This window comes from Gymnoscopelus microlampas, assembly GCF_963454915.1.
Source record: "Gymnoscopelus microlampas genome assembly, chromosome: 9".
Taxonomy (NCBI): domain Eukaryota; kingdom Metazoa; phylum Chordata; class Actinopteri; order Myctophiformes; family Myctophidae; genus Gymnoscopelus; species Gymnoscopelus microlampas.
Window position 1 is genome coordinate 44,356,522 of NC_139946.1, and position 144,179 is coordinate 44,500,700.

General features: G+C 41.4%; 5 protein-coding genes across 10 annotated transcripts in view; 3 read left to right on the forward strand and 2 right to left on the reverse strand.

Moving 5' to 3' along the window:
- The first annotated feature begins 491 nt into the window (after positions 1-491).
- On the forward strand, positions 492-15,912 carry LOC311051896 (DEP domain-containing protein 1A-like). The gene is made up of 12 exons (XM_084066612.1): positions 492-642; positions 2,316-2,581; positions 3,816-3,960; positions 4,737-4,861; positions 5,206-5,336; positions 5,455-5,502; positions 6,773-6,910; positions 8,247-9,308; positions 11,620-11,792; positions 13,484-13,660; positions 14,359-14,559; positions 15,534-15,912. The coding sequence occupies exons 1-12, from the start codon at positions 592-594 to the stop codon at positions 15,669-15,671; spliced, it is 2,655 nt and encodes an 884-aa protein (XP_083922738.1). The 5' UTR covers positions 492-591; the 3' UTR covers positions 15,672-15,912.
- Positions 15,913-22,392: 6,480 nt separating this feature from the next.
- On the forward strand, positions 22,393-35,190 carry LOC311051289 (all-trans-retinyl ester 13-cis isomerohydrolase-like). Of its 2 annotated transcripts, XR_014601398.1 has the most exons (15): positions 22,393-22,663; positions 23,504-23,586; positions 24,398-24,548; positions 26,191-26,298; positions 27,012-27,153; positions 28,057-28,204; positions 28,766-28,847; positions 29,453-29,585; positions 29,865-30,007; positions 30,448-30,577; positions 31,815-31,929; positions 32,190-32,284; positions 32,922-33,033; positions 33,532-34,802; positions 34,856-35,190. XR_014601398.1 is itself a non-coding variant. In XM_084065825.1 (14 exons), exons 1-14 carry the CDS (start codon positions 22,653-22,655, stop codon positions 33,681-33,683), a joined length of 1,605 nt encoding a protein of 534 aa, XP_083921951.1. In that variant the 5' UTR covers positions 22,393-22,652; the 3' UTR covers positions 33,684-35,190. The 2 variants fall into 2 exon arrangements, 1 of the variants encoding a protein (XP_083921951.1); XM_084065825.1 differs by having other exon boundaries at positions 33,532-35,190.
- A 144-nt stretch (positions 35,191-35,334) lies between these two features.
- LOC311051287 (methylcrotonoyl-CoA carboxylase beta chain, mitochondrial) lies at positions 35,335-45,749 on the reverse strand. 2 transcript variants are annotated; one of them, XM_084065823.1, is made up of 13 exons: positions 45,676-45,749; positions 44,779-44,880; positions 43,849-44,019; positions 43,288-43,484; positions 42,940-43,118; positions 42,586-42,666; positions 41,548-41,726; positions 40,395-40,599; positions 39,627-39,718; positions 38,231-38,387; positions 37,666-37,788; positions 36,326-36,556; positions 35,335-35,771 (listed from the first exon to the last, which is right to left on the reverse strand). In XM_084065823.1, the coding sequence occupies exons 1-13, from the start codon at positions 45,693-45,695 to the stop codon at positions 35,685-35,687; spliced, it is 1,824 nt and encodes a 607-aa protein (XP_083921949.1). In that variant the 5' UTR covers positions 45,696-45,749; the 3' UTR covers positions 35,335-35,684. The 2 variants fall into 2 exon arrangements, with proteins under 2 accessions (XP_083921949.1, XP_083921948.1); XM_084065822.1 differs by having other exon boundaries at positions 43,849-44,022.
- Positions 45,750-48,268: 2,519 nt separating this feature from the next.
- On the forward strand, positions 48,269-120,893 carry fnbp1l (formin binding protein 1-like). Of its 2 annotated transcripts, none has more exons than XR_014601397.1 (16): positions 48,269-48,405; positions 87,201-87,316; positions 88,494-88,544; positions 91,203-91,350; positions 93,352-93,414; positions 96,501-96,605; positions 97,620-97,748; positions 99,271-99,417; positions 99,938-100,171; positions 108,927-109,036; positions 110,475-110,607; positions 111,735-111,829; positions 112,209-112,369; positions 113,067-113,104; positions 113,721-116,985; positions 117,022-120,893. XR_014601397.1 is itself a non-coding variant. In XM_084065824.1 (16 exons), the coding sequence occupies exons 1-16, from the start codon at positions 48,379-48,381 to the stop codon at positions 117,084-117,086; spliced, it is 1,686 nt and encodes a 561-aa protein (XP_083921950.1). In that variant the 5' UTR covers positions 48,269-48,378; the 3' UTR covers positions 117,087-120,893. The 2 variants fall into 2 exon arrangements, 1 of the variants encoding a protein (XP_083921950.1); XM_084065824.1 differs by having other exon boundaries at positions 113,721-113,841; positions 117,079-120,893.
- Positions 120,894-124,812: 3,919 nt separating this feature from the next.
- bcar3 (BCAR3 adaptor protein, NSP family member) overlaps positions 124,813-144,179 on the reverse strand; it is a 75,016-nt gene continuing 55,649 nt past the window's right edge. For all 3 annotated transcript variants that reach the window (XM_084065819.1, XM_084065820.1, XM_084065821.1), the window contains 11 exons: positions 142,180-142,400; positions 141,394-141,494; positions 140,636-140,767; positions 137,749-137,937; positions 136,209-136,457; positions 134,907-135,343; positions 133,672-133,787; positions 131,916-132,087; positions 130,039-130,150; positions 128,929-129,132; positions 124,813-127,547 (listed from right to left, as the gene is read on the reverse strand). In XM_084065819.1, the coding sequence (XP_083921945.1) occupies positions 127,369-127,547; positions 128,929-129,132; positions 130,039-130,150; positions 131,916-132,087; positions 133,672-133,787; positions 134,907-135,343; positions 136,209-136,457; positions 137,749-137,937; positions 140,636-140,767; positions 141,394-141,494; positions 142,180-142,400 (2,112 nt within the window). In that variant the 3' untranslated portion in view covers positions 124,813-127,368. The remainder of the gene's footprint in view (positions 127,548-128,928; positions 129,133-130,038; positions 130,151-131,915; positions 132,088-133,671; positions 133,788-134,906; positions 135,344-136,208; positions 136,458-137,748; positions 137,938-140,635; positions 140,768-141,393; positions 141,495-142,179; positions 142,401-144,179) is intronic.

A 144,179-nucleotide genomic window follows, 5' to 3' on the forward strand; every position in this document is an offset into this window, starting at 1 on the left:
CTTATTTTCTATCAATTACACACCCCATGAAGCCTTGATTTCATGGATTTATTTTTGTTTTTGTGGCATTCCTAAAACAATAATTTGATGACCGTGTGTATTTCCGGTAGGAGACACAAATAATCTACTTTGTGTCTCCTACCTACCGGATACATTAGCCGGTAGGAGACGGGAATCAAATCATTAGCTTAAGAATGCGACAAAAACTAATAAGAATCCATGGATTCAAGGCTTCATAGGGTGTGCAATTGATAGAAAATAAGTCATATTTTGGGTGAACTCCTCCTTTAAGCAGATCTGGCAACCCTGGTCACGTGATTCGCGCACCGTCCAATCATGTGGCAGAAAAACACACGTCTGGTAATTTTGAACAGAAGAACGCAGAGCATTCAGCATCGAGTAGAGACTAGAGACTGGACTAGAGACTAAAGGCGGATCCATCCATGTGTAAAGTTAGTTTGTACAGTAACAAGAAGAGAGACTCTCTCTCAGTCTTTATGGATCGACCAGACACTCAGACAGGCAGTGGTATATAGCGTCAGATGATTACGATTTATAAATCATAACCTTCATGTTGTTTTGATAACAAGCATGATGAGTTCCCATGTTATCACCCCGGGCCCATACAGAGCCACTAAACTGGTAAGTTATAAACTATACATCGATGGCGAGCTGTAAACTAACGTTAAAAGTAACTAAACTTAGTCTAAACACCCAATCTAGGTGATATTAACGGAACTGCATGTTTGATTGACTGTGATTAGTAGTATCTTTTGTGTTAAACCGAAGCTTTTGCTGCTTTTAACGTTGGTGTGAATTCTAACAGTTGAAGTAACTTAAGTACATTTACTCAAGTACTGTACTTAAGTACAATTTTGAGGTATTTGTTACTCTCTTTTATTTATAATGGTCAATACTTTTGCTGTTTTCAAAAGGCTTTTTGATACATTACATTTTGAACATGTGAAATGGGACATTCTGCATACTTAGTACTTTTACTCTAGTACATTTTGAATATGCAGTATTGATACTTTTACTTAAGTAGAACATGTGAGTACTTCTTCCATCACTGAATTCTAAGCTATAGAATAGAACACTACACCACAGCTGAGGGTGTTTTGCTTTGAAGACTTTGGAGAATGTTGTTAACATTATAATGCAGACTATACTTTTTATTATTATGATGATTTAGTGGGATGGACACTGTGCATCCCATTAAATCATCATAATAGTTCTGTGCATTGCACAGAATTCTACATAAAGATGGATTAAGTTGAGCCCAAGTCCTGATGGAGGAGAAAGGCAAAAAAATATGTTCTTGTGCAAAGATGTACAACAGTTGACATGCAAAGAATGCTAAAACACCCCCACAAATACTGTGTGTGTGTGTGTGTGTGTGTGGGGGTGGGTGGGGGCGGTGGGTGGGTGGGTAGGGGTGTGTGTGGACAGACACATTAAAGTAATTGTGAGATTATTAGTACAGCAGGATTATCATGAACCGGGGACCCACATGCTAAAATCAAGAGATTAGTACTTATGTACTTCTTTTGAGGTCTGTGTTAAGAAATGTTTAACAAAGAACCCCCACAGTGTAACATGATCAGAATGCATATATATTGGCTCCTACTGTAGGTCACAAAGTCTGGACTTTCTGATACACTATAAAATCCTGACTGTTAATTTAACACACATAAGGGTCAATTTGGTTTCCATTTGCACACTTAAATTGACTGCTGGCTGTTTTCTTGTTCTCATTACACTAATTTTAGATTTCTTTGTCTATTCAAAAATAGCAGATATACAAGCTCATAGCGTGGCACCGAACATTTTGTGCAAATCTTTGAATGTATATTTTTAAAGCGAACATTTGTAACTCAAATCTTTGCTTCTGGGGGTCCCTGGAACAAAACATTTTGAGATGGGGGTCTGCGACCAAATACATATCTAAAAATGTATTTGGCCTCGGACCCCCATCTCAAAATATGTTGTTCTAGGGACCCCCAGAAGCACAGATCAGAGTTAAAAATGTGCTTTATGCTTTGAAACATTCTATATATATATTTATTCAAAGATTTGCAAAAAATGTCCACTTTTTTTTTTAAATAGCAGATCTACAAGCACTGAGTGCCGCGATATGTGCTTGTATATCTGCTATTTTCTAATAGCCAAAGAAATCTTAAAATGAGACAGATGCGTCTCAATGGATTAAATGTACACTAATCGTTTTACTGTGTAGGGAGATGCACTGAATCACAAAGTCCTGAGGTTCCTTGTTGTGCATATAATAATTTGATAAACTCTTTCTTTCCCTCCAGTGGAATGAGGTGACCAGGCTGTTCCGGTCAGGCATGCCCCTGAGGAAGCACCGTCTGCATTTCCGGGTCCACGCCGCCTGCTTCACCGCCACTGCTGCCGTGGACTGGTTACACCAGCTGCTCTGTAGTAACAGTAACTTTGGCCCAGACGTTACCAAGCAACAGACGGTGCAACTCCTGAAGAAGTTTCTCAAGAACCATGTGATTGAGGACGTGAAGGGGCGCTGGGGCACAGAGGACTTTGAGGAGAACAACATATTGTACAGGTATATATCGAAGCAGACAGGCGTCAGTAATGGATCTCATTGACCACTTGAACCCTAGCACCCGCAGGCGTGTCGTGAGCGTGTAGATTGGCTATTTTTGGCGAAGAGATTTTCTGTAGAATAGATGGTTTAAGTGGATAACCCATTCAATCCGGGAAAGCATCTGTGTCATTTGTATATTTCTTAGTTTGGCTATTCAAAAATAATAGATATACAAGCTCATATGAGCTATGAGCTTGGTCTCGGACCCCCACCTCAAAATATGTTGTTCCAGGGACTCCCCAGAAGCAAAGATTTGAGTTACAAATGTTCGCTTTAAAAAATATAACTATTCAAAGATTTGCACAAATTGTCATGATTTTTGAATAGCCAAAGTATAAAATAAATAATAATGGCTATAGCTAAAATCCAAAATGACACAGATGCGTTCCCGGAGTGAGTGAGTGAGTGAGTTAGCAGGGGCCTCCTTGAGGGGAGGTGAGAAGTTGAACCACTGTTCTAGCAGAAGGATAATGATGTGTTTGACAAAGCTGCAGGGCTAACTAGTGACGGTTGTCAAGGTTTTATTGTTGAAAATAATGGGGCCATTGTTTATTGACTTTTCCAGCAAGGCATTTCACAAACTAGTTACACTAGCAACTTAGTGTGAAATCAACGCTGTGTCTGCTCAGCTGTAGACACTGGAGCCACAGCAAGCAAACTATACTACTTTTTCTGCATTATGTACTCGTAACTCCAATACTTTTTTCATATCAAACTTATATGCCAGTGGTTTTCAACCTTTTTCATATCAAGGTCCATTATTTATTTGTCATTTGAGCCACGGACCACCGTTTGATGAGCCTCCCCAAGACTTAAGATATTTTATTTTGTTGTTGTTGGATAACATTTTATCCACAATTCCATGCTGTATTGATGTTGGTACCATTAGGAGAGATGACAGGCAAACGTTGATCAAAATAACTATTCTTCTACATTCTTTAATTGTGTAGACTTCTTGTAAATGAACTAGTATGTTTAACAATCATTTAACTATAAAGAGTGTAAAATGAAACCAAATAATTTTACACTCTTAAGAGTTAAAGATCTATAAGGGTCCATTTGGTTACCAGCTCTCCATCATGGGGACCACCTGGAACTAACGGCAATAGGTTTTAGATGGCGGTTCCATTGGTGATGCCACAATCTAGGCACTTTTCTGTCCTGTTTCCATTCCTTTTCTTTCTTATCCCAGGTTTCCAACCACCTCTCCTTTGAAACCCATTCCATGCCCGGCCCCAACCGCAGCCACTAGCTCTATTAAGAAGAGGCCTTCCTTCAGGGACAAGGATGGCTTCTTCAGGTTCAAGAGCATTAAGAAGCACGATAAAGAGACACAGGTGAGCCTGACTGGACCAACACAATGTCTAAAACATGTTATGTAACACTCCATTTTGAAGATTTTCATGTATTCTTCTAACTGCTTACTCGTTTACCTGCCTACATAGTGCCTATCCACTAACAATCTTCATCTAAGAGCCAGGAGCCTCTAGTTTGAAGGTGGTAACGCTAATATTTATTAGGAATTTTGACACAGCAGCTCTGCCGGTACAGCGGGCCCTAACGGACTATACTGTAGGTGGGCCAAATCAAGAGGGAGAACCCACCACAAGAACAATGGCTTTTTTACAGTTTGTGTGCCCTAGTATCCAGTCTATGCGGTTCGAGTAAATAAAGCGGAATAGGGGTGTAGTATTGTGTAGTATTTGTTTACCGTCTAGTAATATGGCTGCCGTGGCCACTAATGCATTAGTCAAACTTGCTCATTATCAGTGGAATATTGCCTCCAAAACCCACATCAGAACGCCACACCTATGGTGACTGTTTAAGACAGCGCGATGCCTTGTGAGCTTGTAGATTAGCTATTTTCGAGTACGCCGTATGTGGTTATATGTGTTTATTATTATTTTGTTTGCTTATAAGTTAATTCTTCTCAAATAGAAACTTGGATCAAATCTAAGTTTTTCAAATTGATTAGAAAATGTTTGCAAAATATCGGTCAAAACATCAGTAATTGGCGGCCTAGGAGTCTCCAAAATCAGGATTAGCATCGGACCCAAAAATGCTGGCATTGGTCGGGCTAAAAATGTTTTTTGGCTATTGCTTACTTTTTCAGGAAAATGTAGATCCTGCAGTCCAGGCACAGGAAGAGGAAGTGAGTCAGCCAGAGAAGCCAGCCCAACAACGAGTACTGACCGAGGAGGATGAACAGGAGCTCTGGAGAGACATTACCCTGACACAGTACGAGCACACACACACACACACACACACACACACACACACACATCATGTATTACATAAATATGATTTGAGCATGTCGAAACTGTAAAGGGAAGGGTTTTGTATTGCGCATTTCATGCACAAAAGCCATTCAGGGTGATTTACAATAGGTGTTTACAATGTTACAATAGTCTGGAGTAGTCAGAGTTGGCGCAAACCTGAGATTCTTTTGACGTTTGCCTTTGCCTAGGTTTTGATAGTCTGCAATATCATACCAAGATATTTAAGCATTACAATGTATGGAGATTAAAATACATAAAGGGGTGTAAAATATGTTTTTAAATGACTTGCTGTGTGTGTTTCAGTCTACAGAAGATTCTGGGTCTGGCATCACTAGATGAGGTTTTAGATCAACGCCATGTTAACCCACAGAACATCATCCATAACGTGACCAGAGTCAATAAGCATGGAGTAGTCACACTGGACGACAAGACCAGTAAGTGTAATAATGGCTGGCTGACTGTTTGCCTGCAAATTACCTATAAATTACTTTAGTTTAGTTCTGTTGTTTTACCCGTTCTACCAGTCTGACCTGTCAATCATCTCTCTTCTAGACGACCTCCCTCACTGGGTTCTGTCTGCTATGAAGAGTCTGGCTAACTGTAAGTTACAGGAAGCACATTATACTCTTAATGTATCTTTATTTATATTTGTGTATATCAAAATTGTTATTAACCCATTAAAACCAGGAACGCATCTGTGTAACCACTTTAACCATTATTTTATACTTTAGCTATTCAAAAATAGCAGATCTACAAATGTCCTTGACATGAAAAAGGTTGAGAACATTTGATATTATAGCAACATAGGTTTTTAAAAAAAAGGATTTAGAAGGCATTTGTAGAATCCCCAGAAGCAAAGATTTGACTTACAAATTAAGAAAATGTGTATAAAATGTATATTCAAAGATTTGCACACATTTGCAATGTTGCTGTATACAGTATGTAGCAACATTATTTTTTGTAATTTATTTGAATAAAAAGTTAGACTTTTCAGAAAACGTAGGTCAGGATTTAGAAGGCTTTTTTAGAATCGGTCTCAAGTCTAAATGGGTTAAGTACGGTAAGTATCGGCAGCTAAATACAGCATGCTTGTTTAACCCATAACCTGAGGCTGATTCTACAAATCGTTAGCCTCCTAGCATAATTGCCTAACCCACTTTTTTAGTCAAATTGACATTCTTGCCTTGCTCAACTCTCCTAACATTGCTGCATGCATCATTGTGCCTTATTGCCTATGTCTGATCCTAAGCCCATCAAAATGCTTGTTACATTCCAAAATGACTTGCAGAAAGTCAATTTAGGCAGTACATTTTTGCCTATGTTCTTAAGTTTTGACTGAGGCAGAAATGATTTTGAATGTTATGTAACAAGCATTCTGATAGGCTGAGAACATAGGCAATAAGGCAGGATGAATCAGCAGTTTTAGGAGAGTAGAGTTAGGCAGATATAAATAAAGGCAGATAAACATGACTTAGGCATCTACAGTAAGTTCTGCCTAAGTCATTATCTAGGTGACTTAGGCAGAAAGTGATTTTTGTTTGTTTTATCTCTCCTGAAAACCATAAAAATATGTGTTAGGCAATTATGCTATGAGGCTAACGAAATGCTTTCTAAACCAGTAGTTCTCAAACTTTTTCGAGCAAAGACACCCAAAATAATATGTATTTGGCGCCGGACCCCAATCTGAAAATGCTTTGTGCCAGGGACCCCCAGAAGAGAAGATCTGTGTTAAAAAATATATATCCAATATTTTTTCTAAGCTAAAATCTAAAATGACACGGATGCTTTCCCAGTTTTAATGGGTTAATAAATGTAGTAATAATCAGTCTACATTCCGGTATTATTGCTTTAACCTGTAGTTGACTTTCAGGGCCGAAGTATGACAGTGGACAGCCGTCCTATCCGGGCTTTGAGAGAGATGTCTTCAAAACGGTGTCTGATTACTTCTACAGCTTACCACAGCCATTACTCACATACCAGCTCTATGAACTTTTTATCAACATACTAGGTAGGTACTTTTGGGGGAGGGGGGGGCGGGCGGGGGATTATTTTAATTTGAGTGTGTCTTTGGACTCCTACAGAATTAGGTGCCAGGTGTCGTGTCAATCAAATGGTTGACTATTGATCCTCTACTCAGCGGGGATTTTATTGTATCCAATTACAACTCATGATGGAACAATACAAACAATGCCTTAACAGTCCTGATCAGTCGTTGAGAGCAGAGGATGGAGTGGACTAGGACTTCACTAAAGGCAACTGAAGTGTTTGTCCATTTGGTCAAATTCTAGGCTGAGACAACACACACACACACACCACAAACACAGCCTATTAGAACATGTTCGCACCCCTACTCCAAGCAGTTCAGTTTCAGAAGTGTTATATGCAAGAACACGGTGTAAAGGAATTGCCATGTTGCATTGGAAGCTCAGAACTTTCATGCTGCTCCTTAGTGAGAAATAAATCAATTAGATTTGCCAGCCAATTTTAAAGACGGAAAGACAAATGCAAAAAAAAAACCTGAATCATTCTCACATTAACTCTGGTGTAAGTGGTGTCCTGACATTAACACTTTGTCTTCACCCTGCTATCATTTACTCCCTGTTTTTGCACTTGTAAAATAAATATATATGGCTGTTAACGCCTGGCATCAAAGAGACTTCTAGCTGTCAATTAGGGACACGTTGCTACGACAATGGGAAGAATTTCAGCTTGAAATTAGTTTTAGTCTGCTACATCCAGTGGTTGCAGATTGAAGTTCCACCATTGAAGATGCTACCTATTAAAGATAATATTACAGTTAACGTATCACTGACTATTATGATGACTCTTAAAATGCCAGTAGAATTTTAATTTTAATCATAACCACTGTGTACTATATAATAATATACAATTCTAGCTCTACTGTACATGACCTTCAAAATAGATGGGTTGATAAGTTATAACTGGTACAAACTTTTCCTACAGGGTTCTGGAGCACAAATACTCTAGATGTGCCAAGACAAGACATTGTTGATGTTATGTGCATTGACCTAACAGTGCCTGCTGTTTTGTTTTTGCTGTTATTTTTATCCTAACAAAGATTTGGGTTATTTTTCTCATTGAGCCTTAACAGTATTCTATGTGTGGGCCTGCTGTGTTGTCTGTCTGACCAGTGATGATCCTGTATGTACTCAGTACATACTGTATGTATGTATGTATGTATGTTCGTCTGGTTTGAACTGACTAACGCTGCTCCTCTGTCCGCCACTGACATTCTGCCTGCAAACTCTCTCTCCCCTCTTTTTTCCCCCTCTCTTATCTCGCTCCACCTCGGTCTATTTCCCCCCCTCTGTGTCACGTACCAGTGCTATGTGGGTACGTGGCAGCGCCCCCTAGACACCAGCGGGGCAAGCGCAAATTGTCTGACCCCCCTTCCTTCCCCCCTCCCGCCAAGACGCCCTTCCACTCCACAGAGTGTCTCCTGCTCTCGCTGCTCAGGCAGGGCTCGTGCGATGAGACCGACTCGCCAATGAAAGAGGTGTTCAGCACCCGGGTCCGCTCGCGACTGCACGCTCTGAAAGGCGAGGCCGGCGCCGACAACCGCCACTTCGGAGGCAGCTGTCTGAGCCTGAACCAGTCGCAACAACAACAACAACAACAACAACGCTCGGCCGGTCCCGCGGCTAGGCGTCGCCCCAGAAGCTGCTCATTGGTGGACACGGTCCTGGATGACTCCGCCCCTTTCTCCCAGCAGCTGCTTCTGTCGAATGACAGCCTGGCGGTCGTTAAAGACTTAAAAGGCAGTCTGGATGATGCTGATGCTGCTGCTGCCACCCTGACGACCCGTAGCGGTCCAGGGTCTGCATCGATCTCCTCCTCTACTAACGTACCAGAGGATCCCACCGGAAACCACGGTTCTGTCAACTCCACGGCGGCCATGTCATTCAAACAGAAGTCCCGCCTCCTGCGGCCGCGCAGCATGGGCAGCTGCTTGGACATCGTCGAGGAGACCAGGGAGGAGCCGGTTGCCATGGAGATCAGGCGCCAGAGCCGTGCGGCCAGCTGTTTGAACGTAAACATTCCTGAAGACCAGCCACGTTCCTCCTCCTCATCTTCCCATCCTCCTTCCTCTTCCTCCCGTACATCCTCCTCCTTTCCTGCCTCTGTTCTCTCCCGCCCATCCTCCTGTTCCCCGCCGTCTGCCGTGGCCAGAGCACCTCCTAGGTGTAGACCTCTCTCCACGACCTCCAGTCTGTGGACCCTCCACGATGCTGCAGCGCCAAGCTCTGGTGCTGCTCTTCTAGCCGCCCGACGCGCCCGCAGCTCTCTGGACGTGTCTAAGCTGTCCCGGCCCGCCTCACTGTTCAAACCGGCCGTATGTCTGTCCGCCAGCTCCTCACAGCTCACACAGCCCCACACTGAAAACAGTAAGACACCTCCACCTCCACTGCCTGCCTCTGTTTGCCTGTCTGTGTGTTGTTAATGTCGATGCTGTCTGTGTTGTTGTTGTTAATGTTGATGCATGTCTAACATCATCTAACATCTAACCCACTCTTGCTAGTTAAGTTGCTCAAGATCACTCAAAAAAACTCCTTTGAAAAAATACAAGGATTAACTGAGGATTTCACTATTCTGTGTTTCTGAAGCCTAATTTATACTCCATCGCACGATGGCATCACTTGTTGAAAATAACAGATTTTCACAGCAACAATGTGACTCGTCATTAGACATAGTGTTATAGTACATATACTATAAATCTGTTGTTTTCGTCAAGCGAGTGAAGCAACACAGTCGTGCGACAGATTATAAATGAAGCTTCAGGGTTCCCATGTAAGGTTTTTTTAAATGAGACGTCATGTCAAACCAATTATGAAATTACGTGTGAAAAAAAACATTTATGGTGTGGGGGGGAAAAAAAAGTTATGTGATTATTGGTGCCATAGGGTAAGATTACAGTCTCCTAGCTTAAAGTCATTTGGAGCTGTCATTGCTGTTGGCATACATTTTAGTGAACACTACTAGCCAACATCTTCTTCATTATGTAGTGAAGAATATAGTGTGGAAAATGTATACAATTTTAACGTGAAGTTTGTTGAAAACTTGGTTCCTCTGGTGGTTTTAATGTCTAAGGATTATTTTTCCAAATATAAGAAATCCGATGTAATAAAAAAACATCAGCTGTAAGATGTAGCTTAATTAGGGTGGAAATGTACAGTGAAAATGTTACCGAATCAAAGGAAGATAGAGATGTAGGTGAAAGTGCTGTTCATTCCTTTAGAAGCTCAGTGAAACGGCACATTATAATAGTTAGTTATAAGTTGTTATGCATATTATTATTATTATTATGAGTGCATTATGATGCATTACTTATAATGCATTATAAATGTGATTATAATGCATTATAGACCCAACCTTTAAGTAAAGGGTTACCTGGTAGTTATAATGTGCTGTTCCACTCAGTTCATAATGCATTATGACCAGCACTTTTAAATCATATTATAATACTTCATAAACCTTGCTATAAGTTGTTATGCATAATTATAAACATTTATAACAAGTGTTATAATGCATTACAAATGTGGTTATAACGCATGATAGACCCGACCTTAATATAAAGTCTTACCCATTAGATTGTCATCACAGCTACTCTAATCGACAACACGGATACTGTGATATGGATAATGTATAAGAGAGACAATCCTATTAGGGTTACTACACACTGCAAGATATATGCTCCGATTATGCTGTCGGGGACAAAAAAAACAGAATGAGAGAGTTAGCGAGGGGGGGGGGTGTTTATTTGAGTGGAATTGTACACATAGAGAAATAGTTTGTTTATTTTGTGACGAGCTGCTGCGAGGGTGAGAGAGAAAGAAAGTCTTCGTTCCGCTGTACCCATCCAGTAGGGGAAATGATGTTCTCCTCTGATTGTAGACATAATATTCATATCTTTCTAAGTAAAGCACGGTGGCCGATTTTGCAAGGGCGTTTTCCCGACTGCAAATAGCAAAATATCTGTGAAATATCTTGCAGTGTGTGTGATTCCTTGTCGGCGATCAATCGTATAGTGTCACAGCCGATTTTCAAAAAGAGACTTGTGTAGTGTGAAATACATAACGATCTGATGATTCCCCGACGACTTTAACTCATTCCCTGCCTAGAATGACTAAAACGACTTCTGTCCCTAAGCCATGCCTGCCTAGAACGACTAAAACGACTTTAAAAATAAATAAATATATATATATATATATATATATATATTTTTTTTTTTTTACATTTTTTTTTTAAATTTCACCCAAAGACCAAGGAGATATGATTTTTCGAAGATCTAGACTCCCATCCACTTCCTTGTTAACTTAAAACTTAAAAATGCTGTATCTCGGCTCCTGAGTACTTTTTTTTTTCAATGAAAAATCTTGGCAGTGGGCAAACGCGGCCAGAAATAATTCTGGCAGTGAATTTAAAAGACGTACAGTGTGTAGCCGCCTTTTATGTATTGTTAACTGTAGTCTTAGTCATTAACTATAACATGAATTCATCCATTCATCCATCCATGCCTATAGTGAATGTGATGCAGCAGTGATGGATGAATGTGACTTTGAAGAGTGAATCAGTGTTACTCTTCTGATACCGTGTGTGCGTGCGCGGCGTGTGCGGGAGAAAGAGGGCACACACACCAGTGCCTATGTCTGTGTCAATCTCATTAACCTGTCTCGGTCTGTGTGTGTGCGCGCGTAGGACTTCTCAAACCACAGTGTGAACGTGTGGCCATTGAGGCCCTGCAGTTGTGCACCCTCCTCCTCCCCCCCTCTTCCCGCAGGAAGTTACAGCTCCTCATGAGGATGATGTCACGGATCAGTCAGAACGTGGACATGCCCCGCCTACACCACGCCATCGGAACGCGCACACTGGTGAGGGTGGCTCTTGTTCTTGTATTGAACTCTGAAATATGCATGCACACACATTTTTCATGTTCATTTATTAGTTGAAGCAAAAGGACAAGTCCGGACTAAATAACATATAGGCTCATTTATTGATCGACTTTTATTGATCCCAAATGACTGGCCATGGGGTCTATTTGCAGAATTGCCGCCACAGTCTCGTAAATCATCTTTTGGGTGTGAGTGTTCGGCACAACTGCCAGTGAGAAGTGACTGTACTGGCCAATCACAGCTTGTCTTTTCCGGGACTTGGCAAAAAAAAAATAGCAGACTACGATACGATACGATACGATACGATAATACTTTATTGTCAGTTTGCACTGAAATTTGTCTTGCGACCCAGAAACAGCCATGTATGCAACATATAACAGTACACACATTTGACATGGCACAAGAAAACAACAAAATACAAATACATACATAAAGACATGCAAAGACAAGAGCAATGTCCACCACTCAGCCTACCCCTGGCTTATAACTCCTGATTAAGCCTCAATGTCGTCTGATGGACAAAGGACCTCTTCAGTTTGACCTTATTGTATGTAGGAACACTGTATCTCCTTCCTGAAGGCAGCAACCTATATTCTCCATACAAAGCATGGCTAGTGTTTGAAGTGATATTCCTTGCCAACCTTATCATACTGTTATCATACGTAGATGTATAGAGCCTCTGAAGTGGTTGTCCAACAATCTTTGAACAAATGTTCACTTGTTGCAGCAGTTGTGACTTTAAAGCTACAGACAGACATCCATACCAGGTGGTACTACAGTACTGCAGGACACTCATAATAACAGAAGTGAAAAACAAAAGAAGAATCTGTCTACTAGCACCAAAAGATCTCAGACGGCGAAGGAAATAGACTCTTTGTTTTGTCTTCTTACCCACTGATTCAATCTGGTCTTTCCATGACAAAAGGTGGTCTATTACTACTCCTAGGTATGTATACGAACATACCTGGTTGATCTGTTCACTATGAATAGTAATAGGGGATCTGTGTATCTCTAGTGGGGCACCAAAAACAATCTCTTCTGTCTTTTTTGTGTTAATGATAAGAGCGTTGTTATCACTCCATTCCACCACCTTATTTACTCTGTGTTGGTGCAGTCCAGGATCACTGGAACTATCCAAAAGAGAAATCAAAACTGTATCATCAGAGTACTTTAGAATGTATTGGTCTGGCGGCTCATGTGGGACAACCAAGGCATGGATGAAAAAGAAAATCATTTTTGACCGCAACAAATTGCTTAATTAAGTAGCAATATGCTCATGGACTCCACTCTATGCTATGAGGTCTGCTGGGGAAACTGGACGACAGGAGCAATTCTGCAAATAGAACCCATGGCCAGTCATTTTGGATCAATATAGGAAAATGAGCCTATATGCTGTTTAGTCCGGACTTGTCCTTTAACTTTAACCGTATATACGCAATCAAAGAAGTTCAGAACCGTTTATATAATCTACTATATATATTATTTTATGCCTTGCTTTTGTTTACTTTTGTCAAAACATGTCAGATGGTTGAGATTTCAGAATACACAAAAAGATGTGTTTTGTTTGGTTTTCTGATAGTGTGCGTCTTCCTTAGTCTGTCACTGTCTGTGTGTAGTATTATCTATCATGTTTGATCGTTTCCATCTAATCTGTTCTCCCTGTATTGCAGATGGTGCATACGTTTTCAGCCTGTGTGCTGGGCAGTGCTGTGGAGTGTGATCTGGATGAGTTGTTGGCCACCAGACTAGTGTCCTTCCTCATGGACCATCAGCAGAGCATCCTGTCTGTCCCCGACTACCTGGTCCGTGCCGTCACTGAGCATGTGCAGTACCTCCGCACAGCACAGGTATATTCACGCCATGTAGGCCATTGGTTCTCAAAGTGGGGTCCTTGGGGTCCCCCCAGCAAAATGTGTTAATACAGCATCACAATCATTTTAACCACTTCATCCATTTATATGTTGGCTATTCAAAAATGTGCTGATATACAAGCTCACAGTGCGTCACTTCGTGCTGCACTGTAAGCTTTTGAAAAATCCCCAAAAGTAACTGTTTTGGACATGAGGTTTCCACCAGACAGAGACGATATGCACCGTAGAATACCATCACACACACACACACACACACACACACACACACACACACAGCATTATATAGATAGATACTATTCTTCTTCACTTGTGTGACATACAGACCTGCACATTTGATCATTTGATTAACCACTTAAACTCTATGTACTTCATTGTATGTCAAATAGCGAAAATAGCCAATCTACAAGCTCACTATGACTATGCAACATTGTACACAAATGAATTTCACCCAATTTTTACACCTGTAAAGCTGTGATGTGAGAAGTTGTGGATTGACTATTTTTGCCAAATGTTCACCTATTTTTGCAGAATGTTTGCCTTTATTCTCAGACGGTTCGCCTATTATGAAATCCCAGAATAGGGATGCTAATTTCGGGTCTCACAACACAAACACCTCCCCAGTGACACCACACCGCCCTAGGGTTCTTTTCTGACTCTCCTCTCTTGCCCCATAGCTCCCAGCCGGTAGGGATATGAACGAGAGAGATCTCTGTGGCGGCCCGATGCTTCTCCACGCGTTCTGCAAGCAGATCAGCACTGCCGAGTTTGAAGAGCAAAGAGTGACGTCTTCCCAGAAGGCGATGGCGGAGCTGCTGGAGATCTTGCTGACTGACCAAAACATCACTGAAAAGGACCGGCGCAAGAAACTCAAGCAGGTACTGTAACCCAGACGCTCTTTTATGTTTGGTCGACACATTTTAGCAGTAGAGAATTCACAAATATTGAGCACAGGCAGCCAACATCTTTGACAATCTTAGTGACAAGACGTGTGCGTGCGTGGCACAGATTTTGAGAATGAGGCCCAATATCCGTACATCTCTAGTTAATGTTTCCTCATTGCATTGCAGTGACAGACAGCTCTACCCATTAAAGGATCTACACCAAAAATATTTAATATTTAATAGCATATTGTTTATGTCCCTCAAACGTTTTTCAAAAGGTTTGAGCCTAAATCAAGCCTCAGATATACTCATTCCAACTTCTCTCTGGCTTATAAAGCACTTTCACCTGCAACTGGGCGCTATTGAGCCAGTTTGTATGCATGTTATCTCCTAGTTCTGTGTGGAAAAAGTAAAAAGAAAAGTAAAAAAAATAAAAATAATTAAATGTATTTTTTTAGTTGGAACTGAAAAAATGGGAGGGATTTTCACCCGAACGTGACGTCAAAACAGTGAAAAACAGTTTGGTCTGTTTTGAGACCAATTTACAGAAAACCCCAGATATGCTGTGAAACCCTGAGTGTTCAAACTGGGGTGTTTTTTGGGATAGAAGAGAGCAAAAACCTGTCCAAAAAAGAAGGAAAAGTTAAAATTCATGGTGTAGTCCCTTTAAGACCTGAGGACCCGATTCTATAAATGTCTTCTATATCCTAACAGTTTTTTTTTTAAATATTTTCTTTTCATTAAAAATAAATAAATATAAATATATTCAAAGATTTGCAAAATGTTTCATGGTTTTTAAAAGAATAGCAGATATACAAGCTCATAGCGTGGCACTCTGTGCCGTGCTATGAGCTTGTATATCTGCTATTTTTGAATAGCCAAAGAAATCTAAAAATGACACAAGATGCTTTCCCGGTCTAAATGGGTTAAGTAGGGGGGATTTATGATGATGTTTTGTTTACCCACAGTTCCAGAAACAATACCCAGACATCTACAGCCGTCGGTTCCCTTGTTCAGACAGAGACGACAAGCAGGACGGCAAACCAAAGATCAAACCGCCCCTCCTCAGCATAAAAAAGACCAAAGTGTTCAGCATAAGGAACTGAGTGGTACTTTAACTCCCGAGTTAAACTATACACTGGAGCTGTTAGTGGAGCGTGTATGAAGACCAAAGTACTTTCTGAACTGCGTCCAGATTCTTACAGTGAACTTAGCATGTACGTTTGCAACCTTTTTACAGAGACCATCGATGGCTTCAGCAACCTGGCTGAAGACAATCTTCCACTGGGATTTTATTCTTTACGTACAGTATTAGGGCATAGCAGTGGCGGCCATTTTCTGGTTCCATCATCGTTCCAGACCCCATTCATTTTTCCCATAGAGATTTCCATAAATATTGATCTGTGAAGATAAATAATTGAAAACCCCAAAACAAAAGGTGTTTACACTTGGGGTGCCAGACGTTTATTAAAAAAATGTACGTTGAGTGCCAGGATTTTTAACCATTTTTGAGGAGCCGAGATACAGGCTTTTGAAGTCATAAGTTAACCAGGAAGTGGATTGGAGTCTAAATCTTCGGAAAATGATATCTCCTGGTGCTGTGAAGGGAAAACATTTTTTTTTTCAAAAAACGTATATATGCGGTTTTGGCACTCCATGGTTGTATTCCCAAAACCGTATATATACGGTTTTGGCACCCAATGTGTTAAATATAGTATATCATATAATTGAATATTCAAAAAAACGTTTTTCACAGAATGCAATGTTTTATGGTCATGATTCACCAGGATCCTGGATGGCTTGATTCTAGGCTTAAAATAATTGATATAAATATTTTCAGAAATCTCTACGGGAAAAATGAAGGGGGTCTGGAACGATGGAACCAGAAAATGGCCGTCACTGCTATGCCCTATACAGGTGGAACTATTGCAGACGTGTCACTGTTGATTGCATATGTTACAGTAATTTTGAGAAATCAGTCAGTTGGCGGACTTTATGAAGGAACATTTTTAATTTCTTGTTTACGCAAAGACTGGGAAATCAAGCTAATGGGAACCAAAGCCTTTCTCTTCCTGAAATAGTAGCCACGGTTGTTGTATGAATAAAAAGAAAATAGGTTGAAATTCATGCTGATGTCATCAGCAGGAAAACGTTCGAGCTATCCACAGCCCACGCCTGAGACAGTAGACTGATTTATTATTTTTACGTTATACAAATATTCAGCTGCTGTATAACAGGGAGGTGCTAAATTTAACACTGTGTGAATTTGGATGGGATACTTACATTGTGTGTGTGTGCGTGCGTGCGTGCGTGCGTGCGTGCGTGCGTGTGTGTGTTTTGGGGGGGTTATGTCACGTGTCAGCATGTGGTTAGAGCAGTTTGTGACCACAGTTCAAGCTCCCATCATTTACAGCCACCTGTATTGGGTTCTCAGGTGTATTTGTATGATATTGTCATATTGTGAAATCATTGTTTTTACTAACAGTGTCTATGCACACGTGTTCACTGGGATCCACATTTACAGTATGTTTCTCACGCCCGCCATTTTCTCATTTAAGTCTCCTGATTCCTTGCAACACAGTACATTCTTCAGTGTTAATTAGAATCTAACAAAATGGTTACATTTGTACATCCGGAGTGAAGGCCTTGGTGCAGGGACAGGGTGCGATTTTCCGCACGGAAAAAACGGACAATATCTTTTTTTAAATGAACACATGGTTCTCAATGACCTCATGCACACCCCGTGCGGCGATGCAATGCGCTTTTTTTCCTAATCGAACCCAGTTCGATTTGTGTGTTTTTTCGCATGCGGTAAAAACTGATTGACTAATCGCACCCTGTGTGCAAAGGCTGGATAAATTATCACTGAGGATTTTACTGTGTTGCAGTAACTGACGTGTTGCTATGTGTGTTCGCACAATGTTTGGGATAGGATTTTAAAGGTATCACTGGGAAAGATTTGATGATAGCTTTTTTTAATTAGATAAATTATATTGGGAGCCATGCTAGACTATCATTACTTGCTTTACATGTTTACTAAACAATTCTTTTATATTTTTGTTTTGTATTTTAATTTATTTTCTTAGACTGTGCTCACTCTAGACCAGAGCATCTGTTTCACATTTGGCACTGAACTTTTTCTTCTTTTGAAAATGTTAGTTTTACACCATTTACACACCATTGTATCATCTCTGTACGCCAAACGTTTCAGTGCAATTTTTTAACTGTTGGGTAGACATTTAACTCTTTCGGTTCAATTAAAACAACAGATTTTATCTATCGGTTTTAATGGGATGTCGTTTATGTCTTGTGGCCTATTCAGATGTAGACTCTTCAGTTTTCTCAGTCTCAGTCCCACCTTTCTGTTTGTATTTCTATTGTCTTGATCACATAACCCCGCTTACAGTAGTTCAGTGGTTCTCGACCTGTGGACTGCGAGGGTATTGCAAGTGGGCCCCCTAATTGGCAAAAATCTTAAAGGACGACTTCACCCATTTTCAACCTATCTTCATGTAATTGGTCCTCACTAATAGTCATGATTAAATGGTACATTTTTTGGCACTTGGTCTGTGTCTCCTAGGAGGCATGTGGACACTTCAGAAAACCGCCTACCAGTGACATCATTTGGCAGATTTGTTTTTCCTGAACAATATTTCAAATCTTTTGTTTATATTTGCATACGTGAGAACGATGGCTTCCATTATAGCATGCTAACTTTCCAGGAATAGATGGCCTGCAGTTTCTATTAGCTTTGATTCCCCATCGATGATGTCACTGGTAGGCGGGTTTCTGAACTGTCCACAGCCATCCTCTGAGACACAGACTGAGTAGACAAAAATGTCACCATATTATGAGGATTAGTGAGGACCTATTACATGAAGTTAGGTTGAAAATGGGTGAAGTCGCCCTTTAATAATTTAATGATTATTAAATATTGTAATGTAATCAATTATATTATATTTTCAAGTGGGCCTTGATCCAGAAAAGGTTGAGAACCACTGCCGTTAGTTCTATGTTGCACTATGTATATGAATGACCAGCATGCTTACACTTGTGTGCGTTTTACATGAATACACACACAAGAAATTGATACTGTAACCTTTTTGTTTGTTTTAATCCGATGCGTTTCTTTACCAGGCACCTGTCAACATTATCATCTTTATTATCATATTGTATTGTCTACCTCAAAATATGCACACCAAGTAAGCTTGTTCTAATGAAAGAGGATTTGGACCATAATAAGCCATAGTGAAGAATGCCAACAGGTTAATTGGATATAACTAATATGCCATTACAAAAGAAATGTTTCCCATAATATTATGACGGTGTCTGCTGAAGAAATGTACCAGGCTTTTATTTTTCTATTTATTGTGAGCTTTATGAAGTATTAGTTCTACTCTGATGCATGTGCCTCTGTAATTCAGATGGACTGTGTGATGTGCGTATATGTGTGCATGTTAGCCCTTAATGGGTCTGTGTTTTCTAAGCTATTCATTGGATGATTGTACAATGAATATGATGTATCCTCTATGCAACAATCTTGGGAAATAGTCTAAAGTAAAGTCGTTTTATTATTAATAATGCCTCATCTCTTTTGTTGGCTGTTTAGCTGCATGTCGAATACCACTCATGATGATCTTCTGTTCCATGGTATACTGTATAGATTGATCATTGTTTGGAGAAAGAAAACTGATACATACTATTTGAATATAGATGCAGTATATAAAATAAATGTGGTTGTAAAATTTGTGGTTTTAGGGACAGAAAGCAGACCCTTTCCCAGATGACCTTGATTGATGCGGTATCTACAGTACCATTTTCTTGCCCATATAAACCTGTATCTTAACTGCTGTGTTGTCTTCAGCGACAGAATGTCCCTTTGGATCAGTAACACACACACACACACACAGAGAGAGAGAAAACAGCCACCCCTGAATGTCTGCAGGTCGTTGCCCTGTCCTCCCTGAAGTCCTTTGAGAAACTGATGAAACAAGAACCTCAACACTCTTCTTGATCCGTTTCAGTTGACATAGGGCTTGGCGTACAGGATGCTACTGCCTCCTTCCATGACTTATTATTCAAACACCTCGGTCAGTAAATCTTAAAACTGATAACTATAACTACTTTGGTGTTAACCCTAGTTAACACCAAAGTAGTTATAGTTATCATTAACCCTGGTAGGTTGGATCCTTAACCTCTCCAACAGAACTGAGGGTGAATGAGTTCATCTCTCTCTCTCCCTCTCTCTCTCTAATGAGGGCAAAAGGGCAGGGGCTCAAGCCCCCCTTGGGCCCTATCTGTGCACATGTCTGCCTACACTCCTGCCAAACACAGATATAGATATCTGTGTTTTTTCGGTTCTTGGAAACTTTTGGTCTGATTGCCACTCTGCACTGGCACACTGAACCCCCGGGCCTTATGGCAGTGGTTCTCAAACTTTTTCATGTAAAGGACCCCCAATTTCAAACGGACCCCCATTTCAAAAGATATGCCAGGGACCCCCATAAGAGAAGATTTTTTACGGCTCTAGCAGTGATTCTCAACCATTTTAATTTCAAGGACCCCCAGTTTGACATGCATTAGGGCTACATACCCCCATTTAATGGCATTTCTATCACTTGGACCGCAATTTCTATTGTAAAATCTATGTCAATTTAACTCTTGAGAGTGTACAAATGGAACAAACAGGATGCTTACATTTGGGCATGTGGCCAAATGGGAGTCAAGTTATGTTGTTATTTAAGTCATTCTTTCTTACGCTATTTTTGTTTTTAACAACAACTTAGAGATCAATCATTAGGCATCAAAACTTTACATAACAGAAGAAAAAAAATACTGGCTCTGTAAAAAAAAACGACTTGGATAACTCCAAATCTTTTTCTTTTCTTTTGTAAAAAAAATATTATTGAAAAGGTGAAATGATTGCATTTATTTTCCTCAGACAAAGAGAGAATCCTACTGAGCATGTGCAGAGAGTAACCGTCATCACTCTTATCTTTGTGATTGGAGGAACCTATATGTTACAATTACTGCAATAAAGACAGCTGAAATGAAAAATATGTTTCTATACACTTTTAGAGCATATCCGTAGTCATAAACGGAGACATAATTAACAATAGATGGCAAAATGGAATGTGTAAATAACTAACGTCAATCCAAAAGTATCTCTCTCTTTACAAGGTTTTGAAGGTGAGACCCCTGCACTAGAACCAGATTTGTGGCGTCTTTCACTTCAGCCACTCTCTGGAGCCTACCTCTGACTGTGAACGGGTGAGAGAAGGTCAATTGGATTCATGTGCTGGCCATATTCTCTGCAAGAAGACCCTGGCTTCCCAACCAAAGTTCACCCCCCCCCCACCCCCCCTGCCACACATGTTTACATATTTTACCCAAAGTAACTTCAAGTTCAACCTCAACTTCAATGTCAACTTTATTGTCACAAGTTTACAGGTGAAAAAGGAATGGGTGAAATGAAGAGAAGAGAATCGAAAACACTGGACATCATCACAGTACAGGACACGTCACAGCACAGCACATTGCACAAAGAGATGTAATCACAGCAGCTATGTAAAAGCCTGTTTGAACAGGTGAGTCTTTAACAGTCTTTCAAAAATGTCCACAGAGGTCACAGATCTTGGGTCTAAAGAGACGTTATTCCATAGCCTTGGGGCAAAACTAGCAAAGGCTCGATCACCCTTAAGTCTTTAAACTTGTGGAGAGGCACAAGATAGGATGAGGATCTCAGAGTCCTTCTGGACACATATGGGTTCTTTCTAATATTTACTGGGAGCCAATGCAAGGAGGCCAGAATGGGGGTTATGTGGCAGGATATCCTGCAGTTAGCCGTGCCATGAGCAACAGGGCCTGGAATGATACATTACGGCTCTGCCTAACCTTTATTAATAAAACATTCATCCGGCAGGACCCTCGTGCTTTCATCCATTCATCCTTCTGTTCATGCGTCCATTTATCTATAGATCACAGAAGACAATAGGTGTCATTAATGATTAATCTCTTCCCCCCCCCCCCTGTGTGTGTGTGTGTGTGTGTGTGTGTGTGTGTGTGTGTCTGTCTGTGTGTGTGTGTGTGTCTGTGTGTGTCTCTCTCCCTCTCCCTCTCTCTCTCTCTCTCTCTCTCTCTCTCTCTCTCTGTCTTGTTGCTGGCCAATTAAAGTGGATTGTTGGGGTTTGTCTGTCTGGAACTGATTAGCTAGTCTGTGGGCTGTGGGCTCTGACTAGAGTCTCCCTCCACATACCATACATACAGCATACACACACATGCACACTGCACTGGCAACTTTACTAGCATGACCCAAGTGTTACGTGCGTGCATCTCTGCATGCGTGTGAGTGTGCGTGTGTGTGTGCGTGTGTGTGTGTGTGTGTGTGTGTGTGTGTGTGTATGTGCGTGCGTCCGTGTGTGTCCAGGTTAGCAAGTACCTTGTTCAGGGCCTGGAAAACATTGTGGAGGTAGCCAAGGGCCAGACGACTGAAAGGAGAGGAGACAAAAGACAGGCTGTTCTAACGGGCTAACAGGACCAGAAAGGGGAGGAGAGAGAGAGAGAGAGGGAGCAAGGGGAAGGAGAAAGTGGGGGTCAATGGACAGGAAAACATACAGTTGGATATGGGAAAGGGAGGGAAGAGAGATGGATAGATGGAAAGAAAGAGGAGAAGGCTGGGTGGAGAGAGGACGTGTTGGGGAAAAGGAGAGTGAGGGAAAGGAGGTAGAGGGCATAAAAGACGGATGATGATGAAGTGAGAAACTAAAGGAGAGGACAGAAATGGTGAAAGTGATAAATGACAGAAAAGGGGAGCGCATAGAAGGAGTGGAGAGTTTAGAATAACACTGGGGAGGGAGAGAGACATTGAGAGGCAACAGAAAAGGAGGAGGAGAGAGAGGGGGAGGTGACGAGAAGAGGGGGACTTTAGCTTCCATCTCTCTGCACAGGAAACTACACTGTGGTCTGAGAACAACATCAATACCAAACAGGCAGCTGCTCTCAGTGTGTGTTTGTTTGTATCTCACAAGTTATTATTTGTGTGTATGTAGAGGGTGTGTGTGGCGTGCATCTTTTTGGGGGGAAGCAAGATGGTCAGTCGGTGAGTAACCTTTTCCTTTTTTCCTTTCCCTCAACATTGCCAGTAAAAGCAAAGAGCTACTTCAGCATTTTCTTCTAAAACTAAAAAACAGGAGAAAACTCAGACACAGAAATGTACCGTAGTATTCCTTCCCATGGATTATTCTAGATGTTTCAAGATAAATGCTAGGATTAGAGCCAGTTTGGATGAAGATATAACAGTCCTTTTTCCAGTTGTTTCTTTTTTCTTTCTTTTTTTAATCATTAGCACATTCTGTCTTCTACATGTTGTTGTTGTTGTTGTTGTTTTGTAACTGCTAGAACAGTGGTTCTCAAAGTGGGGTCCAGGGACCACCTGGGGTCCTTGAGGGAGTTCCAGGGGGTCCCCAGCTAAATGATAGATAGTTAGGAACCAAATGGACCCTTATGGGTTGATTTAACTCTCAGAGTTAAATCAACATTGATTTTACAACATAAATTGGGCTCCCAGAGATAGAAATATAGGGGTCCGTACATAGCCTAATGCATGACAAACTGGGGGTCCTTGAATAAAAATGGTTGAGAATCACTGCTAGAGCTGTACAAATCTTCTCTTATGGGGTCCCTGGCATATCTTTTCAAGTGGGGGTCCACGGGCTAGTGTCAAGTTGGGTGTCCTTGACATGAAACAGTTTGGGGAGTTGACATTAGGTATAGTGAGGGATCCCCCAAAACTGTTGATATCACAGACCCTCAAATAGATTGACTTTTTCAAAGCTTGTCAAAAGAATTCTAAAGTTCTCCGAAACACCTTCAGAGGTGAGGATGTCATCATCGTGGGGTCGTGAGATAAAAACTGACCCCGTGCACTCTGTGTGTCCAGGATAGAGCATCCTGCTGGGGGCTACAGGAAGATATTCGAGACGGTGGAGGAACTGAACGAACCCATATCTGCTGAAGTCACTGGTAGGCAACAACATGTGTGTGTGATGGTTCTACCAATGGCTGCCGATTAAATGTGTAGGCACTGGCAGTGGTGGAAAGTAAATAAAGTACATTTACTATTGTTTTACTGTACTGTGCTTAAGTGCAATTTTTAGGTATTTTTACTTTACTGGAGTATTTCCATTTTTCAGTACTTCTACTTCTACTCCACAACATCTCATAGGCAAATATTGTACTTTTTACTCTACAGTTTAACTACTTCTAATTGTAATAATAATAGTTATTTGAAAACTTTAGTTACTAGTTACTTAGATTTTGATTATTATCACAAAACATACATTAACCAGCCCTATATGTATTTTGGTCATTTGAAAATAGCCGATCTACAAGCTCACAATGCGTCGGGATGCGACGCATTGTGAGCTTGTAGATCTGCTATTTTCAAAAGATTTAAATACTTTTCATACATTTGAAAACTTGTGAAATGGGACATTCTGCATAATGAGTACTTTAAACTTTTGGTACTTTAAGTACATTTTCATACCAATACTTTGTACTTTTACTCAAGTAAATTTAGAATTCCGGACTTTTACATTGCAGTATTGATACTTTTATTAAAGTAAAAAATGCGAGTAGTTTTTCCACCACTGTGTGTAGGCATCACGTCAGCCATGTTCTTATGACGTTTATTTTTTTACTTTTATCATACCAGAACTCTGAGTGCCTTCGACTTTTCTTCTCTTTATGTTTATAAATGTTTACGTACTCAAAATGCTCTCAAAACAGGTTATGTTTACGTTACTTGTTTTGTTTGTGTGTGTTTATTGTGTAGGTACTATACCGTCATGGCTTGGAGGCAGTGTTCTGCGGATGGGTCCGGGTCTCTTTGAGATAGGCTCAGAACCATTAAACCACGTGTTTGATGGACAGGCTCTCATACACAAGTTTGACCTGAAGGATGGCCATGTGACCTACTACAGGAGGTAAGCACACCACTCACTACTGAATGCATTTGTAAAGTTTCTTTAGAACATAGTTTCCCCATTATGTGGGATTCTGTGTGGTATTAGACCATAACAAAATGGAACATAGGGTTAATATATCTTCACTAGGCCGGGTGGCCTACCCAAGGCTGTTTGAAGCCAATTACAGGTAAACAGAATGGGATATTAAAACCCTGTTTAACAGTCATTAGACACTCAAACAGTGCACATTTGTGGGTGAAATAACCTCTTTGGCTCTGTGTTGTTTAGAGGCCCCCTCTATGTGTGACCCCTCCCTCAAACTTTTGGAGCCAATTCGGAGAAGAATCTGAAAAATCTGCCTGATACATCTCGATCACATGACATCAAACATAATGTGTATCAGTTTGCTTAATCTGTTGAAGTAGTAGAAACACGGTGGGGGTCTAGATGGACCAAGGAATATGGGGGTGGAATGCCAATCTGTTCAAAAATCTTTTCTGTTCTATTTAATTTATTTGAACCACAGTTCTTTGAATGCAGCTGTCACTCCAACTGCTGACTCCCCCCCATGGGTTGGACTCCTACACTCTCTCACTCTCAGCAGAATGTGTTTTAGTATGGACGTACATGGACGTTCGTAACTTATATGACCATTTAGGAGGAACATCTCTGGGTGTAACAGGTGTCCAATATGACACCTCAGGAGGCTTCTGCCCCGAGGGGCTGCCCAAGCCAGGGCAGGAGGTCTGATGCTATGATCCGTAGTGCTATTCTTCAATAAATTGTCAAGCTTCACCCTGAGACTGGATATTCATTTTAATAATTTCCATAATATTACCTAAGGTTCAATAGTTATAGGCCAAAACATGAAGCGCTATAGCACCACCATGAGGCAGATTTGAAAGATGTGGGGTAGAGGTTCTTCCTTCAACCACTGGGAGTCTGCGTGCAAAGTTTCATGCCTATCGGTCAAGCAGTGCCTGTAGCTGTTCACAGGACACAGACACACACTTTCTGGTGATGTGTTCTGGCACATCCATATATTCTGTTGCACACCTAAGCAGTGTGGAACACTTTAACGTTGCAATTGAAATAACTTGCTATGAAAACAAATCAAAAATACAATTTTCAAAAGTTTGGTTGTGTATAGACCAAAACTCCAAAACTCCAAAACTTTTGTATTACCGATGGTAGGATAAGTTGTTTAGCTGACAAGAAACGTACTGGAACTGGAATGTTGCTGGTTTAAAACCACCAATCTCTCTCACTCACTCACACACACGCACGCAGGCACGCACGCACGCACGCACGCACGCACGCACACACACACACACACACACACACACACACACACACACACACACACACACACACACACACACACACACACACACACACACACACGCATTGTAGCTGTTGGCCACAAAAATCCTTAAGGTTTGTTACATTGCAGGATTGGCTGTGTTGGTGGATCCAAGCTGCATGCTAACAGAATAATGCTAACCACAGAATTTGGATTGCAAGATCTTCTTCCTGCTGGGCATTCATTCATGGTGTGTGTGTGTGTGTGTGTGTGTGTGTGTGTGTGTGTGTGTGTGTGTGTGTGTGTGTGTGTGTGTGTGTGTGTGTGTGTGTGTGTGTGTGTGCTCTGTGTGTGTAGGTTTCTACAGTCTGATGCATATGTGCGGGCCATGACAGAGAAGAGACTGGTCATCACTGAGTTTGGGACAGCAGCGTACCCAGACCCATGCAAAAACATATTTTCCAGGTAAGCCCCCAAACCTTCTTGCAGTAGGTCAGTGGTTCTCAACCTTTTCAGGCCGTGACCCCCCAAAATAATCATATTTGAATTGGGTAGATGAATGTTGCGAAAATAGCAGATCTAACACGAGGCGTTGCGAGCTTGTAGATCGTCTATTTTCAAATGTTTTGCCTCTTTCTTATATTATTAGTACAGTTTGTTGATTACTTTTGATGCTGTAATGATAATTGTTTTTAGGTATTAAAAAGGTCTTAAAGGTCTAAAGTCCTTAAATTGTCACTTCACTGTCATCATGGGGACCCCCCCAAACATCATGTGGGGTCCCGACCCACAGGTTGAGAAGAACCACTGCAGTAGGTAACCGTTTTGATGGGTCAAAAAGGTTTGCCAACCAATTTGAGCGACACTTTATAAAAAGAGGCACTTATTTTACACCAAGTTTTAGGTTAACTATGCAGTTAATATGTATTACTATTTTTATGTCCAATTTAACTCATACACATACGACATCGGGAACATAATAACCATTTTTTTACTTTGACTTTTTATATGAACATCTTTAGTGATTAGGGAGACTACATTTGATTTCGGACCACATAACATTGAATATAGAATGCCTTTAATGTTTCTCAATAGGTACTGTTTTGTAGAGAAAATCTGTCCCCCTTGTGCATTTGTATGTGTGTGACTGTGTGCATCTATACTGTATGTGTTTGTAGATTCTTTACCTACTTTAAGGGGATCGAGGTGACCGACAACTGCGTTGTGAACATCTATCCGGTTGGTGAAGACTTTTATGCGGTCACAGAGACCAACTTCATCACCAAGGTGGATCCAGAAACGCTGCAGACCCTGAAGAAGGTGAGAGCACATTGGCAGATTGGTATATGCACTTCATGATGAAACCTATTAGCTGACTTATGCACAACATTCAGTGGTGGAAAGTAACTAAGTACATTTACTCAAGTGCCATTTTGATGTATTTTTACTATACTGGAGCATTAATATTTTACTTCTACTCCACTACATCTCAGAGGCAAATATTGTACCTTTACTCCACTACAATTCTTTGAAAACTTTAGTTACTAGTTACTTTGTAGATTTGGATTATTATTACAAAACATAAATTAACCACTTAAAGGGGAAATCCACCCATTTTCAATATTTAACTATGTCATTAATATAGCATAAAGGAGTTGTGTGGAAATAAGAAAAAAGTTCCCCCCTTTCTGTGTTGCCTTGAACTGGAGGATTGATTGTGGGTTTAACATTGCAAATTACAACATGATGAGTCATCACGTTGTAATTTGCAATGTTAAACCCACAATCAATCCTCCAGTTCAAGGCAACACAGAAAGGGGGGAACTTTTTTCTTATTTCCACACAACTCCTTTATGCTATATTAATGACATAGTTAAATATTGAAAATGGGTGGATTTCCCCTTTAACCTTTTCAAAAGATTTGTATACATTTGAAAACTTGTGAAATGGGACATTGTGCATAATGAGTACTTTCTACTTTTGGTACTTCAAGGAAAAATGTATACCAATACTTCTGTACTTCGACTCAAGTACATTTAGAATTCCTGACTTTTACTGACAGCGTATTTCTACATTGTACTAGTGATACTTTTACTTAAGTAATACATTTGAGTACTTTTCCCAGCACTGACAAAATTCTATTCAATGAGAATTATAATGGACTTTTCAGGATTTTGTGTTTTCTGACGCAACATTCACATGTACTCTGTGTGTCTGTGACAGGTGGACCTGTGTAATTACATCTCAGTGAACGGGGTGACTGCCCACCCCCACATAGAGGCAGACGGCACTGTCTATAATATCGGCAACTGCTTTGGGAAGAACATGAGTCTGGCCTACAATATAGTTAAGATCCCTCCCATCCAGGAAGGTGGGTCAAATGAGTGATTAAGTTGTTTATTATTGATGATTATTTACCGATAAGCTTGTGACAAATTATACTCATTATTTCTATGTATTAAGTTAATGTAGTATCACAATACCTTTAACCACTTTAACCTTTTATACTATGGCTATTCAAAAATAGCAGATATATAAGCTCATACCGCGGCACCGAGTGCCGCGCTATGAGCTTGTAGATCTGCTATTTTTGAAAAATTGTGAAAATGTATGCAAACCTTTGAATACATATCTTTTTTAAGCGAACATTTGTAACTCAAATCTTTGCTTCTGGGGGGGCCCTGGAAAACCTTTATACTCATTATTTCTATATATTTTTTTATCAATAATTGTGCAAATCAGTTATAGGTGAGGGTGAGCAATGTTGCCTTGTGAAGTGAATTAGAAAATATAATATCAGAAAAAGAAAGACAATATACGTTTTATCAGACGGGGTCTAGTCTTGGATAATGTCTAATGTTATGTTGCTCTCTTTATTCTTTGTGAAATCAAGATCATGTTGAGTCCCTGTTTACCTTGTTGCATGATCCAGACAGGTCAGATCCCATAGAGAAGTCCCAGGTTGTGGTGCAACTACCCAGCAATGAGAGATTCAAACCCTCCTATATACACAGGTAGGTTGCTAATTAAAAAAAACATTCTACATTCACAATTCCAATGCTTCCTCACGACTGTTTTGGTGATCAATGATCATTGCAACTCTCCACCATAAACAGTCTGGGTATGAGTTACACACCCTGATAAATATGTTGGTCGCTTTTGAGCTGAGCAGGATTTCTGAACCCTTCAACAAAGGATTGTCAGCAATAAAAAATAAAATTAACATTTTTGGTTGATTATTTCTCATATTCAACAATGAGAAATAATAGAATGTTTTATTTATAGTATAGTGCATTTTGTAAAAGGTTATACACTGTATCAACACATCTTTGACACATATTTCATCAGAAGTAATAGCCTACATGTTTGTTATCTCTGACAAAAGATGGATATCTTGATAATGAGAGCTGATCATGTTGATGATGATGATAACCCTGGATATTATGACAAATATTACAAAGATACTTAGAATAACAGGTGTTTTGTCTGACTTCATAAATGGATGATAAACAAATTGTCTGCTTGTCTGTGTGTTTCTACCAATCTGTCTGTCTCTTTCAATGTGTCTGTCATACATGTGTCCGCCTCTTGGTCTGTCTGTCTGTCTGTCTGTCTGTAGTTTTGGTATGACAGAGAACCACTTTGTGTTTGTGGAGCAGCCAATAAAGATCAACTTGCTGAAGTTCCTGACTGCTTGGACCATCAGGGGAACCAGCTATATGGACTGCTTTGAGTCCAACGACACCATAGGGGTAGGAGAGGAGTGTGTGTGTGTGTGTGCGTGTGCGTGTGCGTGTGCGTGTGCGTGTGCGTGCGTGTGCGTGTGCGTGTGCGTGTGCGTGTGTGTGTGCGTGTGTGTGTGCGTGTGTGTGTGTGTGTGTGTGGCGTGCCTTTGTTCTTGCATTTTCCTGACATTTACACACACACACACACACACACACACACACACACACACACACACACACACACACACACACACACACACACACACACACACACACACACATATATATATATCGTATATATTGCAGACATGGATCCACCTGGCCACAAAAGACCCGGCAGAATATCTGAGCAGCCACAGGTTCAGAACCTCAGCCTTCAACCTGTTCCACCATATTAACACCTATGAAGACCAGGGATTCATTGTCGTTGACCTCTGCACATGGAAAGGGTGCGTATCATGCATGCACGTGCATGTATGTGTAAGTAAATAGTGAGCGACAGAACTTTTGTCTATTTTGCAACTACACAGCAAAATCTGTAGTGTTAATTTAACATCTAAACTCATGTTTATTGTGTATTACACACAATTAACTACATGAATACTAACCACTCAGTGTGTATGCCTGTAGTTTTCTAATGAAACAGTTGCAAATTACTTCCAGTGACTAACCCTTTTCTCTCTCTTTGTCTGCCTGTCTGTCTGTCTGTCTGTCTGTCTGTGTGATTCTGTGTGTGTGTGTGTGTGTGTGTGTGTGTGTGTGTGTGTGTGTGTGTGTGTGTGTGTGTGTGTGTGTGTGTGTGTGTGTGTGTGTGTGTGTGTGTGTGTGTGTGTGTGTGTGTGTGTGTGTGTGTGTGTGTGTGTGTGTGTGTGTGTGTCTCTCTCTCTAGGTATGAGTTTGTGTTTAACTACTTGTACTTAGCTAACCTGAAGCAGGAGTGGGAAGAAGTGAAGAAAGCAGCACTGACAGCCCCACAACCTGAGGTCAGGCGATACGTTCTGCCTCTGGATATACACAGGGTAAGCACGCACACACGCACACACACACGCACGCACGCACGCACACACACACACACACACACACACACACACACACACACACACACACACACACACACACACACACACACACACACACACACACACACACACACACACACACACACACACACACACACACTTCTTGTATTGTTATTCGTATGGGAAGGCCAGAAGCATTTGCATTTTATTAGGTGCTGTCTAAGTGATGATAGTGAAAACAAAAAGCTTTTGTTAAAAGGTTACAGCTCTACATTCTGAGAGTAGTAATCATTGCTATAGAGTGTGTGTGTTCAGTAACAGGGATCTACCCCTCCCCTCAGCTCTTTAACAAACAGAAAATACGTTTTGGGTGGGTTGGCAGTTTTGTCAAATCAGGATTAGAGCTAGAACATTTATCAGCTCAATTTTATAGTGTACCAGTTAAAATTATTCATATATTTATTTGTTTTCCTGTATCCTGTATGAGTTCTCTGTCCTGATTGGATGAAATTGGTATCCCGACCTGAACATGTATTTTCCATTTACTAAAGAGCTGGAGAGACAGGGAGATCCCTCTGAACACACACTCTATAGCAATGATTACTGTCTGAGCTATTTAACACTTATTTTTACACCACCTTTAAGCCTAAGCCTAATCTTAACCTCAAAAGTCCTATCCCCAACCTGAATCTTTTCCTAAATGTAAGCCTAACTCCCCAAATATTTCATATTCATTAAAATGTCCCATTCCTTCATGGGGATCAGAAAGATGTCTCCATAAGGTCAATTTGGATTTATATTCCTATACTTGTGAGGATTTGGGGTCCCTACGAGGATAGTAATACATGGTATCACACACCACTACCAGGCTATCACTGTAGTGTGTACTGCGACTGCTCATATATGCATGGTTTAATCGGGCTATTCAAATTCATTCAGAACCGCAAGTTTTAAATGCGTCCCTTCCCACATCTCAGTGAGGTTTCTTTTCTTTCTTTAGTTTATTATAGAAATGGTATTGTATGTGTAGTTGTATTGTATGTACTTGTATTGGTATAAAGGTATGTATGGTGTGCGTATGCATGGATGTATGTATGTTTGTATGCATGATGTATGTATATAGTAAGCATAATGTGTACGAATGTAATATATGTTTGTGTGTGTGTGTGTGTGTGTGTGTGTGTGTGTGTGTGTGTGTGTGTGTGTGTGTGTGTGTGTGTGTGTGTGTGTGTGTTAGGAAGAGCAGGGGAAAAATCTGATTTCCCTGCCATACACCACGGCAACAGCTGTTCTCTGTAGTGATGGAACAGTCTGGCTGGAACCCGAAGTCCTATTCTCTGGACCTCGACAGGGTGAGACACACACACACACACACACACACACACACACACACACACACACACACACACACACACACACACACACACACACACACACACACACACACACACACACACACACACACACACGCACACACACACACAGAGTGCATCTTATTATGACACAGTATGCGTAAATCTTCAATGTCTCTCCCTTTCCATTTCATGGTTTCTCTTGCTTCCTGTCTGTCTGTCTGTCTGTCTGTCTGTCTGACTCTCTCTCTCTCTCTCAGCCTTTGAATTTCCCCAGATCAACTATTCAAGGTGCAATGGCAAGAACTATCAGTTTGCCTACGGCCTGGGACTCAACCACTTCATACCAGACAGGGTACAAGCATGTTCATTGTTGTATAGCTTGGTTCTGCTTGACTTTTTATGAATGAACATAAGAAAATAACCTAGAAAACCAATGTGGTTTCCTTCGTTCCAATACATCTTTGTACTGGATTTAGCCATTTTAAGTTTTTTTAAGGGGGTGCAGGACATTTCTGGAAATTTCTGATTAGAATTATTATTTGATTGATTATTATTACAACTACAATGGGAGAAACCTTTCTCAATTTCTCTGCAGTAAATTAAGTTAGCATAACTTAGTTCTTGTGAGGGGAAAATGTATACAAATTATACTTTTTTGATCTCCGTTCATAACGTCCACCTCCTGGTTAAATAAGTTAGCAGCTGGCCTAACATGGCTTTCTCACAAGCAAATACAAATGTGATTATCTTAAAGGCCAAACCGCACCAATGCAACTAGTCGCAACTCCTTGCAACAAAACAGTTTTAAGGTCAACCGCACCAATGCAACTCCTTGCAACTGCCATTGATTGGGGATAATGGTTGCGAGTAGTTGCATGTTGCAAGGAGTTGCATTGGTGTGGACTGGCTATTTGTAATGAATCATAAAAAAGTAATTAAAAAACAAAACCAAAAACCACAAGTAATGATACGGTTGCCTGTCATCGTAGATCGTTAAGCTGAATGTGCAGACCAAAGAGACATGGGTGTGGCAGGAAGAGAACTCCTACCCGTCAGAACCACTGTTCATACCAACACCGGAAGCTACAGAAGAGGACGATGGTAAGAGACATGGTCACATAGTACGATTTGGTTCTATTTGTACACTCTTCAGAGTTAAATTAACACTGAGGATTTTTACTGTGTACATGGACAAACATAGTTTAACCCACTACATAGATCTGCTATTTTAGAAAAATCTAGGAAATGTGTGCAAATCTTTGAATATATATATTTTTAAAGCGAACATTTGTAACTCAAATCTTTGCTTCTGGGGCTCCCTGGAACAAAACATTTGGAGATGGGATCAAATACATATCTTAAAAATGTTTTCTAAATCCTAACAGTATGTTGCTATATCAGTGGTGCTCCAATATTAATTTGACCACAGACCCCCCCATCTCAAAATATGTTGTTCCCAGAAGCACAGATCGGAGTTAGAAATGTTCGCTTTTAAACACATTACACATTCAAAGATTTGCACACATTTTCCACGATTAAAAAAAAACAAAAACACACAAGTATTACACAGGCACACACAGATGCGTTTCTGTGCTCCAGGTGTGCTGCTGACCATCTTGGTAAAGCCGGGGGCAGAGAGACCAGGCTGCCTGTTGGTGCTGGACGCCAAGGAACTGAAAGAGCTAGCCAGAGCAGAGGTCAACACTATGATACCGATGACCCTCCACGGGATGTACAAACCACGATCCTAAAACCCTGAACCACAGCCCTTCAGTCCAATTAATGGCCTTAGAGACACAGGCCAGAACGAGGAAGGTATTGGGAAGGTCATGGCACCACCATCTTTTGGCCTTAAGACTTTTACCCTATTTTCAGTGGTGGAAAGTAACCAAGTACATTTACTTAAGTACTCTACTTAAGTACACTTTTGAGGTATTTGTGCTTTACATTTATTTGAAAACCTTACTAGTTACTTTGTAGATTTTGTTTATTACTACAAAATATACATTAAACACCCTATATATTTTTCGGCCGTTTTAAAATAGCCGATCTACAAGCTCACAATGCGTCTCGGTGCGACGCATTGTGAGCTTGTGGCTTGAAAAGTACTAATTATGCAGAATGTCCCTTTTCAAGTTTTCAAATGTATAAAATCTTTTTAACTTTTACTTTAAGTACATTTTGATGCCAATACTTTTGTACCTTTAGTATTTCTACAGTATTTCTGCAGTATTGATACTTTTACTTACGTAAACAATGCGAGTACTTTTTCCACCACTGCCTATTTCACACAGAAAGTTTGTCACTGCTTGTATTCTTTTATTAGCCGTGTCAAGCACACTGACACTGTAAAAAGTGTCTACTTCTTAGTGTACACATGACATATGGAATGGTATAAGGAACCATTCTGTAACAACTATGTTTATGTAATGTATGTATAATGTATGTCTTTTCCTTCTAAAATGGAAGACTTGATATAGGGTTACTATGAAATATATAGTCGTTTTTCCACGTTTACCAGGTATTTACTACATGTTTCAGAGAACTGTGGCATTGACAAAACAAATTAGAGTTGTTATCTTGGTATTAAAACCAGAATTTATTTACAGACATGTTCTTTGTATTTTTATACAAATAAAAAACAATTACATAACAAGGATTTTGTTATTGTTACAGTACATTCGTCAAAAAGGCATGGACATAACGTCTCCACAGATATACAATTTGAAAAACACCATTTGTTCAAGTTAGGAATTTCTCTATATACATCATAGCGAAATAAATTGTGATAACAAATATTAGTGCTACGCTCCATAGCGCCAATGAACAGGCAACTTCCTTGCAGCAATTCATTATTTCTCCTCTACGGTGTTGTGTGATTTACTCATTCAAATTTACACAGACTTTATAGGGGATTGTTGAGGCTATTGTGTGTAATGCCAACAGTAACATTTTGTTTAAATTAGATTGTAATCACAAGTTACTTTAAAATGTATAGAAAATCCCACTTGTAAACAGTCCCACCAAGCGCAGTGTTTTTCTAACCATCTACACAAACATGATGGGAATTGGCTGAATTTACATGAATTACTGCACCATCCAAATCACAAATTACTGGAGGGGCTGTTAAAGATTCAGGACACACTTACCACTGGCCAAGGCATTGTTTTATACAGTTTGTTTTATACAACCCAGATCAGCCCAAAACGAGGTAGTCATTGGTTTCTGTGGACAAAACCCCACAAAAAGGCACCAAGCGTATGATTCCTGGAAGTAATGGATGTGGTGCAAAGTCAACCAAAACAAAAATAGGCAATAAATGGCCACGAAGCAAGAAATCAATGGAAATGAATGAGATCATTGAGTGCAAGACTGAAATAATGAAAAGTTACATTTCTGTGAAAGGATCTGTTACAAGTCAACTACCTTCTCATCATTCTTCAGTGATTCGTTCCACTTTTAGAAATTAAAAATAGTGGAGAGAGAGAGAGAGAGACATACATACAGGGCACATTAGTGTTGATTTTGCAAAAATAATAATAGTAAAATAACAATGCATTTCCGAATTTGTTTCACTTCACAGCAGTAGGGTTACACCACATCCTGTGTATTAGTATAATGTTATATAAAATAAATAACAAACCAGGCAGACACCATCCTCTTCCAACAGCCGTTTCGAACCATTCCTGCTCGACGAGAAATGATCCATGATAGACGTTTCTAGCCTGTGGATGAAAAGGAGTAGGAGGGTTCTAGAAGCGAATTAGTGGCGTTCGCAGCCTCTCTGTGGACAGCTGATACTGCTGCTGTTTGATGATATCCAGGCAGTCTCCGAGAACCTACAGACAGAGGGGTGGACATATAGACAAGCATAAACAAAACAGAAAGAACACAGAGAGATAGACGGACAGGCAGACAACATAAAGGCAACAAGATACTGTATAGTCACATCAGTACTAGTTTCCAAGTCTGGAGTCTGTTTCACTGTCTCTGTGTGCGTGTGTGTGTGTGTGTGTGTGTGTGTGTGTGTGTGTGTGTGTGTGTGTGTGTGTGTGTGTGTGTGTGTGTGTGTGTGTGTGTGTGTGTGTGTGTGTGTGTGTGTGTGTGTGTGTGTGTGTGTTAGTAAAATCTACAAGCTCAGAACGCGTTGCATCACAACGCGTTGTGAGCTTGTAGATCTGCTATTTTCAAACATTTTAGTACTTTTCCTTTTGGTACTTTAAGTACATTTTGATACCAATACTTTTGTACTTTTACTCAAGTAAATTTAAAATTCCTGACATTTACTTGTAACAGAATACTACAGTATATTAAGTAAAACATTTGAGTACTTTTTCCATAGAGTGGCATAGAATGAAGAGATGTATAAGTGTATATAATCGTACTACAGTACCTTCCTAGTGTCCTGAGGCAGAATGACTCCGTCGTCCCAGAGTCGACCAGAGGAGAAGAACGCTGAGCTTTCCTTCTCGAGTCGTCTGTTCAACTCAAGCTCCTTCTTCGCCTGTTGTTCCTCTTCCTCTGTGCCAGGGGGCAGCAGCGAGTCACAATGACCTGGAGCCACCATAGACACTCTGGCGTTTGGCCACAGGAACAAGAAGTTGGGGTCGAAGGCTCGCCCGCACTGGAAAAAGAAAAAATATTCAAAAATATGAAGATACGCCATCCCAATTGGAGCCACTAGAGGCAACATGGTACACAAATCCTGGGTGCCGGCGTCTGACTGCAAATCTCTGTTTACTGGTGCTAGATCTCGCAAGAGTGTGTTGCTGGGACAGAGAAATGTCGATGATAAAGTTGATTTTATCCTGATTTGTCTCTCTGAAAAAAGGCATTTTAGTTTTGGAATATTATGTGTCTTGTGACGATCTGGTCTAATATTTAGTTCAGTGACCATGGAGCTAAAGAATGGTTCAGAAGCTGTGTTCCCTTTCACTCTCCCATTGAAATCGATAGACTCCGTCCTGCTTCCTGTCTCCTAAAAAGGCGTCCGCCCACTTCCCACAGATATAGGAAGTAAACCGGAGATGCTGGGTCTTGCAATTTCGGTCTTGGATTCGACTTAAAGCCATGTCGAACTTTGGTAGAGCCTTAGGTTGTATAGCTACAGTACCTGGGCATGATATAAGTGCAGAAATCTTTTTTTTAGATATATTTTGGGCATGAGTGCAGGGGTCTTCAACATGGGGTCCTCAGAGTTACTACAGGAGGGTCCGCCAAATCTTTGTGTGGTGGGGAACATTAGCCGAGAATAGCAGATCTATAAGCTCACAACGCCTCGCGCTTGTGAGCTTATAGATCTGCTATTTTCGGAGTCAGTGTAGAGGGGAAAAGAGCAGACCAAGTACAGAGCCAATGTTCAAGTTGACTAAATATTGAGGACAGGGTGAACTGTCTGAAAATACACATTAACATGAATCCAACTATCTATGAAATCTATGAAAAAGTTTAATCTGCAACACAATTTTATACAATATGTAGTGGGGGTCCCCGATTCCTTTCTCTCTCCGCAAGGGGGTCCTTGGCCTGAAAAACGTTGAAGACCCCTGATGTAGAGAGACAGTAAAAGGTAGGAGAGACGAGTAGGGGAGCGACATGCAGCAAATAGTCAGATCCAGCCAGGATTCGTACCGGGGACTCACTGTCGTGCATTAGAGAGCATAATGTGGTATATGCATGACCCATTAGGGTCGTGCCAAGTCCAGATAATGTTTATATGTTGGTGCCACTCACCATGGCATAACTGTCAGCACCGTGGCACCCTCCAATCACTATGGTGATTTTGGGGACAGAGGCGCATGCCACTGCCGACATCATTGAACCTTGTGCCTTAAGACGGTTGCTGTTGATTTCTGCCTGAAAACACACACATACACACACACAGTCTTTTATTTGTTAAGCCAATTTCAACTTCAATTTCACTGGAAGACTTGACAGAGTATAGACTTGTTACAAATGCTACATTTGCTACTTGTATAGCCCACAACAACATTTTATCACCCATTCTTGAGAATTGGGACAAATCATGTCCTACCAAACCATTTAAATTTATTATTTATTAACACAATAATTTAAAAAGAAGTTTGGTGAAGATATATCCTTAAAGGATTTATATATGTGAATTACATAAGATTTATACAATGCTTTGGTCTGGTTTCCTTTTTTTTACATCTAAACTTGCAGTCTTGCACTCGAAAACACCCTCGTCTCAGACAAGGATAGGCTGAACGAGACCCCGGAAGTGAGCTTCAATTCCAGTGAAGTGGGTTTGCCCCTTGGTTGAGAGACAGAATAATACCTGTTGTGTAGAGAGAGTGAGCCCTGGTGTGGGTGCCGTGTTCTGCAGGAAGATAAGAGGGATGTCTCTCTGGTCGCACAACTGGACAAAATGGCAGCCCTTCAGGCACGCCTGGTTCGACAGCTCCCCGTTACTTGCCACTATGCCCACCTGGTGGCTAGCACAGCACATACAGTACACACACATACATTTAGCACACACACACACACACAGTATAGTATATAGTGTATACACACATGTACACAACACACACACACACACACACACACACACACACACACACACACACACACACACAATCAAATTGCAATTATTGTGTGACCAAAGACCATTACCACAATAGGCTCTATGCACAGCAGACATATTGGAAAGAAATTGGGCCTCTTCTTACTTCCTTCACAGGTGTTACCAATGATACTAATGAAGGCTCTGTTCCATTCTGGTCAAACAGAGTCAGGGAGCTGATATTGTGCATGTTGGCTCACTGGTGGTCCAGGGACCCTCATGGTTCCTTGAGGGGGTTCCACATGGCCCCTTACGGGTGTGTAACTCTGAGAGTGTGCAAATGGAACCAAATGGACCCGTAAGGGTCCATTTGGTTCCATTTGTACACTCTCAGAGTTATGGGGTCGTTGAAATTAAAAGGTTTGAGAACTACTGCGCTACACTAAATGGAACAGAGCCTTCATTTGAATCATTGTTAACACCTGTGAAGGAAGTAAGGAAGAGGCCCAATTTCTTTCCAATATGGCTGCTGTGCATATAGGCTATTGCTGTACAAGGGATCAAGGGGACATTTTAAGTTAACTGGCCGTTAACCCAGTCAGTTAAGGTTTGGATTGGTTGCTGACATTAGTATGCTAATCTGATTAGTACTTAAGTAGGATGGCGGCTTCCTAATCTCATTAGGGTGTGGGTGGTCACTGTTTTTGTGGGTGTGGGGTAGGAGGACTGTTTACAGGGTCCAATGAGGTTCATAAGCTGATTTCATTCTAAAGCCGATACAGGATAGTCTGTTACAACACATTACCAAATGAGTCCTCTTTGTTCTCTTACAATCTTTCCCACCATAGATAAGACTCCATCTAGTCTAAATGCATGTCAAACATGTATTGATGTGACAGTTTCACAGAGACAAATTATTGCATGTTAATCCCTTGTTTGCAATTGATTTATATAGATTTGTACCATTTAACAGTGAAATCAAATCATTAGCATAACTTATTATCTCAAGGTACAAATACAGAAGAATAAATAATACCGGAAAGAGACAAAAAATAAAACCAACATCATCAATTCTTTTTTGGCAGAAAGCTTGTGTTATTCCTGCTCTCAAAGTACCCTTAGTAAGTACACAAAGTGTCACTTTGTGCATGTGTGGGTGTGTGTCCTTTACCCATGTATTTTAGCGAAGCCAGTCACCAGTGTGGTTCCGTAGCGAGCTTTAAACTCTTGGAATCGACTCCCGTCCGTCAGCCGGCTAACTACCTGGACGGACAGAAACAATAACACGTCATCCTCACTGTACAGGCAAGAGGGGAGATGATGAGACACATTGTGAGCTTGTAGATCTGCTATTTTTAACTACACTGGATCTATTGGAACACAGGTTCTTTTTTCCATTTTCTGAAAAGTAATCGTTTTGGATCCGACAGCGACGATATGCAACTACCTTTTTCACCAGCGAGACACATGTATTCTCTGTATTGTGTGTTATAATGCAGTGGTTCTCAAACTTTCTCATGTCAAGGACCCCCAAATTGACACTTATTAGCCCGCGGACCCCCATTTGAAAAGATAAGCCAGGGACCCCAATAAGAGAAGATTGTTTATGGCGCTCTAGCAGTGATTCGCAACCATTTTAATTTCAAGGAACCCCAGTTTGACATGCATTAGGCTACGGACCCCCATTTAATGGCATTTATACCTCTGGGACCCCAATTCATATTGTAAAATCAATGTTAATTTAACTCTGAGAGTGTACAAATGGAACCAAATGGACCCGTTAGGGTCCATTTGGTTCCATTTGTACACTCTCAGAGTTACAGACCCATAAGGGCCCATTTGGTTCCTGTCCAACATTTAGCTGGGGACCCCCTGGAACCCCCTCAAGTACCCCTGGGGGTCCCCGGACCCCACTTTGAGAACCAATGTTATAATGTACCATTTTCACATCCATACTATGGTTATAGTTTAGAGGAGCCAGTCCCATCAGCTCTTCTGAACTATTAACAGGCTCCTCCTTCCTTAGCGACTCCTCCTCCTCCTCCTCCTCAGGGAGCTCATAGTTGAGGGTGGATATGATGTTTCTGGTGTACTCATACGCCTCCTTCTCCTCCCAGGCAAAATGGTCCACACAGCCGCTCACCCTGAAACACAGAGACAAGGCCATAGACAGACATGCTTTTTCAAAAGATGCATCTGGATGTCATAAAGGTCTTTACAAGTCCAGATGCAGCTTTTGAAAAGCCAAGCATACAATAAACAACCATCAGACAGTTGATTGTTTATTGCAATCAAGTGTGTTTTTATTGCAATGGTTCAGGTCTTCCATTATCAGAGGAAATCACATCAATTCTGCCCTCCATAGGTTAAAAAAGGTTGTGCACCGTCACCATGTTGTTATATTGACAAACTGGTGTGTGGAGCTTGCACTACATTTAAAATAGGGCTTCAGCCTCAGTGGGAAGCAGCCTTTTTTTTCATCAAACTATAACAGAGGACTGGCCCCGTCCACTGGCGTATCGGTCCGGGCACCCAGGCTACAATGTAGACTGACAGCGTGTCGCAGGTTCGAGTCCTGATCCCGACGGCCTTTGCTGCATGACATTTCCTGTCAGCCTACTATCCTATGAATAATAAATACATCTTTAAAAAAAAAGATAACTATGACAGAGGACCAATCAAATGGGTAAACAGAGACAGGTCTGTTTTGCCACTGCTATATGGACTCATTACACTTTACTGGATGAATGTAAACACGTTCCTTTGCCTTCTCGGCTCATCATGTGACCAGGAGGGCTCTCTGGGTTCCTTACCCACTTTTAACCTGTCGTTCTCTATTTTGGGCATGTCATTATTGGTGGAAATTGTCCAAAATTGTCAATAAAAGCTAAAATCTACAAGATCAACAAGCTTGCAGTTTGACTATTTTCACTTTTTGACATACAACAACGTATATATACGGGTAAAGTGGTTAAGCAAGGCAAGTCTGACACAATCCTCATAATGCATTTTTTTGTTCAAGCTAAAACTGAGTATTTTGCTCTTTAAGTTTTTCATATTATATTATTATATCTTATTATTGACCTACTTACTCAGCATGAAGTGTGGCTCCTCCTAGGTCCTCAGGTGTGACGTCCTCTCCTGTAGCAGCCTTGACGAGAGGTGGCCCACCCAGGAATATGGCCCCTATCCGGTGGACCATAACGGTCTCCTCAGCCATGGTGGGGATGTAAGCTCCACCGGCTGTACATGACCCGCACACTACTGACACCTGCAGGACACACAGAGAATTGTCACTGGCAGTGACAGCTTTATTTGTACACAAGCACTTTAGGCCTAGTCTGGTAAACCCTCCCTCCGGAAATCTCATTTCCATTTGATTTCAGGAGTGAGTCTGGCATGATCGCCCATTCTGCAATATTGGCTGTGGGCTGGAGTTGGGCGGGAGTAATACCGTTGACTGACAACCCCTTCAGCCAATGATCGTTGTTACCCTTCAGCCAATTGCAGTGCATATTTACCACCTCCAGACTAATGTGACGCAACGGGACTTTTGAGATGGCCATGCCCAAAATAGGTTGCCTTATTTGGATACATGCGTGTCACTGCCCGCCCCTGCCGGTTCTCTGAATTTTTATTTTTAAATAGGCTCTGTCATGATTAATTGACCACATATATGAAGTTAAACAACTAAATTCTATCTAAACGATATCTTATAAGTAAATTCCGTGCCTCAAAAAATACGTTTGAGAGCGTTTTAAAACCGAAAGTAAGTAGTGAAGGCACTCGCACAAACAACAATGGCTGCCGTTCGTCTTTTGTCGGCGGCACTCAGGCTGCACTCGGCTTCATTCGGGCTCACTCGAACTCGCCACCTGATTGGCCAACTGTCGATGTCAATCACAGAACGATGAGCAACGACGCTGATAGGCTCGTCCACTTGGTGGACGACGAAAAAAAGTCAAATAAGCCTTCATGCCAGACTCCTTCCTGAAATCAAATGGAAATGAGATTTCCGGAGGGAGGGTTTACCAGGCTACTTTAGGCCTGTATTCACTTCTATATATATCACAACTATGCTGTATTTGCTGTGCTGTTGTAGCATCCTACATTATTGTTATTTTTTTTACCTGAGGGATCTTCATGCCAGACAAGATGGCCTCGTTGTAGAACATCCTCCCTCCCTGGTTCTTGTCTGGGAAGATCTCTGACTGGACACACAGACACACAAGTAGAACACATTGAAAGGATTGCCAGTATGAATCAAACTCAAGCTGTAGATAACATGTATATATCAATTGAACCACGCAGAAAAGAGTGGATATCTAAATGGAATTTGATGAGATGATTGATATTTGTAACTCTGAGAGTTTACAAATGTTATTATCAAAAGTTAAATTAGAGGCGTAACCTAGGGCTGGTAAACGAATATTCGATATTCGAATATTATTTGTGCGTGCGTGCGTACGTGTGTGTGTGTGTACCTGTAGTGGTAAGAAGGCCCCTCCAGAGTCGACCAGGTAGACGCAGGGGAGTCGGTTCTGCATCGCCACGTCCTGTGCCCGCAGCTGCTTCTTCACTGTGATTGGATAAGCCGTGCCACCTTTCACTGTGGCATCGTTGGCGATGAAGACACACCACAGACCATTGATCCTGCCTATGCCTGGATGCACACACGCACACACACACTTTGAGGCAGTCCATATACTGTATTTGGCTACACACTCCCTTAACCCCATGGCTGGTTGTGATTACCAAACACTGTGTTTTTGTTTAGCTTGTCGGTTGGTACTGTCTGTATATCATCAGTAGTGGGTTACTTAGTCACTGACCAGTCAGACAGCCAGCTGAAGGGATGTCTCCGTACGGCAGTCCCAGGCCGGCGAACGGGGACAGCTCCAGGTAGTCTTCATCGTCCAACAGGAGGCGGAGGCGTTCCTTGACCAGCAGCTTCTTGTTCCTCTGAGTGTGTCTCACTATGGCACTTTCCCCACCTCCTTTCTGGATTTGCTCCTTTAACTCCACATACCTGTGCGTGGGTATTAGAGAGAGAGAGACAAAGACAGAGACAGAGGCAGTCAGTTTACTGTCACTATTCATGTTTCCTAGTGTAGTAGACTGCCCTCCGCTGTTGGCATAATGTTCTGCTAAGTTTACACCAGGCTACTGTTAATATCCATGGTTACTATTTGAACTAGAAAGTTAACTTAACCTATGTTAGCTTAGCAGTGCCAGTTGGCACATGAAACCGGTCATACATCCCACAGAAGGTTCAGTGATGTGATTTTTTGACAAACTGGGGCTAAATCTGCATGTTTATAAAAAAAGAACCGAGTAGAAACAAATGAGAATAATATACAGCATACAACACAGCAGGGAGGAACAGAACGTACTTGTTTTGGCAGGCAATACTGTTTCGGAGGTTGGCTTCATAGACGTGTTGCTGTATAGGCTGGAGGGGTTGTTCCAGCACTGGGAAGGCACTGGGCAGAGTTCTCCCTCTCTTCCTCCTGGCCACAGAGCCCATAGAGCGGACCACACACTGGCCCTGACCTTGACCTAACCTGCTTCATAGAGAGGGTAACACACAAAAAAAGAAGCTATGTCACCAGGCACCAGCACAGATGCAACAATATGTATAAAGCATAATATAGTATCTGAAACTCCTGTTTGATTTGCTCTACTGTGTCGCCTGGTGGGTGTGGGGTCCAGGTATGTAGTTCTTTCCGTGTTTCACCTACAACAGGGGTCTTCAACAGGGGGTCCTCAGAGTTACTACAAGGGGGCCGCCTTTGTGCGATAGGATATTTTGTTTACAGTACATTAACCAATTGAACCCTACCATCCCTATTCTGAGGAGAACTTTAGCCAAAAATAGCTGATCTACAAGCTCACAACGCCTCGCGCTGCGAGGCGTTGTTGAGCTTGTAGATCAGCTATTTTTTGGGAGAGAGGTGTGGTGTAGAGGGGAAAAAGAGCACACTAAGTACAGAGTGAAAGGTCAAGTTAACTAAGTATTGACGGTTTAAGTGGTTAAATGGAAAATACAATGAAACTATAAGGAATCTATGAAAAAGTGTAATTTGCAACATAATTTGATACAATATGTAGTGGGGGTCCCTGTGTCATCTCTCTCTCAGCTAGGGGGTCCTTGCCCGAAAAACGTTGAAGACCCCTGACTTACAGCATTATTGTCATCGCACGCGCACGCACACACACACACACACACACACACACACACACACACACACACACACACACACACACACACACACACACACACACACACACACACACACACACACACACACACACACACTTACCAATTTTGTGTTTGGTCTCTTGTGATTCTTTCCCTCCATGATAGAGGCTGACAGTGAGGCGATAGCAAGGCAGGACACACTCTCCCTCTGCTGCATATATTCCTGACCCGGAGAAGCATAGATAGGTTATGGTAGGTATTCATTAATGGGTATGGCTGATACATATATGCTATCATAAGTAAGGCTAAGTTTGTATGTAATGTTACACGACGTCAACAGGTATAAAAGAAAGTGGTGTCCTAACATATTATGATCACAACACATGCAGAGGCAATGCAGGCAGGCATGTATGCAGAGGCAGTGGTGTAAAGTAACATTTACTCAAGTACTCGCGACGCATTGTGAGCTTGTAGATCTGCTATTTTAAAAAGAAAATTATACATTTTATACATTTGAAAGCTTGTGAAATGGGACATTATGCATAAGGAGTACTTTCTACTTTTGATTCTTTAAGTACATTTTGATACCAATACCTTTGTACATTAACAAGAACATTTTTTTTATTCCGGACTTTTACTTGTAACTGAGTATTCCTACATAGCAGTATTAATACTTTTACTTAAGTACAAAATGTGAGTACTTTTTCCACCACAGGTCATGTGGGGTAACTGTCACCAGGGCTCACTTGACTATACATATATGAACATGTTAAAATGAACAGATTATTACAGTCCTATTGATGCAAACTAAATACAGAAGCTGGTGTTACAGCTACTTTATACACCAGCTTGTTTGCCTATAATTACAACCATGGCTCAAAACAGCATAATGTAAAGAAAGTAAATCTATGCCAAAGGTCATGAGGATATTTAAAGGCGAGTGTACCTTCCAATGAAATAAAAGCGATCATTACATAAGTGCATGACAGTGTAATAACATAAGTGTAATAGCTCTTACCTTGATATGCAGCTGTACATGACACTGATCTTTAAGAACTGCACAAATTGGAAATTCACAACAACACAAGACACTACATAGCGGTGTTGCCAGATTTTGAGAGAGAAACAAGCAACCAGGTCAATGAAAACAAGCCCAAAAAGAGAACTTTTGAACATAATATACATTGGCTATTTGAAAATAGCCAATTTATTTATTTTTAAACTTGAAGTCATTTTGAAAAATGTTAAATATTGTTTAAACATTTTAACACAAATATTGTATGGTGGGGTCCCTGGCACAAAATATTTTCAAATGGGGGTCCGCAGACAAATATTTGTTAATTTGGGGTCCTTGACTTGAAAATGTTTGAGAAACACTGGTTTAAACAATATTAGGAAAGACCAAATAAGCAACTAAACGTTAAAAACAAGCCCAAATAAGCAACTACACTTTAGAAACAAGCCCAAATAAACAACTACACTTTAGAAACAACCCCCAAAAAAACACCAATATTTACAAACAACTTTACAGAAAAACAAGCCCAAAGTCACTTATAATACGCGGACATGGCAACACTGCTGCTACATATTCAATAGGTGTCACACTGAATACTGCCCGTACGGAAACAACGGTGAGCATAGAAGTTCCATCCACCGCAGAACTGTAGAGAGAGATCTTCGCCACTAGAGGGAGGTGTTCACTAATTAACGAGTCCATCTTCTTTTCGGGAGTTGGTCGAGTTGACGGTTCAAGGGAAAATATCAATTTGCCAAGAAAAAGGATCATTTCAAACGATTAAAATTGTTCTGATTTGAGAGAAAGTCTTTCTGAGGCAGCCTTATCCATTCTGCAGAAACAAATTATGCAGTTATGTATCTCTACAAACACTGACCTTTTCAATTTACATTGAAGACACTAATGGGAGGCACTTGTGCTGGACATAAATTAGGCTATTTATATTTGATGTTCTAATATAAAAGTCACAAGTATATAATTTAACATTTCATTGAAAATACTTTCATATCAGGAGTTGCCCCAGAAAGTGTAATTTATCATATTAATTTAGATAACAATTTCGACACCCTCCTTTTGATTTGGGGGGCCTTTGACCCTGACGCTGAAACTTTCAGCCTCAGGGGTCAACAATATTTTGCCTTTGTACACTGACAGTAAAATATAAGTGTTCATTTATCCAGATTTGGAGGGACTTTAATAGCTTCAGGGTTCATTTTCTGACCTTTGTAAAATACAGTAAAATCCCGGGATGCTGTTCCAGGGGCCCTGGGTGATATGGCTGCATCTCTGGTTGAGACGGGGACGGAGCTGAGAGGTGTTTCTGTTTGTACATACATCTCTGAGGCAGGGAGGAGGGAGCTGAGGTGTGTGTATATGTCACAGTACGATTGGAAAACCAGTCAGATTTTGACTGGTCTGAAAAAGGTGCACTTGGTTTCACCGACGGAGGCGCACCGCCTGAAGGTGACTTGAGCCACGAGAGGCACCACCGAGCAAGCTTAGGCGAGAGAGTCTCCGTGGCGAGCGTTGCGAAGTCACCTTCAGTCGACTCAGCGCCGTCCGAGTTGTGTATCGATAGGGACAGAATCGTAAATCATCGCCCCCCCCCTAATCTCGGTACCTCCGGCTCCAAGACGTTTTTTTTGACAGGGGGCCTTACCCGCCACGGGGGAGTGCGGGAGGTGAAGTCGAAGATACCAAGCACTCCTTTTTCAATCTTATTGGTTTTTCATTCATACTGTAACATACATCTCTGGTTGAAGGCAGGGAGGAGAGAGCTGAGAGGTTTGATTTGCACATATGTACATCTCTGACTGGGAGGGAGATGAGGGAGACTAGTTTATGTACATCTCTGACCACTGACCAGGACCCCGCCCAACTCAACTGTAAACATTAAGTTTATCTTCCCAGCGATTGGTTCGGGGCCCCCTCCTTTCAAGACAATTGTAATTATTATTATTATTATCCTTATTATTATTAGGCCTACTAGGCTAATCCATACCCGGGCCGGGATGTAGTAGAGGTAAAGAGGTAGGGGTGCAACAGTTAATCGAAAAATATTTTCATTATAGGCGTGGGCGTGGCGGAAAGCTTAAACACATTTAAAAAAAATAATGAATTAAATCATTGAAAAAATTATTAAAATAGCCGATCTACAAACTCACGTGACACATTGTGACCTTGTAGATCTGCTATTTTAACTTTTTTTGCACAATACTTGTGCGATGAAGTAGTAGGCTATAAAATAACCCTATCATTCTTAAACTTTTTTTTTTTTCTTTTACAAAATAATACAATTAAAAAAACATGCTTCACGGTTATTCGATTAATCGAAAAAGTAATCAATAATCGCCAAGAAAATAAATAACCAATGGTTGCAGCCCTATTAAAGGAGAGCCAGGGCCCCATTAATATACTTTTTAGACTTTTTTTTTTAGCCCAAGGTTTATGGCCCCCAAAAACCTTGGGCTGGGGGCACGGGGTCTCTGACTGGGAGGCCATGAGGAGGAGGAGGAGGAGGAGGAGGAGAGCGGAGCTTGTGGCCAAGGAAGTGACACACACACACACACACACACACACACACACACTCACACACACAGTGGACTGGGAGAAGCCAAGCCAAAGCCAAGCGGCAGCCGAGGCGAGTTTGAGCGGGGAGTACGGCGTCAAATCTGGGGAGAACTTCTCTTCTAAGTGGAAGCCGCGATGGGGCAATGGGGAACAGAGCTCTGGGTATGTACTATGTATTAACCTGTGTGTTTGTGACTAAACTGCTGCGTTGTGTTCTGTGTTGACGTTCATGTTGTTGTTCAGGCTTTTTTTGTGCAGACTTGGGATCCAGGGGAAGGAACTGGAAGGTGCTGTGTTACCTTTAGCTTTGTGTGTGGAGCGGCGGGGCTAACGTTAGCAGCTAGCCCACTGACTACTTTGTTGCGTATTTAATATACATATGCACATAGTCACATCTTTTCCAACTGAAATTACACTTTACTGTTGAAAATACGGGGTTTTTCTCCCCCCACGGCCGTGGGACGAAGTCTAAAACGAAGCCAACGCACCGTGGGGACCATGGTGGTGACAGCGAATACCAAAAGACTCGCCCCAAAACACAGTCGCCCCCGGGGCAAAACTGGGGACCTCGGAACGGTCGCCAACCGGTATTCCTAATCGTACCTCAGTAAAACTATGCCTAAATTTAACCTTATTCCTAAACGTAACATCAGGGAAACTATGCCTAACCCTATTCCTTAACTTACATTCAGTTAAACTATGCCTAAACCTAACCTTATTCCTTATAGTAACCTCAGTAAACTATCCATAAACCTAACCTCAGTACTATGCCTAAACCTAACCTTATTCCTAAACATAACCTTAGTAAACTATGCCTAAACCTAACCTTATTCCTAAACATAACCTTAGTAAACTATGCCTAAGCCTAACCTTATTCCTAAACATAACCTCAGTAAACTATCCCTAAACCTAACCTTATTCCTAAACATAACCTCAGTAAACTATGCCTAAGCCTAACCTTGTTATTCCTAAACATAACCTTAGTAAACTATGCCTAAGCCTAACCTTTTTCCTAAACATAACCTTAGTAAACTATGCCTAAACCTAACCTTATTCCTAAACATAACCTCAGTAAAACTATGTTTAAACCTAACCTTATTCGTTATTCCTAACCTTAACCTCAGTAAAACAAATACAAGAACCGCTGGTGGCGAGCGGTCCGCGAAAAAAAGAAATATGGGGGCGACTGTGTTATGGGGCGAGTCTTCCGGTTACCGGCTGAACAATAGACAAACGTCCTGCACACTGAAATGTCAAGTCAAGTGTGGCGAATCCTTTTGGCTTGTTTCTCAGGTTAGCTTATTGTTGTCTTTAGATAAAAAGGCGTTGCAGTGATTGTGTTGCTGATAGAGAGAGAGAGCAGCAGCATGTATGTATTTACGGAGTATTATGACTTAAGGCGGATTGGTGGATATGTCACACCCTGTTTCAGCGATGGGGACTCAGGACAAGACAGACAGAAAGAATACCGTTAACGTGTGCAGATTGGAGAGACAGAGTAGAGCCCCCCCAGTCCTTTAACCACTTAAACCCCTTAAATGGTTGAGTGGGGTCCCTCAGGGCTCAATGCTAGTATATTTTCAGTTTTCTTTTATTGTACGGATGCATGGGGTTTAAGTGGTTATAACATCCACAATGGAAAATGCATCGGTATATTTTTTGAGCATTTCTTTATGGATTTATTGATTGACTCTGTGTGTGTGTGTGTGTGTGTGTGTGTGTGTGTGTGTGTGTGTGTGTGTGTGTGTGTGTGTGTGTGTTGTGGTGGTCTTGTCCCATGTTTTCCCCCTACAACTTTAAATGTTAAAGCAGGGGATGGATGGATGGATATGCAAACTGTAAAGCAGCCGAATCATCCGACCCCTCATAATGCATATCCTACCCCCCACCCCATTATAAGCAGATTACTGATCATTGATGATCAGATGGTGTTTTCTCACTCCACTAGACCAGAGTCACAGTCTGTGCTCTTGGTCAGATTCAGTAGATCTTCAGTAGGCTGTGTGTCAGTCAGTGTCTCACTTTTCATCCTGACTTACATCAGCCGGCTTCTTATTGGGTTGACATCATGGTTTTAAAAAAGAGAAAATCTAAATATGTGCTAGTAGGTGACGTTGTCATTCTGGATATTTGTGAATGGACTAGTAGAATTTATATTTCACTTTAAAAGGACAGTGTAGTAAGTATGACAGCCTGTGTGCTGCTGGGGTGTTGGCTATCAAAAGCTGTGGTCAGCTGTGGCAACCAGGCAGCACTCTCCTAAATCTGAGGTGTGTGTGTGTGTGTGTGTGTGTGTGTGTGTGTGTGTGTGTGTGTGTGTGTGTGTGTGTGTGTGTGTGTGTGTGTGTGTGTGTGTGTGTGTGTGTGTGTGTGTGTGTGTGTGTGTGTGTGTGTGTGTGTGTGTGTGTGTGGCTGAGAGAGAGAGACAACTCTTCCATGTGCAATGGGAGCGGTGTTGTAAAGTAACTAAGTACATGTACTCAAGTACAATTTTTAGGTATTTTTACTTTACTGGCGTATTTCCAATTTTCTGTACTTTTACTTGTAGTCCACTACATCTCAAAGGCAAATATTGTACCTTTACTCCACTACAATTATTTGAAAATATTTTATACATAGGCTATTTGAAAATAGCCGATCTACAAGCTCCTTTAACTTAAGTTAAATATCTGAGTACTTTTTCCACTACTGAATGGGAACTTACTTCATTCTTGTGTCCTTGGTTGTGGAATATGAGGATATATATGAGTAGTTATTAGTTGTTAGGCTGAGACAGACTGAGAGGGTATACCAGAGGAATGAGGCCAGAAGATTAGCTTTCAACTTCCTTTCCTTCATATTGTAGCGAAGCTTGTGAGTTCATTCAGTTCATTTTATCTGAAAGTAATTGGATTTACTTTTTTTTTTTTAACTTCTCCTGGACCCCAGGCTTCAGAAAGAATATCTTAGCAGTTAGGCTAATAGTATCTTCAGACATACAGTAAATATACAAAATATTCTGTTGGATGATACAGTATCATGTAGCACATTTATACCACTTCATTAGAATACTTTATATAGAGGAAAAGTACTTAACCCATTAAGACCTGGAACTGTGTCATTTTTAGATTTGAGCTAAAAAGCATTATTTTACACTTTGGGCTATTTTTGAAAAATCGTGAAAATGTGTGCAAATCTTTGAATATATATATTTTTAAACCGAACATTTTTAACTCAAATCTTTGCTTCTGGGGGTCCCTGGAACAAGATATTTTGATGGGGGTCTGCGGCCAAATACATATCATTTTGGGGGGTCCTTGACATGAAAAAGATTGAGCACCACTGATATAGAAACATACGTTTTTCAGAATACTGTTGAGATTTAGGAGACATGTAGAATCGGCTTCAGGTCTCAATGGTAGGGCTCTACTACTTTAAAGATGTCTATATTTGTTCTCATACCTAAAACAGGATTACTGGCCAGCAGTGCCCCTAGGCTTCAATGAAAAAGCTAAACCATAAACAAAAAGAAACCGAAGGCAAAGTGATGAAACTTTTTCCACACAAGACGTTATTCTAAATGTATCCCACGATGACACGATAGTTGGCATCAGTGGTGGAAATCACCATCATCTCACATACAACTCTATCATCCATCTTAAAAGTCATTTGCAGGTTGTTTCAGTGTCATAATTTACTAATTATTGTCAATCCTATGTATAATTGAACCCATTAAGACCTGAAGCCGATTCTAAAAATGTCTTCTAAATACGGTTTTCTGAAAAAAACTATTTTTCTATGATCAGTGGTTCTCAATCTTTTTCATGTCAAGGACCCCCAAAATTGTGTGTATTTGGCCACGGACCCCCATCTCAAAATATGTTCTTCCAGGGACCCCCCCAAAAGCAAAGATTTGAGTTATAAATGTTTGCTTAAAATATATATATTCAAAGATTTGCACACATTTTCACGATTTTTCAAAAATAGCAGATCTACAAGCTCATAGCGCGGCACCGAGTGCCGCGCTATGAGCTTGTAGATCTGCTATTTTTGAATAGCCAAAGAAATCTTAAAATTACACAGATGACACACTCGGTCTTAATGGGTTAAGATTACAGACTGCTAAATCATTCAGTCTAAATATGAATATTATTTCCATAATTACATAATTTGCACGATAAAACGGATTCCAGTACTGAAACAGAGTTCTGACAATGGGTAGACTTCATAAACCCCAATAATCTGATTTGAACCTGACGCAAATGCTGTTGTTATGTAAACACTTTTATCTGTTCGTCCTAATCAGATTAAACTAATAATTGGTTAAACCATAGCCCGGTCAACACACCTAGATTCATGTTCTAGCCTTTAAGCTGTGTAAAAAACATTGATCTGATTTCTCTCAGCTTGTTAAATGTGTGCATACTTGTATGTCAAAAAAAGTTGAGATAGTCTATGGCATCATTTGAACCCAAGTACACTGAAGATAATTGTGTCGTGTGCAACACAGTGCACGTGGACATCACCACTGAATTGGAGATGTATTTCAGGGAAAGTGTTTTTTTTTTTTGTAAGTTATTCACACTTGTGGAATATGATTATAAAATATGCCCCAGTCCATATCTTTGGAGTACCACTTCACACGTTTACAAAGACATTGTCAATAGATGGTATTATGTTTTAATGTCATTTTCAAAACAACTTTAAGATTATATCTGTTCTAACTAACCTTTTGTTGTTGGAATGGAATGAAATCACAGGAATTGGCACGTGGGTGAATTGTAGTTTTACAGTGGAATCTTCTTACCTATGGTAACATGGCCTACAACCTGCTAGTGTGTTTGTTCCGCTTAGAGTCGGAAGTACTGTAGCGTCTAGTGTGTGCCAGGCATGTTGCCAATGAGGAACATCCTATTACTGGGCTGGCTTCCTGCCGCCTAACACACACACACACACACACACACACACACACACACACACACACACACACACACACACACATGCATGCACGCACACACACACACACACACACACACACGCACGCATGCACAGAGGGAGGGAGTCTGCCTGAATGAAAGCTGTGTTGTGTGCTGCCACTGAGGTGCTGCCATGCTGTGACCTGGTCTGTCTGTCTGCTTGAGGTGAGTTGTGGGCCAGTGTAGTGGAGTATGGCTGTCTGACTGTCTGTCTGTCTGTCTGAAAGACAAGAGACAGACGGGGGGTCCACTCTACCGACTGGTCAAACTGAAAGACGAGGAGAAACTCAAACGTTTGATTTGCCACGGTCGCTGTTTCAGTCTCTCATTAACTACTTAAGCCCTGTTTTATGCTTTGTTATACGATGGCATCGCACAGCGAAAATAGACGATCTGCTTGAAGACTCAGACCTTGTAAATTCCTTTTCAAATTTTTAAAAACTGAACGTGGTTGAAATGCACTAAGTAAATAAGATTAGTAAGTTACATCATCTTTTAGTTCTAGAAAATGGCAGGGCAAGGTTTTGTATAGCATAACAAAGGCAATTCTAAGTGCTTTACAAAAGGCATAAAGCAGCATTTAAAGTACCATATTGGCCATATATTGTACATAAACACACTGTAGACCATTTCAACATTAATGGCTTAACGTGTAGACTTATTGTTTGTTTACATTTCTCCAGAGTTATTAAAACGTTACCAGATGCTACGAAATGTTAGTCAAACATAACTGCAGTCAATAAATCATGGCATTGTTATTACATCTTTTCTCTGGGGGTCTGTTTTCAGTTAGACAAAAACGTACTACACACAGTTATATTTAGTGTGTTGGGATTACGTATCTCGAGCAAGTTTCAAAACTCTTGCAAGTTGATTTTTTTTTTCATGCGGAATGGCTTCCTTGAAAATCAAACAAACCCAACTATGCTTTGGAAAACGGTCGGCGGTAATGTCAGTGTACCGTGAGTCAGTCAATGAGATAAACATGCCAGACAAGGCAGTAGAGAAGGTTTCTGTGTGGTTAGTAGGGCAAGACCTTAGTTTCTTAACAGGTTGAAGAGGGTGTGTGTGTGAAGTCACATGCAATGTAAGGGCATGGTTGCCCTTTACATGCATTGGCACACTGTTAACCCCTACATTCAGGGAAAGCTTCTCTCTCATTTTAGATTTCTTTGGCTATTCAAAAATAGCAGACATACAAGCTCATAGCGCGGCACCGAGTGCCGCGCTACGAGCTTGTAGATCTGCTATTTTTGAAAAATCGTGAACATTTTTGCTAATCGTTGAACATATATATTTTTAAAGGGAGCATTTGTAAAAATGTTTCGTTCCAGGGACCCCGCCAGAAGCAAAGATTTGAGTTACAAATGTTCACTTTAAAATATATATATTCAAAGATTTGCACAAATGTTCTCATAGCTTGTACATCTGCTATTTTTGAATAGCCAAAGTATGAAATAATGGTTACAGCTCAAATCTAAAATGACAGCACTCTGGATAGGTGTTTACGTGTGTAATGTACCGTACATAGAGAGGGGTTGCTAACGTGTGTGTGTGTGTGTGTGTGTGTGTGTGTGTGTGTGTGTGTGTGTGTGTGTGTGTGTGTGTGTGTGTGTGTGTGTGTGTGTGTGTGTGTGTGTGTGTGTGTGTGTGTGTGTGTGTGTGTGTGTGTGTGTGTGTGTGTGTGTGTGTGTGTGTTGTATGATTGCAAGTGTGCCACTGCAAAGAATATGTTTAACAGTGAAATAAAGATGGAGCAAGGGCATGCATGTGTGTGCGCTAGCGTGTCTATGTGTGAGGGTGGATGTCTTTCTTAATTAAGGATGTTGTGTTAACAAAATGCCTTGCGGGCACATGGAGGGAGGGAGAGAGAGAGAGAGAGAGAGAGGGGGGGTTGTAGGTTGAGAAAAAACACATGGAAGGAGAGATGATAATGGAGAGACAGAAAAGTGCTGAGAAAAGAGTGAAGGACAGAGGAACAGCTCTATATTGATGAATGGAGAAAGTGAATTCTGAAAGTGAACAGGCTTTTTCTTGTGGAATCATAATGAGCATTCAAATAGTAAAAATCACCTGACCACAATCTACTGTTAAGCATTCAGTATTACTTAGATCTTCACACATTGCACGCTGAGCATTATACCAAACAAACATAACAGCAGCTTGCATCGGATGGATTGCATGTGCTTGCAACATCAAGTTCTATTCAGCCTCCTTAACCTTGTTTCTGGTAACTCACCCCCCCTCATCCCACCCTTTTCTTTCCTATCTCCCTTGTCCGTTTCTCCCTCCCTCCCTCCCTCCCACCCCCTGAAAACACAGCTGCCTGTCTTTTCCTGTTGACTCCTCTTCTAGAATGTGTTCCCCTCTTCTCCTCCTCCTCCTCTTCTTCTGCCCCTCTCTCATCTCCCTCTTTCCCTCTCTTCCTCTCCCTCGCATCCCCTTGTCCTCCCCTGGTTGCAGTCAAAGCTGGGTCAAACGACCCCGGCCAGCTGTTTGGCCATCATCATCGAATGTCCAATACTTACATTCTGAGAAACAGACGCAATCCCCCAAATCCTCCAGCAGTTCAAGTCCTGAACGGCGAGGCCAAAGTGTAGCTGATATATAGAGTTTGTAAATTACAAATGTAATGAATGCAACAAAATGCACATGGATGGATATTAACATTAATTTGTGTAAAATCCCCTGAGTCTCATCCATTGTCAGTGGATGCAACACCAAAATATTTCAGATTTTGGAGGCTGTTAACATTATTAAAACCGGGAAAGCATCTTGTGTCATTTTTAGATTTTTGCTTTGGCTATTAAAAAAAATAGCAGATGTACAAGCTCCTGCAAGCTTGTACATCTGCTATTTTTTTGAACATTTTTGAAAAATCTTGAAAGTGTGAAAACTGCAGATTTTAGAAGGCCTTTGTAGAATCGGCCTCAGGTCTTTAAGGGGTTAAGTAGGGCTGAGCGATATGACTTCAATGTCACGATTACCAATTACCACCCTATGTGAACTTTTATTTTATTGAAAATGTATTTTTTTCCCATGGATTTAATGATGACTTCACCATGATGATGTCAGACGTTCGAAAATTCATTTGGCAACCTCAATAGATGCTTTGAATGTCAAGAAATGACATTCGGTACAGCCTTAATTGCTGAGTATGAGTAACAAGCTTTCTTTCCAGGAAGTGCAGATTGAATCACAGACCTTTTTCTCAGCACAAACAGCCACTCTAGACACACAAGACTCTTTTACTGCAGGTATATCCACTGTTATCGGTGTGTCTCTCTTTTTGTCTTGTAGTCTACTAGTCAGTCAGACTGTCTTCCATCTGTTTATCAGTCAGTTTTTGTTTTATTAGACAGTGTATAAAAATGCAGGCTTTGGGGTGCGTTGGAAAGTTGGAAGATGGCGTGATTTCCTTTTTTTTCTGCTGAATTTTCCCTGGATTTTCAAACCAGTCATTATGCTAAAACCTCTGCGGGATGGCGAACCTCGTGCATACTGTAGTGGTGTAACATGCTTACTTACACACAATAACCTCACCATCTCCCTGGCAATGCGGTAACCATACAAATAGGGCCTGTATAGGTAAAGATGATGATATCCTTTTTTTTTGATGGCATAATCTATTTGCAGCACAGTATGCTCGAGGGGTTAAACATAGCCGTGACCGTGCCATGGTTAGAGGTTCAGCCACACAGACATGCATGCAGTGCACCTATCAAGCTACTAGGCATGGGACGATATACGATATTATGGTATATTATTGCGATAAAAAACGTCCACGATAACAGTATCGCGGGGTACTGTAATTAAAGTGAAAATTATCAGGCTTTTGGGAGCACCCCGGACAGTTGCTTGATTAAGTATTTAGATATTATATATATTCATTTTATCAGACACGCCCCTCTCTCTAGTCTTAACATTACCTGCCAAGATATTAAACATCATTTTTGATCCCCTTGCCAGCGTAATTACCTTAATCCGAAGATCTTTGAAACGCAGTGGAAGCCAGATTGTGTAAAAAAAAAAAGTCCCTGTGAGAAGCCGGAGGGATCAGTGTGTCCATTGGAACAATAACATTCCAACGCCAATCGGCCATTTTGGGGCTATGGCCCGTTGAAAACGGGTGGTTTTCAATGCAAAAAAAGAAACTGAGTTAGGAGTGTTTTTCTAAAAATCCCATAGTCAGGGTGGATGGATGTGACGTTTTTTGGAATGACGTCACATCCACATACTTCTTCTCTGAGTGACGATGGATCATCCCAAAGCTGTGTTAGGGTGCCCCTTCCCACATCGTCTTCCCACATCAGCCACTTAGGTCTGGATATAATCTCCACTGGTCCTTGGTCTACACATGTCACTGTGAACCACATTATGTTTTTATGTTTCCTCTTCGTCTGCATTTTCTCCTGAGGGCCATCATCTTCCTCTTCATCATCTTTCTCTGATATGCTTCGACCCCGTTGCCATTTGCAGTTTGTTTGTTTATTATTTTGTATTTATTTATTTATCATTATTATTATTTGTATTATTATTTTTATTTTTTAAATGGGATCACAGTTTGTTTCTCTTTTTATAGGGCTTTTTATTGTTGGTAGTCATGGCTGCCAGTTCCCACCTGATGTCATGTGGTAGTTCAGACTGCTCCACACCGTACTGAATAACCGCTAGCTTGCATAACATCTTCAGACTAGGACTTAAATCTAAGATATACAGGTCATCAGGTGTGTTGTATCCTCCAAAGAGGATGATACGTTCTCCCACCATGCAACAGCTCATCCAAGACGTCTCACACGGGGCTTTCCCTTTGGGCTCAACCTTCCACCATGAGAAGGTCTGTGGATTGAATTTCCACAGATCATTGATTAATTGCTTGAAGTTGCTTCCACCAAATATGTACAGCTCTCCATTGTAGGCAAAGGCTGAATGACCCTCGCGTCCTTCTGGAAGAAGCTGTGGAGAAGGTGTGCTCAGCCAGCAGTTGGTCTCTGTGTCAAACACACTGATTTTGTTGTTGTAGACGTTCCTCTGGTTCCCCCTGCCCCCAAATACAAACATCTTTGTCCCGATGATGGTGGCAGAGTGACCTGATGAAACAGGTGGTGGAGTTCCTCTGGTGATAATTAGAGACCAGACCATTGTGGTGGTGTCCAACTTGTAGATGTCATTAGTGTGTCCAGTCAGCTGGATGTTTCCTCCATAAATATACATGACCTTCCTAAAGACACAGGCTGAGTGGTGGTACCTCCCCTCTGGAGCATTTCCGGCAATATTGGGTTTGGACCATCTGTGGTTGTCAACATCAAATGAATAAAGCACGTTACAGTAAGGATATCCCCCCCAGATGTAGGCAATATCTTCTACCAGAACAGCTGTGTGGCCTCCGCGCACGCAGGGAACCTCAAGGTGATGTTCTCCTCCTCCAGTTTTCACTGTGGTCAACTTCCTCCAGCGTAAAGACAGTGTGTTGAAGATGTGGACATCAATATAATGACTGTTAGGGTAACCTCCAAAAGAGTACAGCTTGTGTCCGACTATGACAGCAGCCGGCCAGGAAAGCCCATGTCCTCCTTTCCTTATCGTCCAGTGAAACATTTCACACACCAGCACCACTGTGAATCAGTGCAACTAATTTACAGAAGAGGTTAGAAGGCAGGGCAACGTGTTTCTAACAGTTGCTGAATGGTGTTGTGTTGGGAAATACAATAAAAACATTTAAAAGGACAATTATGCTGAATGTGATGAAGATGGTGTGATGTCATTCCTTGATGATGACTTTATATGGAATAGCTAATGACGTTACTCAAAGTGAATGGCCATTTTAGCAAAATCTATAATCTGAAATGTGCTAATAATAAGATGTGTTTTGTCAGTACTATGACACCAGTACTATGACATCAGTCATCCATATTTGGGCACATTGAGATAAAGACACAGACAGATATGCAGAGATGTAGAAAGGCAACAACACCTTGGAAACAGAGTGTTTGAGGCTCGATGCTCAGGAATAGCTTCTACCCAGCAGCTGTTAAGAGTCATAAACAAGGACATGGTCAGTTCCTGTCTTTCTAGAATATCTAATCTTCTTCATCTCCCCCCCTCTAAGATATCTAAGATATACAAAGTGACATTTTAAGATTTTTAAGCATATTTACATCATCGTGATAATATCGTAAATCGCAACTATTTCGGTCACAATAACCGTGACATGAAAATGTCATATCTTCCCATCCCTACAAGCTACACCAGGTACAAGCTGATGACTATCTTTTCATCTTGTGGACTTGCAGCTAAAGCTAACCGAACAGTTTTCTGAAAAACGTATGTTGCTATATCAGTGGTGCTCAAACCTTTTCATGTCAAGGTTCCCCAAAACTATATTCTTTTTCACCGCCGACCCCCATCAAAATATGTTGTTCCAGGGACCCCCCAGAAGCAAAGATTTGAGTTAAAAATGTTGTTTAAAAAAATATTTGTATTCAAAGATTTGCACAAATGTTCAAGATTTTTCTAAAATAGCCAAAGTATAAAATAATTGTTATAGCTAAAATCTAAAATTACACAGAAATGTTCCCGGATTGGATGGGTTAAAACTGTGATACCGGTAATAATTGAGAATAGGTAAACAGCATTGCCACCCCCAGATTATTTAGTTTTTTGTTCACCTTACGTGCCTGTTATTCGTCTGCTATAGGTTCTGCGCTGTACCAAAATAGCCTCTCGGAGGACTTTAACGTTTTCTAAGTCTTAAGAACATAGCAACTGAAACCAAACTATTAGATAAACTCACAGTCTCACTTCAGAAACCTTGACCCTGTCCCTGAAGAACACAGGTTGTACGTGGTACGGTTATGTGTATCATTATTGTAAATGCGGAGGTGTGTGGGACATCAGCTGATGTACTTGTGTTTCTGAGTGTGTACTAAAAACACATCAGCTGCCCGACGAACCTGCTGAGCTCCGCTGTTTTGATGCTATCTGCTGCGTAGGTAAACCATACAAAATTACAGATTGACAGATCAGTGTAAAATGACCAACTGACAGTCTGACACTCGTATAAATTGGCGTCAGAAGTGGCTGACTGACACATGATCGATTGACTGACTCGCTTAGTAACTACAAAAGGGCCTGATACGTGGACGCAGTGAAAGGGTAAAAAAAATCTGCTTAGTCATTCAGTCAAATTCTCATAGAAATCCAGTAAACCAACCAACCAGGCAGTTACTTTGTGCTGCTTTCATGATTTAGCTACATTCTGGGTTGCGTTCCAGTATTGTGTGAACGAAGGGTCACTGTGGCTGTGTGTGTGTGTGTACACTTCCCCTAGCTACCATTGTACCATAGATCTACATTATTGTGTGTGTGTGTGTGTGTGTGTGTGTGTGTGTGTGTGTGTGTGTGTGTGTGTGTGTGTGTGTGTGTGTGTGTGTGCGTGCGTGTGTCACTGCAACCACATGAGCCTTAATAATGATATGCGTGGCGTGCCTTGGATGCACGTTATTGTAATGTGTGTGTGCCAGACAGTGCACAATCCATGGGTGATGGTGACTGTATGTTCCATTTGACGGTCACCTCTTGTCCTAGATATTAGATGGTTAATAATGGCACCCCTTTTTGTTTCATCTCTCTCGCTCTAGCATGGATGGGCCTCCATGCAGAGCGAGGGCTCCTTTACCCCCTCCTCAGTATTACTTCCATCAGAAAACAAGTTGATGCCTGACTGTACCACGTTTACCCATCAGCAATGTCAGCACAGACAGCAGTGTCTCATCATCATTGGGAATTTTTGGTTGTGGTGGTGGTTGGCTCGAGGCTGGCGCACACACACACACACACACACACACACACACACACACACACACACACACACACACACACACACACACACACACACACACACACACACACACACACACACACACACACACAGGCAAGGGTGTCATGTGTCATCAGAAAAAAAAAACATACAGAGGGCAGAAATCCGCTGAAAATGACTAATTTACTAGTTGCGGTTAATAGTTGTCAAATTGTCATTAAAGGAATAGTTCAACCCCAAAATGACGTATTTTCTATCGATTACACACCCCATGGAGATTTGAATTCATTCCATTTTTTTGTTTTTGTCGCATTCCTAAGCCAATAATTTTATGATAATGATAATAAAGATGCCTATGTATCCGGTTGGTCGACACAAAGGAGACCCTTTGTGTCTCCTACCGGAGAGATCGCCGGTCTTCAAATTATTGGCTTAGGAATGCGACGAAAACATTCAATGCTTCATGCGGTGTGTAATTGATAGGAAATAAGTCATTTTTTGGGGGTGAACTACTCCTTTTAAACTACATTTCATTAAAAATCAACAACTAAAACGACAGCATTGCAACAAAACACTTTTCATTGAATGTACAGCATATGTTTGTCTAATACTTTTGGCGCGCTGCCAATGAAGCCATGTACGGGAAACCGTATACCTCGAGGACTTTCCTTCATACACCATAAATAGACATTATGTGACATCGTTCACATAGTTTATACTGTATACAAAAAGAAGTAGGACATTTCCTCCACCCCCTCGCCCCCTCGCCTCTGCTCTCCCTCCCTCCCTTCCTCCGTCCCACTCTTTTCCCCTCTCACTCCCTCTCCCCGTTCCTTCTCCTCCTGTCCTACCTTACTCCCTCCTCCCTCTCTTCTCTCTTCCATAACCCCCCCCCCCCCCCAAACATACATTGTGTTTACATGGGAGAGAACAATGTCGTTTCTAACAGCCACAGCGTTCCCAGGCTATTTATCCCACTCAATCCGGGAACGAGTCTTGTGTAATTTTTTAGATTTCTTTGGGCTATTCAAAAATAGCAGATCTACAAGCTCATAGTGAGAACTTGTAGATCTGCTATTTAAAAAAAAAAAGTGCAAATCTTTGAATATATATATTTTTAAAAGCGAACATTTGAAACTGTCAAATGTCTAAAAAAAAAGTATTCATATTTCTGAAAAACTATTGTTGCTATATCAGTGGTTCTCAAACTTTTTCCATGTCAAGGACCACCCAAAAGTATATGTATTTGGCCACGCGGACCCCCATCTCAAAATGTTTAGTTCCAGGGACCCCCCCCAGAAGCAAAGATTTGAGTTAAAAAGGTTTGCTTCATTTTTTTTTATATATTCAAAGATTTGCAAAGATTTTCCACGATTTAAAAAAAATAAATAGCAGATCTACAAGCTCATAGCGCGGCACTCGGTGCCGCGCTATGAGCTTGTAGATCTGCTATTTTTTAATAGCCCTAAGAAATCTAAAAATGACACTAGACGCGTTCCCGCCGGATTGAACAGGTTATTTTGACCGCTCCTGTTTCAGACCCCTATGAAATGCCGTGTGTGTGTGTGTGTGTGTGTGTGTGTGTGTGTGTGTGTGTGTGTGTGTGTGTGTGTGTGTGTGTGTGTGTGTGTGTGTGTGTGTGTGTGTGTGTGTGTGTGTGTGTGTGTGTGTGTGTGTGTGTGTGTGTGTGTGTGTGTGTGTGTGTGTGTGCGTGCGTGCGTGCGTGCGTGCGTGCGTGCGTGCGCACATTTGCCGTGCTGCATATCAATACATTCTCCGGGAGCTGTTTTGGGGATGGAGGGTTTTGTGGGTTACCCAGGTAACAAGGTCACTATGCTGCCTGTCCCCTGCAGTACTAGGGGCTACACACTAGTTTGCCAAGATACCCCAGTACTAGTTACCCCCCAGACCATAATATACTGTATGTCAGGTGGTACTTTACGATGGAAGTCAACACTGACTGAGATCAACGTTTTGGGGCAAAACGCTGCTGCATTTGAACCCATTAAGACTGGGAAGAACGCATTTGTGCCATTTTTAAGATTTCTTTGTGCTATAAAGAAATAGCAGATATACAAGCTCATAGCGCGGCACCGAAAAATCATGAAAATTTGTGCAATTTTTTTTTTAAGCGAACATTTGTAACTCAAAAAATGTTTTCTAAATCCTAACAGTATGTTGCTATATCAGTGGTGCTCCAGGACCCCCAAAATGATATGTATTTGGCCGCCCCCATCTCAAAATATGTTGTTCCAGGGACCCCCAGAAGCAGAGATCGGTGTTAAACATGTTTACTTTAAAACATATAAGTATATACGTTTTTTTTTTTTTTTTGCAGATCTACAAGCTCATAGCCGCGCTACGAGCTTGTATATCTGCTATTCTTGAATAGCCAAATACATCTGAAAATCATACTCAGATGCTTTCCCAGTCTTAACGGATTAAGCAAACTTCAGTTATCGTTACAAAATGATGGAACTTTGCTAAGATCCTTCAAAGACAGCATCGTTTGTGTGAGAACAAGTTTTGCTTGATTGAGATTCCATACAGTTTACTTACAGTAGCTTTGGACTGCAAACCGGTGTGTCCAGAATGTCCTTCTGAGATAAGATAAACCTTTTATTGATCCCTGGAGGGAGATAGCCCTGTGACCCCCACCTTTAGCTCATAATGTAGCCCGTTCTTGTAAAGAAATTAAAGTTTACTACGACGCTAGACCAGTTTAAGTCTATTAAGATTCATGAGATTCAAACCTTAAAGGGATAGTTCACCCAAAAAAATATTTTTTTCTATCGACACCATGGAGACTTGAATTCATGGATATTTTTTTTGTTTTTTGTCGCATTCCTAAGACAATAATTTGATGACCAGCGGACCGGTAGGCAGCGGTTCCGGTAGGAGACACAAAGGAGACTCTTTGTGTCTCCTACCGGAAAACGCTGCCGCTCATCAAATTATTGGCTTAGGAATGCGACAAAAATGTATATATATCCATGAATTCAAGTCTCCATGGGGTGACTAATCGATAGAAAAAAAGTCATTTTGGGGGTGAACTATCCCTTTAAGAGATTTATAAACAACTTAGAGAACCAGTAGTGTTTATATCATATTTTAAGAAGCATTGGCACCAGTAGAAGCTGTAATGTGTTTCAAATCCTCAGTAATCATCTATCAATTTGTAACTTTTAAGAGTGTACAAAAATGAACCCGTTTAGCACTGAGTATTTTTGCTGTGCAGTGACAGAAGTCATAGCATTATGCACAGATTTTAGCCTGGTATAATCAGCCATGAGGTGATATGGGGTTAATGGTTAATCTACATGACTTACACATTACACATTACACACATACAACGTATAAGTAAGCCATGGTGACCATCTTACATGGTTCTGTTTCTTCAAACACGCAATTCCACTTGAAAATACTGTATGTGGCACCCATCTCACCCTAGTTTGTTTTACTCTATTCCTTGGTCACGGCCGGGAATGTGGGTGCATTAGAAACTAAGTTTCTAATGCACTGTTTGAATACGTTTAAAACTCAAATGCTCAATTAACCCATTCAAATCGGGAACGCATCTACAAATGTCTTCTAAATCCTAACCGTTTTCTGAAAACCGTATGTATTTGGGACCCCCATCTCAGAACATGTTGTTCCAGGGACCCCCAGAAGCAAAGATTTGAGTCACAAATGTTCGCTTTGAAAAATATATATTTATCCAAAGAATTGCGCACATTTTCATGATTTTCCCAAAATAACAGATCTGCTTTTTTTTAATAGCCAAAGTATAAAAATAATGGCTATAGCTAAAATCTAAAATGACATGTGTGTGTGTGTGTGCGCGTGTGTGTGTGTGTGTGTGTGTGTGTGTGTGTGTGTGTGTGTGTGTGTGTGCGCCATTGCCGTGTTTGCTTTTGCTTTTTAGCTTGGAAAAGAGATGTGTACGTCGTCTGTAAACTGGACTTTAGGGTTTTATTGAACCAAGAGTGACAGGACTGCCACGGCACATCAGTGTGTGTGTGTGTGTGGGGGGTGCGTTTGTGTCTGTAACACTCTGTGCTGGTGTTTGCTTTAGCTTGGAAAAAGAGATTGGACCTCAGCAGGTTGGCTAGATCTACACTACAGTAGCTGTCTGTCTGTCTATAGGAGTCATGTGATTTGAGGGGTCAAAGTCTCATGACTGATTTAGATCGTTTCTCAGTCACTCACTGCAGGGGGAAATAGGGGGGGGGGGGGTGTCCCACCGAACATAAAGACATATTTATACTGTTGTAGGGAATTATGTTAAGGGATATTTCCGGATGGGAGATTCCATCCAGCTATAAGTGAGATTCTATAAAAGGGGGAATTCCACAGAAAATAAGGAAATATTTTCATAATTAAAGTTATTCTAATTCCACAGGAAATATTAAATATCTAGAGGAAATGAATTGTTGTAATGAAGAAAATTCTCAAATATACAGTATATACAGTATATTTAAACCACTTTATAAATAATTCATAATGTAAGGAAAATCCCATTCCTCCTATAAAGGGATATTCCACAGAATTATTATATACTGTGTGTACTAGCCTACCGCAATCACTTGCTGGTATTGGGGTGAAGACTCAGCTACACACAAACTAAGTTATAGCCATAAGGCCACATTCTAAATTCTGACTCTGATTCATGGAACCTTGTTGAGTGGTGATACATTGGGGATATTGAGGCATTTAGTTATGCTAAAAATGTGTGTCCCCACGTGCTTGTTCAACATGAGAGAGCAGGATGTAATGATGACTGTGTCACTAGACCCCACACACACACACACACACACACACACACACACACACACACACACACACACACACACACACACACACACACACACACACACACACACACACACACACACACACACACACACACACACACACACACCATACATTCGCTCATGCAATACCACTCATACTCTCCCTCATTCAGGAAATAGTGTGGCAAATAGTGGATAACCACTGAAACTGATTGTGCTAATGTGTGTGTGTGTGTGTGTGTGTGTGTGTGTGTGTGTGTGTGTGTGTGTGTGTGTGTGTGTGTGTGTGTGTGTGTGTGTGTGTGTGTGTGTGTGTGGCTATGAAGCAAACCATTGCCTCGCCCCAGGATCACACACACACACACACACACACACACACACACACACACACACACAATACTGGTTCCCTCTTCCAGAGTGGGGGGTGTGTGTGTGTGTGTGTGTGTGTGTGTGTGCGCGTGTGCATGCTTGCCTTGGTGTGTTACGTGGGTGGGTGTGACTGACTGTGAAGACTTGCCTTCCAGCTGTTTATGCATGGATCAGACAGTGTTGGCATAAGATGAGATTTGACAAGACTAGCCAGACGTAAATAGAACACGCTCAGTATATGTTTTTTTTTCACTAGCATGATTCAAGCTGGTCTGCACCATGTATGTAGTATGTTGGTGTGCTTTGTGTGACCTTGTGTGAACCGTCCTCAAGTCATAAATTCATCTCACCTTGAGAGACAGAGACAGAGACACAATTGGTCACTCTGTCTGTCATAGACCAGACTGGCCGAGCCCAAAGACCACCCTTCTGGTCCTACCAGTCTTGTGGAGATCTAATCTTGGTCAATACAGCGTCTGTTGTCAAAGAAGTCAAAGGGAAAGGATGGACTGTAAAATGTTGAGTGTTAATTTAAGCACTTATGCCCTACTTTATACTTTGTTGTACGAAAATAGGTGATCTATAAGCTCACACGCGTGTCTCATCGTGATGTGTTGTGAGCTTGTAGATCTGCTTGTTTTTGGAAACCTTTGACAATTCTTGCCCATAATGACATGCCCAAAGTAGGCCAGGTTTAACCCATTAAGACCTGGTACGCATCTGTGTCACTTTTTCATTTGAGCTAAAAAAAGCATTATTTTACACTTTGGCTATTCAAAAATAGCACATATACAAGCTCATAGCGCGGCACCGAGTGCCGCGCTACGAGCTTGTAGATCTGCTATTTTTGAAAAATCGTGAAAATGTGTGCAAATCTTTGAATATATATTGTTTTAAAGCGAACATTTGTAACTCTATTCTTTGCTTCTGGGGGTCCCTGGAACAAGATATTTTGAAATGGGGGTCCGCGGCCAAATACATATAATTTTGGGCATTGACATGAAAAAGATTGAGCACCACTGATATAGAAACATACGTTTTTCAGAATACTGTTAGGATTTAGAAGACATTTGTAGAATCGTCTTCCGGTCTTAATGGGAGAATACTAGAACCAAATGTTTGGGTTCTTCCTCCAGATAGATTTGGAGATCTTTTGTGTGCAAGTGGAAATTGTGGCCTATGATGCTGGCACTAGAGGAAACTGGATGGGATATTATTGGGTAACCAAAATCAGTAGGGCTCATCCTCTGGGGAGCCTGAAGATAAATGCACAGTGAATTCCGTGGCATATCTAAGCAGTATTTTTCATTAAATTGTATGCAAGTGAAATACATTTTGACCTCGTGTTTGCGCTAGAAGAAAGGCCATGGGGGTCACCATCACCAGACAGTAGGGGCCATTGTCTTGGGTTCATGAAACTTGCGCAGAATGTCATGGCAGCAGTTTTTTGAGAAATGTTCCGACCGACAGACTGACATGGTTGTCCTTATAGCCACGCTGCTAATGGAGCAAATAAATACATACACACACACACGCACACACAAACATTCAGTAACGAAAAAAAGGTACAAAAACTGTAAGCGATAAGGTGCTCTTCAGGATGGTACTGTAGGAAAAATCCAATGCTCTCTGATGCGTCATATCTTAACCCATTCAATCCGGGAACGCATCTACAAATATCTTCTAAATCTTAATATCTTCTATATCTTCTAAAGTTTTCTGAAAAACGTATGTTGCTATCTGTCAGTGGTTCTCGATCTCAAACTTTTTCATGTCAAGGACCCCCAAAATTATATGTATTTGGCCACCGACCCCCCCCCCCCCCCATATCTCAAAATGTTTTGTTCCACCAGAAGCAAAGATTTGATTTACAAATGTTCGCTTTAAAAAATAATCTATATATTCAAAGATTTGCACATAGTTTCACGATTTTCAAAAAAATAGCAGATCTACAAGCTCATAACGCGGCACTCGGTGCCGCGTTATGAGCTTGTATATCTGCTATTTGTGAATAGCCAAAGTGTAAAAAAATTGTTATAGCTAAAATGTAAAATGACACGTTCCCGGTTAAAAAAGCCTTTATTATAGCCTGCCTGGATTAAGAACCAAACCACAGTTTGAAGCAAATTCACAAGCACAGTAATGCTTTGTTCAGTTTGGCATTATGTCTTTGCACAGGCTACCATGGACAACAATATGACAACCTTCTGCCCCTGACCCAAGAAGAAAAAAGCTGAAAGCAAGGATGTACAGTAATGATGGCTGACTTTTAGAGAGGTAGAAAAGAAAAAATGACCCAGCTGGTAATTTTTGTGTTGGCTGTTGATCTTTTGGAGACAGAGAAGTATTTGGGTTGATTTGCTGCAGCTCGGCAGCTGGGCTACTTTGACTGCAGAGAGAGACTGTTTATAAAAAGCGGTTTAGTTGAACCCAAACATGATGGCCACTTGGCCAGTCCAACTTGACCAGGGCTAGCCTAGCAGCACACACACTAAAAGGCAGTAGCTTTCCTGGAAAGTGTGGACGTTTCAACGGAAATAGATGAAAGATCTTCCTGCCTCAGTCTCTCTCCAGAGATAAAAGGTTTGGGCGGGGTGTTATATGTCAGTTGGATCTTAACCTTTTCAGGCCGTGACACCCCCCCAAATAATCATATTTGAACTGGGGACCACCCTGATAAGCACATGGAATGTAGGAGTTGAGGCATTGCATTTTCGTTATCCACAGATAAATATTGTGAAAAAAGCAGATCTACAAGCTCACAACGCCTCGCAACGCGAGGCGTTGTGAGCTTGCAGATCGGCTGTTTTCACAATTTGTTTTATCGATTACTTTTGACACAATAATGGTCTTTTTCCTTTCTTTCTTTTTGAGGTATTAAAAAGGTCTTACAAGCCCTTAAATCGCCACATCACTGTCACCTGGGGACCCCCTCAAAATCACGTGGGGGGACCCCCGTGGGGTGTCCCGCCCCACAGGTTGAGAACCACTGCTATATGTAAAAGATGTCCTCCATAGCTTCATCACAGCAAAGATGGCTAACATGCTAAAGATCAGCTGGTATAGAGAATTATGCAATCGTTCGCAAATACCTCATGACGCAATGCCCATGATGCCAGATACTGTAGTAGTGTGTAGACATTACTACCACTGAAAAACGGCTGAACTCCGTATCTGTTGGCTGTTTGCTTTATATGGAATAAAAGTGTTGCGTTACCCTGTGCTTGCCAGGGCACGATCATAGCTGGATTATTTGTAGAAGATTAAATCAATTAATCTCCAAGATAGATATATCAAATCTCTCCAACTTTATTCTAGCCTCTCTCTCCCTCTCTCTCTCTCTCTCTCGTCTAACCAGTCAGTCAGGGTGAGTGTATGTGTGAGGCAACCAGGGGAACAAGACAATAGAGGAGATCAGGTTGCTATGAAACCTGACCAGCTAACCCAGAGAGAGGTGTGCCCAGGTGTGTGTGTGTGTGTATTTTCCACTGTATATCCAGGAAGAGGTTTACACAGGCATGGACTGGTTTTACAGTATACCAGAGAGCCAATGGCAAAAACATAGAGACCAAAACCAAAACATATTTGTCTGTTTACCGTTTCCCATTGTGTTTTCTGTTTCCCATGGATTTAGGCCCCTTCTGGGCTGGATAGGAAGACGGGTTGGGGATTGGAAATGCTGTATTTCACCTGGCTCCTGATGCAGCACTTAAAGTCTGAAGTCGAACCCCGCTATTAGCGTTAGCCTATCCATATGTATAGCCTTGTGGAGAAAGTAATTTGATATTGTGCTTCACTAAAAGTCAATACTAATAACCAACGTGCGACATGCCAGATCTAAGCTACTTGACTTATCGGCCTATTTCACACATTATTAAAGGGCATTGATATCCTCAAGTGGAGATAAATTGGATTATATCTGAGCCATTTGTCCCCAATGATCCCATAGTAATGGTCTGTGGCTGAATTCTCTACTGTTCTCCCTCACCATTATTAAACAGTTTGGCCTCTATGTATAGTCATTTCCTGTTGTGTGCTGCACATAGTCTGCGTTACAGTACGTGTGTGCATGTCCGCATATGTTTGTGTGTGCGTTGCCGCGTCCACGGGCCGCATTAACAGTGTGTTTATTGTGGTAACAGAGGTCAGATGATTAAGTCTGTCTCATCCATGATGTTTATCTACAGCACATGACACACACATGTTCTTCTCCCCCTCTCTCTCTCTCTCTCTCCGTCTCCATCTCTTTCTCTATCTTCTGCGTCTTCTTCCTCTCTCTCTGCCAACTGTATTGATGATACAGTTCTTTTGCTGTTGAATTGGTTCCATTGTTTTCCAGGTCAATAGTAAGCTGTGCCATCTTTGAGCCGTTGTTGGCTAATACTGTCTGACTGGTTAAACTTTAACCGGCAGTCACTCGGTTTTGTGAATGACATCATGTTAAGAGAACTTGGTCGGTTACTAAAACATTGTTTAACCTGCGTGCCGATGGCCTAGCGGTTAAGGCGGCATGCCACATGTAGGCTCTAATGCAGCCTGACAGTGAGTCGCGCATTGGTTTTGACCTTTGCTGCGTGTCACTCCCTGTCTCTCTCTCCTGTTACCTGTCTCTCTCTCGACTATACTATCCAAAATAAAGGCAGAAAGAAAAAGTCTTTGGGCCGATCGACTGGTAGAGCCGTGGGGTAGAGAAGAGGTGGGAGAGAGAGAGGGTGTAAAGGTTTGGTCCGAGCTGGCTTCGCTGTTGCCAGATTCTGTGAGTGAAACAAGCGACCAGGTCTATGAAAACAAGCCCAAAAGAAGCGACCAGTTTCACCACTTGAGCCTTATTACGTATGTCAGCTATTTTCGGCTGCCAGCTCTAACGCGTTAGCACAACAATGTGCACATCGACAGTTTGTGCTGAACTAAATGCCAACTTTTGCCAAACAGACTACGTCAGACGTAGTCTGTTTGGTGGAGAGTTGCCTTAAGGCTCAGAACACTGAAAGCATCACCTCCTCAGCGTCAACGGGGTACATTGCTGCAACGTGTCTGGCTGTGTCCACACGATCAGCGTTTCTGGTGTGGTATAGTTCCGAGAAAATAAAGCAACCATGTGAATGAATACTTGAATGAAAAAAAATACATGCATGTTTGTGTGGGCCATTGAAGAGAAGAACCATCAACCATAAAATCTCATTAGAAGATTGGGACCTTACGGTATGCATTTAGATGAATGGTTCGTTCAACTAGAAACCTTGTCATGTTTGTAAATTGTCTATTTTCGGTGCATGTGCGACACTGGTGTGCGACTAAAGTATAAAATCACCCTTTAAAGTAATCTTGTGTTATTTCTAAAGCGGCCTCACTGTGACTCACACAGTGGTCATTCTCTGATTCATTCAGTCCATTCATTTTGGTCTATGATTCGAATCAGACGGTCCCTTTTTAATTGCTTTCGTGTGTGTTTTAGCCCGGCTGCCATAGAATAGCTTCTTTTAAGGGGGTTCACGCAAACGTTTCTTATGCCAAGGAAAGGATCCCAAAATATCCCATCATGTTTTATTTATTTATTTCTTACCTTTTAATTTGGTCCCCAGACTTAACCCATTCAATTCAGGAATGCATCTGTGTTATATTTGATTTTTAGCTATAACCATTTTTTTATACTTTGGCTATTCAAAAATAGCAGATCTACAAGCTCATAGCGCGGCACTGAGTACTGCGCTACGAGCTTGTAGATCTGCTATTTTTTGAAAAATCTTGAAAATGTGTGCAAATCTACGAATGTAAATATTTTTTAAGGGAACATTTGTCGAATCTTTGCTTCTGGGGGTCCCTGGAAGATAATATATTGAGATGGGGGGGTCCGCGGCCAAATACATATCATTTTAGGGGTCCTTCACATGAGAAAGTTTGATAACCACTGATATTATTGCAACAGAAGACTTCAGAAGTGTTTCAGGAAACTATTAGGATTTAGAAGACGTTTTTTAGAATCGGTCCCAGGTCTTAACTCATTCACTGCTAGACTTATTTCTGGCTGCGTTTGCCCACTGCCAGAGATTTTCATAGTAAAAAAAAAAGTACACAGGAGCCGAGATACAGGATTTTTAAGTAATAAGTTAATCAGGAAGTGGATAGGAGTCTAGATCTTAGAAAAATAATATCTCCTGGGTCTGTGGGTCAAATTCACATTAAAAAAATATATATATGTTTTTTACGTCAGTGGCAGTGAATGAGTTGATGGGTTAAATACCTATTGCAAAATGTAAACGAAAAAAAAACAACTCCTGAGCCTAAGCCCCTCACTTTGAAAACTTGTGCAGTAAGTAGTTGGTTGTATTATCTCTACTGACTTGAGTAAAGATAAATATAGAGTCCAGTGGTTTACTGGAGATGAAAGCCCACTGCTTCCTTCCTCCTGTCTGTGTGCCCCAGCATCTCACATTACACCCTCACATTCACATAGCAGGCCCCCAGGTTGTCTTTGCTGCAAGGGGCTACGGTGTCAGTACAGTATATCCCAACCACCAGGTTGGGTTTTCTGGGTATTTTTGGGGCTTTTCTGCCATTATTGGATAGTACAGTGATAGGAAACAGGGAGAGAGACGGGGAGTGACATGCAGAAAAGGCTCTCGAGGTTGGGAATCAAACCCACGACTCGCTGTCAGGCTGCATTAGAGCCTATGTGGTGGCCAGTGTGGCCAGTGTTGTTAACTCCTACCCCCAATATATGTGGATATTGCTCAGGTATGGAATACATTTGCTATACACAGCAGAATCCTTTCCATAAGACCCCACACACAACTTGATGAAATGCAAGGAATTTTTTGTTTTGTTTTGTCATAATGAAAAAACAACCATTAACCCATTAAATCGGGAAAAGCATCTGTAATTTTTTATTTCTTTGGCTATTCAAAATTTAGATTTGTGCAAATCTTTTAATATATATTTTTTAAAGCGAACATTTGTTAAATATGTTGTTCCAGGGACTCCCAGAAGCAAAGATTTGAGTTACAAATGTTGGCTTAAAAAAAAAAAATCTTAAAAAGATTTGCACAAATTTTCATGATTTTTCAAAAATAGTAGATCTACGAGCTTGTATATCTGCTATTTTTGAATAGCCAAAGTACAAAATAATGGTTAAAGTGGTTAAGTGAAATCTAAAATGACTTCCCGGGTCCCCATTTCTTTGACATTCCATTCCATTTAATTTCCTCTTCATCTGTTAGGAATGCAAGTAAAGCAAGTAGGTGGGCTGCCTATAGAGTTCAGCAGGCAGGGTTATAGTGATATACTAACTACTGTATAAGACCCACAGACTTGAGGAGCCTTGCTTTATTGTCTCATGCAGGCATCAGTCACTGTAACGAGGACAGCAGCTTTTCAGTCATAGCACACGGAACGGTGATCTACAGAGACACTCCTCTGAAAGGGAGAGAATGGGGAGTGAATTATCACTTGTTTTAGGTGTAGCATGGGCTACAGAAAATGCTGTATACCACACTGAGGTGACAATCTGATTTCAGTATGTTGTGACAAATATATCCACCAACCTATATGAGCTTATACTTAAGATAAACATACTTATACATACTATATCAGTGGTTGACTGGTTCTCAAACTTTTTCGTGCCAAGGACCCCCAAATTGATATGTATTTGGCCACGGACCCCCACCTGAAAATTGGTTGTGGCAGGGACCCCCAGAAGCAAAGATTTGAGTTCAAAATGTTCGCCTTTTAAAAAAAGATTTCAAGATTTGCACACATTTTCGAGAATCTTTCAAAAATAGCAGATCTACAAGCTCGTAGCGCGGCACTCAGTGCCGCACTTTCACACTTTGAGCTCGTATATCTGCTGTTTTTGAATAGCCAATTTTGCTGGGGACCCCCTGGTACCCCCCCCCCAAGGACCCTACTTTGAGAACCAATGTACTATATGATGTGTATTTATGTAGGTACAGCAGTGCTCTAATTCTTTGAACTTGACATGAAAAGGGAACACATACGGCGCTAACTTACTAATGAATTGGGAGGAATGGAGATCGAAGCACCCGGATCTTTAGCAAATATTAATAAACGTAAAAAAGTATTGTCTCAATAAAAATGTGCGATCCCCAGCCCAGACTCATAGAGGGAGAGAGAGTTCCGTCACGCTTTGATCTCGCCGCAAAGCGACGCCGCTATGTGCTATAGTTCCAAACATTGGAACTTCCTCTTTGAGATAGACAGAGCACTTCCGCATTCCATTCTTACAATGGGAGTCTATGCTAGTAGTGTCATCACTCTCATACTAGATCACTAGCCCTACTAATGAACAGTACTATGTTATTCTATTGGCTCTTACCGCCCACTAGCTACACTCTGATTGGTCTGTTGAAACTCATGGTTTAAGCATCACAGAGACAGGTTGTTGTTTTCCTCTCTATACATAAACACAAGATGCACAAACACACACACAATAGGCTTATTCCAGGCAGAGTCTGGTGGTCTTCAGACTCAGAGTGATGCAGACAAGTTGACATTTCCCACCCCATCCCTAAGTGTGTAATGTATGTATGTATGTATGTATGTGTGTGTGTGTGTGTGCCTGTGTGTGCATACGTGCGTGGTGCTCTGGAATGCCATAGCGTAATGAGTCTTTTGTCCTAGTTGAGGTTTCTATGCTAATTAACCTTGCCGTCCCCCACGGAATGCACAGCTTAGGAGCTAGGGGTTGTGTCTGGGCCGTTCCGATTGGCTCTGGAAGACCAGTCCCTGTCGTCTGATTGGTCGGTTAGGTTAGAGTGTGGAGAAAGACAAAACAATTCCACGCTCTCCCAGTTCTGGGAGCCAAATTACATTTTTTATTGTCTCACCCTCAGACTTGGGGGCTCATTAAAAGGAACTAGCATCCTTGTATTGTGGGAACACAACTTGTGACCCATTTCTGTGTCTCGGATCAGGGCAGGATACTCACTTTTTCCCTGTAACCCCCGCATGGGCTTTTGGTATCCTATCCACACTTAACCCATTGAGACCGGGAACGCATCCGTGTCATTTTAAGATTTTGTTTTGGCTATTCAAAAATAGCAGATCTACAAGCTCATAGCGCAGCACTCGGTGCCGCGCTACGAGCTTGTAGATGTGCCATTTGTTGAAAAATCGAAAAATCAACATTTTTGCAAATCTTTGAAAATATATTTATTTTAAAGCGAACATTTTTAACTCAAATCTTTGCTTCATGGGGGTCCCTGGAACAAAACATTTTGAGATGGGGGTCCGTGGCCCAAATACATATCTAAAAATGTTTTCTAAATCCTAGCAGTATGTTGCTATATCAGTGGTGCTGCAACTTTTCCATGTCAAGGACCCCCAAAATGATATGTAATTGGCCGCGGACCCCCATCTCAAAATATGTTGTTCCAGGGACCCCCAGAAGCTAAGATCGGAGTTAAAAATGTTTGCTTTAAAACACATTTTTTTACGATTTTTCAAAAAAAAAGAAGGAAAAATGCAGATCTACAAGCTCATAGCTTGTATATCTGCTATTTTTTGAATAGCCAAAGAATGAAGAAGATGACACAAGATGCTTTCCCGGTCTAAACGGGTTAAAGGGGCTACACCATGAATTTCATTTTTTTTTAGGTTTTTAGTATTTTTTGGGCTCCCCAGTGTCTCTTGTACACAAAAAAATATTTTTTTTTAACATTCAGTCATTCATGCTCATTTCATGGATTTCCTGAATGGGCGTGTCTGAACAGGCCATTTCAGAATGGCTGTGCAAGTGATGTCACTTGCACTGATTTTGCATTGACGATGGCCAGACAGAATTGCTCAGTAGCTCCCCCCTGCCCAATAGGACGTTTTGGTATTGCAGCTGAAAAAGCTTGGAATGACAGACAGTCAGATTGTGAGAAAAAATATCTGGATGTTTTTTAGGCTTACAACCTGTTTAAAACGTATTAGGGGGCAAAATTTATATATAATATATATTTTTTTAATTCATGGTGTAGCCCCTTTAAGTTGTCATTTCCAGTGTTTGAGTAGCCAACGTGATCTTTAAAGATTATTTAGTTGTCATTAATGTCTTAACTCTGGTGTTTTTCCCAGAAAATGGCTGCAGCGTAATACAATTATTATTTTTTATGATTACCTTTGATGTAGCGTTACTACGCAACATCTGTGTTTGTTGTTCGGCCCAAACTGAACCTTTTACGGTAATGATATCACGGCTTGGCAAAGTTACGACCTGCCTCTGATTTTGACTGACTGTTAAATGACTTTAGATTAGATCTCAAAGGAAAACCCAGATATAGACCTAACACTAAACGCATGGGTAGGCTCAGAACACCCTGTGCTGCACACTCTAGGGCTTGTGAGCGTGTATTAGATAGATGGATAGATAGATAGACCTTTTATTGATCCCACAGGGGAAATGCTGTTGTCATGGCAGCACAGCAGTTCAGAATCACAGGACGGATACAGAAGTCATCCTTGTGTGTACATGCTGTTTCAATAGTCCTGTCGTCCCACTTTCCCTTTCTGTCCGATGGCTCCACTGTTTTTCTTTCTTTTCAAAAGGCGCTCCCAAACATGTGAGGCTCTCCCTGTTATTGTTCACATCACTTCCTGTGATTATCATGAAAACAGGATGTTGTGGCTGATGATAACGTGGCGTGTACTGATATAACACGCCACGTTAACATAGTCCATTTTCCCCCCTACACAGCAAAAGCAGTGGTCATTTAGGCCAGGGGTCTTCAACGTTTTCAGCCCAAGGACACCCTAGCTGAGAGAGAGATGAAGCAGGGACCCCCTTTTTTTGTTTACGTGGTCTGCTCTTTTTGCCCCTCTACACCTATACCTCTTTGCCAAAAATAGCAGATCTACAAGCTCAAAACGCCTCGCAGCACGAGGCGTTGTGAGCTTGTAGATCTGCTATTTTTGGCTAAAGTTCTCCTCAGAAAAGGGATGCTAGGGTTCAAGTGGTTAAGGTAAAAAAAAATCATATCACACAAAGATTTGGCGGACCCCCTGTATTAACTCTGAGGACCCCCTAGGGGTCCCGGACCCCCTGTTGAAGACGCCTGATTTAGGCTAACTCTTCAGAGTGTAAAAAGGGTATGGGTCAGGGCAGTATAACTGACAAAAATGATCACCACAATTATTTTAGCTTAATATTGTAATAATCATGAGTATTATTCACAATTTATTATGACGATTTTGGAATAAGACATTTTTAATATTTAATATGTGTAAGGCCTTTCTACTTTGTGCTTGTCTTTGATCAAATGGTTCTTTCTGTGGTTTTATTGTTCCATTGTCTGTGAGCCTACTGGATGATGATGAAATGAGTTATGTGTGTATGGTTATTAATCCTTGTGTAATAGGGTGGAGACAACAAGGGCAAGTTGCAACAGCTTGACCAAATAAGATATTTGAATATTATTACGTTACATATCTCTGAGATAGTCTAGGCTAGGGGACAATAAAAATTAGGCTAGTAAAGCAACCAACGACCAAATAATATGAACAAAATAATGAGTTTAACAAATATGCTATACAACAAAACCACTGAAATTATATTATGAAAGATGGCAACTATAATATACTGTCTAAAGAAACAATAAACCGGCATAACTGCTGGACACATAGACACAACACAACAACACACAACCCCTTCCCTACACCTACTCCATTGCTCACACATTCCGACAATACAACACAACATAAACACGCTCCCTTCAAAAGGGAGTTGTCACTCACTCAACCCAGTGCACGCACACACACACACACACACACACACGCACACGCACACGCACACGCACATGCACATGCACACGCATGCCGAACGTTCCATATGCACTCTTTTTAACCCATTCAATCTAGGAACGCATCTGTGTAATTTTTAGATGTATTTTGCTATTCAAAAATAGCAGATGTACAAGCTCATAGTGCGGCACCGAGTGCCGCACTATGAGCTTGTAGATGTGCAATGAAAATGTGTGCAAATCTTTGAATATATATTTTCTTAAAGCGAGCATTTGTAACTGTTCAATGTCTCAACAAATGTCAGATTTTTTTTGAAAAACTATTGTTTATATATCAGTGGTGCTCAAACCTTTTCTTATCAAGGATCCCAAAATTATGTTTTTGGCCACCGGTCCCTATCAAAATATGTTGTTTCAGGGACCCCCCCCCCCCCACCCAGAAGCAAAGATTTGAGTAAAAAATGTTGTTTAAAAAAAAAAAGTGTATTCAAAGATTTGCACAAATGTTCAAGACTTGTCAAAAATAGCAGATCTACCAGCTCGTAGCGCTCGTGAGCTTGCAGATCTGATGTTTTTTAATAGCCAAAGTATAAAAATAATGGTTATAGCTAAAATCTTATTTAACAAAGGAGGAGGCCGCACAGCTCTTAGCCATGATGCAAAGGTTTATTTAAAAAGAAACCAACGTTTTGACAGTGAAGTCTTCCTCAGGGTTTAACAGGGTTTAGCTCAAATCTAAAATGACACAGTATGCGTTCGGATGTGACTGTATATTATATTGTATAGGTATGGTTAACCCATTGAGACCTGAAGCCGATTCTACATGTTTCCTAAATCCCAACAGTATTCTGAAAAACGTATGTTTCTATATCAGTGGTGCTCAATCTTTTTCATGTCAAGGACCCCCAAAATTATATGTATTTGGCTGCCGACCCCCATCAAAATATCTTGTTCCAGGGACCCCCAGAAGCAAAGATTTGAGTTAAAACGTTCGCTTTAAAAAAATATATATTCAAAGATTTGCACACATTTTCACGATTTTTCAAAAATAGCAGATATACAAGCTCGTAGCGCGGCATGAGCTTGTATATCTGCTATTTTTGAATAGCCCAAAGTGTAAAATAATGCTTTTTAGCTCAAATCTAAAAATGACACAGTTCCAGGTCTTAATGGGTTAAAGCAAGGTGCAGATATGGAGCTGTGGCTTCATCGTGAGCCAGACTGTGGCTCACTCAGCGGTGTCCCGTCAGCGATGCTGTCATAATCCTCCTCCACCACACTATCCTACAATCCCCACAAGCTGAGAGCTAAGCTATGCTCAGTATGCTGTCATCTCCCCAGTGAGCCAATCTGACTGCATTCAGCCGGTAGCTACACACAGGAGGATGAGCTCATAGTACTCCCTTATTAATTCATGAAGAGAGACACACCACTACAGAGACAAGAGAGGCCCAACTTAACCCATTGAGAGCTGGAACGCATCTGTGTCATTTTTAGATTTGAGCTAAAAAAAAGCATTATTTTACACTTTGGCTATTCAAAAATAGCAGATATACAAGCTCGTAGCGCGGCACCGAGTGCCGCGCTACGAGCTTGTAGATCTGCTATTTTGTGTGCTATTTTGTGTGCAAATCTTTGAATATATATATTTTTTAATGCGAACATTTTCAACTCAAATATTTGCTTCTGGGGGTCCCTGGAACAAAATATTTTGAGATGCGGGTCAGCGGCCAAATACATATGATTTTGGCGGTCCTTGACATGAAAAAGTTTCAGCACCACTGAGAAACTCGAGAAAAACGTTTTTTCGGAATACTGTTGTGATTTAGAAGACATTTGTAGAATCGGCTTCAGGTCTTAATGGGTTAACCACTGACACACACACACACACGGTCACACACACACACACACACACGAGAGAGAAGACAAAAGAATTTTCAATGCACCGTCCATATTGATCGATCACATTATGGCGTTTCCTGCTTTACGAGACGAAACAGACATAAGAGATAGACAGAAAACGATAACCTCAGTGGATATTGGTTACCATAAAAGTTTGTTTGGTAAACATGCAGCTTCTATATAAGCCACTGTGTCCGTCAGTCCAAAATGGTCAAGCCGAAGCGCAGGTCTATTAGTAAATGACATGCTTGTTTATCATACTCATGTCTACATGCAGATCCTTCAAAAAAAAACGGAATATTGTGGAAAAGTTAATTTTCTAGTGTAATATAATTCAAAAAGTGAAACTTTCATATATTCTAGATTCATTGCGCATAAGGTGAAATATTTTAAAACCTTTTTTTTTTTTAAATCTTGATGATTGTTATACAGCTCATGAAAATAAAAAATCCATATCTCAAAATATTAGAATATTACATGAAACCACTCAAAAGAAGGATTCATAATACATAAAAGTCGACCATCTGAAAAGTATGTTTCACTTTATTCCCTTACTTGGTCTTACCCTGGGCTACTTTTGAACACATGACTTCATCAATGGGGCGTGGCATTGGAGGTGATCAGCCTGTGGTACTGCTGAGGTGTTATGGAAGCCCATGGTTTGCTTGGATAGCGGCCTTAAGCTCATCTGTATGGTTGAGTCTGAGTGTCTCTCATCTTCCTCTTGACAATATAACACAGATTATATCCATGTGGTTCAGGTCAGGCCACTTGGCTGGTCAGTCAAGCACAGTAATACCATGGTCAGTACACCAGACCTAGTAGTACAGTATGAGTACAGTAACATAGTATACAACTGGGGGGCGGCAGTCGCTCAGGAGTAGTGTTGATTTCGTCGACTAAAACTATGACGAAAAATGTTCCATCGACAACCTTTTTTCACTGACGAAAACTAAATAAAAACTAAGCTATGACGACTAAAACTAAGACTAAATATACTGACAATTCCGTCAACAAGTAAAAACTAGACTAAAATGTTAGGGAGGGACGAGTGGAGAAGAGATCCAGTAGAACAAAGACAAGTATTTGTTTGGTTGCGCTCAGGTGTTGTGCTCTGAACATAGCCGATCTACAAGCTCACAACGCGTCGCAGTGTGAGCTTGTAGATCTGCATGCAACCAAGTGTACAATCAGCCATTACGACCCCATCAAGGCACCGCCAAAACACATTTTAGTAGACTAAATCAACTAGATTTAGTCGACTAAAATCTTATGATATTTAGTCGACTAAAACTAGCCTAACAGTAAAACATTTCAGATGACTAAAATGACTAAAACTAAATGGAATTTTATTCAAAAGACTATGACTAAAACTAAATCAAAAATTGCCCTACAGCCCTACTCAGAAGCTAGTGCGGCCACTCGGGAAGCGGAAGGTTCCTGGGTCTTTGAGCAAGACACTGAACCTCTGGCTGCTCCCCATGAGCAGGGGGGTGCCTTTGCGAGGTTTCCTCCGCCGTCGGTGTGTGTGAACGCCGGGTGAATGTGATGCACGTTGTAAAGTGCTTTGGATAAAGGGTGCTATATTATAAATGCAGTGCACCATTTACAAGGAAGTTTAAATAATTTGGTCTGCTCTGTGATGCCTTTCTAAGAGCCTGCTGTGCTGCTCGTCTTTGTGTTTGAAGAATATGATCGCCGGATACACGGTCAAGGAGGGCAAACCATCTCACGTTTCTCCTGTCTCTCCCTACAGTATCTGCTACAATCTGAGCCTTACTGGGCTGATATTACTACTCTTTCCGGGAAGGCATATACTGTGTAACCACTTAAACCATTATTTTATACTTTGGGCTATTCAAAAATAGGAGATCTACAAGCTCGTAGCGCGGCACCGAGTGCCGCGCTACGAGCTTGTAGATCTGCTATTTTTGAAAAATCTTGGAAAATTTGTGCAAATCTTTGAATATATATATATTTTTTTTAAACAACATTTTTAACTCAAATCTGTGCTTCTGGGGGTCCCTGGAACAACATATTTTGATGGGGATCGGCGGCCAAATACGTATAATTTTGGTTGGTCCTTGACATGAAAAGGTTTGAGAACCACTGATATTATAGCAACAATAGTTTTTCATAAAAATGAAGACATTTTGTTGAAACATTTGACAGTTACAAATGTTCGCTTTAAAAATATATATTCAAAGATTTGCACAAATCAAGATTTTTTTCTAAAATAGCAGATCTACAAGCTCATAGCGCGGCACTCTGTGCCAGGATTCCTTCCTGGATTGAATGGGTTAAGATGGCTGACCTCAGGAAAGAACTAGGCTAATATATGTGCTCCTTCTTCTCCTTGCACTTGAAATGGGGCCTCGGCTCGCATATAAAGTTCCAGCATCTTTTTCCTAAAATTGGTGAGTAATAACAAAAACCCTTACCAAAACAACCTTACCAAAACAACCGTGATATGCATTTCTCCTAATCAGTCACCACTCCCAAACATTATTTTATGTTTTCACAAATGTTTCTAATCATGCCGTCTCTCCTGGTGTGGTCTATATCTATTGTGAGCATGCAGTACAGTCGAATCATGTACAATTCTCACAAATTCTCATACTTCTGAGGACTTTGTGTTGATTGCATTAATTATATGACTGAACCCTAAAGGCTAAATACATCTTGCAATCAATCAAATTCTAACCCTAAATGCCATTGCTCCTTATGTGCAGTACCCAAAATGATCTTTTACGAACATGCACATGTTCGCTAGCATGCACATGTACGTGCACTCTAGGGATGTGTGAAAGTGACCAAAATGAAATTTGATTACTATATTTATATTAACTAGACCATACCCGGTCGGCGCAGCGCATCCGTGGGGGGATATGCGCACATGATCTGGCAACCCGGGAGGCAGTTCGTCCCATAGCTGGGCAGCCCCGTAACCATGGCGACAGTGTTTGACACAAAAACGCTAATAAGAAGCTGAGATTTGATGAAATTGAAAAACGGGCTTCACAGTTAAGTTCAGATGGTAATGGTCAATGGCTGTGTGCAAAATCAGAGCAATTGGTCCAGCCAGTGAGGAGAACCGGGTAGCTTCACCTACCACTACAGAGAGACAAACAGACAGAGGTTACTAGAATTATAGTAGGATAACGATTATTTGAATATTTTCATCAAATGGTAAATGGTGCATTTATACAGCGCTTTTATCCAAAGCGCTTTACATAGATTGTGCATTACATTCACCCATTGACACACACATTCATACACCGATGGCGGAGGAAACCGTGCAAGGCACTAACCTGCTCACCGGGAGCAATTAGGCGGTTCAGTGTCTTGCTCAAGGACACTTCGACAGTAACTCTGGGGGAGCCCCCCAACCCGGGATCGAACTGAGAACCTTGCGGATTCCAGTTCACTCTACCCCTGAGCCACTGCCGCCCCTGACCATCCTAGGTTACAATAACGGCGTTGCATTGGCCCATAAACTGGTTTTCAGAAATAAACAAAGACAGTAGCATGTGCATCTTTTACATTATTGTAGCCTAACTCAACCATGAAAAATATGTTTTTCACACTTTTTCACATCATTTTGTGTGTATTTTTTTTATCAAAAGTCTGTAAAATTTGATTTTGAATTACTTTCTGTTAACGCAACATAGAGAATAAATAAATATTACACCCGCACTAGGTATTGCACACACAGCGTGGTGGTTACTGTGTTGTAAGGGGGGCTGTGTGCAGGGGGCTGTAAAAGATGGTGTTTTTCCAGTTGAGTAGAGCTATTGCTGCTACCAGCATATCTGCCCTAAGAGATAAACAACACACACTATGACCTGAGGAAACGGGAGGGTAAGACGTCAGGTTGGTGAAATACATGGATTCATTGGATTTGCGGTTGATCATTACCTTGCGGCAATCATCTAAAGCAGGGGGTCTTCAACAGGTGGTCCGGGACCCCTAGGGGGTGTCCTCAGAGCTACTATAGGGGGTCCGCCAAACCTTTGTGTGACATGATTTTGTTTTCTTTACATGAACCACTTTAAAGGAGGAGTTCACCCAAAAAATGACTTATTTTCTATCAATTGCACACCCCATGAAGCCTTGAATCTATGGATTTATTTTTGTTTTTGTCGCATTCCTAAGACAATAATTTGATTCCGTGTCCTACCGGCTAATGTATCCGGTAGGAGACACAAAGTAGATTATTTGTGTCTCCTACCGCATACACACACGGTCATCAAAATATTGTCTTAGGAATGCCACAAAAACAAAAATAAATCCATGAATTCAAGGCTTCATGGGGTGTGCAATTGATAGAAAATAAGTCATTTTTTGGGTGAACTCCTCCTTTAACCCTAGCATCCCTTTTCTGAGGAGAACTTTAGACAAAAATAGCCGATCTACAAGCTCGTACGAGCTTGTAGATCGGCTATTTTTTGGCAAAGAGGTAATGGGCGTAGAGGGGAAAAAGAGCAGCACCACTAAAACATTTATGTTCTGTGACTTGTCTTTTGAGATCCTGACCAGATTTATGAAATAATTAAACCTTGGGGGTGCAACAAACCCTTCCCACAACATCTCTTCTTCAGCGTTTGACTGATCTTGGCCTTTTTTTTTTACCTCTTTGGTCCCATTCAGGGACAGCCTACTGATTATTATTCCTTCAACCCATTCAATCCAGGAACGCATTCTGTGTCATTTTAAGATTTCTTTGGCTAAAAAAAAATAGCAGGTATACAAGCTCATCATTTGCATGTGCTTGTAGATCTGCTGTTTTGGGAAAAATTTTGAAAATGTGTGCAAATCTTTGCATATATATGCTTTAAACTTAAAGCGAACATTTGTAACTCAAATCTTTTCTTCTGGGGGGGGCGTCCCTGGAACAAAACATTTTGAGATGGGGGTCCGCGGCCAAATACATTATCTAAAAATGTTTTCTAAATCCTAACAGTAGGCCTATGTTGCTATATCAGTGGTGCTCCAACTTTTCCTTGTCGAGGACCCCCAAAATGATATGTATTTGGCCACGGACCCCCATCTCAAAATATATTGTTCGAGGGACTCCCCCAGAAGCAAAGATTTGAGTTAAAAATGTTAGCTTTAAAAAATACCCATATTCAAAGATTTGCAAAATGTTCACGATTTTTCAAAAATAGCAGATCTACAAGCTCTGAGCTATGAGCTTGTATAGCTGCTATTTTTGAATAGTCAAAGTATAAAATAATGGTTAAAGTGGTTACACAGATACGTTCCCGGTTGTAAAGGGTTAAAGTTTCACAAAAAACGTCCCATCTGTACTCAAAGTTATCTTGTTAACAATCAGTTAAAGCAACATTACTGATTATAACACCTGCCACACGGATAAACAAGAGCAAGATGAATAGGAAAATACTCTCTGCAAAGAGAGAGTTGTGGAAAGTAGGCTTTTTTTTTGTGTGCTTTGCCTTTATCATTGTGAAACTGTGCTGGGAATGAAGCACTGATTTTCTTTTCACTTATTCTATTCTCTGGTTACTGGTAACTGGTTACTGTTGTCCTGTTCCTTGCACTCCTGCTTATCACATGAGAGAGAGACTGATTTTTTTTTTTTTTCGTGTCTTGTCGTAAGACCCATCCCTGGCTTACGGGATTATAGGCCACCAAAAACGTAAATAAACAATATCACATTCACTTCCTGGAAACAGAAACTGCACGAGTAAAAAATAAAATATTTGGTTAATACCCCAAAACAAATATACTGTACATCACATGTACATTTTCTTTGTCCGCTTGTCCCATGCTTTTTATAAATATTCTGCAAGTGCGAATATCTTGGGTAAAAAATCTCTCTGCGTCACTTAACCATATCAAATCGTGTGTGTGTGTGTGTGTGTGTGTGTGTGTGTGTGTGTGTGTGTGTGTGTGTGTGTGTGTGTGTGTGCGCCTGTCAGAGAGGAAATGCCCTACTTGTCAAGTCACTGGCAGAAGTAGTACATCCATTTTATCTTTACGTTTGTGTCCACTCAGCTGAACCTGTGTTTTAATTACACTGATCAGAGAGAGAGAGAGAGAGATACGTTAGTCAGCATGTTTGCCTGCCTCTCTGTATTGCCTCTGCTGGGGTTTACACCTGGGAACTGAGGCTTGTGTACGCATGCCTTTCAGACATCAGACTTCAGTCACCATAGACCAATTATCACAGTAAAAACCTCAGTGTTGTTAACTCAAGAGTGCAATAAACATTTTTACAGTTAGAGTTAAATGAACATTGAATATTTGACCAGGGAGTTCACTGTCAAAGGTCACAATTTTGGGTAAGTCGTGGGACCTCTGCCCCCCAAATCCCCTCTAGAAGAAGAGACTCCAGTGGATAAGATCCCTCTGGGACTCCTTGATTTACAGTCAGGAATTTAATCAGGAATTTAATCAATATCGCCAACATAGTCTAGTAGTACACACTTCACAGAGACATCCTCAGTGCTACTCTATACATTTGTAACTCTGTGACACAGGGTACAAATGTATTTGTACATACACCCATTCAATCCGGGAACACAGATGCGTTCCCGGATTGAATGGGTTAACAGAGGATTTTAGGGAGGACCTGATATAGCCTAGTGTTCAGGGCGCATACCAGTGCCTGACCGCCACTAATCTGTTCGATTCGTGGCAGACCGACCGGACCATTAGCTTTATGTCACTCCCCTGCTCTCGGCCCCGCATTTCCTGTCTGTCTCTTCACTGTCTCTCTCTGAATAAAGCAGGGGTCTTCAACGTTTTCAGCCCAAGGACCCCTTAGCTGAGAGAGACGAAGTAGGGAGTGGGACCCCCATACATTGCATACAATTGTGTTGCAGGTTACACTTTTTCATAGATTTCATAGATAGCTTCATTGACTATCAATCAGTGCTGTGTAAATTAATATTTTTGGTTCGTTTCAGACATTTAACCACTTAAACCTTCAATACTTGGTACTTGGTTTGATTCTTTTCCCCTCTACACCTATACCTCTTTGCCGAAAATAGCCGATCTACAAGCTCACAACGCCTTGCAGCGCGAGGCGTTGTGAGCTTGTAGATCTGCTATTTTCGGCAAATGTTCATCAGAATAGAGATGCTAGGGTTCAAGTGGTTAAGGTAAAACAAAAACATCTTTTCACAAAGATTTGGTGGACCCCCTGGATTAACTCTGAGGACGCCCTAGGGGTCCCGGACCCCCTGTTGAAGACCCCTGGAATAAACCATGAAAATGCAAAAAATATAAAATAAACAGTCCATGTCCCTAACTGTAAAGTACTAACTTTAACTCCATCTTTTCTCTCTCCCCCTCCCGCCCCTCCCCCCCCCTTCGTCTCCCTCATCCTTCCTTTTCTCTTCCTCTCTGCTCACAGGACCAGTTTGATAATCTGGACAAACACACTCAGTGGGGGATAGATTTTCTGGAGCGCTACGCAAAGTTTGTCAAGGAGAGACTGGAGATAGAGCAGTACTATGCCAAGCAGCTACGGTAGGTACTACACACACACACACACACACACACACACACACACACACACACACACACACACACACACACACACACACACACACACACACACACACACACACAATACCTAAAACCTGGCAAAATTGTTGTGTTCATGTTTTGAACGCAACAACTCTGTTCTGTACACATTGAACCTTCTCAGCACAATAAACAATGTAACCTCTAGTCTAGCACGCACGTGTACACACACTCACTCACACACACACACACACACACACACACACACACACACACACACACACACACACACACACACACACACACACACACACACACACACACACACACACACACACACACACACACACACACACACACACACACACTCTCCATTCATGAAGCACACATTCTGCACACACAAAGGCAGCAGTGCTACAGTGCAGTAGTAGAATGCTCCACTGCAGGGGGTTATTGTTTTTGTGTTTGATATCAAAGGAAATCCCTGCAGAGTACGATGTACAGTACAGTACAGTGCTACTGCACGTCTGAACAACCATCAAAGATTCAACTCCCAGAAGTCTTAACCCATTAAGACCTGAGGCCGCTTCTAAAAATGGTCTAAATCCTAACAGTTCTTCGGAAAAAATAAAATAAAAAATGTTTTCACGTTTTTTTTCAAAAATAGCAGATCTACAAGCTCATAGCGCGGCACTCGGTGCCGCGCTATGAGCTTGTATATCTGCTATTTTTGAATAGCCAAAGAAATCTAAGATGACACAGATGCGTTCCCGGTCTTAATGGGTTAAGTGTGTGTGTGTGTGTGTGTTGTTAGTGTTGAAAAAGCGCCGGTAGACACACACACACACACACACACACACACACACACACACACTCTGCTTTCTAGTAAGGCTGTATCATTTGCATCCTGCTTTGCCCAGTGTTGTTTTTCAGAGCCTCAGGGGATGGAAAAGACAGAGACTTTGATGGTTAAATATTTGATTCATCTTCAATAATGCACTCACATCATATCAATCCTTGCTTTAAAATTGCTTTTCTTATCCTCCTGCCTGTCTATAACTTTCACTCACCTGTACCTATACATTTGGTCTGTATTCCACTTGCTTTCCACCCATTTTGAGCAACATTACTTCATTCTAACCTGCTTGTCTTTCTGTCTCTCTCTGTGTCTCTCTCTCAGGAACCTGGTAAAGAAGTATTGTCCAAAGCGCTCTAAAGATGAGGAGCCAAGGTGAGTACAGTGGTTTCACTGACCAGTCCTATGTTAAATGGATAGTTCACCCCCAAAATGACTTTTTTTCTATTGATTACACACCCCATGGAGACTTGAATTCATGGAGACTTTCTTGTTTTTGTCGCATTCCTAAGCCAATAATTTGATGACCGGCGGAATTGGAATTGGACAAAAACAAAAAAATCTCCATGAATTCAAGGCTGCATTGGTTGTGTAATTGATAGAAAAAGAATGGGGTGAACTATCCCTTTAAGCGCTTTTAACACATAATCATGACACAATAGGTTACTAGTGAAAGGCAGAATTCAATAGTAAGGATAATTCCTTTTAACAGGTCGTTCATGAAAGTCCTTGCGGTCTTGTTTCCAATGAGAACCTGTGAGCAATTAGGGGTTAACTTAAGAGTCTTGCTCAGGGACGAATTTCATTTCATCGACACATATGCTGTCCTAGTAGGATAGTGATCACAGCGGGTCAATCCAGAAGCTAGGTTTATTTAATAAGTTGACTCTTGTTATGTCTAGGGTCTTCTGCTGGTGTTATGAATTGACTTGAATTGCTGCTTGGCAATTGACTTGAAAGCTAACTTATCATTCCTACTCTAGCGTCCGTTTACACAGAAACATTAATGTAGACTTTTCCCCCACACACAAATAGGATATAAGGCAGTGGTTCTCAACCAGTGGTCTGGGGACCACCGGTGGTCCTTGAGGGGGTTCCAGGTGGTCCCCAGCTATATGATGGAGAGTTGGTAACCAAATGGACCCTTATTAGATCTTTAACTCTTGAGAGCGTAAAATGAAACCAAATGGACCCTTACGGGTTAAATTATTGAGTTAAATTATTGTTAAACATCAGCATTACTTGATTAAAGAATTGTTTTTTATCAGCGTTTGCCTGTTATCTCTCCTATTGGTACCACATCAATACAGCATGTATAAATCGTATCCAATGATAACAAAATATTCTGGGTCGAAAACCACCGATATATATAAGGCATAAGCACCTACCATCTTCCCATGACTCTGCTGTCACCTCGGTTGCTCTGCCTCAGGACCATTCTGCTGGTGTGTGACGCGATGGTGCGACGTTTCCGCTGTCTGCCGGTTTCAACGCCAAACTAAAACGTAACAATAACACTGTAGTCGTGCGGGGAGAGAACGGGTCCTTAATGTTGTCTCTGCGCCCGGGCCAGGCCCCAGTAGAGTATTCCTGAAAATCCACTCCGCTCACACGCCACTCTCTCGGTTGGTTGTATGTATCGCCTCGCTGCATTCCTGTTCCACACTGTGTCTGTCACACACACAGCTTCTCATGGCCCAATTCCAATGTCCTCCCTGAAGCCTAAAGCGCTGAACCCTCACAGACGTTTTAATTGACGTCACTCCGGTAGGTGCTTGAATGCTAGAGAGGCTCTGCAAGGGCTCAAAATGGCCTAAAAGAGACACTGCACTTTGAAGCAGATCTAGTCCTTAAGAGAATTTCCATACGTTTTAGAACTCGTACTGTCCATAATTACAGTCGGTGCTTTAAAGGCAGTGAGTGTGTGAGTGTTTTAAAGGCAGTGGGTGTTTTAATCTGAGTGTGCTACTGTCTTTAGGTTATTCTATTTATTTTAATTTGTGTTCAGCTTCGGTTTTGTATACTATTCCCATTCAATTCTGGAGGTCTGCGGAGGACGGCACCGAATCTCTGTGTGTGTTTAGGGCTTCCCTGATTGGCCAAACCGACCCAGACGGTTTCACGGAATGGTGAAGCTTTGTTTAAGCAGTTTGAGTCCCTGATTGGCCAACCCGACCCGTCTGCTTAACTTATTGGCAATGGAAGAGAATGTACGAGAGCTGTGGTCATAGTGAAGAAAGTGAACAACAGCTCTCTCTTTCTATTTATCTCGATCTCACACACACATGCACACACACACACACACACACACACACACACACACACACACACACACACACACACACACAGCTATTGTCAGGGAGGTGACTGTATCGTTTATCGTCACTCATATTTGATAATGTCTTTCTGGCGAAAATGTTATTAATTCGGCGGCAGTAACTAACATTAGCGTTTTCCCGCCGTCAGTTGATGCTTCATATCATAAGAGTCAAACCGCCAGGATCATGTGTTCATTTTTGGAACACAGTTCTTATACAGTATGTCGCGATATTAAACACGCCTATGGGAATTCTGAATGGGGGGAAAAAAACGTGACCCAGGTAGGATGCGTAAATTACGTCAGACTTCGGTGCTCTATACAAGTGGTTCTCAAACCTTTTCATGTCAAGGACCCCCAAAATGATATGTATTTGGCCGAAAATGTTTTGTTCCAGGGACCCCCAAAAGCAAAGATTTGGGTTACAAATGTTCGCTTTAAAAAATATATATTCAAAGATTCACACAAATTTTCACGATTTTTCAAAAATAGCAGATCTACAAGCTCATAGCTATGACCCTTAGTCCCCCAGGGGACCCCACTTTGAGAACCAATGCTCTATACACAGCAAAATCCTCAGTGTTAACTCTTAAGAGGTCCGTTTCTACACTCTCACTAAATAACACTGAGGATTTCACTGTCTAGCAGCAGTGATAATGGTACGCCACAGTGCGTGACTAATGTGTTTTATATGTGTTAACTTGTGTCTCCACCAGGTTCACGTCCTGCCTGTCGTTCTACTCGATACTGAACGAGCTGAATGACTATGCAGGGCAGAGGGAGGTGGTAGCAGAGGAGATGGGTCACAGAGTGTACGGAGAGCTGATGAGGTACAGCCAAGACCTCAAAGCTGAGAGGAAACACGTGAGTGCACCACAGACCTTTTTTTTTTTCATTTCAAGGACTGGGGGTCCTTGAAATTTGATATGCATTATGCCACTGTTTCCCAAACAGTAAGTCGGGGCAAGGATCAATTGTTATGGGTCGTGAGTAATTTATTTATTTTTAATCGTTTCCTACATAAGAAAAAGAAAATAAAAAAACCCAATTCTGACATTTTTCAAAAGTATTTCATAAATAAAAGAAGAAATCGAATAATTTCCATAAATAAAGAAAAAAACTGTTTAAGCAGAAAATAGCAGATCTACAAGCTCACAACGCGGCGCAAAGCGACTTGTTGTGAGCTTGTATAGATCTGCTATTTTCACTTGTTTGGGTCCCTGGCAAACATCTAATTTCTATTTTGGGTCTTAAGCTAAAACGTTTGGGAAGTGGGACTGCATTAGGCCACAGACCCCCATTTGATAACACTTTTTAAAACAAAAATCTGTCTCTGGGACCCCAATCTACACTGTAAAATCCTTAGTGTTAATTTAACCAGTTAACCACAGAAATATTCCAAATTATGAAAAAAATGCTGATCTGCAATCTCACAACGCGTCCCGCCCGCAACTCTCATTATACGCTGTGAGCCGGCTCAAGCTCAAGCTCTAACTAGTTTTGTTACTACTGTACAGTTCCATATTTTATCATACTATTGACCAGTTAATTGTACTGCTTTAAATGTTCTGGACACTTATAACCCACATTTGGACGCAGACCCCGTGTTGGAATATCATTGCACTGCGTTCAAGGTTCCTCCTTAGGAAGGAGCAGATGAACGCAACTTGTTGTTTTATTTGTTTATCTTTGTTACAAAACATTCATAATAGGGCTGTGAATCTTCTGCTATCTCACGATTCCATTCCGATTCTCGGGGTCACGATTCAGATTTTTTCAAAACAAACGATTCTCGATTCAAAATAGATTTTATCCCTGATTCAGCCCAGAACTTGCCACTTCTCAAAAATGTCATTATACAAAAATATATATATATATATATTTCTTTTTTCAAAAATCGATTTTTATTTTTTGAGAATCGATTCTGAATCGTCCAACATGAGAATCGCGATTCGTATTCAAGTCAAGAACCCCCAGAATTATATGTACAGTATTTGGCCGCGGACCCCCATCAAAATATGTTGTTCCAGGGACCCCCAGAAGCAACGATTTGAGTTAAAAATGTTCGCTTTAAAAATATATGTATTCAAAGATTTGCATACATTTTCACCATTTTTCAAAAATAGCAGATCTACAAGCTTGTAGCGCGGCACCGAGTGAGCTTGTAGATCTAGAGCTTGAGCTATGAGCTTGTAGATCTGCTATTTTTTAATAGCCCAAAGTGTAAAATAATGCTTTTTTAGCTCAAATCTAAAAATGACACAGTTCCAGGTCTTAATGGGTTAAATGTGTTGAACTCTCTAACAGGAAATACAAACCATTTACCAGACCAGTCTTCATTTTTTTTCTTTCTCTGTAACGATTGATAACCATTTAGAGGGCTCTAAACTTACACAACAACTAGTTGAAAGGTATTCCCATAAAGAGTCCCTATATTATTATGATGTGTTATGTACAGCTGGCGAGGTTCACTGAACTTCTGTAGATCTGTGGTTTGTGGTCTCAGTCTTTTGTCTTCCTCAGTCAGCAGGCTGTGTTTGTGGCTGCAAATGTTTTGATTTGAATTCAATATCGTTGCTGTTCGGGCGGAAACCATGTGCATTTTCTACTTGATCATACTGCACAAAAGCATCAAAAGTAGCAGATCTACAAGCTCGAAACTAGAGCTTGTAGATCTGCTACTTTTGAATTTGAATCCTGAAAAGTAACATTTATGTTTTGGACATAAGGTTTCCACCCGACAGAGGCGACATATGTGAATGTTTATTTACGTGTACTTTCGTGTGTGTGTGTGTGTGTGTGTGTGTGTGTGTGTGTGTGTGTGTGTGTGTGTGTGTGCGTGTGCGTGTGTGTGTGCGTGAGCAGCATCTACAGGAGGGCAGGAAGGCCCAGCAGTATTTGGATACGTGTTGGAAGCAGATGGACAATGTGAGTATGGAGGGATTTGGGGGCGAGGAGGAAGAGAGCCAGATCTAAATGTCACGCACTGTGCTCTCTATGTTTCATCACTGTGTACATATATGTGAACCTGGGATGCCATAATTATGTGGTGGACAACACTAGCCCATCTGCTACCTTAAAACTGCCGACAGTGACCAAGCGTGTTTTTCTCAGTTAGCATTACTAACCAAACATTTTACCTTCAAAAGGTATGTACTGTATACGAAACAGTATAGTATATGAAAAATGATGTGTTTATTTATCTATTGGTGAAGGTTATTTTCATGGACTACTGTCCTAGTAAATGGAATACACAATGTTCCAAAGTGTGAAAACACTGGCAAACCGCCTGGCCTACAGGGACCAACCCTCCCCTACACACACACATACACACACACACGCACACACACACACACACACACACACACACACACACACACACACACACACACACACACACACACACACACACACACACACACACACACACACACACACACACACACACACACACACACACACACACACACACACCCCTCCCCTCTGCCCAAAGTAGGTCCAGGGTACCAAATTTGGCCCTTGTTGTTCCAGAGAGTGATTTTTGCACAATGAAAACACTTTGAAATATCAGTTTAACTGCTATGCTAATTCGAGATGACTTTCAATTGTGTATCTGTGTCATTCTTAGATCTGTGTCATTTTTAGATTTGAGCTAAAAAGCGTTATTTTACACTTTGGCTATTCAAAAATATCAGATCTACAAGCTCGTAGAAGCTTGTAGATCTGCTATTTTTGAAAAATCGAGAAAATGTGTGCAAATCTTTGAATATATATTTTTTAAAGCGAACATTTGTAACTCAAACCTTTGCTTCTGGGGGGGTGTCCCTGGAACAAACTATTTTGAGATGGGGTCGGCAGCCAAATACTTTCATTTTGGGGGTTGTTGACATGAAAAAGTTTGAGCACCACTGATGGAGAGTTTCAGAGAGTGATTTTGCACAATGAAAACACATTGAAATATCAGTTTAACTGCTATGCTAATTCGAGAGAAAGCAAGTGAAATGTTGTCGATTGTTGAAGTCCAATTTGAGGACAAATCAAGACACAATGCCCAATGCATTCTGTCCAGCGAGACCTGGCGCTGAAAGTCTGCCGCCAGCCTATGCAAAACTCACCAAAACGCATGTTTTTATTCGTTACCCGGCACCGCCCCCGGGTGAAACACCCGATTTTTTTAGGGAGTCCTGTTGGCTACTATAAATGCCAGTCATTATCCGGGAAATTAGCTGCTGTATTTACAGGATTTATTGCCAGGTATTAATTAATTTAATTAATTCATCCGCCATTGCCAGTGGTTTTACCTTATTTTGACGATCCACAGAATTGTTTTTTCAACGCGGATGTGAACAAACAATGTAAAGACGAGTCTCTCTTCTTTCCACCAAATTAGTGTAGCCGGAAAAAAATATAGCTTGTTTTCACCGAAAACGCAATCTGGGAAAATGATAAATGTATTTTTGAGTGGTACCAACCACTCCTATATCTGACTTTGTCCGTGTGTCCGTATGTATGTATGTCCAATAAACAAACATTGATGACAACATCAATACGGGGCTCATCAAAGGCACCACTCTCTTCACACAATGTGTGTTTTTTTTAATAAATCTGATAACATTGTAGCGGACGAGACGGGGTGAAAATGTTTTAGATGACACCATTTCCGTGTGTATATCTCGAAGTCAAAGCATCATTCATAGGTTGGTGAAGAGCGCCCTCTAGCGTGATCACTAAAAACGCACGATGAGGTAATATTACATCATTGGCAGTCGAGCGTTGGATTTGACATGACGTAATATTACGTCCGTGGTAGCAGGGTTGCCAGATCTGCTTATTATAATTTCCCCGCTATTTTTTATGGAAAATAGCCGATCTACAAGCTCACAACGCGTCGCATCGCGACGCGTTGTGAGCTTGTAGATCTGCTATTTTCAAATAGCTGATGTATATGTTAAAGTGCTCACGTGGCCCATTAGCCGCTTCTTTGGGGCTGGTTTTCCTAGACCTGGTTGCTTGTTTCTCTCAGAGAATCTGGCAACACTGCGTGGCAGACAGTCAATGTGTTCAAATAATGTGGAATCGAATGGTATTACTGCTAGTCATCTGACAGACATTCACGGGGCCTTTTAACAAACCATGATCTCAGACCACAACACTGGACTAGTTGCTAAATAATAACGCTCACTCAGTGTTTTATGGGCCTCACCAGTCCATTTTCCCCCATGGTGTTACTTATACCCCAGGTGTATAGAATGTATGTGTGTGTGTGGTTTGTACATCTTTAGCAGTGACTAACTATAACTGTAATGTCTCAACTATTCTGTCTCTTCTGCTTCCCCTCTACTAATGCAACCCAGATGGTGCTGGCACAGGAAGATGTGTCCTCTCTGTCTCTCTCTCTCTCTCTCTCTCTCTCACTCCCCCTTGCTCCCCCAGTTCCTGTGTCTCTCACCCCTCTTTCTATGGAAATGAACAGAGACAAAGCATTGTCTCTTAATCCTTTAAGACCGGGAACGCATCTGTGCCGGTGCCGTGCTACGAGCTTGTAGATCTGCTATTTTTGAATAGCCAAATTAATCTTAAAGTGACACTAGGCTGCACTAGCCTTCCTGCTTTTGTGTATAGAGGGGCGGGTTTAGAATCAGCGCGGAGAGAAGGCGCCTGATCCCATTGGTTCACCGATCTGTCCGTCAGCCCCCGCCCCGTCAACACAACATTACGAGCGACGCCCACTGCACTCTGGTTGGTTGGGGAAATGAAACACTTCCTATACCGGATACACCGACGCGCTGGTCCAGGCTTTTATTTTTTTAGCAAAACTAAACAATAAAAGCCTGGAGATCGAGGCTAAAGTGACACAGATGCTGCGTTCCCGGTCTCAATGGGTTAAGAGGATACTGTATATACATGATTTTTCTGTGTCCATGCATTCACAGAGTGTCCTGTCTTCTCTCTCTCTCTCTCATCTTTTTATCTGCCTCTCTGTTCCCCCTCCTTTCTCTCGTTCTTGTCTTCAGAGTAAGAAGAAGTTTGAGAGAGAATGTAAGGAGGCAGAGAAGTCTCAGATAAGCTACGATAGGTTGGATAATGACATCAACGCCACCAAGTCAGAGGTGGAGAAGGTACAGTACGCTGCTGGTTCCATCTGCCACACAGACACACTCTTAATATAGTTATGGAATTAATCTGGAAAAAATGCTTTGATCTGATTGAGGTTTAGTATGATTTAATAAGGAAACGCTGACCTAGATTCTTGAGCTTGACAGTCTCTTCGATGGCCTAAATCTAAATTGTAGTGTAACTTAACTCAAACTCATCCAATTACACTGTGATTGCAGTGAGTAAATCATTGTTCGTGTTTTACATTTTTTTGTTTCTTGGCTCGCAGTTGTTGTGCAACCAAACATGGCTGTTTATCGGTGGTGGGAAAAAGTACTAAAATTATTTTACTTAAGTAAAAGTATCAATGCTGCAATGTAGAAATACCCTGTTACAAGTAAAAGTCTAGAAATAAAAATGTACTTGATTAAAAGTACAAAAGTATTGGCATCAAAATGTACCAAAAGTAAAAGTACAAAAATGTTTGAAAATAGCAGATCTACAAGCTCACAACGCGTCGCGAGCTTGTAGATCTGCTATTTTCAAATAGCAGATTTTTCAAATAGCCTATGTATAAAATCAGCATAAAGTGGTTAATGTATGTTTCATAATATCATAATTTATATCTGAAAAGTAACCAGTAACTAAAGTTTTCAAATAATTGTAGTGGAGTAAAAGTACAATATTTGCCTCTGAGATGTAGTGGAGTAGAAGTAAAAGTACTGGAAATTGGACATACTCAAGTAAAGTACAAATACCTCAAAATTGTACTTAAGTAAAAGTACTTAGTTACTTTCCACCACTGCCGTTTATATTGCAACTAGTCAGCTGACCCACACTTTATTGTTTACTGGTTCTCTTACTTGTTGGATTTGGTTAAAAGCTTGAGAAACAATACTCTCACACACCAACCCCCCCTTGAAAACGAGAGGTTATTCCTAGTGAAGAATTTCAGTCGTCTTCAACCACAGATAATAAATGCTGGGGGAGATAGTTTCCTAATATAAACGGCTGTATTGTTTGTGTTTTTGTTCCAGGCCAAATCTCAATTTTATCTGCGAACTCACATGGCGGACGAGAGCAAGAACGAGTATGCTGCCCAGCTCCAGAACTTCAACGCAGAACAGTGGAAACACTTCAACAACGCCATACCACACATCTTCAAGGTAAACCAGCACAAAATGAACCCACTGAGCTCTACAGAAATTGAAACCCCTCAGTGGTGGATGAAGTACTCACATTTTTTTACTTAAGTGAACGTATCAATACTGCTAAATACTTCTACTAATGTAGAAATACTCTGTTACAAGTAAAAAAGTTAAGGTCCAGAATTCCAAATGTAGTAAAAGTGCAAAAGTATTGGCACCAAAATGTTCTAAAAGTACCAAAAGTAAGAATGTCACACGTTTTCAAATGTACAAAATGTATACAAATCTTTTGAAAATAGCCGATCTACAAGCTCACAATGCGTCGCAATGTGACGCATTGTGAGCTTGTAGATCGGCTATTTTCAAATGGCCGAATTGTATATAGGGCTAAAGTGGTTAATGTATGCTTTGTAATAATAATCCAAATCTACAAAGTAACTAGTGACTAACGTTTTTAAATAAACTAGACCATACCCGGTCGACGCATCCGTGGGGGGATATGCGCACATGATCTGGCAACCCGGGAGGAAGTTCGTCCCATAGCTGGGCAGCCCCGTAACCATGGCGACATTCTTTGACACAAAAGTGCTAATAAGAAGCTGAGATTTGATGAAATGGAAAAACGGGCTTCACAGTTAAGTTCAGATGGTAATGGTCAATGGCTGTGTGCAAAATCAGAGCAATTGGTCCAGCCACTGAGGAGAACCGGCTAGCTTCACCTACGCTTCACCTACTCAAGGCGGTTACTAGAATTATAGTATGATGTAGTGGAGTAAAAGTGCAATATTTACCTCTGAGATGTAGTGGAGTAGAAGTAAAAGTACTGAAAATTAGAAATACTCCAGTAAAGTAAAAAATACCTCAAAATGTGACTTAAGTACAGTAATGAGTAAAAGTACTTACTTTACACCAGTGGAAACCCTTAACATTGGCCATGCTGTAACTGCCAGACCTTATCCTCTACGGATCCCATCCAATCAAATCAAACCTTCCCTGTGTCCCTTGTTTCATTAACCGGGCCACCCAATTCAGCTAATTATATTTTTTAGCAGACTAAGTGTTCGTTTTGTTTTCATTATATAGTGTAATCAAACCACATTGGCTACGTGCCAAAGAGGCCAATACAATACCCACTGTAGTTGGTTACCAGACAAAAGAGCTGGCACTGCTAAGAGACGTACTTTAATTAAACCATTAAGACCTGGAACGCATCTGTGTCATTTTGTGCAAAGAATTGTGCAAATCTTCCCAAAAAAAATGTTTTAAGTGAACATTTGTCAATTAAAATCTTTGCTTCTGCGGGTCCCTGGAACAAAATATTTTGAGATGGGGGTCCGGGGCCAAATACATATCATTTTGAGGTCTTTGACATGAAAAAGTTTGAGAACCACTGACATAGCAACATGTTTTTTTTTTTTTTTAAACTGTTAGGATTTAGAAGACATTTTGTAGAATGGGATCCTCAGGCCTTAATGGCTTAAGTTAACCTGGCGTTTTGCTAGTAGCCGGTGTTGATTCCAAGTTTTTATTTTTGCTACAGAACCTGCAGGACATGGACCAGCGTCGGACGGTCAAAATTGGAGAGACGTTTCGGAGCTTCGCCGAGGTGGAGAGAAGAGTCATCCCCATCATCTCCAAATGCCTGGAGGGCATGGTGACTGCCGCCAAGGCTGTGGACGATCGGAAAGTAAGTACAGAGGGGGAAAGAAAGACGAGAAAGGAAGGATGGTGAGTGCAGGGGAAAATATGGGAGAAAAGAGATGAAGGCTGAGAGAAGTTAAAGGGATAGTTCACCCCCAAAATTACTTTTATTCACCCTATGGAGACTTGAATTCATGGATATTTTTTTAGTTTTTGTCGCATTTCTAAGCCAATAATTTGATGACTGGCAGCGGTTCCGGTAGGAGACACAAAGAGAGTCCTTTGTGTCTCCTACCGGAACCGCTGCCTACCGATCCGCTGGTTATCAAATTATTGGCTTAGGAATCGGACAAAAAACAAAAAAAATATCCATGAATTCAGGTCTCCATGGGGTGATAGAAAAAAAGTATTTTTTTCGGTGAACTATCCCTTTAACACTGTCATTTGAACCTGTAGCGAAGGGAGGGAGGGAGGAAGACAGGAAGGCAGGCAGGCTAATGTTTCTGTACCCTGTCTGGTGCATTTGTTTGGTCTGTATTGTCCTGACACCCTCACTTCTTCAACAGGATTCCGTCATCGTCGTTGAGTCCTTCAAGTCGGGCTTCGAGCCGCCGGGCGATTTCCCCTTCGAGGACTTCAGTCAGAATCTAAGCAGAACTGGTTCGGACGGGACCATCAGCGCCACGTCCAAAGGGGACAGAGATGGTGGTGGCGGCGGCACGCCCGGGCCCCGAACCGACCCCAAACACTCCATGGGCAAAGCCAAGAACAAACTCTGGCTGTTTGGAAAGAAACCCAAGGTACAGACTGGGGGTCACCTGCTGACTCAAACAGGCTAAGCCGTACGGAGTTGATTTTGACAGCTAATTTTGATTTAGTTTTAGTCATAGTCTTTTTAATCAAATTCCATTTAGTTTTAGTCATATTTTAGTCATCTGGAATGTTTTACTGTTAGTCTAGTTTTAGTCGACTAAATATCATATGATTTTTAGTCGACTAAATCTACAGTTTATTTAGTCAACTAAAATGTGTTCTGGCGGTGCCTTGATGGCATCGTAATGGCTGATTTTACACTTGGTTGCATGCTGAAAATAGGCGCTCTACAAGCTCACAACTGCGACGCGTTGTGGGCTTGTAGAGCTTAGTTCTACTGGATCTCCTTTTAGTCTAGTTTTTATTTGTTGACAAAATTGTCAGTATATTTAGTCTTAGTTTTAGTCATCATAGCTTGATTTTTATTTAGTTTTTATTTAGTTTTCGTCAGTGAAAAAAGGTAGTCGACAAACGTTTTTCGCCATAGTTTTAGTCGACGAAATCAACACTGCTAAGCCGTACACAAAGATTTTGACCATATCCACATGGCGGCCATTTTGCTTTTACGTCATACTTGGAGGAGTAGGTGTATGCTGTAAGAGGGAAAAGGGCCCCCGTGTGAATATGGTCGGAACACGCAACAACATGACTTTGTCTCCTGTTATTCTCTACTGTAATCTGGTCAAGTGGAAACGCGCCAAAACGACACACTAACGGTACACTAATGCTGGTGGGTTGAACGCATTCAATGCGGGAACGCATCTCTGTCATTTTAGATTTATTTGGCTATTCAAAAATAGCTGAGGTACAAGCTATGAGCTTGTAGATCTGCTATTTTTGAAAAATCACAAACATTTGTGCAAATCTTTGAATATACATATTTTTAAAGCAAACATTTGTAACTCAAATCGTTGCTTCTGGGAGGGGTCCCTGGAACAACATATTTTACAAAATGTTTGCTTTAAAAAAATATATATATTCAAAGAGTTGCTCAAATGTTCACGATAAAAAAATAATAGCAGATCTACAATATATTGTATATCTGCTATTTTTGAATAGCCTAAGAAATCTAAAATGACAGAGATGTGTTCCCAGATTGTACACTTACTAGTGCATGACACCCTTCTCTGTCTTTCCAATGTATACTACAGTACCTAAAGCCTGATTTATAATTCGTGGCATAAATTAGGTGTAACAAACGCAGGAGGAACGTAAACTATACAACAACTTCCCCTCTCTCGCATTCCACACGTCACCGCAACCCTTTCTTTATGGAGAAAAGCGCTTTCACATATTTTTTTCTTTTATTTCCTCTTTTTTTTTTTCTCCCCCTGCAATTGTGTGTGCTCTGTCAGTGTTCTGTGGCAGGGTTTTAGCCGGTCCTGTGATTTATACTGTGTGTGTGTGTGATGATAATAATATAGGCCAGAGCAAACCTAGCCTTTACCCGGATGCACAGAGTGGACCTTGGCCCTCTACATAAAGGCTGTCGGTCAATCATTAACTATACCATCATGTGACTGTTGGCTGAGTAACAAGGAACTTGTCCTTTTTTTTTGCACTCTCCGAGTTAAATCAACATGCAAGCATATTACTGTGTATAGTTTTAATGAAATTACATTGTATAAGCCGTATATTTATAGCCTACAGTTGTAGTAGTATTTCTCATCCCTAAAAGCTTCTGTTCTAGAGAGAGAGGTCTTATGGGACTGCTTGTTCATGCAAACAAAGATGATGTCATTCGGACAGCTGAGACAGTGTCCAATCAATATTGACCAAAATGAACCGCTCCCTCTTAACCAGGGTTGGGAAGTAACGGATTACATGTAACGCCGTTACGTAACGGAGTACAAAAAAAACGTAACGGTAACGTCCTAGAGTACATTTTAAAATGTGTAATCTGGATTACAGTAACGGGGGTGTTGTAACGGGCGTTACAGGAGGGTTACGTTCTCCCCTTCCCCTCATTAATTTTACAAACAAGTTATAAATTATTATAACACCAAACAGCCACCTGCAAGAGCGCACACTAGTCCGCACACAGACCGCAATGGATTGGAGTTGAGCGCAGCGCGTCTCTGTGTCAAAAATCCTCACAGACTGGAGGCTGCTAATGTTGCATCAACAGCGGTGTTGCCAGACTTTGCGAGAGAAATAAGCAAATAGGTCTATGAAAACAAGCACAAAAGAAGCGACTATAAAAGGCCACATAAGCACTTCATAGCTATATATGTCGTCCATTAAACAATGTGCATATTTATATATGTTGGCTATTTGAAAATAGACGATCTACAAGCTCACAACCGTTCTACCATTATTTACAAGCAACTTCAGAAAAATGAGCCCAAAGTGGCTTATAATAATCAGACTAGGCAACACTACAGACTCTTTTTCGTCCTCTTTGCAGCGCTGTTCCTGCATAAAAGCCTTTACTCTTAACCTTAAACTGATCAGATGGTTTGGTTAAAGGGACTATAATCTATTAAAGTGTCTTTCTTTGGTTCTGATTGTTACTAGGTTCTGATAGTAACTTGGTATATTCTATTTATTTTATCTAGTCTATGTATAGCCTTCATCAGCCTGTCAGTGATGCGTTTTCAACAGAAATGCGCATATTGGCAGTCAGCTGTGTAACACTAACTGATTAACGATGGCTCGTTGAGCCTGTATGCGCATTTGACCACATAGCAATCAACAGCACTAATTAATGTCAGCTCTGTGTGTGTGTGTGTGTGTGTGTGTGTGTGTGTGTGTGTGTGTGTGTGTGTGTGTGTGTGTGTGTGTGTGTGTGTGTGTGTTTAATGTCCAACTGAATGTTTTCTGTAGTGTAGATATCAAGTCTGGGGGGTCTCCAAATATTTGCGTGATAGGACCTTTTTCTTGTATTTACATTAACCACATGAACCCTAATATCCCTATATTCTGAGGGGAACAAGAAGAGGTAGAGGGGAAAAGAGCAGACCAAGTACAGAGCCTAGGCTCAACTTTACTAAGTACTGAGAGTTTGACTGTCTGATGTCTGATAAATACACTGATGACAGTGCTGTTAAACAAGTCTATGAAGCTATCTATGAAATCTATGAAAAGGTTTAATCTGCAACACAAATTTTATACAATATGTAGTGGGGGTCCCTGCTTCATCTCTCCCTTAGCTAAAAAAAACCTTGGGGACCCCTGCTGTAGTAATCAGAGTAGACCCTCTCCCTCACGCTAAACTTAAATGACTTCTACGTTCCACTTCTCCCCAAAAAAATGACAACTTTATTTTCCATCCTGAATGACAAGCCTAATATTATTATTGTATTTTGGCTATGTGCGATAACTGCAAGCCAATGTTCAGAGATTCAGTATTTGTCTTAATTTCTTTAATTAACATTTATTTTGTTGGCAATAATTCAACTGTCAGCCAGTGTTTTGAGACATATTGTCTTTTATTGCTACAAAATAAATGATAAAAATAAATTCTACATGCATAAATTATAATTTAAAAATATTTTTAAAAATGAAAAGATCGGATCGGGAAAGATCAGGATCGGCAAATACTCAAAATCAAAAGATTGGGATCGGATCGGGAGCAAAAAAACGTGATCGGGACATCCCTACTTAAAAGTAATCCAAAAGTAACTGAAAGTAACTATAGTTACTTTTTAAATGGAGTAATCGGGATTACGTTACTAACTACATTTTTTAGCAAGTAACTTGTAACTGTAGGGGATTCCTTTTTAAAAGTAACCCTCCCAACCCTGCTCTTAACCCATTAAGACCGGGAACGCCGGCTCTGTGTAACCACTTTAACCATTATTTTTATACTTTGGCTATTCAAAAATAACAGATATATAAGCTCACTGTGAGCTTGTAGATCTGCTATTTTTTTTTAAATCGTGAAAATGTGTGCAAATCTTTGAATGTATTTATTTTTCAAAGCGACCATTTTTAACTCAAATCTTTGCTTCTGGGGGGTCCTTGACATGAAAATGTTTTTTCAACAAAAAATCTGCAAATATTTGAGTTACAAATGTTCACTTTAAAATATATATATTTTCATTTGCACAAATGTTCACGTTTTTTGAAAAATCGTGAAAATGAGCTTGTAGATCTGCTATTTTTGCATAGCCCAAAGAACATCTTAAAATGACACAGATAGATGCATTCCCGGTCCTTAATGGGTTAAACTCATGAACCAGAGAGCCGAATTTGCAATGGCGGTGATGTCATTGCAGAGAGGATGAAAGAGAGAGAGAGAGAGAGCAAATGAAATCCAATTCATACAGTATGTGGTTCTCCTGACCTTCCCCCCCTTTGTATCCTCTCTTCACCCCCGCTGCCACCCACCCAGTACCCTTTCTCCGCTCCTCCCGCCCCCCCTCCACCTCCCCCCTCCTCCTCCTCCTCCTCCCGCCCTCGCCATCACCACCGCCCTCGACCCGCCACCACATACGTCCCCTCTCCCCCTCGGTTCAGCTCCGACCCCGTAGGCTACTGTCTGTCGGAGATAAAGACTACAGTACCCAGAATTCCATCTTTCAGGGTCCTGAGGAGAGGGGTGAGCCCAGCCCGGCCGATTAAGGTGTTAGAGTGTGAAACGGATTGAAGTGATTTTTTTTCTCTCTCTCTTTCTCTCTCCCTCTCCCCCTTGTTTATAGTGTTAGTGCCTTTCTTTTGTTTCTCGTCCATTCGCTGCCCTTTCTCTAACTTTCTCGCTCATTCTCTCTCTCCCTCATTTCCCCTTTCCCTCTCTGACCTGCTTTAGAATCAGACCCGCTTGTGTTCCAATCACAGGACGAGGGATCAGTGTTGCCAGATTCTGTGAGAGAAACAAGCTCCCAGGTCTAGGAAAACCAGCCCAAAAGATGCGACTATGGGCCACATGTGCACTTTAACATGTACATCAGCTATTTGAAAATAGCAGATCTACAAGCTCACAACGCGTCGCGATGCGACGCGTTGTGAGCTTGTAGATCGGCTATTTTCAGATAAACATCTTGCGGGGAAATTATAATAAGCAGATCTGGCAACCCTGCTAGGGATCCTAGCTGATGGACAGTGTGCAGTGTGTGTTTTGATGATGTGTGCTGTGTTTTACCTTGGTTTGATGTGGTGGATTTCAGGGGGGGAGGGCTTAGGGTCAGTGTTGATTTTCACAGCAAATTTTGATTTAGTTTTTCTTTTGAATAAAATTCCATTTTAGTTTTAGTCATATTTTAGTCATCTGAAATGTTTTAGTTTTTGTCTAGTTTTAGTCGACTAAATATCATAAGAAATCTACAGTTGATTTAGTCGACTTAAATGTATTTTGGCGGTGCCTTCATGGCGTCTTAACGGCTGATTTTACACTTGGTTGCATGCTGAAAATAGCCGATCTACAAGCTGCGACGTGTTGTGAGCTTGTAGATCTGCTATTTTCAGCTGAACACCTGAGCGCAACCAAACATAAAATGACTACTGGATCTCTTCTCCACACATTATAGTCTACTTTTTATTTGTCGACGAAATTGTGAATATATATTTAGCCTTAGTTTTAGTCATCGTAGCTTAGTTTTTATTTAGTTTTTATTTAGTTTTTATTTAGTTTTCGTCAGTGAAAAAAGCCAGTCGACGAACATTTTTCGTCATAGTTTTAGTCGGCGAAGTCAACACTGCTTGGGGTTGACACTGACATTTCAGCAGTGAGTGTGGTGAGATTGTTGCGTTTTGCACATCAATACCAGGTTTGGTTTTGACGCTAGTCTGCAATGCTGTGTGTGTGTGTGTGTGTGTGTGTGTGCGTGCAGGGGTGTGCGAGTGTGTGTGTGTGTGTTTTAACATGGCTCTGCTAATGATGTGTCAGTGTGCTGTGAAACAGAGCTGTCCGCCTGCCGGACAGTTTTTAACACCAACTACTCAATGTCACACCCCCAGCTCAGTTCTAAAGGCTGAAACCGTCCGTTGTTTGCTCAAAGTCATATCAATCCTGTCAGACCTACTATATGTGTTCAGTCATTCTTTACCCCCCCCCCCCCCCCCCCCAAGTAGATTTAATCTGTCTAATGGCACTCAGAGAGAAGAACTGGCCTGGCTGAGTAGATGGCTGGGTTGGCTGACATCCTGACTGTAAGAAGGGCTGGCGCTGGCTGGCTGGCTGACATTGTTGTGCCTACCTACCGCACTGGCTGGCTTAACCCATTAAGACCGGGAAAGCATCTGTGTAACCACGTTAACCATTATCTTATACTTTGGGCTATTCAAAAAATAGCAGATATACAAGCTCATAGCGCGGCACCGAGTGCCGCGCTATGAGCTTGTAGATCTGCTATTTTCAAATCTTTAAAATCTTTCAAATTCAAATCTTTGCTTCTGCGGGGGTCCCTGGAACAAAATATTTTCAGATGGGGGTCCGCGGCCAAATGCATGTCATTTTGGGGGTCCTTGACATGAAAAAGTTTGAGAACCACTGATATTATAGCAAGACATTTGTAGAATCCACCAGAAGCAAAGATTTGAATTAAAATATATATTCAAAGATTTGCACAAATCTTCCCAATTTTTCTAAAAATAGCAGATCTACAAGCTCATAGCGTGGCACTCGGTGCCGCGCTATGAGCTTGTATATCTGCTATTTTTGAATAGCCAAAACAAGGAATCTAAAAATGACACACAACAACAGACGTGTTCCCGGTCTTTAACGGGTTAACATACTACTGTAACCGGTTGTTTTGGCTTAGTAGCTGGATGGCTTTCTTTACTGGATGACTGGCAGGCAGGCGTGTTGATGTTTGATGTGCTAATTAATAATGCTGGCGCTCCTGGCTGGGCCGACATACTGACCTCTAACATGCTGTCCATATTGTCTGTCTCTTTGCCTGGCATGGTTGACACATTACTGCTCAGTGGTCAGTCAAGATGGTAAGTGTGTGTGTGTGTGTGTGTGTGTGTGTGTGCGAGAAGTGTTATAATCCCGTATTTAGACCCAGTAAGTGCATGTTTCCCCCATTATAGCCATTAGCAAAATCGAGTCAAGTCAACCCTATCACCGTAGACCCTATATAACTCCCCGTAGTATCTACAGTAGTGTGAAACCGTAGTGGTACTTAACTATTATTGCCTTCCAACACTGGTTAGAATAGGTTATGTCCTTCACTTCAGACTGACAGACAATATTCTCCAAAGGAGCTCCAAAACGGTGTCTCGTCATTGGGGTAGTTTTAGATTTTCTGAGGTTTGTTTGAGAGCTAAAAGGAGGCAGAGGTGAGTTTGTGTGGGGTGTATGTACAGTACTTGGACATGATATAAGTCAACATATTGTTTTCATTTTTATCTGTTGATTCTGTGAGCACGTAACCGGAAATGGCAATTCATTTCATCTCGTTGTATTAACGTGACAGTTCTCAAAATCAATTAGCACATAAAGGAACACTAGACAACGTGTATTCTGCTGCTAATAATAAAGACGAGTAACACAAGCGGAGGTGCTTGTGTTACACCAATATTGGTGACATAATCGATTTTTGTTGTGCTAGAGAACTTCCGTTCAAGGTAATATAGCATGAATACAGCCATTTTACCTCCCCAAAATTAAGTACCGTGACCATTCTTTTTACATTTTGTCATAATACACACGTTCATTTAGGTGCCAAATGTGTGATTCTCTTTCTTCATACAATGAGATTGAATAGAATCACTACTATCAGCTCCTCTTTCACAGACGCAAAAGATAAAGATGATCAACAGTATTTGGAATGACAGTATATATCATGACCAGGTAGCAGTACAACTCCAAGGATCTGCCAGAGTTCAACTTCGCATTAACACTGACAATAGGCTCTATGCACAGCAGCCATATTGGAAAGAAATTGGGCCTCTTCCTTACTTCCTTCACAGATGTTACCAATGATACTAATGAAGGCTCTGTTCCATTTCGTGTAGCACAGTGGTTCTCAAACCTTTTAATTTCAAGGACCACCATAACTCTGAGAGTGTACAAATGGAACCAAATGGACCCTTACGGGTCCATTTGGTTCCATTTGTACACTCTCAGAGTTACACACATTTTTAAGGGCCATTTGGGACTGGGACCCCCTCAAGGAACCATGAGGGTCCCTGGACCACACTTTGAGAGTGAGACCCACTGGTGTAGCAGAGTGTTTCCAGTGAGCCAACGTGCGCAACATCAGCACCCTGACTCTGTTTGACCAGAATGGAACAGAGCCTTCATTAGTATCATTGGTAACACCTGTGAAGGAAGTAAGGAAGAGGCCCAAAGTCTTTCTAATATGGCTGCTGTGCATAGAGCCTATTGTCTGAACTGACCCAGCAAGGAGTTGTCATCCTGCCTCAAAGGATTTAACCACATGAACCCTATATACTTTGTCCGGGGGTCCCTCAGGAGGCTATACTTGGTCCCCTCCTTTTTTTCCCCATCCACACCAAATCTCTTCACCGAAAATAGCCAATAGCTACAAGCTCACAAAGTGTCACGCTGCGACACGTGTAGCTTGTATACCTGGTATTTTCACAGAAGAGGAACGCTAGGGTTCATGTGGTTCAATGAACTCAATAAAGTACTTGAGTCACATGATATAAATGCTGTGTCAGAAAACCCCCGTCCAGGCTACAAAGAAGCATTTCTGGTGGGGAAAACACTGGGTATACAGTATATCCTTTTGCACTCCCTCTCTGATTAGGCATGGCCTATGAGAGTTAGTGCAGTGTGTGTGTGGGTGGGTGTGAAGAACCCTACTGCAATGTCTTCTCTCTCCCCACCAGGCCCCTTCCCTGGAGGATTTCAGCCATCTGCCTCCGGAGCAGAGGAGGAAAAGACTGCAGCAGAGGATCGATGAACTCGGCAAGGAGCTCCAGAAAGAGATGGATCAGAGGTATGAAATGTCCTCCGTTAAGAAAAGAGTCCCAAGCATTTATACTGCCCCGCAGTGCCTTTAACTCTCAACCCATTCAACCCATCTGTGTCACTATAGATTTCTTTGGCTATTAAAAAAATAGCAGATATACAAGCTCATAGCGCGGCACTCGGTGCCACGCTATGAGCTTATTTTTGAAACTTTTTTTTTTTTTTTTTCAAAAAAACTTTTTCATGTCAAGGACCCCCAAAATTATGTTTTTGGTCGCCGGGTGACAGCTTTAGTTACTAGTTACTTTGCAGATTTAGATTATTATCAAAAAAACATACATTAACAACTTCAGCCCTATATATATTTCTGCCATTTGAAAATAGCCGATCTACAAGCTCACAATGCGTCGCGATGCGACGCATTGTGAGCTTGTAGATCTTCTATTTTCAAGATTCAAGATTTTAATACATTTTATACATTTGAAAATGTGTGAAATGGGACATTCTGCATAATGAGTGCTTTCTACTTTTGGTACCTTAAGTACATTTTGATACCAATACTTCTGTGCTTTTACTAAAGTACATTTTTGGAAAGATTCCAGACTTTTACTAGATACTTTTACTTAAGTAAAAGATGCGAGTACTTTTTCCACCACCGCAAGTCACAATCAAAAACATGGGCAAAATGACATAATTAATCAGTCATATTTCAAGTTTTTGGCCACCTGTGCCGCTTGGAATCCCCGCTTGTTGTCGGGCCTATTTATTTTGGGCCCTTAAAACTCGCCTCAATCCCTCTGCGTAATGCCAACCGCCCATCAAGCAGCACTCCTCAGTGAAGAGCTCTAGAAAGAGGTCAGGCACACTGAAACCCTGCTGCGTTTGGTGCAGCATTTTGAAGGACAGCGTGGCCTAAAAAAAAACTGCAGTTGGTCACATTTTTGTGTGTGTGTGTGTGTGTGTGTGTGTGTGTGTGTGTGTGTGCGTGCGTGCGCACGCGCACGTGTGTGTGTTTGTATTACTATACTTGCGAGGACCAAGTATAGTAGAATTTGAAGAAATATACATTGTGAGGACCGTTTTCCTGGTCCTCACAAGACAAATGGTTGTTTTATAGTTAAAAAAACATTTTTTAGAGATACGTTTACATTTAGAAAAACATTCAGGTCAGGATTAGACATTTAGGTGTCTTAGAGGTTAGCTTTAGGGATTGGAATTAGAGTTCAACATGATTTATACTTAGTTGCGCGCCAGTGTCATGCACCGAAAAATAGCTGATCTATAAGCTCACAACGCGTCGCAGCGCGACGCGTTGTGAGCTTGTAGATCTGCTGTTTTTCTGTCTTACGGTTAAAAATGGCAATTATTATTTTTAAATGGCATTCATAACCATGGCTGTCCTAAAGTGTTGATGTCCTCACAAGTATAGTAATAAAAACATATGTGTGTGTGTGTGTGTGTCTCAGAGATGCCCTGAACAAGATGAAGGACGTCTATGAGAAGAACCCCCAGATGGGAGACCCCAGCAGCCTGCAGCCTAAAATATCAGAGACCATGTGTAATATGGAGAAACTACGCTCTGAAATACACAAGAATGAGGTAGGAAAGGAGGGCGGGCGGGGTGGGGGGGTCGGGATGGGGGTTGGTGGCGAAGGGAGGGTAGGAGATAGATAAAGCGAGCCACGTTGTAAGATAGAGGGAGGTTAAGGTAAAGAACTGTACGTTCACGGCCTAAAAAGCATCCTAGACCAAGCGATTCCCAACCAGTGGGGGCGAGGGCTCCGCTGGTGGGCCATGAGGACATTGCAAGTGGACGCCCAAATAATTGGCAAAACACTAACCTTTTAAAATAAACGCGTTCTGAGAATGCATGCGTGACCACTTCACACGGCAGCCGAATTGCATGCATGTGGGCCATGCCCGCAGGTTAGGAACCACTGTAAATAAACTAAACCAAGTGCTACAGTATGAAACAACAAGCTGTATCTAAAATACAAAAGGGAGGATGGATGGATGGATGGACGAATAACAGGGAGGTTACAAAGAGGAAGGCTGTCCAAGCCCCCTTTTCTTCTTCCAGTTAACCTGATAATTGAGTATTATCTTGACCTCTGTTGCACCCCGAGTCTGACTGGTGCTTGGGTCTTTGATGGAACATGCAGGATTAGAGCCCCCTGCTGGTCAACTGCAGTAACTACAAGTACAGACTAATACAGCGTTCTTCAGCGTTTTTCGGGCAAAGCACCCCCTTGCTGAGAGAGAGATGAAGCAGGGACCCCCTCTATAATGTAAAAACTTTTTTTCCCTCAACACCTATATCTCCGAAGCTTTGTGAGCATGTAGATCAGCGATTTATGGCTAAAGTTCTCAAACCAAGATAAAACACAAAGGCAGTTTACTCATCAGTTTGTAGATAAAAGCAAACATTGAACTAATAGCTGCCAAAAATGCACAGTAGGCTTACACACAATATGAAACATAACTGCATCTGGTCACACAATCGCTTGAATTTATACAATTATTACTCCATTACGCTGTCATTCAGTGGCCACAGATTAGCCCACAGTTAGTGCACACTTTCTGACATTTTATAGGTGACTAGTCCTGATATGGTGGTGCAGTGGCACTGATTGCACAGTCCAGTTACACCATACGGTTTGCTGTGTTTTCGCAGTATAATGTTTTCATCTCTGTCTGTCTGTCCTTTCACCCCCCCCCCCCCCCAGTCTTGGCTATCGGAGGTAGAGGGAAAGCAGAGCTCCAGAGGAGACAGAAGACACAGTGCAGACAACCACCAACACACCCCTCAAGGCAGAGAGAGGTACGCACACACACACACACACACACACACACACGGACACACACACACACACACACACACACACACACACACACACACACGGACACACACACACACACACGGACACACACGGACACACAGGGACGGACGGACATAACAAAGTCCATTCATAAAGTTGTTTGATTTTCTTATTATTAATCTTTTTTTACACAGTAATACCCTGTGCATTTAATTTTTTATGATACATATATTTTTTATAGCCACATAGATACCACTATAAATGAGCGTCATTCCTCAAGGTGACAATGGTTTATGATGATGATGATGATGATGATGAAACAAGTGTTGATTTAATCCTGCTGCCTTCTCGTCCCTCTCTCTCTCTCTCTCATTCCTTTAGTCCTGAGGGCAGCTACACAGATGACACCACCAGTCAGGAGCACCACGCGCCCCCGCAGCACGGACCCCCCCACGCCGACCCGCACGAATTTGACGACGAGTTCGACGACGACGAGCCTCTCCCCGTCATCGGACACTGCAAGGCGCTGTACTCCTTCGACGGTGGGGAAGTCGCTCTGCGCAATCACAACGTTGTGATCGATCGCGATAAAAAAAAAACTAACAAAAAAAAATGAACGGAGCATATTATTCAGATGCAAAACCCATCTGGGCAGAAACCTCCCCATATTTTAATGTATTTTTTCCTAAATCAACGCCCTACTTGATCATACTACAGCGTCACACAAATGCAGCAAAAGTAGCAGATCCACAAGCTCGAAGCGCAGGGCGAAGCAACGCGTTTTGAGCTTGTAGATCTGCTACTTTTGAATCCTGAAAAGTAACATTTTTATACATAATGAGATTTCCACCCAACAGCGACGATATACAACAAACCAGAATCACGCATACAGTAAAGCTTCAAAATAAGTCGGAAAAAAATATTTGGTTTGCTGAAACCAAAACAAAGCTCTCTACGGATACAACTTTGTTTTATACGGTTCGGAGTGATGAACGTTAGACTTCCGACTTTGTCACCTGGATCTCCGCTGTTTGTTTTCATCATCCCACTGACGCTCACCCACTGCCAAGATAAACACCGGCGGCGGCAATGGAATGCGTTCGTTCGGTTTCTCAGCATTTCGTTCCCACCAAACTTCGTTTCCGCAAGGAGTATGATGCAGTCTTAAGAGTGTCATAAATACTGTGTATTGTTTTGATAACACGTGGACTCACTCTCTGTGGTTACACTGATTTCCAGGTCAGAACGAGGGGACGTTGGTGATGGCAGAGGACGAGGTGAGTGTCTTTTAACCCATCTTTTAATTCTCTCATTTATCGTTTCCATAACAATTCAGTTACATACAAACCATGAGGGTCCCTGGACCACAATTTTAGACTCACTGGCGTAGCAGATTGTTTTCAGTGAGCCAACATGCACAATATCAGCACCCTGACTCTCTTTGACCAGAATTAAACCAGAGCCTTGTATTAGAGAGTTGCTTCACCTCGGGGGCGGAAAACACGTGGTTTCATGTAAACTTGAAATAGTGAAAAACGCTCATGGACTCAGTGCATTCCGTAAACTTCCGGTTCAGGGCTTTGTCACTATTCACCAATAGAAGGCTCTGTAGAAGACTGGCCCCATGAAGTGAACGGAGGTGACGCAACTTATATGGCTCTGAATGGAACAAGAGCCTTCATTAGTATCATTGGTAACACCTGTGAAGGAAGAAAGGAAGAGGCCCAATTTCTTTCCAATATGGCTGCTGTGTGTAGAGCCTATTTAGGCACACTTGTACACATGTGGATTTGACTGTGTATCGGATGTTTGTGTTTGTGTGCTGGCGTGACGCCCTGCATCAGGCTGAGTAAACCCAATCAACCCGACTGTTGTTGTTGTCGTCGAACGCAGGTGCTGTACATCATCGAGGAGGACAAAGGAGACGGCTGGACACGAGCCAGGAAGCAGGGCGGACAGGAGGGCTACGTGCCCTCCTCCTACGTAGAGATCACCATGGAGAAAAACAGCAAAGGTGCTGTCACGTACATCTGAAGCTACTGCTCTGTGCTGCACACCACATTCATCTATCCATCCACCTCTCTCTCTCTCTTTCCTAAACCTCTCCTTCCTCTCTTCCTGTCCGAGTTATAACACTGGAAAGGGGGGGGGGAATGAGATACAGCGCCCGGATGATAACCTGCATGGACATTCACCTGTCTGCCATTCCACCCTTGCACCCCCCCCCCCCCACCCCCCACCATGCTTTTCTCCATCCTGCTATATCGCTCCATTGTTCCAACCAGTGGTGTAAAGTAACTTAAGTACATTTCCTCAAGTACTGTACTAATTGTTTTTTTTTTAGCGGTGTAGCCGCTCCTATAAGTGGGTTTGGGACCCATCCGTGGTGAAAGTTTTTCTTTCCGTCGTGAAAATTTGTCTTTCACTGTACTGTGATTGGCTGATTGGTATTCAGACCCTTTGCTCAGTACTGTGATTGGCTAGCGAGACGCATGATGAAATTAATAACTCATAAATAGCACCACTCACTTCAAAAAAAGTACTTTTTTTTAAAAGTGAGCTTCCATCACTGTGATGACCACTGTTGTTTTTAAATAGCACCGCTCACTTCACACTGGGTGTGATTTCTTTTTTAATTTTGAGGTACTTTTTACTTTACTGGAGTATTTCCAATTGTCTATACTTTTACTTCTACTCCACCACATCTCGGAGGCAAATGTTTGTACTTTTACTCTACTACGATTATTTGAAAACTTTAGTTACTAGTTACTTAAAATATAAACTGCAGATATAAATTATTAAGTTATGAAACATCTACAAGCTTGTAACTTGCTATTTTCAAACATTTTAGTACTTTTACTTTTGGTACTTTAAAGGTAGGGTAAGTGATTTACTTTGGTTAAAATAAGTGTTAAATACCTGAAAATGTATTTATATTCTATTTACTAAAGAGCTGGAGAGACCCCTGTGACCGAACAAACGCTTTGTAGCAATGATTACTGTCAGAATATAGTACTTTAACCTTTTGACAAAAACACACATATATATACCAACAAATATCACATACCCTACCTTTAAGTACATTTAGATACCAATACCTTTGTACTTTTACCAAGTAAATTTTGAATTCCGCACTTTTACTTGTAACAGAGTACTTCTACATTGCAGTATTGATACTTTTACTTAAGTAAAACATTTTAGTACTTTTTCCACCACTGGTTCTAACCATCCAACCCTGCATCCTTTTGCTCTCGCCCCTCTTCCTCACTGTGGAACGTGTGTGTGTGTGTGTGTGTGTGTGTGTGTGTGTGTGTGTGTGTGTGTGCGTGCGAGTGTGTGTGCGTGCGCGATTGTGTGTGTGAGCACACGGACAACCAGAACGACGACAACCACTCTTTGACAGTGTTTGAATGACTATGTATCTTATGAGGTGTTTCTGTGCACGGCGGCGCACGGGAAAGAGACATTTTCCTGCCGCTCGTTTGGAGCTGCTTGTATAAAAGCCACACCTCCTATCTATCTATCGATCAACAAGACATTTTAGAAGATTTTATTTAATGTTTCAACAGCAGTGTATTGTTTGTTTTTACTCTTCTTTTTTTGTGTCAAATTCTGTTTCGTTTCTTTTGTAAAAAAAAATGTTTTTAGTGGGAGAGATGTTCCACTCCCTGATGTTAGGCTCATCGTATCAATACAGTGATGGACCCTAAGACATGAGCGGATTTATCTATCTGTGTGTGTGTGTGTGTGTGTGTGTGTGTGTGTGTGTGTGTGTGTGTGTGCGCGTGTGCGTACGTGCATGTGTGTACATATCTGTTATTCCTGTTATTCACTAAATGTAGAACAACACTACTTAATTCTGATCAGATTAAATTATTACGCCATCCCATTCTATTGGAGAAGAGCAGGATGAAAAACCTATGTTATGGTTTTCTTCCAGTACTATGCTAAAACAGTGTTCATGTCATACATCATTCAGTAGGTCAGGTTATAGCCAAGTTGTAAGGCGGCATGTAGTATGGCGAAGTATAAATTACCCATTAGGAATAATAGTCTATACTCTGGAGTAGTCCCACTGTAAAATATACCAATAGGAATTATTAGTTGGCCCAGGGCTGAGAGCACTGTTAACTTAAGTTCTTCATTAATATCACAATTAAATCGGACTACTTAAGCCATTACGATAGTTTAAGTAAAATTGTACAGCTGTACAAAAGTAGTTCCAGAAATCTGGTGGTGTTTGTCCGCTGCCCAATACTGTCAAGTGCACTGTGTCTGTTATCACGCGGTCATACCTGTATGAGTTCTCTGATTGTTTGTGTTTCACTCATGCATGCAAACGCTTTGGTTCTGAGCCAATGGCGTTGATCAGAATTCTGGCGTTGTGGACGGTTCCGATGCGGTTTAGTCCAGGGCAGACCTAGGCATTCACCAGTGCATTTTCAAACGGAGCCACCAATTCAGAGAGCGTTGCGCATATATTGATATTTTACAGTTTTTCATATGTCCTCCATACATTCCAGTGAAATTAAAGGTGAACTGATACTGATATACTGATAGTGAGTAGTCTGTACCCACATGATGTGATACATGTTTAATGACAGCACTACTTAGACAGTACCTCTGTACAAATATTACATACAGAACTGCATTTATTGATCTCTGGTAATGTGTTCCAGTAAATATACGCTCTTCTTGGGGAATGGCTATGTTCTGCGACTGTTAAAACATCTCCGGTCATGTTATACATGCCTTACACTTGCGCCTGTGTAGAGCATTGGTTCTCAAAGTGGGGTCCGGGGACCCCCAGGGGTCCTTGGGGGGGTACTAGGGGGTTCCCAGCAAAATGTGTTAATTTTGCATTCATTTCAGTTTAACACTTGAGTCTGATATATATTGGCTATTTGAAAATAGCCGATCTACAAGATCACAACAAGTCACTTTGACGCATTGTGAGCTTGAAGATCTGCAAAAATGTTTAACATTTGGAATATTTTTTAAACATTTGAACACAAATCTTGTATGGGGAGTCCCTGGCACAAAATATTTTCAGATGGGGCCAAATACATATCAATTTGGGGGTCCTTGACATGAAAAAGTTGGAGAACCACTGCTGTAGAGTGTGTGTGTGTGTGTGTGTGTGTGTGTGTGTGTGTGTGTGTGTGTGTGTGTGTGTGTGTGCATGCGTGAGCAGACATATCTGGTGTGTGTGTGCTATTGGTAACACTCTCTTTCTCCTGTGTGACTGCAGGTTCCTGAGGTCTGCAGGGTGGCCAGGCTGATTTGGTTGGCTGGTGGAGGGGCTCACGCTGATTGCTGATTGGTGGTGGTGGTTGAGATAGGGGTGTGGCTGACAGAGAGGGGGGAGGAGGGAAGGGGAGAGATGAGAGTGAAACCGAGGGAGAGAGAGGAGGAAATGGCTAGACAGAGAGAGAGAGGCAAGCTTTGGAGCCAGGTTGCATGTCTGCATGCTCATACATCCCTGGCCGGTAATACAACTCGAACCATAGACCTCCATATGGGGTTGGTCACACATAATGTATGCGGAAGAGAGAACAGGTCTGTTGCTAAAACAAAGCACTGATGTCAATACATATTTTGGAACAGGAAAGACAATGGTAGCCATTTTAGAAGTCGGACCCTACGATAACCCTGTATTAGTGCTGTAACGTTTTCCAAGCAATAGGCTCTATGCACAGCAGCCATATTGGAAAGAAATTGGGCCTCTTCTTACTTCCTTCACAGGTGTTACCAATGATACTAATGAAGGCTTTGTTCCATTCTGGTCAGGGTGCTGATATCGTGCATTTTGGCTCACTAAAACACTCCATTTTGGTTCCCAAATGGCCCCTTATGGTGGGTGTGTAACTCTGAGAGTTATGGGGGTCCTTGAAAATAAGACAACGACTATGCCACACTAAATGGAACAGAGCCTTAATTAGTATCATTGGTAACACCTGTGAAGGAAGTAAGGAAGGGGCCCAATTCATTCCCAATATGGCTGCTGTGCATAGAGCCTATTCCTCTTGGTGCAGGAGCAGCCATCTTATAAAAGGCAGGAAAAGGTCTATGATGGCTGTATAACAGCATTACTTTTATAGCAGTTGGAGGATAGGTGCAACTCCCCCGCTTCATTCATTCATTCAATCAATCAGTGTCACCCATTTCCGTGATGAAGGTATGCCATGGCCTTTTTTTTCATATCTTCAACAGGCATCTGTCAGATTGTGTGTAAAAACAGTACTGTTTGTCTTTCATCACGGCTGCCTTGAAAAACATTGACTAACCATGTAAGCATCCCTCCTTTAAACCAGCGGTTACCACAAACTTGAAACTAGCATGCCAACTTGCAGTTTGGAGCCAGCATGGGTTTCAACAAGGTATGCTAACATGGCATTATTTTTTTCAAGTTAATTGAAGTACAAACATAGTATTTTTACCCTTGTGACAAGTGCCTGTTGAAGACAGACTTGCTGACAAAAATGTCAGGGCATGCCTTTGTGGTTGATGGTGCTGTTTGTCTGGCAGCATGTTAAAACTGCCACTAACAACGACATTGTTGCTCCTCTCAAGATAATATTCCATCGTCTGTATCTGTGCTCTGTTGGTGATGTCTGCCTGCCTGCCTGCGCCACTCTGCACCTCATGCCTGCTCTAATGTGTCACCTACATACATACAGCATGAATGTAGCGTGTTCTAAACGTGTCCTAAATGTGATCCTGTTTCATTACACGGCATCTTTGACGGTAACACCATGGACCCACCCTGTGTGTGTGTGTGTGTGTGTGTGTGTGTGTGTGTGTGTGGGAGCGAGTGAGTAGGATCAAAAATTAAGGAGTAAAACACTGGTTAAAACCCAAAGATGGACAAGGAAGCAAAACTTTGAAGGGTTTAAAATATCAGCCTCTCAAATGAGGTCTATTAGAGGTCTCACCGGTTAACCCATTCAATCCGAGAACACATCTGTGTCACATTAGATTTCTTTGGCTATTCAAAAATAGCAGATATACAAGCTCATAGTTATATCTGCTATTTTTGAAAAATCATGAAAATGTGTGCAAAATGTAAATCTTTGAAAATATATATATATATTTAAAGCGAATATTTGTAACTCAAATCTTTGCTTCTGTTCGCTTAAAAATATATATATATTAAAAGATTTGCACACATTTTCACACTTTAAAAAAATAGCAGCTGAATAGCGCTATGAGCTTGTAGATCTGCTATTTTTGAATAGCCAAAGACATCTAAAATGACAGATGCGTTCCCTGGTTTAAAGGGTTAATAAATCACCAAGTGATCAGTCTGAGAGCCAGACCCAAGCACCTGGCTCAGGCTCCCTTTTTAATACCACTTGACCCTTACATTTTAAACAGACCATTCACCGTAGTCAATTAACTTACATGATCACAATTAGCGTTGTCAATTAACAGGCTTTGGCCACAAGTGAATTCCACACATTACTTAATGAATTGCTTGTAATACCATTGTGTTTAACATTTTAAAACTTGTTGATAAATAATATTCAATAACCACATCGCAGTTGTATGTATTTTATTAGCTTTGTGCGAATGTGTTTGTACTGTGTCATCATCAGTTGGCTGAGCTATGTGGTGTCTGTGACATTGAATGCCATATAATCTATATCTAATGAGACTGTCCAGCATGTCATGTGGTCTTGAGTATGCCAACTCCTAACACCATTACCATTTAGATGAGAGCAGTGGACAGACGGCAGGACTGGGGGAAAGGCAATATAGCACTATACCTTTCTCCTCTCTCCCTCGTCCACGCCTTTCCGATTATCTCCTCTCCTCTCTATAATAGGCTCTATGTACAGCAGCCATATTGGAAAGAAATTGGGCCTCTTCTTTCTTCCTTAACAGGTGTTACCAATAATACTAATTAAGGCTCTGTTCCATTCTGGTCAAACAGAGTCAGGGTGCTGCTGATGTTGTGCATGTTGGCTCACTGGAAACACCAGTGGCTCTCAAAGTGTGGTCCAGGGACCCTCATGGTTCCTTGAGGGGTTTTCAAATGGCCCCTTACGGGTGTGTAACTCTGAAAGTGTACAAATGGAACCAAATGGACCCGTAACTCTCAGAGTTATGGGGGTCCTTGAAATTAAAAAAGTTTGAGAACCACTGTGCTACACGTAATGGAGTATCATTGGTAACACCTGTGAAGGAAGTAAGGAAGAGGCCCAATTTCCTTCCAATATCGCTGCTGTGCATAGAGCCTATTCTCTTATACTTTCACCTCTCCTCCTCTCCTCTTTCCCTTGTATCCCACTCTCCTCCTCCTCCTCCTCTCGCTGGTGTGTCATTTTACCAGCTGACCAGTGGGTGGCAGCATCCTTTTCTCACCACCACACCACCATATAGCTCAGAATTGGATCTGATCAACAACAACAAACAAACCAACAAACAAACACTACTACAGCGACCTTAACTAAACCAGCAAGAAGACAGAGAGAAGCCTTTCCGGATGTCCTTGCAGTCAGACTCTGCCTTAAAACTTCAACTTGTTTCAACCAGGGGACTGTTACTGAAGACATGTACACACTCAAAACAGCAGGTTATCCCCCCCGACCCCTCCCCTTCCCCCTCCTCTGAACTACAACTCCCATAGTCCCTGTAGGCTCCACAAGCTCCACCTCCTAGTGGCTGAAAGTAGCATCTTTACATGACAACATTCCTCCATTAATTGGTTGTATTTGTGAATGTGTTGAACGCGCATAGATCACACACTAATGTGCATATAGACATGAGAATGTGTGTGTGTGTGTGCGTGTTTAGTTTAGTTTTTACCATTGAATGATTTGTACATAATTAACATCTTCTTTGCGTCATATTGAATGTGTTTCCATGATTGTTTTTTAGGGTGGTTTCTTTTTAATAGTTTTGACAGGCGGTAGCTCCTATCATAACGATGGCAAACTGCCCACTCTTCGATGCATTAAGAGACAACAAGGTTTGAATTGAACCGATGCACTTTGCCCTACAGTACTATTATTATAGCATTTGAACATTGACTAAATAAAGAAATGAGCGAATGAACGAACGTATGAATGAAATGGTCCGTTATTTTCGCTGAGAACGTTGTTATTGCTGTGAATGACCACTGTAGCTATAAAAGAGATATAGAGTGAGCGAGATGAGTCTTAATTTTCTTGCTTAATGGGGTTTTTAATACTCTGAAGCCTTTTGTAACTTTATGAGCAATGTCCCAATTTTGTTTTGCATGATTTTTTCAAAAATGATTGTCATTGACATTTGAGTTAAAGGAGTAGTTCACCCAAAAAATGTAATTGATAGAAAATAAGTCATTTTTTGGGTGAACTACTCCTTTAATTCAGATTCCCATTTTTCCCCCTAACTTTTAGACTGGTTTAAGCCTGTAAATCTATGCTGTTGATTCAACAGGTCAGTCATTGTAACACAGCCAACATAACATAAAGTCTGATTCATAATATTCCAAACCAAAATGCCCAATGGTGGTTCTTTTCCCAAGGTCATTTTGGAACAGTGAATGAATATAGGCTGTTTGTAAACTGTGTTTCTTCATGAGAAGCTGTGAAATGTACAGAATGATAACCGTAGATATTGTTCTTAACTTGAACTTCAACTCCAACCATGCTGTCCTACCGTGCTCTTAATAGACCATATTCCCACGGCGGCCATATTGGAATTTAACATTGAAAGTGCCGCCACCCGGGGTGGCTACTTTCATTGACTTCATAGAAACATGGCCGCCGTGAATATGGTCTATGGGCCAACTTCTGTCTCCTTTAACCCATTAAAACCTGAGGCCGATTCTACTGTACGAATGCCTTCAAAATTAGCAGTTCTCACACAAAAAAATCTAAAATAGCTACAAGCTAATACATCTGCTATTTTTGTACCAAGGTTGGTTCTGGGGACCCCCAGGGGCCCCCTTTTAAGGGGTCCCAGGGGGTCCCCAGCAAAATGTGCTTGATATAGCATAAAAATCAGTTTAACCACTTTAACCCTATATACTTATTTGAAAATAAAAACTAACCAATGAAAATAGACGCATTGTGAGCTTGTTTAAAAAAAATCAAACGTGAACTACTCAAATCTTTATGGGGTCCCCTGGCACGACATCCTTTTCATATGGGGGTTCGCGGCGTATCAATTTGGGGGTCCTTCTCTTTAAAAATGTTTGAGAACCACTTTACTAAGGTGCCAGAGGACCCCAAAACAGACAAAACCACAACCACACACGTGTCTCATTTGGTCACCTTCGTTTCGACTCGGATTGGAAATGGTGAAAATGGTAAAAGCAGTATTAACCATCTGGCAAAATGAGGCCTATAGTAAGTTACACTGGCCTACACAGCAAAATCCTACTGTAAGTGTCCATTCACAACATTCCCGAATGGATTAATTGAGGATTTTACTGTGTACAGATAACGGTATACAGTAACATTAGCATAAATGTGTTGTCATGCTGGTAGTGCACACAGGTACACACAGTTCCAAAGTCTGGGTGATTGTCACTATAGTGTGTGTAGCAGTGAGGTGCCTTAACCTCACTGCAATGTGTTATTAACTTTAATGAACTGTGCTGACTTAATTAAATTTCCTCTTAAAGGTGAACTCATGGGCCAAGTTTTTAGCATACTGCCCTATACAGCAGTGGTTCTCAACCTGTGGGTTGGGACCTGGGGGGGGGGTCCCCAGATGACAGTGAAGTGACAATTGAAGGACTTTTATTTAAGACCCTTTTAATACCTCCAAAAAAAGGAAAATACCATTACTGCATCAAACGTAATCCACAAACTATACTATTAAAAACTAGTCAAACATCGGCCAAATTGTCAAATGATGTAAGAAAGAGGCAAACATTGTGAAAATAGCAGATCTACAAGCTCACAACGCCTCGCAGGTGAGCTTGTAGTAAGATCTGCTATTCTCACAATATTTATCTGTGGAACCAGGTCAAACTAAATGGTGCCTCATCTACAATTCCAAGTGCTTGTCAGGGTGGGGGGTCCCCAGTTCAAATATGATTACTTTGGGGCGTTGCGTCCTGGTTAAGGTTGAGAACCACTGATATATAGTTGGCGCTGATTGACAACACGGTGTAGCATTAATGATAAATGAGCTATTATGACACACATGTGATCTGCCAAATGCCACTCTACAAACTTTTGTTTGGTTTCTTTCACCCTGTATGAAAACTGTGAGCCGCATATCATATCCACTGTGCTGTAATTCTGAATATTATGCAAACATATTTTAACAGAATATCTTAGGAATTGAAGATTAAGTAGGAATTGTGCAGTAAGTACTTAATATGTATACAACCAGTGCTTTTCTAGCCTACCAAGCTATACTGTGGGCGTGGTGCTGTTTCAACTCGGTAAACCACACAGTTTAAACCAGACATGTTCTCATCTCTCCTCTTGTCCTTAACCACTTAAACCTCATATGTTGCTGAGCAGAGTCCCTCAGGGCTCTCTACTAGTGTATTTTCTGTTTCTGCCCGACATTGAATATCTTCGCTGAAAATAGCTGCGACATAAGCTTGTCGATCTGCTATTTTCTGTGAAGGTTTTCCCCCAGAATACAGATGCTGGGGTTTAGGTGGTTAACTGCTATGTATCATCAGTGTCCTGAAGAAACACTACCTTGGCTCTATGCACAGCAGCCATATTGTGAAGACATTCACAGGTGTTGCCAATGATACTAATGAAGGCTCTGTTCCATTCTGGTTAAACAGAGTCAGGGTGCTGATATTGTGCATGTTGGCTCACTGGAAACACTCTGCTACACCAATGGGTCTAAAATTTGTGTCCAGGGACCCTCATGGTTCCTTAAGGGGTTTCCAAATGGCCCCTTGCGGGTGTGTAACTCTGAGAGTGTACAAATGGAACGAAATGGACCCGTAATGGTCCATATGGTTCCATTTGTACACTCTCGTGGAAATGGAACAGAGCCTTCATTAGTATCATTGGTAACACCTGTGAAGGAAGTGATAATATGGCCGCTGTGCATAGAGCCTACTCATCTTTTCACATGCATTTTTATATTTAACTGACTATCGATACATTTTATTTCTTCGCCGGATGCTGACGACAATATGTCAAAACCCTGTAGCGTGTTTTTATCGTTGTATACAGTACATTGTAATAACCAATGGCAGTACTTTTTCTCCATGTTGTGCACATCACTTTTTACTTTGAATGTTGTCAGACACTTTGTGAACAAACTGCCCCCCCCCCACCCCAAGATATTGTTCTAATAAAATGAGCAGCAGTGAAAAGTAGATTGGTTTACTTATTGTTCCATATGGCATACATACTGTATAATTGTAATGTTGGATGGTGTGTACAACCAGAGGGGTAACCGGAAAGCTCGCCCCAAAACACACTCGCCCCTAGCGTTTCTTGTATTCTTGTATTTGTTTTATTGAAGTTAAGGTTAGGTATAAGGTTAGGTTTAGGCATAGTTTACTGAGGTTATGTATAAGAATACGGTTAGGTTTAGGCATAGTTTTACAGAGGTTAAGGTGAGGTGTAAGGTTAGATTTAGGCATAGTTATACTGAGGTTACGTTAAGGAATAAGGTTAGGTTTAGGCATAGTTTTACTGAGGTTACGTTTAGGCACAGTTTTACTGAGGTTAAGTTTAGGAATAAGGTTAGGTTTAGGCATAGTTTTACTGAGGTTAGGAATAAGGTTAGGTTTAGACATAGTTTTACTGAGGTTGATTGGTTCGTTCGTTCCGAGGTCGGCGGATTTGACCCGGGGCGAGCGCGTTAATACATGAAAAACGTAAATGAATGACACTGACATATTTATAATCTAAATACAAATATTATCTAAATATCAACTAACCTGCTTCAATGATGTTCTAGTGGTATATAATTGCCGTTGTTGCATCATGTATTTCTTGCTTTTGTCCACCTCCATGCACAGACGGTTACTGATACAACACATTAAAAAAGGATCATCCTCTACAGATTATATTGTATATTTATTATGTATTTAACATTAAAATTCATCAATATCTTTTTACAGTGAAGTCTCCTAGAGAAAATATATTACAGTCTAGTATTAACATGCTTAAAATAACTATGTACACCTTTAGTACTTCACACAATGACATACTTTTACCAGTTTGACCATTAGGTCTGTCTTTACATAAAGTACAGAAAGTCAGATTTGTAAAACTTGTGGTATCCAGATGTGATGTTGTTTCCATAGAGGAAACAACAAAATGTCTAGATTCAGAGGACTGAAAATCAGATTTTCTGTACTTGTATACACCCAGTCTGAGACAGGGATAAAACAATAAAAGAAACATAATACATGTTAATGCTGAGATCATATTTAGCTAAATTCACATTAGCTAACAAAATACTCGTCAAGGCCATCTAAATGAAATGACTTCAATTGTCTTTCTTTCTTTTGTTGATGTTGGTCAGATTTGTGCAAATGTTCTTGCATAAATAATGCCTAGGGTTAAGATCTTTGTTGTTGTTGTTTTGTTGCTATTAGTACAAATAGGACAAACCAGATCTTACTATAAATATCACACACAGTGTCATTCAATCCAAGTATTAACTATCTCACACAAGATGAAGGGTTTTCCTTTTAAACTCACAATTAATTGATCAGATGGTCATATTTAGCGATCAGCAAAAAGGATAAATCACAAAACAGTATTATATGATTTTCCTAATTTAAAGCAGCCAAGAATCTCCATAGGGGACAACAGGCTAATATGACAGACATGTAGACCCCACCCCCCCCCCCAAAAAACAAAAACGGTATTATACATTAACGTTATTAAATATGTATTTTTGTTACCAATATACAGTAGCACTGGCTCTTACAGCTGTATTATTCCATTCTGTCTTTTTACACCAGGAATAAAAAAAAAACACTATTTTAGTGTCTAAAAGGGATGCACTGATATTTTGAATGTTACTGCTGTTTTTTTTATACATTAAGTGTGTAAAACATTGCTTCATAATCGATCATCAAAACCCTCCCCTATCACTACTTGTTGATAGTTAAAACACTTTGGTACGAAGGGAAATGCTCTTCATTGGAGTGCCAATGTAAAAAAAAAACGAAAGAAAAAAAACATTTTATCTAAAGTACCTTGGTGGGAAATAAATAGACCAAAATTCAAGATGTCAAGGCATCCCTTTAAGTATTTGCTTCAGTAACCCGGCCAATCCCTTTAAAAAGGTGTCCATTTCTGCTACTGGCTGGAGTGAAAGTCAAACATGACTTTTTTCGTGAAAGAGGAAGCATTGCATTTTGTACTTTGCTGACATCCATACATCCAGTCTCAGAAGAAATGGTTAATTACCTGAGTTATGCTTAATGTTAACATACTGCATGTCAGCAATGATAAATTGCTCTGTATGTACAGTATGTTGCCGTGAAATGTTAAACGGTTGCTGTGAAAATCACACCAGTCACACTTCTGTTGACTAAAACTGAGTGTCATGTCATTCTGGAACCCAGGTTTCGTTAAAGCATGCTGGTCTTGTAACCCATCACAAAATAACAATAATAACTCTGCTATGTATGTACAGTATGTAAGCCACAATATAACAATATGAACTCTATAGATATAATGTACATTGAACTTGTGTGTGTGAGCTACATATTAGGTTCTCTGGCTAAATGATCCCCACAGTAAAACAAAAATCCTCAGTGTTTAAATTATATTACATCATCACATTGCATGTCCAACATGAAAAATAAAATAAAAAATCAGCTGGCATTGAATCATAAGCTACATAGAAGCTACAGGTATAGGGAGCAGGTGCACGATGGAACAAACATGGCTGTTGACTTGAGTCAGTCAGTCCATCCACAGCTCTGTTTGGAACTATTTCACTGCTTTTCTCGAAATCGAGCCGAGACATTATGTCAGTGGTTCTCAAAGTGGGATCCTCAGGGTTCCTTGGGGGTGGGGGTTCAAATTAACCCTTACAGGTCTGTAACTCAGAGAGTGTACAAATGGAACCTTATGGGTCTGTAACTCAGAGAGTGTACAAATGGAACCAAATGGACCCTTACGGGTCTGTAACTCAGAGAGTGTACAAATGGAACCTTATGGGTCTGTAACTCAGAGAGAGTACAAGTGGAACCAAATGGACCCTAATGGGTCTGTAACTCAGGGAGTGTACAAATGGAACCAAATGGACCCTTACGGGTCTGTAACTCAGAGAGTGTACAAATGGAACCAAATGGACCCATGAACGGGTCCATTTGGTTCCAGTTGTACTCTCTCAGAGTTATGGGTTTTCCTTGAAACTGAAACGTTTTGAGAACCACTGTCTGCACCACAGAACAGATCTACCAGACCTATCAGCAGGAGCGCACGTTACTGAGTAACACGCTGTCTGTCGAGAGTGTTTCAAAACACACTGTGGACAATGGAGCAGCTTGCAGAATGTGTTTTTCCACTCCAACTGCTAACGTTACTCCAACAACAAACAAGGAAGAGAAAAGATCTTTCTCAGAAGTCCGTGCTCCTCTCTCCGCTCCTCAGATCTGGGTGTGTGTTTTGGGAGGGGGCTCCAGTTTCCGTGACAACGCGGTGAGGATGAGGGAGAACTTGTTGAAGCGATCGGACTGGTTGACGGTGGCTCCACGGCTCCCCCAGAGCAGCCGCAGCTGAAAGTCTGTCTTGAACACTTCCAGGAGGTCTTCATCGCACTGGAAGCCTACACACACACGCACACACACATTGATTGAATACTTTAATAAAGTGTAAAGTTGCAAAGACAAGCCCAGGGAAGTACAGTTCAATGCAAGGTCTGTTAAGAGGATTTTAAACACAAGAAAGCACTATGGCTTGTTTCCATTGGGGTCCTTTGTACTCAATTCATCGAATGAACACACACACACACATGCACGGACGCATGCACACACGCGCACACACACACACACACACACACACACACACACACACAGACACATTTGAAGAAATAAATAGTCTTCTCGAGTCTTCAAAGTTATTAGCTAAAGCACTAATTCTGGAAGTCCACACCTACAGTGCACACACTAACATGGAGCCCAAGTACAAAACAGTACTTTATGTATATATACTGTATGGTCGCTGTCGTGACGGGGAGAAACCTTGTGTCTCCATAATTCAACTTTGTCTTTTGTTTTGTAGATTATTGCCCTACCTTGAGTATCACACAAAAGTAGCAAAAGTAGCAGATCTACAAGCTGTTGTGAGCTCGTAGATAGGCTACTTTTGATCGGCTATTTTTGAGTGAAAGCCAAAGTGGTGACGTCTGTCTGTGGGTTTTATACTTACTGAACCAATCAATGGATACTGAAAAGTATCAACAAGAGCTTGTGACTGAATAATAACTACACTGGATCCAGTGGAACACAGGCTCTTTATTTTCCTTTTTCTGAAAAGTAACAGTATGGGATATACAAGGTTTTCCACAGGACAGAGACGATATATATGTATAGCTTGTTGTGTGAGATCAGATGGGATAACATACAGTAAACCAGTGGTTCTCAAAGTTGATTCCAGGGACTCTCAGGGTTCTTTCAGGGAGTTCTAAATTGACCCTCACAATTCTGTAAATCTGACGGTATACAAATGGAACCAAATGGACCCGTTAGGGTCCATTTGGTTCCATTTGTATACCGTCAGAGTTCAGGGGAGACCGTGACATTTTAAAGTTTGAGAACCATTGCAGTAAACCAGGGGTCTTCAATGTTTTCAGGCCAAGGACCTAGCTGAGAGACAGATGAAGCAGGGACCCCCTACTATATATTGTATAAAATTGTGTTTCAGATTCAACTTTTTTGGTTTACTAGGTCTGCTCTTTTTTCCCTCTACACCTATACCTCTTTGCCAAAATTGCGAGGCGTTGTGAGCTTGTAGATCTGCTATTTTTGGCTAAAGTTCTCCTCAGAAAAGGGATGCTAGGTTTCAAGTGGTTAATGTAAAAAGAAAAATCATATCACATAAAGATTTGGTGGACCCCCTGTAGTAACTCTGAGGACCCCCTAGGGGTCCCGGACCCCCTGTTGAAGACCCCTGCAGTAAACCATAAAGGCTAAACCGTGGGGTAGTACCTTGTAAAGCCGTCTGCGCGCTGGCCGTGTAGCTGTGTGCGTTGTGCGCGACGCCGCGTGCCGCCTGCAGGTGGCGCAGCATGATGTCACAGCCCTGCTCGCTGGTCTCCCACAGCTCCGCCCCCTCGGGGGTGATTGACGGCCGCTCCATCAGGGCGAGGAGGGGCAGCAGCAGGGGCACACACACCACAGGGGGGAGGGAGGCTGGGGGAATGACAACAATGTTTGTTTATCACACACACACACACCACAGTGTTTGTTTATCACAAATCAGAGTGAGTGGCCTTGTTTAACCTTTATCTACTCTTGTGTGTGACTTTTATCACGTGTGGCTCTGGGTGAAAGGCCTGAATATACCTTATTGCAACCCACACACTCTCACATTCTCTCTCTCTCTCTCTATTACAGGCTGTTTGTACAGGGTTTATACTTTTGTATACCCTTTTTGTTGTGATGTTTTCTTTCTTTCTCATTATATGAGGTGTATTCTCCCTCTCTCTCTCTCTCTCTCTCTCTCCTCTACCTGCTTCAGGAGAGGAACACCTGCAGGTAATAACAATCAGGCTAAAGGAGAGCTGATGAGAAGAGAACTGTTTTCTGTTGTTCTGTATCGATGGTGCTTCTTACTTAATGTTATTCTTGCCTTTGTATTGCTGTATACGACTGTGTACTTTCCTTACTCTGTAACTCTTAACTGCTGTGCTGAGTCTAGGCGACTGAAATTCCCCCTCGGGATCAATAAAGGTGTATGTCTGTCTGTCTGTCTGTCTGTCTGTCTGTCTGTCTATCTATCTACTGTAATGCAGTCGTGCATGCACACAGACTAGGCATGTGACGATGTATCGTAAATCGATTCAAATCGGTTCAAACTGGTGACAATTTAAATCCATTTAATCAAAAAATGTATCGCGATGTAAACAGCAGAGGGCGCACTTGAGACAAGACAAAAAAAATCATCATCATTTGCTACTGTATTGAAAAGAGGATAAGAGAGAACACAGTATTGTAAAAAAATAAAAGAAGAAAACACTGGATTTGTGTAAGAAAAAACAATTGTCTGGAAACTAATTTTGTTCGTATGGTAAACCTAGTATCATGTGCTTCCAGTACCTGTGCCTTCATACAGGCTCTTGTAGAAGGGTTTAAGTGTTTTCTCGTAGTTGATGGCCGTCTGTGTGTAGCTCCTTCTCAGTGCGGTCCACGTCTGCTCCAAACGACTGATCTACACACACACATAGAACCACAGAGAAGCAACACTTTACTCTGACGAAGATGCATCGTTCGTTGTCATCAAATCAAATAACAATCACACAGCTGTGTGTGTTGTGTGCTCCAGTTTCCTTCTGGGGATTCTGATCAATACAACTAACATTGTTTGAGAGAGAGAGAGGAGGGGGGGGGGGGGGGGTGTAGCAGTCAAGAATATTATGTGTGCATGTTTAACCACCTAGGATTCAAGCGCGGGATTGTCTCCTGCATGGGGGAACCAAACTTCTACCACAGTCCCTGGCAGGGCTACTCTACTGGGTACGACTGTAATTGTTTTCTTAGTATTATGAGTGTGTCTGTATTCAATCACATGAACCCTAGCGTCCCCCTATTCTTATCCTGGGCATTATGTCATAATAGGCCAACATTTGGTGATTTGGTGTAGAGGGGGGAAAATTAGAGTTCCAAGGACTGTAGGACTGTCGGGGTGGAACCCTCATATGTCCAAAACTGTTACTTTTCAGGATTCAAATTCTAAAAGTAGCAGATCTACAAGCTCAAGATGTGTCTGCCCGACAGCAACGAGATTGGTGTGTGTGTGTGTGTGTGTGTGTGTGTGTGTGAGCTTGTAGATCGGCTCTTTTGGGGGCTAGTGGGTATGACCCACAGGGTGATGTGATGCGTCTAGTGCAGATATCCTCGGATAGTATAGTTGCATGCTTGTTTGCTGCTTGCTGTGTTGCATGCCTGCTCCTTGCTGCTTCTCGCTTCCAGGAACTGCCGCTGGCTAAGCTAACTAAGAACCAAGCGATGGAGAAGCAGAATGCGTAAGTCTTTCTCCTCGCCAGTACATAGCCTCTCCATCACCAAGACCTTTGCTGTGCCTCCTCGTGGCAGTCCCCGGTAACTGTGTGCTCTGCAGCCTCAGGCCAAACAGCATGGGATCGATCTCTGGCCAGTGCCTACTGCAGGCTAACCTTTTGGTTATAGGCTACGGGAGAAAACCCCTAAAGAAAAACCTGTGGCGAAGACCCGCATTAGGCAGTCACCAACAGACCGGTGTTCTAGCAGTCCTCTGCAACCCCACGCGGAGGACGTCGCATGGGGCCAAGGCGAGACAGTGTGAGTAGGGACTGCGCAACCCTACCACCACTCTAATCAACTCACTGTGCAGGCCTTTGCTCCCCTAACACATTGAGGCCTGAAGCCGATTCTACATGTCTCCTAAATCCCAACAGTATTCTGAAAAACGTATGTTTCTATATCAGTGGTGCTCAATCTTTTTCATGTCACAAAATGATATGTATTTGGCCGCGGACCCCCATCAAAATATGATGTTCCAGGGACCCCCCATGAAGCAAAGATTTTAGTTAAAAATGTTCGCTTTAAAAATATATATATTCAAAGATTTGCACATATTTTCACACATTTTCAAAAATAGCAGATCTACAAGCTCATAGCGCGGCACTCGGTGCCACGCTATGAGCTTGTATATCTGCTATTTTTGAATAGCCAAAGTGTAAAATAATGCTTTTTAACTCAAATAAAAAAATGACACAGTTCCAGGTCTTAATGGGCTAATCAACTCACTGCGCAGGCCTTTGCTCCCCTAAGCAAGTGTGTGTGTGTGTGTGTGTGTGTGTGTGTGTGTGTGTGTGTGTGTGTGTGTGTGTGTGTGTGTGTGTGTGTGTGTGTGTGTGTGTGTGTGTGTGTGTGTGTGTGTGTGTGTGTGTGTGTGTGTGTGTGTGTGTGTGTGCGCGTGCGTGCGTGCGCGCTACCTGTGGCAGGTCCAGGGCCTTCATCAGAGCGGTGAAAGCGTACAGGTCGCCGACGGCGTCCTTCAGCTCCATGGCGACCAGGATGATGCGGTTCAGCGTGGTCGCCCGCTCCTCCACACTGCCCGTGCATCCCAGGATGTCCACGGCCACGCCGATCGCCATGGTGTGATGTCTGGGGGAGGCCAAACAGAAGGTGCAAAGTACGTTTAACATTAAGTACATAGTGATAATACTCAGTCACAAGCATTTTATGATCCGTAAACCACTTAAACCCTATATCGTCGCTGTCGGGCAGAAACCTCTTATCTCCATATTCTAACTTTATGTGTTTTTGTAAATTAAGTAAGTAGCAGATCTGCAAGCTCGAAACGCACCGAAACGCAGCCGAAAATAGTGTTGTGATCAGCTATGAGCTGGTAGAGCGCCAATTTTCATAGAATGTTCGGCTATTTTGGCCAAATGTTTGCCCATTAAGACATACCCATCAATAGGGAGGCTAGGGTTCATGTAGTTAATGTATGAATGCCAAGATACTGTACTTTCATCCATAAAACATCATACATGAGGCTGAAAGTGCTTATATTGTTTTGTACATTTTTGGGGTATATAATTTTCCTCTGTATTGGGAATTGAGACGCAATGCACACAAGGTACTGATAAAGTAAATAAAATGTAATGAATAACTTTTTGTATAGTTGTATATAGTATTGCAATAATGTGTGGCTGTCACAAAATATTTTTCTCACGCCACACCATTTGGTAACTACTGCCTTAAATCAAATTTATGTTTTGTCGCGTGATGGTGTTACTTGCAGAGAACGGCAGAGAATAGCAGAACTACATTTTAATGCATCTGAGTCATACCAGATGCATCCATAAATATGACAAGTCGGCGTTCGGATCCATGTCACACATACTGTACTGGCCAATCCAAGTCAAAGGTCACAGAAACTAAACCCAAGTCAAGCCAGCAGGCATGAAAATTAAATCAAAGTTGAATCATGAGTCCCCATGGACTCGCCACTTTATACTCCTGTGTGTGTGTGTGTGTGTGTGTGTGTGTGTGTGTGTGTGTGTGTGTGTGTGTGTGTGTGTGTGTGTGTGTGTGTGTGTGTGTGTGTGTGTGTGTGTGTGTGTGTGTGTGTGTGTGTGTGTGTGTGTGTGTGTGTGTGTGAGAGACAGAGAGAGAGACTCGGAGTGTACAAATGAAACCAAATGGGATTTCTCAGAGTAGAACATCGCCTTGAATGTCCAAAAACTTTTTGGACATTACTTTTCCGCAAAATAAGGAGCCATGTGTTCCAACGGACTCAATGTAGTTACTTAGTCACAAGCTCTTGTTAATGCTTTTCATTTGTTCGGTATTTATAAAAAACAGACTTAACCACTTACACTTTCATTAAAAAAAGACGCAGGTCTACAAGCTCACGTGTGGTATCATTAGCGTGCAGATCGGCCATTTTTTGCTACTTGACAAAGTAAACTTTAACCATATTTTATACGTTTGGCTATTTTTGAAAAATCTTGAACATTTGTGCAAAAAAAGTTTAATTTATGAAAAATTTTATGAAAAACTTAAACCGTATTTTATACGTGTGGCTATTCAAAAATAGCAGATCTACAAGCTCATAGCGCGTCACTTCGTGCCGCGCTATGAGCTTGTAGATCTGCTATTTTTGAACATGTTGTGCAAAAAAGGCTGCCATATGGAGATAGAAGGTTTCTGGTATGTCGTTCACAGTGAGTGCGTAGATACCTCTCCAACAGGTCCAGTCTCAGCTGTTGACCGTGTGGCAGAGTCACCAGCTCCAGACCCGACGCCACGCCCATCTGCTCTTTCACTTCCTCGGACACACCCAGTATCCTAGCAACCTGAGAAAACAAAAAGACACACACATCAAACCGGGTTTTACAACAAGTTTTTTTTGGGGGGGTGGGGGGGGGGGGTTGTTGGGGCTTTTTATGCCTTTTATTTAGAGAGGGATAGGGAAAGTAGGCTGACACGCATAAAAGGCCGTCGGGAACGGGAGTCGAACCCGCGACACGTTGTCAGGCTGGCATTACAGCCTAGGGTGCCTGGACCGTCTTTCTGTCTGTCTGTCTGTCTGATAATCTGTTCTTTCATAATAATTCTATAATTGTGTGTGTGAACAGTATGTGTGTGGTTGGACAGCTGTTGTTTTTTCAGGGCTGTTTATGTCGCTGCGCTGTGATTGTGTGGCGCATCATGCGATTCTTTTTAATGTGAGCAGCAGCAACAACAACCTGGGCAGCAGGCTTAGTTTTAATCTAATTCTCTACAATACTGGCAGTCAGATGGAGAGGAACTGCTTTTAAGAGCAGCAGTAAACATGTTTACCTGCAGATTTAGAGTGTGTGTCTATGTGTAACAGTGAGTGTGTTTGTCTGTCTACCTGTACACTTGCATGCAGTGGTGTAAAGTAAGTACATTTACTCAAGAACTGTACCTAAGTACAATTTTGAGGTACTTTTACTTTACCGGAGTATTTCCAATTGTCTATACTTTTACTTCTACTCCACTACATCTCAGAGGCAAATATTGTACTTTTACTCCACTACAATTATTTGAAAACTTTAGTTGCTAGTTACTTTGTAGCCCGAAAATCGGCGACCGAAAACCGGCGAAAGTGGCCGTTTTCAAGATGTTTTGGCCATTATCTCTGGAACGGAAGGTCCACTCTGCTCAGTTCAAAGCTTGTTGGATGCGTGACTTTGAGGACGGTCACGCAATGACACCTTTTCGGGTTATTTGGGTTTTCTAGGGGAGAAGAGATCTTAGTTCTTAGTCCAGCGCTATGCCTCTACAGTGGGTACGCCACTGATGCCAATTCCTTTCTACTTTTACTCAAGTGACATTTTGAACACAGGCCTTTTACTTGTAACAGAGTATTTCTACATTGCAGTATTGATACTTTAAAAAAATGTGAGTACGTATTCCACCACCGTTTGCACGTATGCATGCATGCGTACCAGACAGTCGGCCATCAGCAGGTGTCTGGCTATGCTGTGGTGGTTATGGTCCAGCAGCAGCTCCTTGGCTCTCTTCAGAACCACCATCTCCAGCGGCTTGTTCTCCGGCGGCAGGAGACGAGAACCGAAGTCCGACGGCCGGAACGCCGACTCCGTCTCGAACACCGGGCACCGGAACGCCGCCGTCCTCTCCTTTTCTCTCCTCCTCTTCTCTTGCTCTTCGTCCCTCCCGCCGCCGTCCTCCTCCTCTCCTTCGCTGTTCTCTAAGGCGGCGATGGCGTGGTGGTAGGAGCTCCTGTCCAGCGCTCTCCTCCCGCTCCCCTCCGCGTTGCTGTCCTCCTCTCTCCCTCCCGCGTCTCCTTCCAGCCCTTCTTCTCTCCTCAGGCGTTCCACGTAGCTGCAGGACTGTGGCTGCAGGTCGTGGGTGTGTGGTGTGTCTGTGATGAGGAGTGAGAGGCGGGGTTATTATTGTTATCGACGAGTCATTCCAATAGGCTCTATGCACGGCAGCCATATTGGACAGAAATTGGGCCCCTTCCTTGCTTCCTTCACAGGTGTTACCAATGATACTAATTAAGGATCTGTTCCATTTAGTGGTTCTCAAACTTTTAAATTTCAAGGACCCCCATAACTCTGAGAGTGTACAAATGGAACCAAATGGACCCTCCCGGGTCCATTTGGTTCCATTTGTACACTCTCAGAGTTACACCCCCTCAAGGAACCATGAGGGTCCCTGGACCACACTTTGAGACCCACTAGTGTTTCCAGTGAGCCAACATGCACAATATCAGCACCCTGACTCTGTTTGACCAGAATGGAACAGAGCCTTCATTAGTATCATTGGTAACACCTGTGAAGGAAGTAAGAAGAGGCCCAATTTCTCTCCAAAAATGGCTGCTGTGCATAGAGCCTATTAGAACTTAGAAAAAAACATTTGGGTTAACTGAAATAAAAATAAAAACGAGGCTTAACTAACGGAAAAGGCTAACTATTGGAAACTGTTTTGTGTGTTTATAAATGAACTAAAACAAACTAAAATCACAGAGAAAATGTCCTTAATTTTAGTAAGTATCCAATATCCTTCTTTAAAACATAGACAAAGATGCATTGTGAGCTTGTAGATCTGCTATTTTCAGAGCTGCCATGACTACCCCATAACAATGAAAAAGAAACTAAAACAAACAAAAATAATAAAAACTAAACCCAAGCTAAGTCTTTTTCACAAAATAAAACTTAAACTAGCAAACCCACTTAAAAAACGAAGTCAAAACGAAAGGAAAATTCAAACAAAGCTAAAATAACCTTGGCAGTTGGGGGTGTGGTCTAATACGGCTCTAATTGGCCCCTCCCACTCCTGTGGGCTGAGCGGTGCAGGGCTGGGCGGCGGGCTGTCACTGTGTTCCGTGTCCCGGTTTGAATCCGGCGGCTGGTCCATGCCAGCAGGACAAACGGCAGTAGGCATCATCATGGTACTCTGGGGGTTGGCAGAGATCTGTAGCTGGTGCTGGAACTTCAGGGGCTTGGCTGGGGGCACAGGGGGCGCCATGGAGGCTGTGGAGTGACCAAAGAAGTAACATTAAAGATACCCATGAACTGTATTGGCATGGAAAGGCTAACATACAAGCAGAAGAAGGATTTTAATCCAGCTCAGGGAACCGTATATACTGTACATGAATACTATAGAAAATGATTGTTATAAAAAAGATTTAGCGTGAGAAATGCCAATACTGCTGCTAAACCTTGTTCAGGGACGCCCTATGCAAAACGGTTTCCCACGATTAAGCTGACAAACAAATGAATCAATTGAATAAATAATAAATATATAATATAAAATAAATATGGGATGAAAATGCATCATGACAGAGTATCCCTTAACACATATACTGCCAATCCCGAGATATCTCGGGACATTAAATCCACCCGTTACCTGCGTATCCCGAGATATCTCGGGATCGTCTTTTTATGTGGTTTAATAACGAAAAAAAAAATGTTTTGGTACCATCCTTGATTTTTTTGACGCTTCCGTCCCATCCTATGAGAAAATTTCCGACAACCGTTTCCGGTTCGTTTTTTATCCTGAAAAAACAGTTTTTCCCTGGTTTTGGCTAAAGATCATGGTTTTCACACGGTTTAAAAAACGAATGGTAAGCTCCGGTTGTATTTTCTTTTCTTTGATCGACGAACGGTTATCCTCTTTGTGTTTAAAAATGATCTGATAGCCGATCGGAGGCTAAGCTAATCTAAGAAGGCCGGTGGGGAAACGTCACAGCCACGTCACAGCCAAACGGATATGACGTTTGCAGCCTCTTTTACCGGCTGATAACACAGAAGAAGAAAAAGGAAAAAAAGTGTAAACCTTATGAGGGCTCGTACGTCCGTCGTTGCTGTTTATAAACACCATCCGATCGCGGATTTTAATGGATATAATTTTTTTGTGAACGGTTCAAAAGGCTATAAAACTCAAAAACGCTGGCAGTGGGTGAGTACCTTATGAATAAACTCTGGCAGGGAATGTGTTAAAGCGATAGTTCACCCCAAAGTGACTTTTTTTCTGTCGATTAGTCACGACCATGGAGACTTGAATTCATGATTTTTTTTTGTTTGTGTCACATTCCTAAGCCAATAATTTGATGGCTCAGGAATGCGACAAAAACATTTTTTTTTTTGGGTGAACTATCCCTTTAACATTATGGTAGTTCATCAGCATTTGAAGTCATATACTATAATATAGTGGGTAATTCAATAAACTAAAAAAACTACATTATTTCAATGTCCGAAATGTTACATATATTCCTGCATGACGACTGAAAATGTAAAGGAAGCTATAAGTGGTTTATAATACCTCCATTCCTCCACACACAGCTGGTGCTTTCTAATGGAGGAGCTGTGAGGCCGGTGGAGGGCGAGGAGGAGGTGAGATGATCCAGGGGATGGAGGTGGAGGGAGAGAGGGAGTCGCAGCATGGGCACCTTGCTGGGTTTGGGGGGCGGTTTGGGACACAGCTGGCTGTCTGAACCCCGGATGGCCTGGCCTGTGTTAGACACAGAGAATACAACATGTTATCTATCTCAGCCCTCTGGAGTGTACTGAACCTACAGAGATACGCTGTCACAACAATAACAACAGACACATGAATGAGGAAGAGTCACGAGCAGTGGTGTAAAGTAATTAAGTACATTTACTCAAGTGCTGTACTTACTTAAGTACAATTTTGAGGTGCTTTTTACTTTACTGGAGTATTTTCTAATTGTCTATACTTTTAATTTTACTCCAGCAAATTTGTACTTTTACTCCACAACAATTATTTGAAAACTTTAGCTACTAGTTACTTTGCAGATATACATTATTATATCATAAAACATACATAAACCACTTTAGCCCTATTTTATACATACATATTTGAAAATAGCAGATCTACAAGCTCACAACGCGTCGCTTCGCGACGCGTTGTGAGCTTGTAGATCTGCTATTTTCAAACATGCTAGTACTTTTACTTTTTGGTCCAAAAGTACATTTTGATACCAATACTTTTGCACTTTTACTCAAGTACATTTTTAATTCTGGACTTTTACTTGTAACAGAGTACTTCTATATTGCAGAATTGATACTTTTTCCACCACTGTCCTCTGGAGTGTACTGAATCTAAAGAGATACGCTGTCAGAACAATAACAACAGACACAGAATGAGGAAGAGTCACGACAGGCTCTCAAGGCCAAGAACATTCCTAATTTGAATAACATTTCGTTCCGTAGACCTTCATCAGATCAATTGTTGACAAACAACACATACTGTATATATCACTTTTTGAGTTTTAACGTAAATGAATGCCCAACTTGATCATACTACAGCGTCACACAAAGGTATCAAAAGTAGCAGACATTCGCGGTGCGTTTCGAGCTTGTAGATCTGCTACTTTTGATACTTTTGAATTTTAATCCTGAGAGGTTCCTTTTAACCCATTAAGACCTGAGGCAATTCTTAAAAATGTTTTCTACAGTTTTTTGAAAAAAATCCCCCAAAAAATGTTTCAAGATTTTTCAAAAATAGCAGATCTACAAGCTCATAGTGCGGCACCCGGTGCCGCGCTATGAGCTTGTAGATCTGCTATTTTTGAATAGCCAAAAAAAATCTAAAGTGACACAGATGCGTTCCGAACAATTTTGGACATTTTGAAACACAGGTTTCCACCTAAACAGGTGAGAGCCATGTTAAATGTTACTGTATACTGTATGTCCCCTTTAACAACAACAGACCAAATGGATTTACGCTGTTAATCCCCACACAGATAAAAATAAGAGGCAGAAGCATCGAAAACATAAGAGACAAACAAGAACAAATGACGTGTATAAAGTAGGTAAGAGGGAGGATGAATAGTCTGCTGCATACTCCCAACTGATGTCCGAAATGTGTTTGGACAGGGTAGGTATTGAGGACAAAATTACGTCATTAAGAACGCTGGCAGTGCCTGACAGAACAAAGTTTGGATGTTCTTGCACCTCTGAGATGTTCTAACTAAGCCGAAGAAAGACAGAACATTGTGTGACTGTGGGCACTGGGCAGAAGTTCAAGGGTGTGCATGATTTATTTAGTTTGGTTTCTGCGTTCTGCCCAAGGCTTGATTCTGCTAGCAGTAGAAAGCGGCGATATTTTTGAAGAGACGTTGCTAGATGAGGAGGTTAGGAGCTACTAGTCTCACAAGCTATCCTCCAGGAGGTACAGTACAAACACCTCTGAAACCATGCATGAACACAACCTGCCGCACAATCAACATGGCAAGCTCTAGCCAATCAGAAAGACGGACGGTTTGTGTTGGCCAATCAGGGAAGCCGATGCATACTATCTCCCGAATACACCAAAAATTATTTCGGCCTCTTTCTCGCACCCTCACATTTTTCGGTTCTCGGAAACCGTTGGATGTCCGAATTGCCATTCGGCTCTGCACACCTCACATTATATGAGACACAAACGCCAAGTTTGAGACTGAATTTATGCCAGGGACAAATTTTGTGACATACACACGCACACGCACACACACACACACACACACACACACACACACACCGATTCCATGAATTATAGTACAGTATATAGATAGTTGTACGAACGCTTGTTTTATTGTTGTATTGTTTTATTGGATCTTGTTTAGTCGTTACAATTATTTGTTTTAGCTCCAGCTCATTTGATTTAGCTATTTTGTCTCATCTGTTTAAGGAAATAGGTAGCTGATATATTGCACTTTTACCTTAGCGCTAGGTATACTCTTGGTTGCTTGTTTTTGCAGAAAATGCACTTAAGACTTCTGGTGATTAGTAGTTTTCGTTCCCTACCTATGTTGAATGCACTTATTGTAAGTCGCTTTGGATAAAAGCGTCTGCTAAATGACTGTAATGTAATGTAATGTAATATCAACTCAGTTATCTTGCTTTATCATAGACACTTCCATATCTCATATCCAAACCCTTGGCTCAACATAGTGGCTTGTTTTAAATTATCTGAAATTGAAATCACTTGCTGAAATATGGAACCAAATATGATCCAGGACACTTTTAAATTAGTTTTTTTCCATTCACATGCTAATAACTTTTGGGCAAATGAAAATACCTAGAGGTTTGGCAAGCGCCCGGACAGTAAGACTGATTAGCTTTACTTGCCAGTGGGGCATTCTTATTACTGAACCTAATCATTGTTGTTCCCAGAAACATAAGCAGACAAACGACCACACACTGACCTGCCAGGGGCTCTGTGGATCTCCGCGGGAAGGTGGGGCTCAGGACTGGCTCGCTGCCCGTCCGAAATACTGGAGACTTGGGGCCGGGGCTGTGAGGGAGTGTGTCTGGGTGCTGGGGCTGTGATCTGGACCCTATAGGGGCAGGAGAGGAGAGAACAGGAGTTTTTGATTGATTGATTGATATGTTTATTGATCATGAAAAAAACATATGTCACATGTAACATAGTGCTGACCCACCCACCATAATCACAAGTAAGGCGCGCGAACGCGGGAAGCGAACGCAGCTTGAAAATAACAATAAGAAGAATAGAAAGGAATGAACAATTGTAGAGAAGTGGGTGGTACAGTTAAATTAGTGAGAACAGGGCCGCCACAAGAAGGCTCCATACTGCTGGTGGAGGCCTGTGACTGTGACATGCTGTCTATATAGATGAACTTGTGTAGATGCTTTTAGATGTGTTATTTTTGACTGTAGCTGCTATATTTCTCTCAGAGGAGTGTAATTAGTCACCCAGGGGCAGGCGGATTTCAGCCACACTGTAGTGCACGCTGAGATCTGTCAGCAGCCAATGAGAGCGTGAGTCACATGGGGGTGCGGCTGCACACAGGCAATGCACACAAAAAGAATAATGCAAAAACAAATTCCATTGCGGATCTTAGTATGAGGTCATGTAGTGTGGTGCTGGTCAGTGCATGAATGCATAGAGTTCAGGATGCGCTAAGCGTTCTACCAATGAATGACATGACCTGTTACCTACCAAGAGGGAGGAAGCTTTCTGATTGGTGTGTCTTAAGGGGGCGTCGCCGCTCCTGAACCTGGTTGAGGCTTGCTGGTTGGCTGCCACACCTATCCTTCAACCTGAGTGAAAAAGGTTAACCGTCATTAATAATATTTATTGGCCAAAAAATCCCCAAAATCAAAAAAGAAGAAATAAATATGAAATATATTACTGTACAACCTTCTAGTAAGCATAAATTAAAACACGGCAAAATCTATATCTATAAAATGTATGAAAAATAGCAGATCTACAAGTTGTGAGCTTGTAGATCGGCAAAGTTTAAATAGGGCTCAAACCGGGAAAGCATCTGTGTCATTTTAGATTTTATCTATATACAGTATAGCAACACGTTTTTCAGAAAACTCTTAGGATTCAGAACAATGGTTTAGAACAGTGGTTCTAAACCATCTAAGACTTTTTCTTGAAAGTTTTTGAAAAATGTTGAATAATTTCAAAATGTTCAACTAAAATCTTCTCCCCTGGCGGTCCCTGGCACTAAACATTTCCAGATGGGGGTCCGCAGCCAAATACATATCAGTTTGGGGGTCCCCTTGGCACGAAAAAGTTTGAGAACTACTGATTTAGAAAGCATTTGTAGAATCGGGTCTAATGGGTTAATTGAAGTATAGTTGTGCATTGTGATTACTGATACTGAGTGTGTGTGTGTGTGTGTGTGTGTGTGTGTGTGTGTGTGTGTGTGTGTGTGTGTGTGTGTGTGTGTGTGTGTGTGTGTGTGTGTGTGTGTGTGTGTGTGTGTGTTCTGACCTGAGCTGATTGCCTCTGCTGTCCTGTATGTGTGTGTGGTCATGATGAGCGTGTGTGTTGTCGTGGGAGTGGCCGTTGGTGATGTTGAGGCTGAATCGCTTCTGGTTGCGCTTCTCCGTTTGCCCCGCCTCTCGGTGGTTACCGACCAATCCGTACTTCTCCTCCAGGCAGCGTAACGGTAGCGCTCGGTTGATAGGCTGGAAGATGATGGCCCCCACCACCTGCAAAATCAATCGAGAATCAATGAATGAACAATCACGATTTTCAGTGATTCCCCCCCCCCCAAAACATAATCATCAGGTATTATGGTTATACTAGGAGGAAGATTTTTTTCAAAAAAGTATACAGAAATTGTTAAAATTATGTTTTTATGTGGACACGCCAGTTCATTAAGTATACCTGGTTCTCACCTTAGCACCTCCTCCACCACCTTAGCACCACCCACCTGTCCTAGTCCCTCCTCCTCCTCATGCCCACACCTGTTGTGTTATGATAATGAGGGGGAGGGTATGTTTTTACTATGTCACTAAAGCGCTGTTTCTCTATTGGCACGTTTGACCCTCAAGGTTTCAGTCTCCAGGAAGAAACTCAAAATAGTCAGAGAAGACATAAAACACCATAAAACCACCACCGGGGTGCTTAATGAAGTTCTATCAACCTCATAGACACACGAAAAACAGGAAAAAGTGCAAAAACATGGCACCAGCTCTTTAAGTACAATTTTGAGGTATTTAACTTTCTTCAGTATTTACAATTTTCAATACTTTTACTTCTACCCCACTACATCTCAGAGGCAAATATTGTACTTTTACTCCACTACAATGATATGAAAAGTGTAGTTACTAGTTACTTTGTAGATTTTGATTATTATTACAAAACACACTAACCACTTCAGCCCTATATATTATTTCAGCCATTTGAAAATAGCAGATCTACAAGCTCACAATGCGTCGCATCTGTGAGCTTGTTGATCGGCTATTTTCAAAATAAAATATTTTTTTTTTACATTTGAACTTGTCAAATGGGACATTCTGCACAATGAGTACAGTACTTTTACTTTTGTATATTAAGCATATTTTAATGCAGATACTTTTGTACTTTTACTCAAGTACATTTAGAATTCCGGACTTCTACTTGTAACAGAGTATATCTACATTGCAATATTGATACTTTTACTTAAGTAAATCATGTGAGCACTTTTTTCACCACTGTTGAAAACTAGTCTTTGTCCAGTTCAATCAGCTGAACTGCACTGTAGAGTGATCTGTACGCACAGTTCCATGCGTCACAAGTTAATTAAAAGTTAATTGGAGAATTCACCTTTTGAGCAGGACTGGTCAGTAATATTGATGGATGTGTTTACTTGAAAGCAGATCAGCTAACAGCTGCTCTGGTTGTGTGTAAAGAAGTGTAAGGATCACGAGACTTCAATAAGAACTAATGTGATTTTTTGGACAATTTTCCCCCTTTCCTTTTTCTCGTGGAGTAATTAGGGAATTTATTCTCTTCTTTTCCAAGATCGCAAGCTTGAAAGTATCGCTTGGACTGGTCCAGTGATGCAAGTGGGATCCACGCCAACAGACCTGTGGCCTACAGGTAATCACGCTGGCAAAAAAACACCTGTTTTGCTACATGTGTTGACCGGTTGAATAAATTATGTTCACTGCTGGAGGTTGTCGTTCATACCTAGAGAGGAGTTAAGACCAGGAACGCATCTTTGTCATTTTAAGATTCAAAAATAGCAGATCTACAAGCTCATAGCGCGGCACCGAGTGCCGCGCTACGAGCTTGTAGATCTGCTATTTTTGAAAAATCGTGAAAATGTGTGAAAATCTTTGAATATATATATTTTTTTAAGGCGAACATTTGTAACTCAAATCTTAGCTTCTGGGGGTCCCTGGAACTAAATATTTTACAAATGTTCGCTTGAAAAAATATATAGGCTACGAAAAAAAAGAAAAAAGCAGATCTACAAGCTCATAGCGCGGCACCGAGTGCCA

Coding starts and splice junctions, on each gene's coding strand:
- LOC311051896 (XM_084066612.1), top strand. CDS start 592: ATGATGAGTTCCCATGTTATCACCCCGGGCCCATACAGAGCCACTAAA. Junction 2,582..3,815: donor GAGAACAACATATTGTACAG/GTATATATCGAA, acceptor TTCTTATCCCAG/GTTTCCAACCACCTCTCCTT. Junction 4,862..5,205: donor AGAGACATTACCCTGACACA/GTACGAGCACAC, acceptor TGTGTGTTTCAG/TCTACAGAAGATTCTGGGTC.
- LOC311051289 (XM_084065825.1), top strand. Junction 28,848..29,452: donor AAACCCTCCTATATACACAG/GTAGGTTGCTAA, acceptor GTCTGTCTGTAG/TTTTGGTATGACAGAGAACC. Junction 29,586..29,864: donor AGTCCAACGACACCATAGGG/GTAGGAGAGGAG, acceptor TATATATTGCAG/ACATGGATCCACCTGGCCAC.
- LOC311051287 (XM_084065822.1), bottom strand. CDS start 45,695: ATGTACAGCTGCATATCAAG. Junction 41,727..42,585: donor CTGGCATGAAGATCCCTCAG/GTAAAAAAAATA, acceptor TGTGTCCTGCAG/GTGTCAGTAGTGTGCGGGTC. Junction 37,789..38,230: donor TCACTCTCTCTACACAACAG/GTATTATTCTGT, acceptor GTGTGTTTTCAG/GCAGAAATCAACAGCAACCG.
- fnbp1l (XM_084065824.1), top strand. CDS start 48,379: ATGGGGCAATGGGGAACAGAGCTCTGG. Junction 48,406..87,200: donor AATGGGGAACAGAGCTCTGG/GTATGTACTATG, acceptor CTCTGCTCACAG/GACCAGTTTGATAATCTGGA. Junction 111,830..112,208: donor ACCCCTCAAGGCAGAGAGAG/GTACGCACACAC, acceptor TCATTCCTTTAG/TCCTGAGGGCAGCTACACAG.